The following is a 121,896-nucleotide window of genomic DNA, read 5'->3' on the forward strand; positions in this document are numbered from 1 at the left end:
CCCTGCAAGAGGATGCAGCTCCCGCAATGGGATCCAGCCCCCTTAAAAGGGGATTCAGCCCCCCCTCAAAGGGATCTGGCCCCCTTCAAGGGGACACAGGTCGTCGTCCCCCCCCCCGCGAGGGATCCGGCCCCCTCTAAGAGGACCCGGCCCGCCCTGCAAGAGGATGCAACCCCCCCGCAACGGGATGCAGCCCCCGGCAAAAGGATCCAGCCCCCCTCAAAGGCATCCAGCCCCATGAAAAGCGGATCCAGCCCCCCCCCCCCCGACCAGAGGGGATCCGTCCCCCTCCCCAACGGATCCGACACCCTCCCCAGCGGATCCAACCCCCCCCCCCCCAAGGGGGATCCAGCCCCGGCAAGGGGATCCCCCCCCCCCTCCCCCGGCTGCCTGCAGAGGAATGCAGCCCCTGCCCGGGACCGCGGACCCCCCCCACCCTCGGCTGCCCACCCGGTTCCCCCGGTGCAGGATCCGTGTGTGTCCACCCCCACCCCCACCCCCCGGCCCCGACATCCCGCCCCCCCCCTCCATCCCCGGTACGTACCGAGGGCTCCCAGCAGCAGGGCCAGGGCGAGTGCGGCGCGGGGCCGGGCAGCCGCGGGGGCCATGGCGGCATGGAGGGACCCGCGGCTCCGCCAGCGGGGCCGGCACCGGCAGCGGCTCCGCCCGCGCCCCCCGCGCCGCCGCCGCCGCCGCTCGGCTGCCGGGGTGGGGGGTGGGGGGGGGCCGGGCCGGGCCGGGCGGGGGGCGGGCGGGCGGCGGGGGCCGGCTCCGCCCGCGGGACGGGGGAGGCCGCCGGCAGCCGCGGTCGGGGGCTCCGGGACACGGCAACGGGACCCCCCCCCGCCCCGCCACTCCTCCCTCCCCGCCGCCGCCTCGGCATCCCCGGGGGACACCTACCCCCCCCCCCCCCCCCCCCAGGAAGCAGCGGGACACAAACCCTCCCCCCCCCCCAAAAATAGAACCGGGGGACACGGCCCGGAATCACCCCCAAAAATCTTCCCCTGCATTGGGGGGGGGCATCCCTGCACCGGGACCACCCTGCACCCCCCCCATCTTCCCCTGCATCGGGGGGGGCATCCTCCCTGCACCGGGACCACCCTGCACCCCCTCCTTAGCACCGGGTTCCCCCCCCCAAACCTGCTCCTGTATCGGGAGGGGGGGACATCCCTGCACTGGGACCCCCCCGTGCACCCCCCCAGTACCGGGATCACCCCCCCCAAACCTGCTCCTGCATGGCAGGGGGGGGACATCCCTGCACCGGGACCACCCTGCACCCCCTTCCCCAGCACCGGGACCCCCCCCCCCAAAACCTGCTCCTGTATGGGGGTGGGGGTGGGTTATCTCTGCACTGGGACCTCCCCTGCACCATCCCCCCCCCCCTCCCCAGGGCCGGGATCCCCCCTCAAACCTGCCCCTGCATAGGGGGGGGGCATCCCTGCACCGGAACACCCTCCCAGCACCCCCCCCCAGCACTGGGATTCCTCACTGAACCCCCCCCCAAAACTGCTCATCCCCCAGCACGGGGATCCCTCCCTGACATCCCTCCCCCCCAAACTGCTCCTGCATTGGGGGGGGGGGCAGGCATCCCTGATCCCTGCAATCCCTGCACCGTGACTGCCCTGCGCACCCCCCCCCCGCCCAGGACCGGGATTCCTCGCTGACCCCCCCCCCAAAACTGCTCCTGCCCGGGCGGATCCTTGCTCTAGAATCCCCCTGCAACTCCCCCCCCAGCCAGCACCACGATTCCTTATTGACCCCCCCCCCCCCCACATCTGCTGCTGCGGGGCAGGGGGGGAACCCTGCACCAGCCCCGGGACCCCCCTGCACCCCCCCCAGCACCAAGATTCTTCACTGACACCCCCCCCCCCCCCAAAGTCTGCTCCTGTATGGGGGGGCATCCCTGCATCAGGACCCCCCTCCGACCCCCCCCAGCATCAGGATCTCTCACTGACTGCCCCCCCCCCACCTGCTCCTCCATGGGGGGTGGGGGGGGCACCTCTGCACCAGGACCCCCCCCCAGCAGCCCCAACCAGCACTGGGTTTCCTTATTGACCCCCCCCAAACTGCTCCCCCTGCACCCCCACCAGGACCTGTCACTGACGCCCATCCCCCCGAAACTGCTCCTCCATGGTGGGGGGGGCCATCTCTGCCCCAGCACTGGGACCCCCCCCAGCATCCCCAGCCAGCACCAGGATTCCTCATTGACACCCCCCCCCCCCCCAAAATGCTTCCCCTGCACCCCCACCAGCATTCCTTGTTGGAATGCTGCTCTTGTGTGTGGGGGGGCATCCCTGCACTGGGACCCCCCCCATCAGCACCCCCCCAGCACTGGGATTCCTCATTGACCCCCCAAAAAACTTTGCTCCCCCCCAGCACTGGGATCCCTTGCTGACACCCCCCACCCTCCCCCTCAAAACTGCTCCTGCACGGGTGGGGGGGCATCCCCACCAGGCTGCGGTGCCGCTCCCCAGTACCAAACTGGTCCAGAGGCCACCGGGTGCCACCACGGCCTCCATCACCCGTCACCCACCCACGTGGGTGCCACCAACCCAGCTCCCTCCCACGGGCTGGGGGGGTGCACAGGCGCGGAGGGACCCCCGAGACCCCCAGGGACACCCCCCCCCCCGTAGCCTTCACGCTGCCTGAAGCCACGTAGGGATGGGGGGGGGGGACACAGAGCTGGGGCAGCACCTAAACCTCGCGGGTGCCACCACCAACGCGGGGGACACCCAGCCCATCGTCGCCCTGAACCCCACCACAGCAGGGGGACACGTGTCGGGGACAACCACGTAGCGGGGACACCCCCAGCTGCACCAGGGGGGCCCCTTTGCCAGCCCCTGCCCCCTGCACCACTTGCCCCGTGGCCACCTCGAGCCCCTCCTGGGGCTTTCCAAGGTCACGGCCGCGGAACGCTCCAGCCATGGTGATCCCGCATCCCGCGCCGGGGAAGGATGCTCGGGGCAGGGCCGGTGGTCCTGGGGAGCAGCGGGAGCTCCCGGGGGAGCACATTTTGGTGCCCCCCAGCCCCTGCCTGGGACCCATGTCAGCCATGGGGCACGTATGGGGCCGCGGGACGACGGTGGGGCTGGGGGTCCCCTCTCCCCCCCAGCCGCCGTGCCTGGCCGAGCTCCCCGCGCCGGGAACAAGCCCCGCTCTGTCCCCGCTCAAAGGGGGATTGAAGGGGCTGCAGCTGTTTAATATTCCCCACGCTTCCGCCCCGGGATGCGTTTCCAAGGGGACCAGCCGCGGGGCCGCCAGGATGGACGGGGAAAAAGGGTCGGGAAGAGGCATCGGGGTCCCACACGTTGCCCGGGGGTCCCTCCGTCGGGTCCCCACCATCGCAGCAAGAGGCTCGGGTGGGATCCTGGGGCCGGGGCCGGCGCTGGGGACGCCCCGCGGGGCAGGGGGATGGAGGCCGGGCAGGGCAGCAGCACCCAACCCGCACCCGAAGCCCTGCCCCATAGACGTGGGGGCTCAAGGGGGTCGTGCTGAAGCGGTTGGCGGTCGCTAAACCCACGCGGTAACTCCTGGGCGCAGGAAGCTCGTGGGACGGGCAGGGACCCCCGGAGACCACCTGGGCCAAGCCCTGCTCACCCAGGGCCACCTGCAGCAGGTTGCCCAAGACCACGTCTGGTCCCGTCTTGGATATCTCCATGGATGGAGACTCCACCAGCCCTCGGGACCCCCCCGCGTCGGCGTCCCGGGGCCCCAGCTCCTCCTCTCTGCTGGGGCTGTGCAGCTCTGGCCCGTGTCACCTCACCCAGGAGCATCCCCCCCTCCTGGCCCTGCCACCGAGGGGACACCCTCCTCCCGCGCCTGGGCCACCGGCCATGGTCAACCAGTCGCTCGCTCACTGGTGTCCCCTCGGGGTATTGCCACAGGGAGGAGGGACCTCGCCCTGGATCCCACGGGATCCACGGGGGACGGGGGGGGGCATCAGCAGTCCCCACCCCGGCCGGAGGCTGCTTCCCCAGTCCCGGGGGATGGCGGCCGTCACATTTCCCCGCAGACCACCTTCACAGGGAAGGAGCCCCCACCTCCTCGCACGCCTTCACCCCTCCAGTGGAGTCCCCGCACCCATCCCTGCGCTCAGGATCAGGCCCCCCCAGCACTCAGCGAGGCCGGGGGGGGACACCGAGGGTCTCTCACCACCCTCGGTGGGCAAAGCTCAGCTGCTCTTCCAGGGAGAGGAGGGACGGGGGCCGATGCCACGCACCAGGCAGGGACACCCAGCCGGGGGACAAATTCCGGAGCCTCCCCCATCCTGCACCCCCCCGGGCGGAGCGTGGCAAGGCCTTAACACCGTCGGGCTCCAGCGCTGCCCTTCAACCCGGGACCGGCCGAGGCAGCGGAGCCCAGCAGCGCCCGCTCCCCAGTCTGCTGCCACCACCTTTCCTGCAAACCCACCGGGATTTGTCTTCGTCGGAGGCAGGAGCAGCGGCAGAGGGGTGGAGGAGGGGCAGCAGGACAGACCGACGGAGGCAGATATTCAGTCTCGCAGAAGAAAATCCAGCGGCAGCTCCCACCTCTCGGGAGGAAGCGGCGCATGTTCTCCTAGGGGGGGGTTACTCAACATATTTAATATGAGTTAAAAGACAATGAACGCCCGTTTGGGGCATTTCTGGAGGAAATGGGTGTGAGCTCCGTCCGTCTGTCCGGCAGGCAGCTGGGGAGGGATCTCACCCCACATCCCTTCTCTGCCCGGTCCAGCTGGGAGTTGAGCTTGCTCATGGGTCTGCCCTGCCTTGGGCTCCCCAAAAACCCTTCCTCTTCCTCCTCCCGTCCTCGAGAGCGTGTGGGGGGGGGTCGATCTGCTCTGGCACCCCCCTGGGCACAGGTGACAGGGCGGATCAGGATCACGGATGCCATGAGGACAGACGGAGGCCGGAGGGAGGCGCAGGACGGGGCTCCCGACCCTCACCTCCCTGGAATCATCCCTCTTCCCTGAGCACGGAGGAACTGTCTCCTCCCCGCGCTCCTGTGACAAGGGACCCCCGGCGGGCTGCATCCAGACCCCCAGGATAAGGGGGCAGGGGACAGGATGGGCCGGGGCCAGCACTTCTCCACCAGCTTTTGTCTCTCCTGGGGCTGCCCGCTCCGTCCCCTCCCATCCTCGGACGAGGATGCTCCATCTCCGAGCAGGAGCAGCTCGGGGAAGGATGCTGGGGGGTAAAGATGGATCCGCAACCTCTGCATGCCCTGCGGTGCCGGAGCCTTCCAGGCCCTCTCCTACCTCTGGCCAGAGGGAGAAGGCAAAGTGATATCTTCGAAAAAAACCCTTCCCTGGCCTGCACAGGGAGCGGGTGCGTTTGGCTCCAGGATTTGGTGTGGCGGAGGCAGAGCCCATCGTCCCCGAGCGGCCACCGGCTCCTGGTGGATCGAGGGACAGAGCCCCTGGGTCCTGCTCATCCTGCGGCGGCCGTTTTCCAGCCACGCTCCTCCGCGGCTGCAGAGGGAAAAGGCGTGAGAGGTTTGATACTCACCCGCTGCAGCTCTGAGCTGCAAAAAACCCTGAGTAAAACAGGCCCGAGGTGCTTTGGGGAGGAGAGGCAGCAGAGAGCTGCGTCCCGAGGACCCCGCATCGTGGCTGGAGGAGCGAGCATCGCGGCCCGAGGACCCAGCATCACACCCCGAGGACCGAGCATCACGTCCCGAGGACCGAGCGTCCAGGACTGAGCATCACGTCCCGAGGACCCAGCATCACGTCCCGAGGACCGAGCATCCAGGACCGAGCGTCCAGGACCCACCAGTTGCGTCCGCCACCTTTTGTGTTTGTGAACGTTCACAGAACCTGCAAGAAGTGACAAATCAAACCGTCAGGCACCGGGGTAAGTCAGCTGTGAGCAATGGCACCTTCCCCACCTCCCCGTCCCGGCTTAAGAAAGCGGTTTAATACTTGCGATTTTGCAAAGAGGGCAATGCGATTTTGCATAAAAAGCATTCAGAAATGCTTTTTATCTTCAAGATTTTGCTTTTATTACTGCTGGAAAGCAGGATGAATCAAAGCGGCTGTTTCACAGCTAAGGACAAGGGGCGAAGGCACCACTTCACCCACCAGAAAATGAAGAAGTAAAGCTGGGGAGGGCAGAAGAGCTGAACCCTGGCGGTGCACGGCGCGGTGAACACATACCTTATCCCTCTCACGACGGGTCACGGGTATTTAATGACCTTCAGGATGGGGCTGGGTTTCATCTGGGAGAGGGAAGCCAAAATTAGAGCAGGGAGAACCAGAAATCAGCTCTGCGCCGGGCATCCTCCCAGGGCAGAGCCCGTCCGCGTTTCAATGGGTCTTCTACAACCTCCTGGGTCTCCAGTGCTGGGGGGGGACGGGCGAGGGATTTCCATGGAATGGATCCTGCAGGGATCTGGTGGCTCTTCCAACAGCACATGGATGAGTGCTCAGTGAGGAGACGTCCCTCCGTGTCCCCAGCCGGGCCTGGGCTGAACCCGCGTTGTGGAAGCGGCTGGTCCAGGTCTTCGCCCAGCAGATCACCGGGTGGTGGCCAGGCGCCGGAGCTCTGCAGCTCCCCATGGCTCTCGGTCGGCTCAGCAACGCCAACCCGGGTGGGCAACCTCAGCGCAGACACACGGGGACCACCAGCATCATCAAACATCCCAGAGCCGGAAACCCTGCTAGAAAACTCCTGTTTTGACAGACACCAGGTTGCTTTTATCACCCATCAGGACAGAAAATGAGGGATTTCAGGGAAAAAAACTTCCCAGTCATCATCCCAAAGTTTCCTGTTGTAGCCTCCAGGTGACACCCCGCTGCCCGAGAGCTCCTGGGGCTGCTGACAAGGGTCCCTGCACCGTGACCCCCGGCAGCGGCAGCAGGTTCCAGGGAACGGAGACGTTCCCATGCCGGCAGCACACGCGGGAGCCGGCGCAGACAAAGAGCGACACTGTTCCTCGAGAGCCAGGCGAGGGACCGGCTCCGGCAGAGCCGAGCCCTTGGCAGGTCACCCAGATCCCCGCTGCCGCCCCTCGTCTGGGGCACGGCCTTTCCTACTGGGATTTAGGGGGGATTAATCCATGGGATGGGTGCTGGGGGCTGGCAACCCCCAGTGGGGTTATTTCCCAGCTCCATTGTATCCGGTGCAGAGTCTGAAAAGGAGTTTCCAGCCTTGCCAAATCCTTCGTTTTACGGTTTCTCGTGAGAAAAGCACAGGAATTGAAATAACGGAGTCCAGAGGACAACCGTGCACTCGCATACTTAGGCACCCCAAACTTTTTAGGTGTCCCGACGTGTATTTTTGGCTTTAAGTCAGCCAGAGCAAACAAACAAACAAACAAAAAGCAGCTTTTCGGGAACCACATGGTGGAGCTGGTACCGCCAGACAGGACACAGCCACCGCGGGGAGTTTTCGGATATTATTAGGAAATTGAGAGGAGCGCAGGCGGGGGGTGCGAACGCCTGCGCCTGCTCCAGCGCTCCTCCTGCCAACGCGGCTCCTCCTGCTGAGAGAGACCCGCGTGCCGCATCTCCCACCTCGGCCAGTATGAAATTATTCCGATCAAGATGAAACCCCCCCCTCGGCAGTGCCTATTAGCAGGAGAAGCAGCAAGTTTTTTGGACAAGGTAGAAGGGCTCAGCACCGAGCACGTAAACTTCCACCTCCCCCGGCACAGGCTGGGTGGGGAATGGATGGAGAGCAGCCCCGAGGTGAAGAATTTGGGGGTGCTGGGGGGGGGCAAAAGCTGGCCATGGGCTGGCCACGTGCGCTGGCAGCCCAGAATCCCCCCGCAGCCTGGGCTGCATCCCCAGCAGCGTGGGCAGCAGGGCGAGGGCGGGGGGATTCTGCCCCTCTGCTCCGCTCTGGGGAGACCCCCCTGCAGTGCTGCCTCCAGCGCTGGGGCCTCAGCACAGGAGAGACACGGAGCTGTTGGAGCGGGGCCAGAGGAGGCCCCGGAGCTGCTGGGAGGGCTGGAGCCCCTCTGCTGTGGGGACAGGCTGAGAGAGCTGGGGGGGTTCAGCCTGGAGAAGAGAAGGCTCCGGGGAGACCTTCCAGCCCCTTCCAGTCCCTCAAGGGGCTCAACTGGATGATTTTTAAGGTCCTTTCCAACTCTAACCCTTCTGCGATATGGTATGAATGACATCTTGGTCTCAAAGAACCCTACTGCAGCTTTGGAGTGGACGCTGAGCCAGTTTAGAAGTGCCGTTCAGAAGCCAGCCCTACCCTTGCCCTCAAGCTCGCTGCGTTCCCATTGCAGAGCTGCGAATGGGAATGAATTTGCTCTCTCTGACCACACGCCACCCCATGACCCGGCAGCCGGAGTGACCCCGGCCCTTTGGTGCTGGCTCCCACCCCACCACTAAGGCCAGCTGTGGGAGATCTAACATCATACATCAAAAACGTGGTCCAAAACCGCATCTAGACCTCCACTCAACTCCACTTTTAGGTATTGTGAAGACAACAGCCCAGCCTCAGCCATCTTAAGAGTCACAGAACAGTTCAGGTTGGAAGGGACATTTAAAGGCCATCTAGTCCAACCCCCCTGCCATGAGCAGTGACATCTTCAACCGGATCAGGTCAACCCAGATCACCAACTAGATCATCTTCTGTGATTGCCAAGACCTAAAAAGCCCCACAAATAGAAAAAAAACTGTTCAAGAATCGACACTATGATCTACCACATTCTCTGCCTTCCTTGGGCAAAGGGTTTTCAAGACAAGAGGAGGAAAAGTGACAATGGCTGACCGTGCTGCAGGATGAGAAGGGTGCAATCGCAAGGGACAGGCCTAGCTGAAGACATCTGGAATGCAAAGGCACAAGGAGCTCCTCACCTTCCCTACCTGGCCCTGAGCAGGTGGACCATTATGGAGTCCACCAAGAGAGCATCCACCAGAAGACCCCAGCCCTAGGGACCTCCCACGGCAGCGGAGGAGGAACCCCAACTGGGGACGGAACTTTGGTGGGGTGTCCTGGAGCTGGGGGCACTACACATCTAGGGTCTCAGGGAAGAAGTGCCACCAGCACCCTTCTTCAGGGGAAAAGGCTCTTACTTGGTCAAGCAGCAGGAACATTTAGAATATAATCCAGATTGGATTCCCGGTTTCAGTTTAATCAAAAAGGCCAACTATCCTGGCAGGCCCTGGAGCCCTGCAGGAGAGGACAAAAGATCTGAAGAGTCATCTGAATTAAACAATTAACAGCGAAGCTGGCAGGGGAACAGAGGAACGGTGGGATCCCGCTAGGTCAGGGTGCCCAGCCCTCCTCTATTCAAATCTGCCACTTCAGAGCGCTTCTTTCAAGGGTGTGATTCAACGGGGAACGCGAGCGTGAGCACCCGTCCAAGTCAGCACGGCGAGACAGTGGGAAAGCAGGAATCAAACAGAAATAATCCTATTAGGCCTCGAACGCTGTTTTTACTTCGTTCACGTTCATTAAGCTTTTAAAATCCGAAATACCGTTTTCCAAAGCGGCGGATCGCCGAGCGCACTGTGAAGGGCCTTGGCTTACCTGCGTTACTTTGGTGTCTCCCGCTCTGCTGGGTAACGAGCTCAGGCTTTGTATTAATTCCCACTGCAGTTAAGGTGCTGCCCCGAAAACAGACCCGTATCGTATTGACAGTTCTCAGCTCATCCACAGCGCGCAGGGAGGGAAAGGAGACTCCAGACAAAGGGGCACAAGTTTTGTACAAAAACCACTTTTTTTTTTCTTTTATTTCACAAAATTGGGTGGCTGCGTTGCAGGAATAAAACCGGCCCTATACAGAGGATCAGATGAAAAAGTCAGCACATGTATTATTTATACAGAAACACAACAGTGTCAAGAATTCAGGTACTCTGTAGGATCATCACTAGTACAGTAAAAAATAGTCTCCATCTGGATCCTTTATATCTGAAGTTGATCACACTAAAAACAACCTGAGGTTATTCTAAACTGGACTACGGTCTGAACCAGAAAATCCCATGCTCACCCCAAAGACCCTGGAGGGAAAGGTGACGGCGGGGATGAATTTCCTTTTGTGGGAGGCGGAAGGCAGGCAGGCCCTGACCGTTCTCTGCTAGGCACTGTGGGTTCTCAGAGCTCGACGGTGGGAAGCGGCGTTCCTACGCGCGGGAAGTAACAAGGCTGCAGACCACCGCGGATGCGCGGGCAAGCCCAGGAATGGTTACTCCACGCTCACGCGCTCTCAGGACCCGGGAAGTTCAACCGTTAACATCGATGAGTCAATCACCTGAGTGCTCTTCAAAGCAAATCCTTTTTTTCTTTTTTTTTTTTTTTTTTTTTTTTTAATGGTATAAGTGGTTCTGTGGGTTTCAGATTGGGAGATCACTCCCCAGTCAAGCCTCAGACCACCACCTTGCTCTCGGTTGCTGAAAGCCACCCTTTGAATGCGCGAGCAGGCTTCAGACCTTTGGCAAGAAAACCTGCAAAACCCTCTTATGCCAGAGAGAAGACAGAGAACCCAAACCACGGCCGGCAAAGGATTCTTTGCAGTCGCTAACGACAAGCAAACAAGCGGTTTTGGCAAGTCTGGAGGTCTGGTGGTCTCACTCAAGGAGATTTGTCGGCTGAAGCCGTTCCCTTACCCGCGACCCTGCAGACCACGGAAGGTCAGCGAGTGGAAGGTGACGTGCAAGTTGTCCTGAAGACGCATCCCCCCCGGTCGCTGCCTCTGCCCACCTCGGCTGTCCGCAGGAGGTAGTTCTGGCATTCGCACCCCAGCCATCCCAACCCAATCCCGTACGCTAGCACTTCTTCGCTATCTACTTTTTTTTTTTTTCTTTTCTGTTTTGTTCATTTTAAAAAGTAAAAAGTATATGCTCCAAAAAGAGGGACTAAAAATCATGGTTTTAATTCCTCAGTTGGCTACTGTACCAAACTACTCAGAGGGAAGGTTCAACTACCACCTTCAAAAGCAAAAGAAAGGTAAAAACTGGAGCAAGAAAACTCCTACCATTGAGTGGTTTTATTCCAATTGATTCACTCCTGGCTTCGTTCGCACTGGATCAATATTTTCTTTAATAAGTTAGCGAGGCAGCCCCAGGACTCAGCTACTGTCCTTAATGATCAGGTATCTGTAACGAACACGGCTGGCATTCCTGCACCTTCTGTGGTACAGCACGCCCTTATTTTCCTTCTCTGCTCCCGACACTGGTTTGGCATCCCATCTTGATGCTTTGATCTACCTGGAGAACCCGAAACATTAAATCACAGGTGGAGTGGGCACGTGCTACATCCTAAAGCTCAGTTAACGCCTCCACCTTAAAAGCTTGATTTTTTTAAATTTTTTTTTTATTTTTTTTTTTACTCTCCCCAGGAGAGCCCAAAGCTCAAAACACCAAGATGAAAGAAACCAGAGCAGAGAGCAGAGCACACGCTGAAAAGGCAAGCAGACCAAAGAGCAAAGGACTTCCCACCAGCAACACGGAGGCACTACTGGCATCTTTGATTTAAAGCTTTCCCAAAGGAATGCCAAGTACTGCCAGGTTACGAGCGGCGAGGAGAGGGGGGGAAAAAAGACGCTGTGTATACGTGTGTGTATGTGCACACACACGGGACCGGGGCAGGCCAACGGGAGGTGAAAACCTCCCACGGGAACAGAAGGTAACTGAGGAATTCGTTTTTTGGTCACCACTACGTTGCTGTAGAAGTTCCTTCTTCCTTGGCTGCTTAGGGAGCGGCTGAGGCCGGGGGGGCTCCTGCCGGAGGTGGGGTCACCCCTTCCGCTGGTGGAGGCGGCTGCGCAGGAGGGGGATCTGCAAAAGTAAACCAGCAGAGAAAACAGTGAGCAGGACAGCAGGAGGGGCTGAACGCGGAAAAGGAACCCAGCACAAACGCCCGGATGTCTATACGCTACGGGAGATGCGGCTGTCCAAGAAATGTCCCAGCAACGGCCACGCCTGCGGCTTCTCCACCTCTTATGCTTCACGGGAAGCTCCAGCGCACGTTTTATTGTGCTTTTCCACCCCCTACGCAACGCGTGGGAGAGGAAAAAAAATTCCCCGTTTTTACAGAAGAGGTGACAGGCATGCAGCTCGTGTAGCCGGCAAAGTTCACGGCAAGCAAGTTTCAGAGCTGGAATTAGCATTTCTCATCTCCCAGCTCTGTGCTCGAGCCTTTAGATTAGGGCTCTTTTCTATTTAAAATAGATGGAACAATACACTTTATATGAACAGAGCCTGCACTTAAGCTCTGAAGAGCGTATGTAGGTTAAAGCAGAGGAATCCACAGATGCAGCAAGTAGGAGGAAAGAAAGGGAGGATACAAAAGGCCAGCTTTCATGCACCGAGAGGAGATGTTAATGGAACATGACTGACTTGTTTAGCAGGGGAGAAAAAAAAAGAAAGAAATTAAGATAAGGGAAGAGAGCAAGCAGGAATTCAACCTGACATAAGATATTCCCAGCGGTAGAGGCTCAGAAAAAAAGAGAAGGAAAACTAAGGAAAGCCAGAGCACCAGAAGAATAAGGAGCGAGTGTCTGAACAAAAATAGCATCCGATGGGAGTATTTCATGCTTATGCCACCGATGAGTCAGTACTCCTCAGCAACTCCCTTCAGCTGAAGCCAAAACGGGATGGCTTTTCCCAATTATTTCTTGGGAGAGGTACTACAAGCCATCACAGTTCCTGCCCGTGTGATGACGCTTACGCCAAATAACATTTTGGGGGTTAACGTTTTTGGGCTGCGCTGAAGCAGACCAGCAGCTTGTCCCAGGCTGCAACTAATACGGGCGAACTTACTGAGGAATTGGTGACGGAGCACCCTGCGCCAGCCGTGCCAGCTCCTCCTTTGCTTTCTGGCTTTGGCCACATTCTCACTCTCATTCAAGTAACACCCACACAGTGGCTACTGACTTCAGCTGCTTTTTTTCTTTTGGCTGGCATAAATCAGCTTCATTTTTAGAGATGTATTTATATCATGTAAGGAACGCTCCCGATACACCTTTGCCTTCTTCCTAATTAGGACTTCCTCTTTTTAATTTCGCACTGTGAAGTTTCCAGTGATGTATTGTTGAACTGAATTATATTCTGAACCCCACCATTTAAAGATTTAGCTGTAAGTGAATTCCTGAACCTCTACTGTGCATTCTTCCAGGTGAAGTCGAGAGAGGTTTTTGATGATGCCCACAGAGCCTTAGCGTCATTATGAATAAAATAAGGGATGTTATAAATAAAATAAAGGACAATGGAGTATGTTTGGATGCCTAGAGGGGAGGCAAGCACTTAAAGCTTCAAGCACACCCCTGGCACCAGTCTTTGGTTGCCACCGTGCACAGATCCTATTATTCCTGCAGCAGATAAAGGGGTTTCAACGACAATGACTTTTCCAGCAACAAGGCAAGCGACAGAAAAGCCACACCGGGTATATTCAAAAACGTTTTCTGCTGGAGATCCCACTTACACATGCCATTTGGAGCTGCCAGAGGAACACGAGGTCCAATTAGGTTTCCTGACATGGGTGACATGCCGGGCGGGGGGGGACCACCGCTGGCTGGATGGATGTTGGCCGACACACTCGGCATCATCCGGCCAGGCATGGGCTGTCCAGGTATCATCGATCCGGGTCCTGGCATCTGACCTGCAAGAGCAGCAAAGGGACACAAGACTCACGTGAAACATGGAAGCGATCAGAAGAGGGAAAATAAGAGTCTAGTTGTTCTCCGAGCAGCGAGAAGAGACTCGTGCACGACAGGCAGCTCCGTACACGCTCCAAACACCAAAGGAAACGCCTTTTCATCCCTCCCATGTCAACACACTCCCTTCGGGAAGAACCACGGGACACCTGTCACCTCTCAAAAACACCAGCAAGCGGAAGGTAACGCTCGCAGTCAAACCCCAACATTTTAAGTGAACCCCTACCAAAAAGGCGTTTGACAGCAATCTCAGTGAAGGCGCAGGAAACAAACGGCACAAGAGCAACGAGGCATCAAAGGAAGAGCACTTGATGAAAGAGAGCAGCCACAAAGCTTAATGGATTAATTTAATGGGAGAACTGAAATCATACAGCTAAAAATTGGCCTGTAAAGAAATTTCCACTATAACCCCCCCTATTCTGATGGGAGAGAGGGTTCCAATAAAGTCTTCCTCGGGTATCAGCTCTGTGAGAGAACTTCGTGTTTCAGCCGCATAAAGGAACTGTTAGAATCGCCCAGCTTCGGACACCTACAACTTGCTGATTGATGCTTTAAAACCTCATTTGAGGAGATTATTTTGCATAATCCACTTACATTTACTTTAACGCACTTACATAAAGGTACAGTATTTCAGTTAGAAAAAGCAGCTATTAGACACGGATTGTAAAGGCTTCCTTCAGAAGGGCTCATTCCTCCCCAAACCCCAGGCAATTATGTGAAATAAAGTGTGATGACAGAACCCTCAAACAAAAAAAAAAAAAAAAAGGCTCTGAACATACATAAAAAGCATCACAGCCGCAACGGCGGTTAAAGCCAAGCAAGCGGGAGCTCTGGATTTGGGACCCAGTCAATACTTCGTTACAAACACTATTAACTCTTACTTAAGCTCAGCTTTGGAACAAGAGCTTTAAGTAATATTTTGTTGCTACCTGTTACTTCCATTTTCCAGGAAATTGCACTGGCTCACAAGGAGAAAGCTAGGGGGACCACTGAAAAGAGCTCCGAGCGTGAAGGAGTAACTACCGAACAACAGTTAGAAAAGAAAAACCACAACACAAACAGATGAACTTGCTCCACTTCCCTGCTGGCTGGTGCCTTTGCTCACCCCACAGGTGTGCCCTGCTCGGCCACGTCTCTCCAGAAGGTGTTCACCTTCGATACCTAAAGCACTTGGAAGCTTCTCTAGCCCTTGGTTGCGCGTCTCTGCCCGTAGTTCCATGGTACTTTAAACCAATAATCTGCTCTTTGAGAAAAACGGGCTATCCTTGCAAAAAAAGCAGGGCAGGACGACAGTATAAGGGAGTACTTGCTTCTGAAACCAGAGCCACCAACGATCCCAGTGCAGAAGAATCCAACACACCACAGCCACTGGTCTTCATACAGCCCCGGAGCCACCTTAAATCCACAGGGATTCTGAAGCATCAAACCACGAAAACGTAGTATTGGAGCTCCTGGTCATGCAAGAGGTCCACATGCCGACCTGACGCTGTTTGATGACAAGGAGCAAGACCAGCACACCTGCAAGCGGCAGATGGGAAGCTCCACAGAAACCACCAGATTTCTCAAACATTTACAAAGGAAAACTGAAAATTTATGCCTGGACGCACTCCACCGCTGATGAGTGGCCTGCAGCGCACATCATGGCATTTCCATCACTATATGTTAAAGAAGAGCAGCAGCAGCCAACCAGAAAAGCTGTGTACATTTGAGCCTTTAATCCCCTCCTTTGGCCCCAGTACTGACAAATATTTTCTGCTTTGGTGACGGTGTTTTGAAGCCACCCTTTGGAACCCTCAACAGCCTAAAGGAGGGAGGAAACACAGGACGTTTCTTAAAGTTACATGCCTTTGTGGGTAACTCAAGGTGACCAAGTCCCACAAACAGTGAGAGCTCCAGTGTCTGGTTTCCCTTTTGCAGGCAAGTTGTGTTGGACGTTCCCCAGCGCGGCACATTCGCCTTCCCCTCCCTCAGCAGCAGGAGGCTGCAAGAGAACCGAAGTGTTCTCTCCATCACAGAATAACTCGGGTTGGAAGGGACCTCAGGAGGTCTCTGGTCCAACCTCCTCTCAAAGCAGGGTGAGCTCTGAGGTCAGACCAGGTTGCTCAGGGCTTTGTCAAGACCTGACGGGTCTCTGAAAGCACCAGAAACAGAGACATCATCACCTCTCTATAGAGCCTGCTTCAGTGCTTGCCCTCCTTATATTCCTCTCCTGTTCCGGCTTACGTCTCTTAGTCCCACCACACATCACTGAAGAGCCTGGCTCTGTCTTCTTGATGACCTCATAGGTATCATAGAAACATGGAATGGTTAGAGTTGGAAGGGACCTTAAAGCCCACCCAGTGCCACCCCCTGCCCTGGGCAGGGACACCTCCCACCAGCCCAGGTTGCTCCAAGCCCCGTCCAACCTGGCCTGGAATGTTTCCAGGGATGGGGCAGCCACAGCTTCTCTGGGCAACCTGGCCCAGGGGCTCACCACCCTCACAGCAAAGAATTTCTGCCTCACATCTCATCTCAATCTCCCCTCTTGCAGTTTTAAACTGTTACCCTTCGTCCTGTCCTGTTGTAGGGCTGCTGGTAGGTGCCTCCAAAGCCTTCTCCTTCCCAGGCTGAACAAGCCCGGTTCCCTCAGCCTCTCCATGGGGAGAGTGTTCAAGCCCTTGGACCACCTTTGGTGGCCCTCTGATGAACTCAACTCCAGTTTATCCATGCCTTTCTTGTACTGGGGGCCCAAGTCCTCCCGATGCGGTCTAACAACTGCTGAGCAGAGGGAGGATAATCACATCCCCCAGTCTGTTCTCTGTGCTCCTGTTCGTACAGCCTGGGATGCCGCCAGTCTCCACCGTCTCACGCTCGACTTGCTGCCCACCAGGACCCAAAGGGTCTTTTCTGCAGAGCTGCTGCTCGGGGTTAGTCCTCCCAGGTATGGGACTTGGCATTTGTCCTCGTTGAATTTCGCAAGGCTTCTGCCAGCCCGTTCCTCCAGCGCCTCCTGAATGGCAGCCCTGCCCTCAAGCGTATCCACGGATAAAACGCAGATCACTGAAGATTTAAGCAGACGCGGCATGAATTTTACTGCCGCTGGCATCTGTGCATCTGTTTTGGTCCAGCTCCCTCCGAGATGAGGAGTGGGCAGAGAGGGCATGGCAGGCAACACGAAAACACTGTCACCAACAGCAACAGCCAGGCGCGGGCTGAGACTTAAAGACATGGTAATCCATAAGTATTAGAAGTGAGTCGAGAGACAAAACAGCGTTGGGTTTGCAAGCAGCCTAAAACTGACCATTTGTAGACTCTCTGTACTGGATTCGGAGCTAATGCTGAGCTTCTAGGAAACATCAGCTTGGAGCTTCAAACACGAGGAGAGAAGGCAGAGAAGAAGCGAGCCGCTCTTCTCCGTCCTCCAAGGCAGAAACCAGCCTGGCGACAGGTAAGAACTCGGCGCAGGCAGCTCAGCTCCGACGCGCAGCCTGTCGTCACACGCAGCTGCACGAGGGCAGCCGGGCAAGCCCCGGGAGTCGGGATTTTCCCTGATTTGCAGGCAGCAGACGTGGGAACTTGTGACATGCCCGACGTTGCATGATGACCTGTGTCACTTACAGTCACCGCAGCTTGAATTTCAGTTTTCTGGGTGAAATATTAAAAAAAAACCACCAAAGATGAAAAGAAATCCTGCATCACCAGCAATCTCAATCCACACAGAAAAGGGGATCGATCTGGCCGCTTCGGTAACCGATACCCTGTTCTCTTCACTTATGAAACGTTCCGACAACTTCTACTGAAAGTAGTTACTTTCCAGGAAAAAAATTATATTCTTCTGCTCCATCTACCTGTGCACAAAGTCCTTCAAGAGTAGCTTGTATCTTCAGTGGCTGCTTGTGCAAATATAGTCTATTCCTTCGAGCCCAGAACAGAAGAACGGGTTGGTTTTGTTTCACAGGCAAGGAGGGAATTTGAGCCCCTGCCTCACTGCACTGGCAGGCTGCAGGTTCCTGGTCAGTCTGAAGTCTTCCACTGGCCTCAAAATAATATTAAATAGAGAAGTGGACTCTCAGTAGAGATGTAGGTGTAGAACTAATGGCCACCAGGGTACCTGGGAGAAAAACTGTATGGCGGAAGGGATGACAGCTTATTACATGTCGGAGATCATACGAGGTACAGGAAAAGCAAATAGATAGCCTTTATTTTCTTGAATACAGATTTAAAAGTGGTCATCAAAATTCTTGGTGGAGAGGCACCTAATGAAATTCAACAAGGGCAAGCGTAGGGTCCTGCACTGAGGGAGGAACAACCCCATGCACTGCTACAGGTGAGGGGCTGACCTGCTGGGGAGCAGTTCTGTGCAGAAGGACCTGGGAGTCCTGGTGGTCAACAAGTTGCCCATGGGCCAGCAATGGGACCTTGTGACCAAGGCGGTCAATGGTCTCCTGGGGGGCATCAAGAAGAGCGTGGCCAGCAGGTGGAGGGAGGTCATCCTCCCACTCTGCTCTGCGCTGGGGAGGCCGCATCTGGAGCACTGGGTCCAGTTCTGGGCTCCCCAGTTCAAGAAGGACAGGGAACTGCTGGACAGGGGACAGCAAAGGGCTACAAAGACAATGAAGGGACTGGAGCATCTCTGTGCTGAGGAAAGGCTGAGAGCCCTGGGGCTGTTCAGCCTGGAGAAGAGCACACTGAGAGGGGATCTCATCCATGCTCAGCAATATCCAAAGGGCAAGCGGCAAGAAGATGGGGCCAGACTCCTCTCAGTGGTGCCCAGCGACAGGACAAGGGGTAACGGGCACAAACTGGGACACGGGAAATTCCATCACAACATGAGGAGGAACTTCTTTCCTGTGACGGTGGCAGAGGCCTGGCACAGGCTGCCCAGAGAGGTGTGGGAGTCTCCGTCTCTGGAGACATCCCAAACCCGCCTGGACGCGTTCCTGTGCCACCTGCTGTGGGTGATCCTGCTTTGGGGTTGCACTAGATGATCTCCAGAGGTCCCTTCCAACCCCGACCATTCTGTGATCCTTACGCTGCAGGCTGAAAAACCTGCTTTCACAGAACTGTGTTACACTGTGGAACTCACTAACAAGTTTGCGTGGGGCAGGTCTATCGGTGGCAACGAACTCACCAGTTCAAAGCAGCCCCTAAGTACTGCGCATCACAGTGCTCGTGAAGTATGACCATGGAAGGCTTGATCTGCGCTTACCCCGTTTCTTACAGTCTTCACGAAGCATTTCCTCTCAGATCAAAGAGAGCAATGCGAACCTCTGGGCTGACCCTGTATACACGCACGCACAACCTGCTCCTGAAAACTCGAGTTTGCCGGAGAACAGAGCAACGGAGCCATAAGACCGAGCTTTAGGATTGGAAACCGTGTCTGGATTGAGATTAGCTCAACGCAAGCAAAATGAGCGCTGCTTCCTCGTATGTCCTCGTCCTCCCACTCCTCCCACGCTTTGACGCCGGTGTTGTACTCTGAAAGGGTAACCCACCAGGAGAGCGGCCACTTGGTACATCAAGCCAACATTATTATGCTGTTAAGAACTCTGGCTTTGAGCAGATCTTTTATTTTTAGTGAACTCTTATATCTTCAACACACACAAAAACTAAACAACTGCAGCTACAAGCGTGCAGAAGCCAAGTCAGACCAGCAGAAGCAACGGCAACTCAACCGGACAGAGCAGACAGGCGGCAGGGGCTGAGCCTTGCCGAAAACAAGAAACTAGAGAGAAAACATGGCCCAAAGACCTAGAGGGTTTCGTAGCAAAAGAAGATATTCACAGCTACGAGGGATGCTATCCACTTGCAAAATTAAGGTTGATCAGGGAATAAAAATGTAAAAACTGGAACGTCACAGCTGTGTTTCAGAAAACCAGGGAAGCTGGGAACTGAGAAATCCCCAGCCTGGGAGCTTCCACATGAAGGAGCCTCAACCTCTCCAAGGGTAAATTTGGCCATCTTCCTTCTCACACCACGCGCCTACAAGATTCTCTCCGTGCTAATGGAGTGATTAATATTTAAAAAAAAAAACAAACCCTCTTCTGAAACACCTGAAGCTGGATCAGACTTACTACACCCCGAGTGGCTTCACAGGAGGTCTTAAGCTCTAACACCGGGGAAGCATTCCTCCAGCGAGAGGAAAGGCTGCCAGGCCTGCAGTAAGGCGAAGATTCAAGGACTGCGTTTTATATTCAAATCAAGGACGGCAAAAAACGGGCAGCCAACCCCGCGCTCTGACACGGCGCGCAACAATTTTACCTTAAAATTAGCTTAGGGTTCTTGCAGAGGAACAATCCTATCACATAGTAGAACTCCAAAACGCTGAAGTTGAGCAGTAACCAAGCGCTACCCAACCAAACCGGGACTGAGCAAGGGGAAATTACTACTACCACTATGGCAAAAATGAAGCCCTATTTCTATAGAGATCGTATTTTTTTTTTTTTTATTTTACAAGAGACACCGCTTCAAGACAGCAGCTCAAGCGTAAAATGTGGGAAGTGTGACCTACATAAGGGGGAGAGCTTAAAAACAGCAGACGCAGGAAGAGATAAAGCCAAAAGGTTCAATAAAACGAGATTTAGCAGGCTGAAAAAAAATAAAATCCTTTACACGTTAGAGATTGTAGACATTTTCTAATGTGCGCTTTGAAGCATTCCACTATTAGCAAATTGCCAACTGCAGATTCACATCACAGTGAAACGGATGAGGAACAGTTTTTAAAGGATCTCCAAGGTATTTATCTCTATTAAATAAGCCTCTACCTCTATTAAATCAGCTACTTGAGGGGCACTGGAGCGGTAAAGAGTTTTAGTATTTTTGTTTCGCTGTAGCAGCCGATGGGGCGTGATGCACAAAGCTTGGAGCCGATTCAAATCCTCCTGCACACCTCTCTCCGTTTACCATTCAAAAGAGAAAATCTGCAAGCGCAGCCCGTGCTACGTGAAGGGAGTCCCTCCTTCGGCAGCCAGGATTTCGGCGAGGGGAAAAGCAGGCTGCGCTCTGACATTCCTCTGATCTCCGGGAGGGGACATGCCTCGCCGAAATCTCGATTTCCTACTACTAAATGAATTGTTTCGCCGTCCCGAAATGGGAAGCAGCAGAGAATTGCTCCAGGACTGCCTGCCAGCTTCACCGCGGAGGAGCTCTGCAGCACTGCGAGATGTGCTCCTTCCCACCGGGAACGCTTCTCAGAAGACCGGGAAACCTGTACAACCTCCCAGACACGTCCTTTCCTTCGGCACGTCCTCTCCCTGCACGCACTGCAGCAGGCAATCCCATAGCCAAGAACTGTGAATAATTAACCACAATAACTCATTTAGCATCGCCTCTCGGGGGAGAGGCAGAATTTCCACTTCACTTGCTTATTGCATTTCTGTCACTCCCCTCTGGCGCGATTCAGCCGGCGCTGACGACGGTGGCATCGGCGCGCTGAGGTCAGGCACTTCCCAACACCGAGGTGCACCGTGCCGGGCCCCGACACCCACAACACCCCCCAGCTGAGGGCTCGCCATGATTTTTCCTGTAAGAAAGCACGTACGATGGAAGGTACTTTGCCGAGAAGCTGCTTAGCGTGTCACGCCAGCAAGGACAACCCTTCTGCAGAGCAGCACCGGTGACCTTCAAATATTAATGCATCTTCAATAATACATTCTTGTAAGGAGTCAGGAGCTGCTCAGACTTAGTGGAGACGCTCTGCAGATGTTTAAGAGGACAGTTCAGCGCAAGTCTCTGAAGTATCATCCAGCATCCCTGGAGGAATCCCTAACTGACTCTTATTTACTATTCCAGCCCATAACGTCTCTTGCCTGGCTAGGTTGCATACAGTCAAGAATATACCCGAGAGCACCCAATGTGGCTTTAATGTTTCTGTATTATCAACCACCAAAACACCTCACAAACCCACGACGACGCGTGTAATACGGCGCTGGATGAACACGGCAAACCACCCGTCTGACTTTGCTCCCCGCGTGCCTCCGGCCGGCGAGCTCATTACGTACCACGGCTACAAAGGAAGCACTGGCAGTCCTTAAAAAAAATATTTAGCAAAAGGAAGTGAACTCAAAATCCTCATCTGTACCAAAAAAAAAAAAAAATCCTGGAATTGCAATCAGTCCAATAGGAAAGTAAATAGCATCCAGTAGCTCAATTTAAAACCACAAGTTTTAAATAATGAAATGTACAACACTTCCTTGAAAAGCCGCAAGCCCAAAATTACTTAGGGTTTTTTTTGTTTGGTTGGTTGTTTTTGTTGTTTTTTTTTTTTTTAATATTTCAACCATCAACAGAAAATTATGCAAAATATATTGGGGGAAAAGGTTATTAAAGTTACTCATCCAGCTCTAGTGGGAAGTGTGTCCTTCACCTCCTTATTCCATTTCTGCTTTGGGTCAGAAATTATTTACTAGCTGAAAATCCCCCTTGAAGGGAAGAGTCAATGACAGCTATTAATACGTATCTCTCTCTCTTCCTCCACGAATTTCAAGAAGTTTCTCACATTACACACCACAAGTATCACTCGTACAGGGCACTTAGCATTCCACAGATAACCAGGATAGTGTGGAAAGAAATCAATAATGAGCTTCAAATGATACAACCAGCAGCAAGGCTGGTAGCGCAGGAAGAAATCGGGAATTTTATTTCCCGTTCTAGACTACAAGGCACAGCTTTTTTTACAGTGAAATTGGAATGCAATTTTATTTTTCTATTTGAAAAGTCTTCATTCCAGGGGAAAAGAGAGAACAAAATAAGCTCAGTCAAAATGAAGTTAAAGTAAAAAAAAAAAATCTGGGAAAGGAACGAGTCATGGGACTTGTCTGAAATCAGTGCCCATGCCCAAAAACAGGAACATACTTCGGTCATTGGGTTGACCAGAATCTCACCACGCCCAGGCACCAAAGGACCAACTGATGGCAGCCCAAGTGGCAATGAGGGCAATGGGGTCTCCCCTCAGCCTCCTCTTCTCCAAGCTAAACATGCCCAGCTCCCTCAGCCTCTCCTCAGATGCCCTGGTCTCCAGAGCCCTCCCCAGCCTGGTCGCTCTCCTCTGGACACGCTCCAGCACCTCAACGTCCCTCTTGTACAGAGGGGCCCAGAACTGAACACAGCGCTCGAGGTGAGGCCTCACCAGTGCCCAGTACAGGGGCACCATCCCTTCCCTGCTCCTGCTGGCCACGCTGTTCCTGATACAAGCCAGAATGCTGTTGGCCTTCTTGGCCACCTGGGCACACTGCTGGCTCCTGTCAAGCTGGCCGTCCACCAGCACCCCCAGGTCCTTTTCTGCTGGGCAGCTTTCCAGCCACTCTGCCCCAAGCCCGTAGTGTTGCTTGGGGTTGTTGTGACCGAAATGCAGGACCTGGCACTTGGCCTTATTAAACCTCCTACAGTTGGCCCATGGATCCAGCCTGTCCAGGTCCCTCTGGAGAGCCTTCCTACCCTCGAGCAGATCAACACTCCCACCTAGTTCGGTGTCATCTGCAAAGTTACTGAGGGTGCACTCAATCCCCTCATCCAGATCACTGATAAAGATATTAAACAAAACCGGCCCCAAAACTGAGCCCTGAGGGACACCACTAGTGACCAGCCGCCAAGAGGATTTCACCCCATTGATCACAACTCTCTGGGCACGGCCATCCAGCCAGTTTTTAACCCAGCAAAGAGTACACTTGTCTATGCCATGATTCACCAGCTTCTCCAGGAGAATGCTGTGGGGGACGGTGTCAAAGGCCTTACCTGAGTCCAGACAGACAACGTCCACCACCTTCCCCGCATCCAGAAGGTGGGTCACATGGTCACAGAAAGAGATCAGGTTGGTTAAGCAGGACCTCCCCTTCCTAAACCCATGCTGGCTGGCCCTGATCCCTTGGTCCTCAGGAAGCCTCTCTGGCTGCGCGTTCTACACTGTCTGCTGCAAAATTTTTGCTTTATGCGGAATCCACCAACAGCTCTCCTCTCTGCAGGAGCTCTCCTGGCTCAGCTCGGTTTCCCTTTCACCCAACCTGCCCATGGGTGCTGGCCTTGGACCGATTCCAGCTCTACAGCAGGTCCCAGCAAACTCCATGGTCCAGCAGAACCAGATGTGGCCCCACTGCAAAGACCGACCCTGGACTGGAGATGTTCACCAGCTGTGTCCAGAGCCTGACATCTAAGCTAAAGAATGTTTTTCTGGAAAGAGCTTCACCCGTAACTTTTAGTTATGAGATTTGGCTTAACTGCTTCTGCCTCTGAATCCAGAAGAGCCAGAAGCAGGAGTGTTGGGTTTTTTTCCTTCCATTTACAAATGCCTTTTCAGATCCTTTCATCACTTTGTTTCCCACCATCTCTTCAGCTTTCGTCAATCACTTTAAAGACATGCGACTTCGCGTTTTGTTCATGGTCTGCTGAACCAACAGTTCCACTTTTAGTCACTATTGAGGTCAGAAACCTGTTTGAAAACATCAGTGAGGACCAAGGTAAAGTCTGGAGTTAAAACCACGCAGCTGAACAGGAAATCGTGCAGGGTATTTCCATCTCCGGCTTCCCCCCGGGGCTGTGTTTTGGAAGGATGCCCACTGGTGCTTTCTCAGTTACGGCTAAGTTGTTTTGGGATTTTTCCCTAACACAAACTGAATGGGTCAGAGTTCTTCCCGCAGAGCCGTTAGAGCAGCAGGCAGAGACTCGGCGAAGTCTCCAATAACATCTTCATACCTGACTGAAGAATTACGCCGTGGCATTCATCACCGAGGTTTCCTGAAATCGGCGACCTTAGGGACAGATGGCAGGTTGGTATTGGAGAGAAGCGGAGAACTCAGGTAAGGCAATCGCTCCTCCTTGTTACAAAAGCATGTCAAGCTCTGCACTGGGAAGCTGTACACCCAGGGCTCTGAAGCCAGAGCTTCATCTACAGGACTAAGAGCAGCAAAAAAGAGAAGAAATTTAGAAATTTCTTCTAAAAGTGGATCTCAGCCCTTTAGCAGGGTGAAATTCATCTACCCAAACGCTCCAAATTGCGGCACCTCCACCGAGACTGCGGGCGACTCACGGGCAGGGACCCAGTGAGGGAACTTACGGGTGTGTGGTCATTAAGGTGAAGTTCCCCAGTCTGTTTCAAAGGGCCCCAAATTAGCAACCGAGCGGCAAAAATCGCTACTGATCTACGAAGGTACAGGTCTGCCATGAAAGTATTGGACTATTAACGCTCCAAGACTTACAAGTCCAATAAATACACCACAACTGCTCTAAAAACGTGTCAATAGAAGTTCTGTAGTATTTATCACAGCTTCACCGTGACCAATGTGATGTGATAAGGGATTATTTTTTAGTGTGTATAATACATGGGGGGGGTGTCGTGTACACAAAATGCAAGCGCTGACCGTTTCAGCATGTCAGTGAGATTTCTGGAGGCTGCTGCATGCAACAGAGAGATTCCCAGCGGAGATTCAGCCTGTGACGATGTACTCATTTGTCACGGAAAGTCAAACTCTGGGCATTTTAACCTACCTAAACAGAAAATCAGGCCAATTTGTGAGTCACTGTCTCCGGGGACTGAAGGATCCCTAAGTTACTACTCACACACCTCGCCAGGACTGGCTCGGAGTCGAACTCACTCGAGGAAACACTGAACTTTTCCATTTTCTCTCCTTACCCTCAAGTCATACAAAACTCCACCGTGAAGCCAACGGGCTTTGGCACTCATGGACCTCCCAAGCATTTCTAACAAACTTCCACCGAAAAGCCTAAGGAAAAGAGACGATTTTGCTTTCTAGGCAAGATCAGCTGGAATATGGTAGAAGCAGCAGAGGGGCTTGTCTTCAAACTCTCAAAGGGCCTCCGAATTCTCACCTTCACAAAAATGTCGAACCAGCACTGTGTCAGACGAGGTAAGAGGCGAGATCCCAGCCCCGTATCCGTACGGCATGCGACAGCACCAGCTGCTTCACTGCTGCGGGAGCCAGAAGTGCTGCGCCTCATCCATCACTTTGCCACCCTCTAACAGGAGGGGGTGGGGGGTGGTGGAAAAGTCAATCTATTGACTAACTTTAATCAAATCTGAAAAAAGAGACGTACTGACTAATTAACACAGTACTGCACTCCCCACAATACACACTGAGAGGAATCGCTGGGAATACAGAGGGCCTGGATGATCACAATGGGGCTGAGGTAATAAGGCATTATGTGAACCAAGGATGTGAATATATTAGAAATCAAGTTTTATTAGTCCCCTAGTGAATACAACAATGCATTTAATCTTGTTACGTTTTCAGTCTCCGCCGCAGCGCGTAAGTAAGAGCTAGTCTAATGATATGCAATGATACCCCCCTTTAAGCTGTTTTCAATTTGCCATTTTTCCATTTCACACAACGTCTCTCCATTCTGCTGCGAAGTGAACGGACCTGAGCTGTCAATACAGCATACGATAGACAAATTGAGCTACAATATTATCTGAATCCTGTAAAACAGACCACATTTTATCACGCTCCCAATTCAACTTCAGCAAAAACCACACCAGCTCCCAAAACAAATACCCACAAGGGCAGAGCGAAGGCAGGAATTCACTGACTCTGCGCCCCTACAAAGACAGTTTCCTTCAGCGTCTAGATCACAAGACAACTCTCACCTTCCTCTCCAACGCGCATTACTCTGCATCTGGTGATTAAATCAAGTTGGATTACTGTGGAGATTCACGCAGTTGGATTAGATGCCTTGCATTTTCCTGGTCATCTGCAAATCCTGCCGGGTCTCCACGCCCTTCTGCTCTTTTCCAAACCACACACTTAACACAGGTCTTCTCCCAAGATGAAAACTCAAGCTCCTGCGGGCTTTCTGTTGCCACGTCCTATTTTTGATCATGATACCCCAAACATTCCAGCTTCTTCAGCAGCAGCCGCCGCCTATACAAGATCTTCCGAAATACTTCCAGCTAACAACCAACCAGCTACTCTTTTAGAACGGTTTTTGATCAAGCAGTTGACAATTGACAAAAGCTACTCTCCTTCGCTGTGGTCTAGTCAGACAATCGGGTTACTCCATACCAGGTGGTGCTATTCTATTTTAAACTACCATTTCAACAATGTTTAGTAAGTATAGTGAAGCCGTCGATTCCAACTCCCATAAACATCTTCACAGCGAAAGTACAATATTTGGTAGCCCCAGTCCTTTCTAACAGTAAAATTGCCACCTAGTTTCTCCATCCTTTGATATTAGCAGTATTTCCACCCTTGAGGATATCCAAACCTCAAGTCCCCCGCAACCTGAGCCTTGCTCTGAGCTGGACTGGAGACTTTCAGCGTCTGCTTCTTGTCCCAGTCCTTTCCCTAAGCTTTCTTCCGTGGTGAGGCGTGTCACGAATTAGAGAATTTGAGGGAAGGATTGTTTTTCAAGCAGCATCTCTGCTGAGATCACTGGGCGTAAAAAAAAAGTCTAAGGAAATACAAACAAGCTAAAAACATTCCGAAGTGATACTTGGGGCATCTCCATTTCTTTACTTTAGAGCTTGACTGTCTCCAGGGACGGAGACTCCACTGCCTTGCTGGGCAATCTGCCCCAGGGTTTGATGACCCTCACAGGGAAAAAAAGTATTTTCCTGTGTCCAGATGGAATTTCACGTGTTTCAATTTGTGCCCCTTGCCTCTTGCCCTGTCACTGCGGCTACTGAGAAGAGTCTAGCACTCTCTTTCACTCCCTCCTTTTGGGTATTCATACACATCGGTAAGGTACCTCCGCCCCAAATCTGGTACAGGGGCCAAAGCTATAAAAGGAAGCTGCAGCACAAGCAGAGCTCATCTTTCTAGCAAACCGTGTTTCTGTTTTATAAGCAGCACCATTATCACAGAATCACAGAATGGTTAGAGTTGGAAGGGACCTTAAGGATCATCCAGTCCAACCCCCTGCCCTGGGCAGGGACACCTCCCACCACACCACGTTGCTCCAAGCCCCGTCCAACCTGCCCTTGAACACCTCCAGGGATGGGGCAGCCACAGCTTCTCTGGGCAACCTGGGCCAGGGGCTCACCCCCCTCACAGCCAACAATTTCTGCCTCACATCTCATCTCAATCTCCCCTCTTGCAGTGTAGAGCCATTCCCCCTTGTCCCATGGCTCCCCTCCCTGCTCCAGAGTCCCTCCCCAGCTTTCCTGGAGCCCCTTGAGGGACTGGAAGGGGCTCCAAGGTCTCCCCGGAGCCTTCTCTTCTCCAGGCTGAACCCCCCCAGCTCTCTCAGCCTGTCCCCACAGCAGAGGGGCTCCAGCCCTCCCAGCATCTCCGGGGCCTCCTCTGGCCCCGCTCCAACAGCTCCGTGTCTCTCCTGTGCTGAGGCCCCAGCGCTGGAGGCCGCACTGCAGGGGGGTCTCCCCAGAGCGGAGCAGAGGGGCAGAATCCCCCCCTCGCCCTGCTGCCCACGCTGCTGGGGATGCAGCCCAGGCTGTGGGGGGTTTCTGGGCTGCCAGCGCACATTGACAGCTCATGGCCAGTTCCCCCTCCCCCCCGCCAGCACCCCCAGATCCTTCTCCTCATTACAAAACACTCCGTAACACAGACCATCCATTACACCACCTGCAATTTCACCCAGCAGTACCCTCTTCCTCTGGTTTTACTCTATTGCGAGTGGTGATTAACGTAAGGCGGTTTTCTCCTCCCAGCTCTTACCTGGCTGTGGCGGGTGAGGTGGTGGCATTTGGTGGTGCATCATGGGGTACGGCGGGGGCTGCTGGTGGGGCAGTAAGCCTGGATGTGCTGGTGCCCCCAGGGGGTTCATGCCAGGCCCACTAGAGTGCTGGTGAGACTGCTGGGGGTTTTGGCTGTGCTGCTGCTCCATTTGCTGACGAGCCCTTAATTCAGCGTATTTCAGCTGTTCCATGTGGAAATTCTGGCGTTCTGTCAGCAACTGTTGTCTCTGCTGCTCTAACTACGTCAAAAATAAGGGAAAAAAGGCAAAGCGAAGTTAAAAACTACACATTTAAAGCATGTTTCTGCAAATGAAATACCTATGCTACCGACGCACATCTGTCTGATTCGCAGCAGGTTTTGGTAAAGGGTCCAGGGTGTTTTCCAGCTGGAACAGATGAATTCACCTTGTTTTGTCCTAGAGAATCTCTCCGTAATACAACTAACCCATTACTCAATAATGACTGTGCAGAACATCCAGCCTTAAGACAATTCCAGAAGAAACTGTACATTTTTCTCCCAATCTGCTGCGCGCTGGGACGAGAGAACGGGAAACTAAAGAGATTTTCTAGGGAAAGATCAAAGCAGAACACGCGCGCCATAGCACGAGCTCAGTGATTACAGGCAGGATCCTCCTCCATACCTTTATTTTAAGTGTAGGACTTGGACGTGATGATAGCCAGACAGCAATGATCTGCACGATTAAGCAGCGTGTTAATTAAAAAAACCCTCATGCAGTTTAGGCCTATTAATATAAAATAAGTTCTTTGTTTAATTATGAAGCCACGTGGAGGGTAAGCAAGCCCAAAATGAAAAGACAAACTACAGAAAATATTTCTTACTATTTATATGACTGATCATCGTCACGTTTAAGGAAACGTACGTCATTTGACTTACTTAAGAAAATCCCAACACATTTCTACATCTATTACTCTTAAGCAATTTGACATGTGGATTTGTGTGACTAGTTTACAAATATTTAATGAGCATTTTAGGACATACTCCCTAATTCATCTGAAAAGCAGGTTGCCAAGGAGACTTGCACCTAGCAGAAGTTCTCCCCAAAAAGTCCCAAAGCTCCATCGATACTTTGTGTTCGCAGTTTGACTGCTGACAAAGCGCGGATGAAAACAGAATACACGGAGCACGCAATTCACCCACGGAACCAGATGGAGACAGACCCTCATGAATAATACATACTCCTTGTCGGGGGCTGCTTTTCTGCATGTAGGGACTACAATGGGATTATTCATGCTGCCATGACTCCTTTTTCCTTGACCGATGTGATACGTTAGCGGGAAGAACTTGATAAAATGAAGAGACACATACACCAATGGTGTAATTGTGCATGTGTGGAAACAGATTCCGTAGGTGGCAGGCGGTTCAGAGAAGAATTACTGCAAATGACCCAAAACAAAGGCTTAGGCAAGAAGTACGGCTACACCGCACTTCTTATAGTCTTTCTAGACCCTTTTACATTCCTGCTTTGCTCTCTTCACGGTACCCTATCCTGAAACAGTTTAAAAAAACCCAACAAAAGTCTTTACAAGCATCTGCAAACAGCATCCAGTGTCTGAAAACACACCTTGTACTTAGGAAAACCAGTGAAAACTTCTCTTCTACACTTTCCCTCCCCTCAGGATGAGGGAAGACAGTTGGACAAAGGCAAATAAGCACAAGTTATAAGACAAGCTGCTCTTGCGACTGATGCCGAGCCCAAACACCCGGTTCTGTACTAGGTTCTTGCCTTTGTTGTAAGCATTTCAGAAGCGGGTTTACGGACACAACCAACTGTTGTAGCCCCAGATTAGCATGAAGACAACTGGTAGTAACACATTTTCTGGTGGGCAGTCTATCAGTAATTTGTATTTAGTCTCCCAAAACTCGGTTACACCTGCAGCGGATGGCAGGCAAGAGCAAGGGTAGGCACCTTAACGAAGATCAGCATCCATCAGTCTGCCTGACGATCTCCCTGCGCAGCCCGATTCACGAAATCGGCCACATTTCCAGGTACGTAGTCATGAATATGACACTCTTGACAATCTTCAAATTTGCAAGAGCGTGTTTTGGCGCTGTTGCAAAGTGCTTCACAATTAGAAGGGACTATTACAGGCCCTTAATGTTTACTCAATACAATAACCATCATTGTACTACAATTCCATCTTCAGCAAGTAACTCCTCCCTAAACAGAAACGGGTAAAGAAAGCATTCATCTGCTATTATAAATTCTGGGTCAACAAGGCTCCTACCGACAGGATCCCTGGTTAGACACAGAGTTGGCAGCACTGAAGTTACTTTAGCCGAAATAAATGTGTTTTGCCTAAAAATCTAACACCCTCCAGTCCGCAACACGGAATTCTCTCAACACTTAGAATTGCCTTACCTTTGCTACAAGAAAAAGCCAGTGCAGCAAAAAAAGGACACATGCACAGTGTGCGACGGCACCTAAGGAATTTTTTCTTGCTTTAATTATTCCACTAAATATCCACAATGACAGGTGAAGAGACCGAATTTAACTACCAGAAAGCCAAGGGAAAAAACTGTATGCACATTTTTAAAAAGGAAGATGTCATATGCCTCAAAATGGAACGACCCCCCCCTTCCCCCCCCGCTGTCACTAGTAGAATATATCCCCCAGAGAAAGAAATCTGCAGAGAACCTTTTAAAAATAGTTAGGTCCATTTCTTGAGCTGCCAATCAGTGTCAGGGGCAAACACCACACCAAAATGGTTGTGGATGCTGAGCAATCTAGAAATTCTTGCTGATGTTCTGCTACAACAAAGACCACAGTTTGTCAGACTCTATCAACGTGATTAATGCCAACGTGAGGATGTAAATTCCATTAAATCCACACGGTAGGGCAAATGTGAAAACCCCCAGAATTATGAGTCAATACTTTCAATGCATTTAGAGTAATTGCCTATTGACAAAAACATGAGCAAGCTACACAACAGAAAAATAAAAAAACCTGACTGCTCTCCGATAAAAGTGAAGTTTTGGGTGATCTTCACAGTAACTGGAGAGAAATCGCTTCTCTGAAAGCTTGCTGCACTATATTGATGTGTAACCCAGCCACTGACAGGCAGAGGCAGCATCTCTTCCACGTCATACCCCGATTTTAGGGATACACAAGTCTTCAGTAAGGTGTCACTAGTAGCGCTACAATATAATACAACCCTGGCTTGGGGGATGCATCGTATATTTGCTCTCCTAGTGTCACCACCTTCTTCAGCTGGCGAGACCTCAATCGTGCTTCATCATTACATTTGTCAGCTCAGCTTTGTTCTATTTTGATACTTTTCTGGTGCCTATGAGCAACCACCTTTTCCCATCTCCTGGCATCCCTGCGTCCTTCCCCTCTCTCCAAGCGGCCGTTCTCCTCCCCAGCTCAGGCAAACCCCTCACTACTACAAAACGAGAAGCTGTTACTCCCGAGCACGTCTCCTTCTGCTATTGCATCTCATTTTGAGGACTTTCCCAAGAGCTACTGGGAATGCCCTCCAAAAAAAACCTGAACGACATGCTTAAACCCAAATCTCCAGTCTAAACTGGGTCAGGAAGGAAAGGCAGACAGCTGGCTCCCTTCCCTTAGGGAAGGGACGTTTCCATCCCTTTCACTCTCTTTACGTGGAAAAGCCATTCGTACATCAGATCTCATTCACGTGGCAAGGCCTACGTGAAGGCTCAGGACCAATTCCACATTCCTGCTTAGGTGACAGGAGCAAGGATTAGGAAGCAAATCTAGGATACCACCAGTCTGCCGCTTGTGGTGGAGGGAAGATGTGGGTAGAGGAGAGACTCAAACACCACTGCAGGGGGTAATTATGAATTCCAGCTGAGGCAGAGAGACCTGCATAAAGGCGAGAAACAGCTGAAGTTGCCGGTTTTCCAGCTGTTCGCATACACGGATCTTGGCAGCGACTGATCTAATCCAGAATTTCATATTAGTACCCTCCTACTTACTGCCTCTTTCTCTCTGTCCATAATGGTTTCCAGCTCCTCAAAATGGCGAAGTTTTATCTCCAGCTTCTTCATCTGCGTTTCCACCAGAAGGGCAACCAGGGACTTGATCTTTCTTTCTTCCACTGCTGCTAGGTGCTGAGGACAAAACACAGGTGTTTGCTTTACACACATTTCACAACACAAAGCGCTTTAAGGGAACAAATAAGCCTGCATTTAAGCTTCAGCCATCCTATTCCACTTCCGGACAGAAAACCGGGCATTATCAATCTTATGCTGGGAACCAGAAGCCTTTGGAAGATTGTTAAGGTTTTAATGAAGTAAATAGGTGTCAAGGTTTAATACAAGAGGTATTGTGGATGCTCAGTCCTCAGAAGCAATCCGGCTTTGCCTCGAAGCCTTCCGAGCGCTGTGTAACAGAGAGCACTTTCATGGAGATGCAAATGAGGGAGCAAGGGGATGTTCTACGGAGTCAGCTGCAGGTCATCCAAAAAGCTCTCACCAAAACACACACAGGAGGCTTTTACCTGGAACGACCCACAAAACCCGTGAGACGACTCTTGCATTCTTTGCCATTTAAGTGTTTTTTGCTCAAGTACATGAGAAGCTATCTGTGGAGTTAAGCACGTTCCCACTACGTGCAGCACCACACCAGTAAACCATACGCTTTCTCGGCGCAGCAGTTCCACCTCGGGCTAGGGAGAGCTTACAGAGACATCTCTACACAGATATTAGAAGAAACTGTTAAAAAAAATAAAAATATCTCCAGTTCCCTTTTCTAACCAGGTTGCACAGTATTCCTACTGCGGAAGAAAGCTGAAGGCAAAGCTGTATTTAAACTGCAAAAGCGAGCTGCAGAAAAAGGCAAATAAGATTCTTTACAAGGCTTTAGCTTTACCCCATTTACATATACACACACACATAAATGACACAGTAGATATATACGTGTATATATATGTGATATATGAGACAGCCTATAAAAGCGTTCCACGTTCTCCAAGTGTGAAATGCATGTTAACGACAGTTTCTACCAGCTTTTGCTAAAAGCTTGCTGTTCATATTGAAAATAGACTCAAAATAAAACGCCCATCACATGCACCGCTTGGAAGTTTCTGTATTCACAGTCGAAGGATGTTTCCCAACCACTGCGTCCAGGCAAAGCCTCGCTGACACGTCCAAGGGTTAAGGAGGAAGGAGGGTTGGCTTTGGGGCAGGGAAAGGTGAGGGGAAAAAGGCAAAAAAGAAAAAAGCTGGATCTCATCCAGCTCAAGCTGCACACGGAGACTCATATTTAGCAAACGGTGCCCCAAACCTTGGCTGGGAAGCAGGAGAAATACCGAGCCACAGAACAGAAGCGTTCTGAAACTCCCTGGTTATCCCAATTATAATCAGAATTTCTCAAAAATGTATGAGATTGTTTCCACCACTAGTATGTTGCGTCATTTGACAGCATTCACCCCCGGTAACCCACCAGCAATAAAGCAAGCCTGCAGTAAATCTAGAGAACGTACATGCAAGACTCCCACCGAGTTTAATTTTCATTCAGGTAGTTTGAGAACCAGAGTGGTCCCCCAAGTTCATCTAATAGCACGCCACTGGCAAAATCACACAGGCTACTCAATTAAATACTGACCAAACAACGGTGCACATGTCTGAAATAAAAATAACTGAATGGCTGACAGAGCTAGAAAATTTAATGTTAATTAATGCTCTTTAGTAAAACAAACTAATTTGTATGAAAAGCGAGAGTGACAGAAGTACCTCTGTTGATACACACAGCCTTCTGACAGTCGTTTCTCCTTGCTTGATGCGTGCAATTTTAATAATGAAACCAGATTAACAAAATCAGCGTGGCACACAATTAGGAAAAAGACAGGTCTCAAAATACACATTAGAAAGGAAACCACCATTGAAGTGTTTCCTGAAGAGACACGGAGAGACCTCTCCTCAGCCTGGCCTTTCGCATGGACAAAGAACAAGTCATCACTGACTCTGCGGTGGACGAAAAAATAGCAAGACAAAATTAATAGTGACTTAAATTGCCTGATAAAGACATTGCTGCATCCACCTTAAGTCATAAATAAGTGAAAAAGAAGATGGTAAGTGACTTTATCCTGGGACACGGCAATTCTGACCGACCTGAGCATGACTAAGCTGGGTAGACCTGGCCTCTGGCTGAGCGCCAATACGGCACAGCGCTTTGGGTCACTGCTTAAACACAGGGGTCCCAAACACAAGTAGAGCAATTAGTGCCTCTGCGCCTGGGCTCGTGCTCGTTGCCACAATACTGACTCTGGTTTCTCTGCTCAGCAATCCCCTCTGGGTGAATACTGATAAACCCGGGAGCAAGCACAAGACGAGTTACCGACCCAGTGCAACCGTGTTACAGCAGTCTCACAGAACCGAGCCCATCCCCTCCTCTTCTTAAACCCAACTCTGGTTGTGAAATTCGCTAATCACAGCAAGAGCATGAGTGTGACAATTTGTAGAGACAACTGTAAAACTAGACCACAAGAGACCTCTGGAAAACGGATAGCGTCCGAGCACCATCCCACTGGAATACTGTGATGAAGTCCTCATCCACACGCCAGAGGTTAGCTGAAATTGCAGCAGGCAGGGAAAATTACTCCTTCTTCCTTCCTTCTTCCTATTTGGTGAGCGGAGACCAGATGCTTCAACCTAGTTTTTGTTTGCAAGGCCAAGAGGGAAGTTAGTTAGTCTTGTTAGTCTCACCTCTGTCCCTGGGAAGGTAATGGAGCGACTCATTCTGGATGTCATCTCCAAACACGTTGAGGAACAGGAAGTCATTGGAAGTGGTCAACATGGATTTACCAAGGGCAAATCATGCTTGACCAATCTGATAGCTTTCTATGACGTTATAACGGGTTGGCTGGATGAGGGGAGAGCCGTAGATGTCATCTACCTTGACTTTAGCAAGGCTTTTGACACTGTCTCCCATAACATCCTCATTAGGAAGCTGAGGAAGTATGGGCTAGATGAGGTGATGGTGAGGTGGATTGAGAACTGTCTGTGTGACAGAACTCAGAGGGTTGTGATCAGCGGCACAGAGTCCAGTTGGAGGCCTGTAACCAGTGGTGTCCCCCAGGGGTCAATACTTGGTCCAATTTTGTTCAGTATATTCATTAATGAATTGGATGATGGGACAGAGTGTATCCTCAGCAAGTTTGCTGATGATACCAAACTGGGAGGGGTGGCTGACACTCCAGAGGGCCGTGCTGCCATCCAGCGTGACCTGGACAGGCTGGAGAGTTGGGCAGAGAAGAACCTAATGAGGTTCAACAAAAGCAAGTGCAAGGTCCTCCACCTGGGGAGGAAGAATGCGAAGCACCAGTACAGGTTAGGGGCGGACATGCTGGGAAGCAGCTCTGAGGAGAAGGACCTGGGGGTCCTGGTAGACAGTAAATTATCCATGAGCCAACAATGTGCCCTTGTTGCCAAAAAGGCCAATGGAATCCTGGGCTGCATAGGGAAGAGTGTGGCCAGTAGGTCGAAGGAGGTCATTCTCCCCCTCTACTCTGCACTGGTGAGGCCACAACTGGAGTATTGTGTCCGGTTTTGGGCTCCCCAGTTCAAGAGAGACAGGGAACTATTGGAGCGAGCCCAGCGAAGGGCAACCAAGATGATGGAGGGATTGGAGCACCTCCCTGATGAGGGAAGGCTGAGAGAGCTGGGACTCTTTAGCCTGGAGAAGAGAAGGCCGAGGGGAGACCTTATTATGGCATAGAAGTATCTAAAGGGTGGGTTTAAGGAGGATGGTGCCAGACTCTTTTCAATGGTTCCCAGTGACAGGACAAGGGGCAACGGGCACAAGTTAGAACACAGGAAGTTCCGTTCAAATACACGGAAAAACTTCTTTACGGTGAGGGTGACAGAGCACTGGAACAGGCTGCCCAGGGAGGGTGTGGGGTCCCCTTCTCTGGAGATTTTCAAGACCCGCCTGGATGCAGTCCTGAGTAATGTGCTCTGGGCAATCCTGCTTTGGCAGGGGAGTGGGACTAGATGATCTCTAGAGGTCCCTTCCAGCTCTGAAGTTTCTGTGATTCTGTGAGGGGATAAGACTATCTTTTACGAATGAAACAGAAGCAATAAAGGCAGCAGATTAACACAGAACTATCTAAATTAAGGCACACAATGGGAAAAACTAAGTCCTGCCATGCATACATTCCAGCACGAGATGAAAAAGGTCCTACAGTGAGTTTCTAGAGCAGCAGCAGAAAAGAACCAATTAAAGACGTAATTTGATTTGCCTATAAAGAGAAGACAGGAGGCAGCTGCCTGCAAAAAGAAGAAACGTGACTTTAGCAACAGGGTCCCTTCTATTCCAGATTTTACATTTCTAAATACCTACACATGAAAAGAGCAGTTGATAACCGAAGGCTTTTTAATTCAGCAGGTGAAGGGAAGTGCTGCTATGGCACAACAGTTCGTGGCTGAAGCATATCAGATTAGGAAGAAAGGCTAACAGCAAAGTTTACCACCCATGGAAAAACTTATGGACAATTACAGGTTTTGCATCACTGGCAGTTTTGATATCAGTGTCTTCTAAAAAAGACATATTCAATCACAACTACCTCAAAACAGAAATTCAGAGAAGTCAAGGGACCAATGCTACGCATGAGGTCAAATTATGACCAGAACGGTCCTTTCTGGCAGTGTCAGCGATGGATCAAGAGCTACAGCAGCAGCTCTGCGGCGCAATCCCAACCGGACAAAAGCAAACAGAAAATTTCCTCTCTCCTGCAGACTGCTATCAGGTGCTACCTATGCACAGAGAGGAAAAAAAACTTGCATCAATTCAGGAATCTGAGAAGAAAATGAGGGAAAGGGACTTTAATTCTGTTTGTAGAGAAGCTATAGCCTGTAAAAACACATTTAAAGTTGTTGCTCTGTTCATACGTAGTAATACAGAGTCTCACCCCTGAATGTCCACGTTCCCTGGACACCATTTCTCAAATAGGACAACCTATTGCTGAAGCCACTTAGCCTAAATGAAAAAAAAAAAAAAAAAAAGCCACTTCAAGTGCCCGCCCTTAACCCCTGCTTCTCCTTAGAAGTCAACTGCAATATTCTTCTACAATATAAAATCGTAAGGAAAGCAACTTTGTCACAGCTCTTCACACGACCAGGTCTTGAATTTATTAGGAAGAACCGAATTACCCTCTCAGACAAGATGCAGCTCACTGAAAGCCTTAATATTGTCTGGGTTTTTAAGTGCAAGTGGAAAGAGAAATCCCAGTTGAACTTGAATTCTACTCTAAAGCGTGAACACCCTAATTATAATATATTATTCCCTGTAATATAAAGCTAAAATTCTTCTAGAATATTATTATTACCATAATGAAAACTGCCATTAGCCAAGTCCCTTTTCCTTCTAGCACTCGTTATCGGCAAGGGAAGGAAAGCAGATCACCTTCATTTGGAGAAAGTAGCCTTCCATAAAATAGAGATTAAATTTAATGCCTCCTTATATATATATGCAGGGTTTTTTTTCAACTTGGCTGAAAATATCTCGAAGTCTGATGAACCAAAAGTAAAGCTGCTCTCAGTGAAAGAGCGCAGCGCTTGGAGCATCCCCGGCTCGGGTGCAGACAGGTGAGGTGACGCACAGGGCAGCCAGCGAGGACTCCGCACGTCACCAAAATAACGAACCTGGAGTTTGCCTGCAAAGTGGGATCCCACACAGCGAGGGTGCCTGAATTCATGCAACTTGTGACTTCAGAACCTGGCTTGAAAGGTAATAACTAAAACCATCCTCAAATCTCACGGGTTCATAAAGGTGATGACTGTATCATCATGACAACGCCACACTGTCCTCAACATACATGATGCAGCCGGGAAAAAAGTTCGTAAAAGTTAAGAGTCAAAGATCAGACTGGAAAAGTCAGCGTGACACACGCAACACTTCATTAGGTCCACTATTACGTCCTGGAAATCCATCGGGAGCTAAACACCATCCATGCTTTGCTTTTGGTGCTTATAAAGTAGGTGACATGAAATTTAGGATTGAATCCAAGAGGGATTAAGAAACCTAAACTACACAACTTGAATCCAAAGAACAAAATACGTGAAGAGAAAATGGATTTTTGAGAAAGATGTTCTGAAAGAAGCGAAGGCGATCTGGTTCCTGCAGAAAGAAAATGACAGACAACATGCAATCAGTAATTATAGGGGAAAGAAAAGCTATTAGATAGGACACCGATTCAAACCACAGCTCATTAAGAGACTACAGATAAACAAACAGAAGTTTAACGATAGGAAGACAAGAACGTGCTTCCAACAGACATACAGTACCTCTTAACAACAACAAAAAAAATAATCATTAAGTTGTCTATGAAAATTGTAATGCTCAAATTGAACATCGCATTGTTTTTACAGACAAAGAGTCCAGGCACGGAGGGCTTGTGCGAAGTCCACAGAAGAGCCAGCGGCATAGCGAAAAAGGCAGCGTAAGGGTTCTGCCACCCAGGCCCACGCCCTCAGCATTACAGCCAGACCCATCGAGCGGATAAAAGTCTTTCCAAAAATGACAAACACATTTTGGGGCTACTTCTTAGGGATGTTCATCTTCATAATCATAAACGTAGCTGCCTAAGTTAAAATTATATTATACTATTTCACCTAGAAGGTCAAGGAGAAAAAACTGAAGATGGCACTTGTGCTCCTTCAAGGTATTAGAGATGAGAACATGAACCCGCACAGATCTGGAACAAAAGGCCATTTTGAGAAGAGCTCTAATGCGAACTGGAACCCAAGCCAATGGACATCTGTATAAAACAAACCTTTGCTTTGGTGGCAGCTGAGGCAAGGGCAGCAGCTGCAGCTGTAGCTACGTTTCCTTCCGAGATTTCATGTTCCACTTTCTTCTTCCCAGCCTCGTTCTCTTTGTCTTTGCTGGCATCAACGTTCTCCTTGTTCTCTTCTGCCTCCTTTTCTTCTGGAAGAGATTTACCGCCAAATCCGTTACGGGCATTCTCCCCTTGTTAACAGTATCGTGGCAGGACAGGAATTGCACCACGCACACTGTTAGTCGTCAAACAAATTAATTCATCCACACACTGTCACATTTCTACGTTATAGTACCGCTACTCGTCCAAACGCTGTCGTGGGAACAATTCTAGTCTGAGGGGATCTCATCCAACAAACAGGGCAACTTTAAACGCTTTTAGTTTCCATCCTGTCAATTCATCTTCTGCCATCGCCTTACTCTCATCAGAACAATTTCAGCCACGTTTCCAAATTGACTCCATTATCACATCACACCCAAATGCTTCTCGTTCTATCTGGTGCTAAAATACTAAATGTAAGTTCCAGGAAAAAAAACCCACAACAATATATCCATGTGGTACAAGGGGAGCACGTTAAAAATAGATAAGAAGAATAATGTTTTGTGTAGGAAAAACACAGTAGCCCTCAGCCTGTCAAAATAAAGGCTCTGCATCACTTCACAGGGAAATGGAGCTAACGTATTAACTTCTAAGAGTAGAAGTGAGCAGTCCCATTTCTTTGCATCGAGAGCAATCAAAACGGGGTGCAATACAGGCAAAAGAAAGTAATTTATATGACCTACACACACTTTGCTACGGCAATTTCTTCACCCAGTCACTACACACAGCGACAGAAAGCTCAGCCGAGGTCTAAAATGAGTTCAAGCAAGAATTTAGTGCCCGAGCTTCGCAGTGAAATTAAACTAGAATATTTACTACTGAAGCATGAAGCAGCCTGATGTGCAAGAGGAAATATTTCTGCCACAGCTGAGTTTATGGTCTGTTCCAACCACTTTAGAAGAAGGCTATTAAAGCTAACGCAGCTTGAGGAACAGCTGGGAACCATTACCTGGCTTGGGCTCTGCAGTCACTTCACTGTCTTGCTCTTTTTCTGGATTTCTCTCATTTTCCCCTTCTTGTACTTTATCGCCTTCCTCAATTTCACTCTCCGCTTTGTTTTCAACCTAAATGGGATGAAAGATTGAAGAATGAGCGCTATACAAGGCGTTCACTGTTAACTCGGTTTAGAGCTTTCAAATTAATTCACTATCATAAAGGAAGAGATTAAATTTTAAAGGTTCACTGCTACTAAAGCCCATTTTGACAATCGTAACTGAAATCTCAATTAACAAAGTAAGTGCTCTGCTGGACGGAGGTCTACCAGATTCAGTAACCCAGGCCAATCACCTTTAGGGCTACCCAAGATGATGACGGGACCAGAACACCTCTCTTACGAGGAAAGGCTGAGGGACTTGGGTCTTTTTAGTCTGGAAAAAAGGCAACTAAGGGGGGATCTTATCAATGCTTATAAATACTTGAAGGGTGGGTGTCAGGAGGATGGCCTTTATTTTCTTGAATACAGATTTAAAAGTGGTCATCAAAATTCTTGGTGGAGAGGCACCTAATGAAATTCAACAAGGGCAAGTGTAGGGTCCTGCACTCAGGGAGGAATAACCCCATGCACTGCTACAGGCGAGGGGCTGACCTGCTGGGGAGCAGTTCTGTGCAGAAGGACCTGGGAGTCCTGGTGGACAAGTTGCTCATGGGCCAGCAATGGGACCTTGTGACCAAGGCGACCAATGGTCTCCTGGGGGGCATTCAGGAGAGCACGGCCAGCAGGTGGAGGGAGGTCATCCTCCCACTCTGCTCTGCCCTGGGGAGGCCGCATCTGGAGCACTGGGTCCAGTTCTGGGCTCCCCAGTTCAAGAAGGACAGGGAACTGCTGGAGAGGGGACAGCAAAGGGCTACAAAGACAATGAAGGGACTGGAGCATCTCTGTGCTGAGGAAAGGCTGAGAGCCCTGGGGCTGTTCAGCCTGGAGAAGAGCACACTGAGAGGGGATCTCATCCATGCTCAGCAATATCCAAAGGGCGGGTGGCAAGAAGATGGGGCCAGACTCCTCTCAGTGGTGCCCAGTGACAGGACGAGGGGCAATGGGCACAAACTGGGACACGGGAAATTCCATCTCAACATGAGGAGGAACTTCTTTCCTGTGAGGGTGGCAGAGGCCTGGCACAGGCTGCCCAGAGAGGTGGGGGAGTCTCCGTCTCTGGAGACATCCCAAACCCACCTGGACGCGTTCCTGTGCCACCTGCTGTGGGTGACCCTGCTCTGGCAGGGGGTTGGACTGGGTGATCTCCTTCTCACCCCTCCCATTCTGTGATACAAGAATCCCTGAACTGAGATGACAGATAACAACATGTTCTGCTCTCCCATTTATTCCAGTAGTTTGTAGATAAGTTTTATATCCTTTCCAGTGTCATCTGCCACGTCAGCAATTTATACAGTATCCAACTACCCGCACAGCTCCAAATTCTGCCCAACTCATGGTCACAACGGCGTCCTGTGGCAATAAATGCTACAACCGAGGGTGCTCCTGTCCCGAATTGGCTGGGGAGAGCAACATTTGCAAAATGAAAATAAAATAAAAATATTTCTTGTTAAAATGTAGATGTCATAACTTGGTATTAATGAAATCAGCAGCAGGTTCGTGCTCAAGAGTGGAAGCATCATTTTCCCCTTGAAAATACAAACTGACCTGAATGTTTCTCACTTATTCTGCTCTACAGAACAACGCAGCTTTTCGAGCTCTGCCCAAGTCTTCTACACTTACATCTACCTAAGTGTACCTGACTCTTTACCAGAAAGGCAGCAAAAGATCTATCTCAAAAACGGAGTGAGAAGCAACATCATGACTACACTCCGCAGCCACGAGGTTAGTTTTATTTCATTTATTTGACTAAACAGTCATAGAAACACCACCTGTTGCTGCAGACTCAGGAAGTGCTCACCACCATTTATTTAGCAGGGTGGTGGTGCTAATTCCATGATGAGTTTAATTCCAGTTCAGGTCTGGAAATCACAGCCAGAGCCATTATTGTAGACTGTCTGAAAAGAGGTACTGTATTTGTAGACATGGGATTATAAAAAAATGCCAAACAATTGCGTTCTTGGAGGCACTATCAACAGCTTGAAGGAATTAATTTCTAAATATCTCATATTTATGGGCAGGATGCACCATACCTAACATCAGAAGTACACAATACACACACCTATAACACAGAGTTAGCCCAGGCCTCTTGCAAAGAGGAGTTTTATCGAGCAGCTCAGCTCCAGGCACCTTCCTTTAGTCAGCCAGATCTCATCCTCCCACATCCACCGAGCCGCACGCGATCGTGCAGACAGAACAGGTCCGTAACTCGCATTGTTGCTGGAGAACTGCGATGCAGCAGAGGCAACAGTTTCATCCAGGTTCTCCGTTCAGCTCTGCACAACTCACCCGTCTCCTGGAAAGCCCCGACCTCTCTGTTGTCAGAGCTGAAAGCTGCGTTCAGCACTGGGAAGGCAATTTGTCGTAAGACAAACTCTCCTAGAGCAAGACTTCAAAGTGATGCTTTACACCACTACAAGCCACGAACCATAATGTACCAACATCCTTCTGCAGCTCAAGTCTCTCATTCTTTTGATAGCACCCAGTCCCAACCTTTTTTCCTCAGGACTAGAAAACAACACACCGACGTCTCATTCCTGTTCTTTGCCCAGCAAAAAAACCATCTCTATACGATGTCTCTAGACACGTGTCCAGAGAAGGGCAATGGTGCTAGTGAGGGGTCTGGAGCAGGAGTCTTGTGAGGAGCGGCTGAGGGAACTGGGGGTGTTCAGCCTGGAGAAAAGGGGGCTGAGGGGAGACCTTCTCGCTCTCCACAGCTCCCTGAAAGGAGGGGGTAGCCAGGGGGGGTCGGTCTCTTCTCCCAAGGAACAGGCCATGGGACAAGAGGAAACAGCCTCAAGTTGCGCCAGGGGAGGTTTAGGATGGAAATTGGGAAAAATTTCTTCCCGGAAAGGGTCGTCAAGCGTTGGAACAGGCTGCCCAGGGCAGTGGTGGAGTCGCCATCCCTGGGGGGATTCAAAAGCCGGGCAGACGCAGTGCTGAGGGACGTGGGGTAGTGGTGGGCTCGGCAGGGCTGGGCTAACGGTTGGACTCGAGAATCTTAAAGGTCTTTTCCAACCTAAATAATACTATGGCTTAGAAATAAATCCCTCATAAGAAAATGAAGCACCATGAAGACTGACTGAAAAACCGTTCCCTGTGGACACACCCACAGACCAGCACATGCCACATTTCTTACGTGGCATTTTAGAACACAATAATTCAGGTTCCTAAGTGTCAGAACTACCTCTTCAGAACCAGTGTACCGAGCCAAGCTTACCTTCTCAGACTGTTGCCCATCTGTCTCCGTTTCCATCTTTTCTTCTTCAGCTCCATCTGAGAAAACAAATAAAGTATTTACAATTGTCATAACACGCATTTATCATACTCAACATTTATTTCAGGGTTAATTACGGTTTTCTGATCTCTACTAACAGTGGTTTAAAGAAAGCCACAACACTAAACTCCTGTAAGACTAAAAGCTTATTACACTAATTTTACTTTAAAAATCAAGTTTACTTGCAAATTTAAATTTGACCGGTTTTTCTTTTCAGTCCAATGAACAGGACAAAACATTAAGTTATCTACGCTCTGCTGAAACACCCAGTTTACCCACATAGAGAGAAACCATCAAATCTATCAATTTCAGCGACATAAAGGACAGTTCAACGCACAGTTCTGCAGTATTCAAGTCATAGACTAATCCCTCTTGGTAAGTCGCAGTATTATAAAATGTTTTTCCCAATACAGCCAATTTGATTCTGTAGGTGGTTGTCGGTTACGTGATTAACCTCAATTACGGTGCTGCCAGACTTGTAATTCCTCCTTAGCACAAGATCCCCTGAGCTGCTTTCGATGAAAGGTCTATCCAGAGGCATTGTCACGTGCTGCAGGTCAACCGAAGATTTAAATTCCATTTTGCAGGTGGTGTAAATACCAGAATTCTCCAAAGCAGACTTCAAAATAATTAATTCAACGCCAGAGTAACATTAAGCACTAGCAAATCTGTTAAAGCACTAACATGGTTCTTAAACACTAAGGATCTCTTGTTATTTCTGGCGCCAAAGTCACTGGAGTTCAAGATCCTCCGCACTGGTTTGACGTGAAACTCTGCACGGTGAAACCTCATTTCCCACCCTTCGTACCTGCTGCTCTGCATAAACGTGACGACCAACTGGTTCTCCAGTCCTGTGTGTCTCTTTGTGCTGTTCCTCCAAACACATCTCTCCCAAAACCACTCTGAAATTGGACCCAAGCCCTCAGAAATACATTCAAAGCACGTGTTTGAGTCTGAACTGAACAAAGAAGCTGAAATCAAAGAAAGTGGCCCACAAGGGGTAGTTCTATGGTAGATGTTTCCTGGACAGTGCTCTCACTCAGAACTTGATCGTTCATTCTCTTGCTTCTTCCTCAGCTGTAATGACACCAATACTCGTGGGTTTGTTGAAGACAGGATCAATGAAACGATTAAAGTGAAACCCTAACACTCCTTTCGCCTCCTCACTGAAAGAAGCTGTACTGCAGCTCCTCAAGAGCCCAACTGCAGCTGCCCAGTTAGGTGCTAAACAAGCTATGAACCACCTTTTGAGCACAAGAGCTGCTTGTTGGTTAGATATAAAGCAAGAAAAGAACATAAATTACAAGCTGAAAGCTCTTGAGTTTCTTCTGCGTCCAAAAGATAGTCATCCAAAGAAACTGAGCTGAGGCTGAATGAACACACCTCCCGACAACGCTGTCGCAGGGCAGCCTGCTCAACAGCTTCCCGAACGCTCTGAAAAACCAGAGCTGAGCTGCACCTTCAGTGCTAACGCTGAAGACAACACGAGCATTGGGCGAGCTCTGACTTCTCCCCAGTGGCTTCAGGTATTTGCTGACAGACGCTGTAAGATGCGCAGGGCTCTCCATAACGGCACCACTTGGGTTCTCTAGGCAATAACAGTTTCCTGGACTTCTCCAGGAGGTGGAGCTTCAGCCTTACACCATGCCCTCAATCTTCAGAAGACAGACATGAAACAGCCTCTGCTAAGACTGGCTCCAAGCCAAGGTTCCCATACTGAAGTCATGGAGTACTTCCTTATGGAAAAAGAGAAGTGTGCCGAACACATGTTCATGAAACCTCTACTGAGAGTAGAAGCAGCTCACCTACACCACTGCAGCCTCCAATTCTGAACTGGTCATCAAAAATCTCCATCTAGTACCTGACCAAAGAAGTCTTCCTCTCCTCAGAGGTCAAAACAGAAGGGTACAAGTCATTTGGGATATGAGCTATTTGGACACTTGGTAGGTTCTCTCACTGCCGTGGATGTGTGGGTCTGGAGAGCACCCGCTGCCTCTCACACCTTCCCATTCGGAACCCAGAACAAGTCTGCCAGACACCCATAAAAACCTGACCTTGACCCCAAGCACCTTCAGAGTGCTCTACACCACCAGGCCTGAGAAAATCTTAGCTTCAATACGCAACTACTGACTGGGATTCCTGCTATCGCTCGTTTTCCTTTTTCTGGCTGACCAGCCTGAGCCCTTCAAGCTTGTAACCGCTTATTTACTGCCTGCTTGGCATTCAAACAGCTATTACAGAGATACCTGGAGAGTTCTGCCAGAAGAGAGCCAGGCGCCCTCGCCTTACAGATTGCTTTTTGAGTAGCAACTGACCAGCTATCGTTCCATCTAACCTCACGTCTACAGCAGAAGACTAGGTAACAGCCTCACTGGTACGCAAGTGAGACCTAAATGAGGAAGGAAAAAAAGGGAAAATCAAATCCCATGTGTTACCGTGTGCTCACCTCGTAAGAGAAATGTGTGTCTTAACAGCAGTTAGTATCTTCTCGTGCTTAGTACACAGCTCTTGGTGCGAACCCCTGGTTCATTCATTAAATTATTCCTTCACAGAACACGTATTAAAAGTGTTCCTACTACGGATAGCAGGCCTCTGAGATAAGAGGATAACAGCCAGCATACTGATGGAGAATACCACGAAGGTGTCTCAATAAGGTACTACTACTTCCTGGTATTTTGCTCATGGATTGTTTAAAATCGTGATTTATTTGTAGCACCCAGCTGTTCTGCATGGACGGAGAAGAGGAAAGCGTCAGCACAACCTCGTAACTCCTTGTCCAGGATCTTAGTTTCTTTCTGCAAGAACAGAAACTCTAGTTTAATGTACAATTTAATGTACAGGGGTGTTAAAGAAGGAGCTTATTCAGATCATGGAGTCCAACACATGCTGCCATACCAACATAAAACTGCTGGTGAAAAGCCCTGATCCATCGCTAAGCTGCTGAAGACATTAGCCGGTGTTGGGTGTTCGTTTTCAGTAATCCTCATTTTACTGGTAATTCCTGTGTGCTACAACGGAAAAAAAACAGGTGTACAAAGTGTTTTGCTTTAATAGCAACAGTTCTGTAGAGAAGTTTTTACAGAAGTCCCTTCCATCTATGAGAAAACATACTGAAATGTCTGATTGGAAGATAACGGTTTTCCTCTTGGCTTATTTTAAGATGATAAACCTACTTATCTGAAGTATCTGCCACCATAATTCAATTTATGGGGTCTGGGGATATACCTCCTCAGAAGTTTTATCTCAGAGTTAAGATTTAGTGACCTAATAACGTCACAGGGAAAAACCTAGATTAGATTTTGTCAGACAGCTATTTCAAGCCCAGAAGCAGAGCTCCAAACTGGGCTTAGAAGTGTCCCCCCTCCTCCTAGTAAATGAGAGAGAAAACTTTATTCTCTCCTTTAGCGAAAAACCAAACAGAGGGAGAAAGTGCAGAACACTCCAAGTGCAGTTGGGTTGGTAGAATGGAAGATCCTGAGCTCAAACTAGGAAAATACTGCACAGGAATACGCAAATTTTCATTCTGCTGTGACACAACCCAAACACCAAGACTTGGGATACAGCGTAATTGAAAGAAAAAAGTCTATAATTTTGTATAAACAACCCAAAACTTAACCACAGGGAGAAGTGGAGCTATTCTGAAGATCTACTTTCCAACAAAACTCCAAGTCAGAGTGAAACAGACTGGAAAAGCTCTAGTCTGTGGACAATGTCAAGTCAAAACGGGGAGGCTTCTGGCTCTGAAAAGCTAACGACTTGATAATTTCTTCACTCTTCTGGAAGATGAGAACCTGGAGCTCATGTTCTCCAGTCTGGAACCAGGCTGAGCAGAGATTCAAGTCCAAGCATCCCATACCAGCAGTGAGCACCACGACCACTGGTCTATCTCATCTGCTGAAGGCTCCTGCTCCAAAGAAGCTCCCACAGAAACCTGCAGCTTCGCATTTATACTCGGGGGGGGGGGGGGGGGGGGGGAAATTCCCTAGAAGGTTCTTGTCACTCAACTGCACACGATTTGCTCAGGAACGCAAACGTCACAGGTGAGAGTACTCCTTGACATATTCTGAATTACATTTGAGAGAAGGCTGTAAGGCAATAACCACGTAAGCTGCCCCTAAGAACGCCATAAAATCAAGTCCTATAAAGCATAAACTTTCCTCCTCTACCCAAAAAATCCGTTTGTTCTCGTGTCTTTTAGGTAAGCCTGAACTCCCTTTCCATTCTGAACTCAATTATGAACACGTGTTTTGTTTTCTGATTACAACGCGTTTGAGGGCTTGCCATCTTAAGGCACAGTTTTCCAGAAAAGCAGCATCCAGCAACGCGTGAGTCGCTGCGGCAGCTGAGGACACGAGCGCAGGATGAGTTTGCGTAGGTTTACAGTGTCCTACACATCAAACGTTATCATAGATTCTAAGTGTTTGCTATTAATTCTCTGCAAGTACAGAGGCAAGTTTTATTAGATATTCCTTTTTTTTTTTTTTTTATTTCATATAATCATAGAAAGGTTTAGGTTGGAAGGAACCTTTGAAAATCATCCACTCCACCCCGCTGCCCCGGGCAGGGACACCTCCCACCAGCCCAGGTTGCTCCAAGGCCCATCCAACCTGGCCTTGAACCCCTCTCCAGGGATGGGGCAGCCCCTCGTCTGGACAGATCTGCAGACCAACGTGCAGACCACGGTAAGAGCCGTGAAGCTACTACCGCTGCGAAGACAATTCCAGGGTGAACAGGACACTCCAGAAAGACAAACTCCCTTCCACCCCCTCTTTAGAGAAAATCTTCTCAAAGAAAAAACAAACACATAGAGCATCTCACAGTAAGGAAAACCGTCCTTGCACTCTCCCCTTGCATCATAATACATTTGATGGACACTTTCCAAAACAAAGCGTTCTTTTATATTACACAGGGACACATTCAGCTACAAAGAGAGTCAGAAGGTATGTATGCGTGACAGTAAGATTACCGCGAACATCCTGATTTAACTTAGGTTTTCTAGTCCTGGCTGTAATAATAAATGTTATTTTAAAATTAGGATGACAACTTTAGGCAGGTTGTAGCCGATGGGTTTTGAAAACTGTTTTCTCGTATTAGCTACTACGCCCTTATTCGCAGTGACAGCGCTACGCCTCGGCAGGCAGCAGCCATCCTGCTCTCGTGCACCGGGGGGACCACCCCGAAACACTACGCGTATAAAGAAAAGGAAAGCGGTCCGTTATTAGTTTGGGGGTTAAATAAGTTTACCTGGGTTGAAGCAGGTTTTTTACTTCTAAATTACAGGCTATTGAAAGTACCTCAAAAAATTAAGAGCCCTCTAAATATTAATCCCTAATTCAAATACGAAAAGATAAGAAAAAACCCAAAACATTTGACTCTGCATGAGAACGACAGAAATGACTCTTGCCTTTCATCTGGATACGAACACAACCACACCGGTTTTCCTGTATGATCTAACAAGGTTAATGAAAATACGTAACGAACAATGCAAACAGGAACTGATTAGCTGGGGACACGTGTCCCTGTTACAAAAGGGGAAGATTTAACTTTAAGGAGAAAGAACCTGTAATCCCTCATACGTGGCACCAATGATGCTCTTTAACGCTCTTCAGGGGAAGCAAATGAGCATATTTCTTAAATCGGCAAGAGGCAGATGGTTGTGAGGCACCACGAGACATCTTTTAAGAAAGAAGAGCTGCTTGCAGACCAGGAAACATCCCCTCTCCATGCCCCTCTCCACACCTGAAGCAGCAAATATCTTCTGTCTCTATGCAAGCTTGCTCTGTTTTGCACATCCAAGATCACGGAGCATCATTTTCTATTACACGAACAACTTATAACGGACTTCTGACAAAGCCCAGTGACTTTACAGAGAAGCTAAATTGACTTTAGGTCAACAAGTAAAACTATAAAACCAGTTCCACAGTGAGAATTTGCTGCATTACCGTCAAACCGACACTTGCAGCATAAGCAGATACGGAACCTCCGTTGTCATCGGAAGAACAATAAGCAAAACCCCACATATAAATGCAGCGAATCACTAGGGTGAGCTTCAGCTCAGCAGATAGTTTAAAGATGCCCTCAAGACGTCACAGTCCCCTTTGTTTTCACTGAGGCAACACACACAACCTGTCAAAAGTCAGGCTCGAATATGAATATTTAATTGAGAGGAAACATACTACAGCTATGGAAAAATCCTGGCTATGAATATGATAATTACGCTATTATCTAAACCAGAACGTACATTTTCCACAGCAAGTCAGGACTCCACAGCCACCAGAGCTGCCTCTGTTTCTGCTTCACGCAGCCCGCGGACGTGCAGCACAACCACCCGATGGGCTTCCAGGGAGGAGGTGGCAGAGCCCACAGAAAGCTGCTGCGGCTCTTGGGCGAGCTGCACGAGCCCATCGCCAGAGGATCGATGGACTCAACCCTCCAGCGGTGCAGAACCAGCTCGCAGGCACCTGCACACACGCACAGCGAATGAAGTGCTCGGAGGCTGTTCTTTTTAGCAGCGTTTGCGTTATTTCTGAGTTAAAGCACACCCTGGAGACCGCAAGAGAAATCATCCTGCCAAGAATGAAGTAAAATAACTTCTCCTGTGTACATATACTTGTGCGTAGTTTTCTAGTCTGTGTATTTGAGAATGATATAAAAATCATCCATAAAATGTTAAAGTCAAACATCCATTTAAATTGCTTACAGTTGTAGCGGAGACAGTAACTGGGCCCCCATTCCCTCAGTGCTTGCTGTCACAGACGAGCTGCAGCTCGACGCACCCATACGCTGTGTCAGAGGAAACACTTTCAGTGAAATACTGGTTAGAATAAGACCTAAAATGCACAAGTAACTGCCTGCACCACAGGCACTTCAGAGACCGCCTCGTTCAGTGCACACGTATGCACTCCATGTAGTTAATCACCTTTGGAAAGCCATTAAGAAAGCACACATACTCAGAAGACTTAATTGAAACTCCTAAGTACCCCAGGCGTACTGAATCTCTCCCTTCTCTGGAGCTTAATCACCAGCCAGGAGAGCCAGGATCCCTTGGATGCTCTCCTCAATTCATTTTTTACTAAAACAGATGTAGTGCATCTTCATCTATCCTACTCTGCGACCTACAGCGGGAATTTACTCTCTTGGAAAGCCAAAGCCGGTGTCTACCACGCTAACCACAGCCTCTGAACCGCTCGAGTCTCCGCTTAACTCTACCGAAGCCTCACTATAGCAATTTAAAAGGAACCATCATCAGCTTTTTGAAAAACTAACAACTAAGACTTAAGAGGAGACTCTTGGATATTAACATAAGCTCCCGCAATCTGTTCCAGTCGTATTTTCCCCTTTAGCATCCCACATGGCTTATAATTCACCTGTATTAAGAGTTTTTATATTATTATGGAGCTATATTATTTTATTTCTAAAATATAACAACTGATGAACTTCAATTCTAGTAGGGAACCCATAGTAGATATTTTTAGTTCTCCATAGCGACATTTAGATACAAAACTTCTGGTCTACCCATGCAAAGCCAGCTCCGTTTCAGCAGTTGCACCCCACCACACTGCACTCCAGCGTCCCGCGCACACCTCTGCGAGCGCTGGATTCCCTCATGCCCCCCAGCGCAAAGCTGTTTTGGAGGTGGAAGGCACCACAGATTGTTGAGTGACCCAGTTCACTCTTGCTGAGCAGCTCCCCCAGGGAGAACCATCTGCTGTTGTCCTAATTTATTCCGTTAGTCACAGCCCAATACAAATCGCATTAACTATAACAGGACAGTGTTACTTATAGAACTCACCACCACACAGCTCATTCACAAATAATCGTGTTATGGTCATCTGCTCTCCAACTCCCCGTATTAAGAGACAAGCACTTCAAAAATCTCGATTTGCAACTTGTGTGCAAATTCTCCTAGAGCTAGGGCTAACCTAGGGACCAGCAACACCACCAACGATGGAGCAATGCTGAACTTCCAGGGCCGTGCTGCAGGATTAAGAACGAAGACTCAATGCAGCAGGTGTGTTAGGTCCTTCACATACTGCAGTGAAGTTTGTCCTTGGAGCATGTGGAAAAAGGAAACAAAGCCCCAGTAAGAAAAAACTGACTTAAGCTGAGCTTATTTTAAACCAACTATCAAATTAAACTTAGTCCCAGATGGAATAACACCTAGATTTGTTTTATAGTAGACTTGAAAATAAACCCCAAAGCCTTGCCCTTCCAACAGAGCTTCGATGCTTGCTGGCAGTTTTGCGTAACAGAGCGCTGTGAAGAGGGAGCAGCAGATATTCCCCACGGCAGTGTTCCCTTTTCAGCACATAATCCACATCTTCCCAAAGCTGCTGGAGTCACCATCCCTGGGGGTATTTAAAAGCCGGGCAGACGTGGTGCTGAGGGACATGGGGTAGTGGTGGCCTTGGCAGGGCCGGGTTAACAGTTGGACTTGACGATCTGAAAGGTCCCTTCCAACCTAAGTGATTCTATGATTCTATAATTAAGTCTGTCCCACCGAGTATGGAACTGAAAAATGCAACAAAAGGATTGTTGGATTGTTGCATTCCAAACCCGCCTGGACACGTTCCTGTGCAACCTGCTCTAGGTGACCCTGCTCTGGCAGGGGGGGTGGGACTAGATGATCTCCAGAGGGCCCTTCCAACCCTATGGTTCTATGATTGAGAGGCCTGTTAACTTCTTTTCTATTTAAAAATATCTTAATGAGCTAAGTGCTACTTTTCAATCTGATTTAAAAGCGTAGTTTTACAACGGACATTTAGTACCATAAATAGCAGACGTGCGTCTTCACCCGTATGACTCGCAGTTGAAAACAGAACAGCACGAGAACACGCAATCCTTTACGACTGGATCCACACAATGGGTCCTTTACGATCCCATCACCCAATCTGGCACCTTGCTCACATCTCTAGACGGGGTGACAGCAGGTCAACTATGAGATGCGCAAGCACAGCCCAAATCAAACATTCCAGTCAATCTAGATTACATCCTGTCCACTTTTACCCAAAGCCATACGTGCCTTTAAATATCTCGTCACTAAATTCACTAAAATGGTTTGTGATAAGCTGAACAAAACAGCAGCCAACAACGTTGGAGAGAAAAATAAAGATCTACAGACAGGTCGGTCGATCTGTACCAAACTCAAGAGGTGAAAGTCTGAGAAAGTCCGTAGGTACGTAGCAAAACATGCGTGTCCGCTCATTTTACTGTTGAAGGATGGCCAAATTAGAGTTAAAGAGAAAGGAGCTACACAACGTGATTTCACTTTACAGGGAGTTATCACTCCCTACAAGTTTTACTTTCCATAACAAATAAACATCTTGCAACTGTCAAAGTTCCAGATAACGGACTTTACCGAAGTATCTGTTGAATACTCCAGAAAATAGCTCAATTGAAACCGAGCTCTAAAACAAGAGCTTGTTAGTACGGCAGTGTAATGTACAAGAACCAGAGCCAAGAACCATGGCGTTATTGTGTCCCAGTCCACCATTTAATAAGAAGTTCCTTACCTGCCACCACCACAGTTAGCATGTTCTGAGAGTACAAGACTTACGTGAAAACTGGTGACCAAAAGGCATAATATAACATTGGAGGGTCAACTGGAGCACAAAGAGCCCATAAAGCCCAGTCTGCTTTATCGTAACTATAATGCTAGAAAGGCAGCACCCTCTTAACTACTCTGACACCCACAAAACTGGCGTGAAATGTTCTGCTCTGGTATTTTTGCCACCTCAACTCTATGGGTCCCCAGCAACAGATTTAGTCAAAGTAAGAAAACAAACTGCTAAAGCTAAAGCCAGTCCTAAGTTCATTAATTCAGTGTCAAGATTTAATAATCCCACAGCAAGCCGAAATGGAATGACCTGTCACGCTCCCCTTACCTGCGATTGCCATCTCATATTGGAGGTGAACTTACAGTTTATTGTGAGTCAGAAGAAAACGCCTAAGAGACCTCCTCTGCAGAAACTCCTGCATTTTGACGGACAACCTACCGATTTTCTCTGGCTCATCTGGACCTGTTCCGGCAATGCAGCTGCTCTCCAGCCCGTATGTTGGATCCACCTTCCCAGAGGCTCTTGCTGCCTCCTGTACTTTCTTTACATGAGCTTCAACGAGCTCCAGTGGAACCTCTTCTCTGACTCGAGAAAATTCCTCTGTTAAAAATGACACAGAAAACGTGATATTGTGAGGTTTTTATGGCAAATTAAAAGTTATGGTTCTGATCAATGCGTAGGTAAATCTTGTGACAAAGTGAATTCTCAAATACGTTAAGTTCCTCCTCCTCTCATTAGGTAGTTAATTTTCTCTCTCGAATGCAGTGGGAAAGAGTCTCTTCCCAATTATATAAAATTGTCTTTCACGTAGAAAAATAGGGAAAAAAGTGAAAGGAACTATTTCACCAATTTTTTAGAGGACGCACAGCTGCGCCAGGTAATTTCACGCAAGTAAAACAGGAAAACTCTTCAGCGTGGTGCATTTACCCCTGGCTAAACTACTGACAGCGGTCACAGCGACACCAACTACCAGGCGGCACTTGCAAGCGCTACCGCTAGTCGGTGAGCACAAGAGGGGAACGCAAGCCATCTTTAGACATTCGGTGGCCTTCAAGAGCTATTCTAACTTGCCTGTAAATTGGTAGTTTTCGCAACAATAGAGCACAAAACTGAGTATTAGTAGACCAGCTTTCTCCATACATGTAAATTTATTTTTACAACTTACTACTCATCCTTAAGGAACTCTAGAGTGAGTCAATTTTTAGAGCAGACTAAGAGAAAGCAAAGTGAAAACCACTGCTGGGGCAAAGCCATACCTAACGCAGCCTTCGCCGCGGCAGACGCCACCCGGGGATCCACCACGGATGCCAGGAAGGCGACGGTACTCATGACCGGATTGCCAGACTGGCTGAAAGGGACGGGTTGGTACGCCAGCGGGCCCAGGGACGCATCCGAGTTCTCTAAGTAGGGGTCTTCAATGGGGAGTCTCAGAAAATGGAGAATGCACTCATCCTGGGTACGGCTCCCAACGTGCTCCGAGACTTTGTTCCAGTCATCTTTGTACATCTCCAGAGCCTGCAACAGACAAAAATCATTGTATATGCACTGACTACTCTGGGGGGAAAAAACCCAAAAGCCCTACTTTATGCAAAAAAGATTTTCAATGCTAGTTATTTTGGTGATGGAACAATAAATGGGGATCAGGCAACTATTTAACATCATATTTTTTCTGGCAGCAAAATTACTCTGCAGAAGAAATATGAACGTCTCACTGGGACATCAGTTAAATTTAAACCGCTGGGACCATCACGTGAGTTTTATGCTGTTAACTGTATCAGAAAGAACTGCCAGAAGATTTGGGATTTACTAATAATATTTGCATAGTTAGTGTTTCCCCATTTTGCTTTCACACGAACAGTTTTACAGAGAAAGAAGTTTGCTTATTCTACCAAGTCTCAGCAATTCTTGTAATTCCCGTAACTGCTCTCCCTGAGGCCACCCTTGCGTTCTCCCGTTTATGTTTTAACACAGCAAGCTCTCTGGGGCAGGAACAGTCTTTATTTCACACGCATACACTACCTATGACGGTGAAGTCCAGTTTTTAGATCCCACAGATGTTATGAAAATGAAAGAGCATCAAACCAAGATACCAGAGGGGAGAAAAGAGGAAAATATTCTGTATCATGAAGCCAGAAGAGATCAGTTCTCCAGCAATTGTTAACCAGTCTGATTTGCGTTAAGCATTCCAATTAACAAGACATTATTATGTAGATAAGCCACCTGATAAAATACAAACTTTCAGATTAAATCAAAGACTTTGTAATTGCGAGTTTCAGTCGCTTTTGTTACTTAAGAAAAGTTGCTCAGTTACTAAGGAAAAGTCTCAACAAAACAACATAATGACAATGAGCTACTGAAGATGTAGAATAGAATCATTTAGGTTGGAAAAGACGTTTAAGATTGAGTCCAACAGTCTCTGACCTAGTTTTTTTAAAACCTAACAAATTAGTAAAAACCCCAAGTGGAAGCCTAATAGAATATTATCCCTTAACACCTTTTTTTTTTTCCCTCCAGAAAACTCTTTATTTCAGTTATTTAAGCATTTGGACAGCATACAGCAAGAATTGCAATATCCTGAACTGTTAACTTTCACATTTCTGAGATGATTAATGGTCCAGTCACCTAGAAAAAGCAGCTTGACTTCTCCGCCAAATAGGTTAAAACTTAAAAGGAAAACGGGATTGACAATTTAAAGGCGTATCAGAAGCCTTCTGAAAATAATACCAGAGGCCTGAGCAAGGGTGGTAAACACCTGCCTATTTACCTGTTTGAGTTGCAAGATCCCCTTTTTATTTTGGAGTTTAACATATTTGGCCGAGAAGTCAAGCTGCTTTTGACTTACGCTGTGCTTACCCTACAACAAACAAAGGCAATTAGCTCCACACTGCTTCCCAGCAAGCGACAGGCGTTTTAGCGCTGACTGGGAGAAGGGGAAGACCAGAGTTTGAAGCAGGCGTTATCAGACTGCCTGGAGACCCCCACTACGTCCTTACGGCCCTGCTGGTCGCCACACGGGATGCCTTGGCCTTCAAGGCTCCTGTTTGCAGGTATAACGTATTTCAGAAGACACAAAAATCATCCTCTTCCCTAACTAACTCCCCTTGACAACTGAGTTTCCCTAAATAAGCACTATGTCCGCTTAAGCGTGCACGTTAAGAACAAATGAAGTTAATGGCTTTTCAATACTTGAAATCTTTCCCTCAAGGCTGAGAATGACCAGAAACCTCAACCTTCACAGCACCACGCAAGACTGACTGAGCTTCCCACATGCACCACCTCTCATGGCACACAGGCAGAATTTGGAGTAAACGGGCGACTCCACTGGGTTATCTCTGTCAGACATCACGAGGAGGATACGTCCAACACGTCTGAGGAGTACACACAACTAGTTAACATGCTGGATGGTCCGCAGAGTTACTACTGGCAAGTAGAAGATAAAAACTGAGACAGCAGCCTCATGGTCCCCAACCTGGGAAGGGACGTTTCCACAACTTACTCTCTCTCTATATATATATATTTGAAGACTGTGCGTTCAGAAGACATTCATAGGATAGTTTGGGTGGGAAGGGACCTTAAAGGCCACCCAGTGCCACCCCCTGCCCTGGGCAGGGACACCTCCCACCAGCCCAGGTTGCTCCAAGGCCCATCCAACCTGGCCTTGAACCCCTCCAGCTTCTCTGGGCAACCTGGGCCAGGGGCTCACCCCCCTCACAGTAAACAATTTCTGCCTCACATCTCATCTCAATCTCCCCTCTGTCAGTGGAAAACCCTTCCCCCTCGTCCCATGGCTCCCCTCCCTGCTCCAGAGTCCCTCCCCACCTTTCCTGGAGCCCCTTGAGGGACTGGAAGGGGCTCTAAAGTCTCCCCTTATTCACCTATATATAAATCAGCCTTTTTCATCAACACTAAAAGTTTTGTAAAAAATCCAGGAGTTCCCGAACATACCATTTTCTTCACAGCAGTTATGGAGAAAAAATGTTTTAGTATTTTTGCAGCTAAAACACAAGCTATAAGAATTCTTCAAAGACAAAGTAATCTACTTGGGCACGTCATGAAGGATGAAGGTCAGTCAGGGAAAAAACCGCAAGCTGAGACATTTTCAAAGCTGCGGAAGTAGACTAAGCGAAAGGACAGATGAGTTAAAGCCAAGAGTGTTAAAGATCCCACAGGCACTGAAGAAATCAGAGAAAAAAAGACCAAGCTGCCTGCAGCGGGTGAAGCTTTTTGGCCCCCCTGATCTGAAAGCAATTTATGCCTTACCTGGCTGAAGCTTTAAGTTTCTCTCTCTCAAATCTAGCTCTTACTGCTTCAGTTGGGCGGGGAGGAGGGAAGAAACCCCAGTATATCTCTGGATATACCAGATGGAGATAACAGGGTCATTGAGGGAGCTTTCCCTCAAAACAAAAAGTGCCAAACTAGGGGAACGCTGTGCTCCAGCGGAGCTTAGCTGGATGGGAAGAACAACACAGGAACTGTTGAAGACCAGCAGCTAGACAACATGAAGGGCTTTGAAAGCTCAATGGAAAGAGCAAGCTGGTTCAGGAACGAACAAAACGCAGACTACATTGGCCAGCCTGGTCCACACCGCAGGAGTCACTGGTCCCCAAGTGCATATGAACCGTTCTTCCTGCCCTCCGTCTGCTCTTGCCCAAGTGTCTACAGCAATGAGGAAGTGCTTAGTTCACTAGGTCATACTCATGGCGAAGTATTTACTGAACACTCAACCTTCATTTCCCTTTCCCTAATGCCATCTCAGTGCTGTACGTGTCACTGTACATCCATTTTTAATCCCACTAGCATATTAGATCAGCTTTGCTCTTCACGGCCATGGAGGGTTTTGGGTTTTTTTTTTGCTCATTCTCCTTCATTGCTTGTCACTTTTCTGCTAGACAAACTAGCTCTCACAATAGCTGTCCTTGCTATAAATAGCTGAAAACGCGCTTAACTATGCAAGAATAGCGCTCTGTGGAGATACGGAGAAGCAGTGTGGCAGGGAAGATGATTCTAGGAGGGAAATGGTATTTCCTCCCCCCAATTCATTCAGTCAACAGGCGGAAGGACAATAATTATTTTAGATAAGATTTATTCTTTGGAACTTCACCGCATATATATTTGCCTAAAGCTACCCCAAGGACTTAATTGGACTGAGCTGGCTTGTTATAGCTGAATTACTTATGCTTGAACTGATATACTCTTTACTGATTTATTCATAGGTTAAATCTACGAAGAATGAAGAACAAAAACATTATTAATTTAAACTCACATTAAATAAAAGTGCAATCTCAAGACTCAGGGGGTTTTTGGTTTGTTTTTTAAAAAACAAAGAAGAACATGTCGTCTGGATTATTTCGTTAGGCTACTACTTGCTATGTGTGACCATAAGCTACAATCGTACAAAAGCATGAATTTTAAATATTAACACTCGTAAGGAAAGAAGCCAGAGTATCAAGACATTAGTCTTGTTTCTCCATACAGGAACAGCATGAAAGACATCTTAGCTCTTTTCAACCCATAAGAAAGTTTTTTCCATGTGCCAATAGAAAAATATTGGCTAAACAGTGCGTATCAACCTGACATTAAAAAAAAATTAAAAACTATTTTGGCTATTTGATGAACACTTCTATATCCACGAAGGCTGAATCAAAGCACGCTGCTGATTAGGCGCTTTGGCTAGCTCAGAAAAGAAGCCACACACAGAAGCTGAGTATTGTTCAGCCCCGTTAAGCACTGTCAGGACCCATTGTCCACGCTTTTCCTTATGAAATTAACTTTTCAATGGGTTTACTGACACATGTAAAGACAAAAAAGGCAGAACAATCACGCAATTGCAGTCTGGTTTAAGCTCTTTCTGCAAGTAAAAACAAACATGAACGCACACCCACAAACTGGCATTCTTATTACATAAAAGGGAAAAAAAAAATCAACGACCCAACCTCTACATCAAGAAAATGTTCCTGGAAAAGAAAACTAGGTAGATGATAATTTCTTTATACGAAGTGGCAGCACATTAATTATTTCAGGCCACCAAGATTCTTCTTCTGACGAAGCACTAGGGAAAACAATGCTGCCCTGATGCGAGTGTAGAAGACTGGAACACAGTTCTGCAGTTCACCTCCCGCGATGGTTTTCATCCCGGACTGGAAATCCAAGAGACCCGACAATTACCGTGTGCTTCAAGAGCATCAGACTAAGCAAGGTGGGGACAAAGACCGGATTCTAGCACGCTAACAGTTCTTTGACCTCATTTTTACAGTACCAATGTGATTTGAGTCATCTCATATATATTTCTTGTAGACTTCCAGAAAAAGCTTAAAGAATACATGAAGCGCAGCTGTGTGACAAAAGGAATGGGCAGACGTATGGGATTAAAGAGCTACTAAATAAAGAGCGTCCCTTCTTAGTGGCAGGAGTCATCTGTTTCTTAACTGTTTCAACTTCAAAAATTAGCAGTTTCCCTTAAGATGTTCTGGCATAGCCAGAAACCTTTAAATTTATCAGAATTTCAAAAATATTCATCTTAGTGGCAGATAAGGGCAGTAATTTCATACCGTTATTAACTTCTGTTAATGGAGAGACCTCTCTGCACTGCAAGATCTGTTCTTGAGTATACGCGAACATTCTTCAACACTTACCTTCTGGTTTGCAGACACGAGTCAGATGGAACTCAAAGTACACGAAGCTCCTCTAGTACCCAGATGTTAGTGCCATCTCTTTTAATACTAATGTTCTTGTAGCCATGATGGTCAAATAAAGCGGTACGGTTTGGAGGGAGAGCTGTAACCTTCAACCAGTTCAAAAGCCATCACCCCAGCAGACTGAAAGGCAGCCGTGTACACACGGATACTCAACCACACCCTTCCTCCAGCTACACCACTCGGGTCTCAAGAGTTTGCTTCCCACTATAAACTTTGCTTTGCTATCCCGGTTTCCGTAAAAGCATGCAGTTGTCATCTCACACCACTTCAAAAAAATTACTAACATACATAGATTTTTAAAGCATGTGATACGTGCTTTAAACCCGCACGTTTTGGTTTCTTAGCCCCCACCCTCCATGAACTTACTTCTAATAGCAGCAATGTCTCTTGTTCTGTCCATTCTCTTCCAGCACTTGCACCTTTACTCTACAAAAGACAGGGAGGGGGGAAAAAAAAAGTGAAATACAGGTCTTTTTGCACAGAACGTCTTAGAAGAAAATATTAAGAAGGAAAGGGGAAGAATCTGTTATTTAATCCACCCACACACGTACCTTTCACAGCCTTCCTACCACAGCTAACCTAACCCTGGTTATCTCGTACAGTGGTTCAGTTCACACGATTTACTCGCGTAGCTAAGGCACGCAGGTGACATTCCTGCAGCCTCTGCGGAGGCTGGGGGTTACGGATCCCACCTTCCCAACACGTCTAGGAGAACCTGCAGCTCCTCTTTTACTCCACGCTAAAGCAAAGTGATTTGGTACCCTTTTCTCCTGGCTTCCAGCTATCTTTGCCTGCGCATACAGCAAACAGAAAAGAGAATCTTCCTAAATCATAAAAACAGGCAGGAGTGCTGACGGCATTCTGGTCAGCTTGACTTTGGCCAGTAAAATTAAGCCAGGAAGAGAGCAGTTTACAGAGAGTGTTCTACAGGTGACACCAAAGGACTGCGGCAGCCAAGGGACACTCAGAATCTCTAACTCCTCACCAGCTGCCGAACAGCCGGAGGAGGAGATGGTATTACTCGATTCAGGCACACCTGGGATTCTCTCCTTTCTGAAGGGAACGGGGCTTACGTCAACGTAACTTCAGCCCCCTTTAACGTTCTGCTTCCAAGACAGGCTGCGTAGGTGCATGCTGGTCCAAAAAGCATTTCATCTATCTAAAAGTTCATCAGTAACTCAATTAAAAAAAAAAAAAAAAAAAGAGATCTTTATGAGTGAGATGAGCTATCTGAAAAGACAGCGTAATTACAGCAAGATAATCTGCATATTTAGTAATCACTTGCTCCAAGGGTTGCTGCTTCCAAATCCATAGCTCGCGGTTAACTCCTGAAATTTCCTAAAAGTTACAGAACTTTTGGTGAAAGCTTCCCCTTCTCTAATTACAGACACCCTAATCCGTTACATGTCAAATAAAGACAAAAGCTGCTTGTCACCTGCTTATGAAAGAACCTTATCTAGATTGGATGTCTCTGTGCAAGACCACGCCAAAAGGAAAAGGGTATTTAGGATAGGGAAATCCATCTTATCTCAAGCCACATTTCAAACAGATCATTAACCCACAGAGAACATTAATCAAAGTGAGTCATCCAGCAGCTGATCAGGTCTCAAACAGGCTGGTAGGAACAGCCAAAAAAGCAACAGCCACACACAAAACAAAAACGGTAATCAACTTCTGCAGATAAATCTGCTCAAGTGCATCGGTACAGATGCTTGTAAACAGAAGCAGAGTCTAGAACCAGTAAGAGATTTATGAATTTGGTGAATATTTATACCTCTCTAAGTGAAAAAGTCACTCCATGAAACATGATACGGAATCAGGCTCTATAAATAAATCCTGATCTCTTGTGTTTTGGTCTTGTTGTTTGTTTTTTTTTTAAATAGTTATCTCATGATCTTTTAGGACAATGAACACTGTACTTCAAAAGTCAGTTACATAGAATTAGCCTGTTGTCAGGCCAAGAGCCACTGCAGAGCTCCAGACTGAAGGCCACGCTGAAGCAGTAACATGGTATCGCTGCAGCAGCTCCAAGCACTACTGGGTACACAGAGGGTTATCAGGCACCAGGAGTTAAAAGCAACAGGTTATGGAATTACCAACATCAACACAATGACATCTCAAAACTCTTAACTATCCAGTACAACACGCTGCAATGACAGGGCTAAAACAGAATCACAGAACGTGTTGGGTTGGAAGGGACCTTTAAAGGCCACCTAGTCCAACCCCCTGCAGGGAGCAGGGACATCTTCAACTAGATCAGGTTGCTCAGAGCCTCATCCAGCCTGGCCTTGAATGTCTCCAGGGACGGGGCCTCCACCCCCTCTCTGGGCAACCTGGGCCAGTGTCTCACCACCCTCAGTGTAAAGAACTTCATCCTAATATCTGATCTAAACCTGCCCTGCTCTAGTTTAAACCATCGCCCCTCGCCCTATTACTACATGCCCTTGCAAACAGCCCCTGCAATGGTTTTGTGACACCTTTTGTCATCAAGCAGCTTTCTAGTTCTCTCAGGCTAGAAAACCCTGCTCAGACTTGGAAAACAGGATCGTTAAGGACCCTGCTGAAAGATCCCAGTTCCTGTATTGAACTGGATGGTTTGTTGATTCTGAACCATTCAGGCAAAATATGCAATAACATAACGAGCGTTAAGCGTCTGAAGACTGAGAGTGTTGAGTAGCTTGGGACAGGTACATGTCTGTATTTCTACAAACTCAGGTATCCAACACAACCGTGTATCTTAGCATCCTACACTGAGACAGAAGAAATCTAGAGCAGGAATGTAAGAGTAACATAGGTCGTCTCAACGTCACCTAGCAGAGGACACTTGAGGAAGAAAGTTTAATAGAAGGAGCAGGGGAAAAAAAATGTTAAAATGCTTGCCTTTGCTAAAGTCTTCTTTGAGTAAATGTCTGTGCGAAGTCCGAAGTTCTGCAGATCAGTAGGCTTCTCTTTGTTTTTCTCAGGAAAACTCAACATCTGCTGAGCAGCTGGAACCTGTGAACAAACATGACAAGAGAAAGGTGAGAGGGGCAGGAACTGAAAGTTATTCAAGGTTTTCAGACCAATGTTAAACAGAACACGGACTGAACAAATAAGCTGAACATGACTCTACCGAGATGACTTTACATAATATGATTTGCACACAACACTAGCAGATTTGTTTTGGAGATTCCAACTGCCTGGAACTCTCAACCTAGATGGACAAAAAGCGAACATTTCAGCAAATCACACACAAATTACTCAACCGAGATGCACGCTGGCTAGAGCTAAGGCAAAACCACGTTGGTGCGACCTGCAGGGCTCACCTGCGGAGTGCGGATATGGAGAGGCATAAGTCCCGAGGGTGTATCAGCCAGCACATTGAAGTGAGGGGTAGGAGGAGGCCCCATTGCCATGGGACGGCTTTCTGGATCCACTTGGTAATTAATGAGACCCCACTGCTCCAGGAAAGCATGTACTCTATGGAACAAATTGAAAATCTTAAGAACTAAAGCCTTGCTTATGCTTGACATGGCAGAAAGGAGACAGCAAAAGAAGGAGTTTATGTTTCAGGATCGAATACAGATCCAGAATCTTCTATAATCCTTCAGTAATCACGCACAGCAATACACATCACATAGCACGAGCTTTGTGCAGACATGACTGCACTTCAGCATGTTGCATAAAACAAAACACGACATTTTTGGTTATAGATTACAGGAAATTACTTAATTAAGGACAAGGCAAAGCAAAGCTAGGGCTGCACACATGGAACCATCTGCAGACCGTGTACGGACTGTAAGGGCTGCACAACCATAAAACTGACATAACCCAGTTGCAAAACTGTTATTTCTAAAAAAACTCCACATACTTACTAAAGAGTAGAACCTAAATAATCACAAGTTAAGATCTAAACTCTGTAGGCATGGTTCAGCAAGCAGACAGAGTACTGTAAATAGAGAATAGCCTGGTTACTGAAAAAGTGGGGAAACTGCTAATCAACAGCACGATGGCTATTGTCCACACCGGCGCTGTCATACTGCAGCACTTCCATTTCTAACACAGCTCCTACTGCTTTTTGTTCAAGTGAAGGCAGTGGCTGAAAGATCCGTGGGTTTTACCTCATGACAGCGCACACATCTCCGGTCAGGTTCCTTCTGCAGGCAGTGCTGGTCAAGTACTCTTGAGGGTTTAAGCGATAGGTGTCAATCATGAAGTTGCGGTAAGCCAGGTATCTGGAAGACAATTAACAGGTAGTTCACGTACATTGATGTCTGACAAAGTTTACAATATGTATTTTAGGATTCACCTTCTCCAAACACTTGTATTACTGACAAGCGAACGCCAACGGATTTTTTTTTTATTGATGAAATTTAAGGATCAGTATCAAAAAGCAATAGGTAAAAATCATAGAATTGTTAGGGTTGGAAGGGACCTTAAAGATCATGCAGTTCCAACCCCCCTGCCATGGGCAGGGACACCTCCCACTAGATCAGGTTGCTCAGAGCCCCGGCCAGCCTGGCCTTAAAGACTTCCAGGGATGGGGCTTCCACCACCTCTCTGGGCAACCTGTTCCAGTGTCTCACCACCCTCATGGTGAAGAGCTTCTTCCTAACATCCAGTCTGAATCGACCCATCTCTAGTTTTAATCCATTCCCTCTAGTCCTACCATGACCCGACATCCTAAAAAGACCCTCCCCAGCTTTCTTGGAGGCCCCCTTAAGATACTGGTAGGCCACTAGAAGGTCTCCTCGGAGCCTCATTTTCTCCAGACTGAACAACCCCAACTCTCTCAGTCTGTCCTCATAGGAGAGGTGCTCCAGCCCTCTGATCATCCTCGTGGCCCCTCTCTGGACACATTCCAGCACGTCCATATCTCTCTTGTGGTAGGGGCTCCAGAGCTGGACACAGTGCTCCAGGTGGGGTCTCATGAGAGTGCAGGAGAGCGGGAGAATCACCTCCCTCGACCTGCTGGCCACGCTTCTCCTGATGCAGCCCAGGAAAGTAGAATTTATTTGTATATACTGAATACGACCCATCTCTTCAAATTGTTTCATTCTGGATTTTATCGGTGTTTGGATTAGCAGAACATCGAAGCACGCTTAAGTTGCAAATCGCACCAATAGTTGCTGTAGCTTGGTCACTAACCAAATACTTGCTCGCCAGACCACTAGCTGCAGAAATAAATTAATGGGGTCTGGTCTTCCTATGGAAACAGGCTAAATAATCCATGTCAAATAGCCTGGAAGGAAAACAACTGCACAGAAAACTAGAAGTAGCGCACTGGATGGAATGCTACTGTTTCTACATGTGAACTTTTTAATGCATAAGACGACCGGTAAGGAAAGGTTAGAGAACAGCAAAATGGAGAAAAATCCTTGAAAAAAAAAAAAAAAGCAAAGAATCTTTGAAAAGCAGAGGGCAAGAACCCAGAAGCCAGCACAGCGCTCCCACCTCGCTGAGCTGGGACAGCTAAAGCAGAAATGACCCCCATGACATTCCCGTATTTCAGTGCACAACAGTCTAAGCAAGCGCATTTTGGGGTTCCGCACTGTAAATATTGCTTCGCAGCCTCTTCCAGTATTTTCAGTAAGTTTCTGGAATGTACTAATGCTTCCTAATACAAGTTGTTCACAACAAAATAAACTACCATAAAATTATGGCTAGCCCTTTTCTTTGGATGGAACAAAACCAATCTGCCAAACACACGTGCGCACCCTACGTAAGGATGTGTTCAAAATAGTGTATTATAAGCAGATTTCTGCCTTTGGAAAATTCAGGATGGGAATATGTCATACGCAGTGTGCAGAAGCAGCGGGTAACCAAAAATATAACTCACGCAGAGATGAAACACCGATGCCTTTCACAGGCAAGACACAGCAGACAGATGCTGCAAGTACAACATTCCTGCCAAAATCCCACATCTTCATTCTGGCCAAATTGTATGTGAAACTTGCTGGAAAAAAAGTTATGGGACTAGGTGTTAGGTTGCTTCATGATGAACATTTGGTAGGCAAGAAACAAAAAGGGAGCTTCTTCCATTGAGGAACGTTCAGGAACATTTTTGAGTGCTCCTGGAGAGAAGCGGGTTACCACCTGCTCACTGATAGGTGCTTTAAAGCAGTCTTGGCTGCAGAAATTAGTTTAATATTTATTAGTTAAGGTCACATTACTAGGTGAAGAGAGAAGCCTAAGACAGAAACATCCCTAAAGTTTATCCTGAAGGGAGCCTGTTTCCGACAATGACACGACCCATCAGGTAAAATGTGTCAACAGCGAGAAAGAAAAGTCAACTAGTATTTAGTTAAAATCCCTTTTAAGACAGAAACCACCCCCCAGGCACCACTGTCACAAGAATGAACCTGTGTGAGCTCCTGAAACGCGGTATTTTGTTTGGCCTGAAAACTGAGCTGGAGGCAAGACATTTCCATTCCGAAGGATGATTCTATTTTATTTAAAAAGAAAACACAAAGCCAACACCACATGGTCCTCCTACAATCCCTAAATGGCAACAAAAATACACTTCTAGGGTAACATCAGGACTGGGAGGAGGCCCTAATTTGCTTCACTCACAGGCAAAAACCAGTAGCAGCTCGTGGATGAGTATCAGGAGACCTGATGTTTTGATGTTTTGCAGCCTTCCAGTCCCTCGAGGGGCTCCAGGAAAGCTGGGGAGGGACTCTGGAGCAGGGAGGGGAGCCATGGGACGAGGGGGAAGGGTTTTCCACTGACAGAGGGGAGACTGAGATGAGATGTGAGGCAGAAATTGTTGGCTGTGAGGGGGGTGAGCCCCTGGCCCAGGTTGCCCAGAGAAGCTGTGGCTGCCCCATCCCTGGAGGGGTTTCAAGGCCAGGTTGGACGGGGCTTGGAGCAACCTGGGCTGGTGGAAGGTGTCCCTGCCCAGGGCAGGGGGTGGCACTGGGTGGCCTTTAAGGTCCCTTCCCACCCAAACCCGTCTGTGATGTCAACTGATAAAGGAAGCACGGGATTACACGTGATGACCACATCAATGGCAAATATGAAAGATGAGCATCCTTCACCGTTCAATCTGTTCGCAGTCTTAGACACCAAGTCCTAGAAACCCCCAAACAAAAACATGCCAAACACTAAAACTGATGGAGCAGAGTTAGTGCCAAATACACTTTGGATCAAACACATTTTGGAATCACTATGATGCAGCTACAGGTACCTCTGCAACTCAGACACGTAGAGAAGCTGTGCGTAAAGACTACAGACTCAAAATCATTCAGGCTGACAGGGACCTCAGGAGGTCTCTAAGCCGATCTCCTACTCAAAACCATGGTCAGCACTGAATTTTGACCACATTGGTCAGAGCTTTCTCCAGCAAGGCCTGAACGATTCCAAGGAAGAACGTTCCCAACTTCCCCGGGCCCCATCCCAGTGCTTCCTCTTCTTCAGAGTTAAAAAATTCCCCTTATAATCAAGATAGAACTTGCTGTGTTTCAGTTTGACTGATTTTCTGCTGCCACACACCTCAATAATGAGCCTGGCTCCATCTTCTCAGTAACCTCCTTGTGCATCACGCAACTGCTATAAGGTCTCCCTTCTCTTCTCCTGGCTGAAAACCCCTAGTTTCTAAATTCTACCTCAATATTAGATCAGAAGCCTCACTAAAATATCCATCACGCCTGAGGAGAGGAGATTCAAGCACAAGAACATCCTCTCTGACGTCTGCCTCGTTTACCTGCCGGCAAAGCAACGCAGGATGATATTACCGACATCATTTGCACTAAGAAGAAACTGAGGAAAAAAAAAAAAAGGCAGTTTGAAGAAACGTTGTGTACGGAAAGTGCCCGGCTTTGCTGATGTTAAGACAATGTATTGAGAAGACACCTCAAATGCTTCATTTAGTAATTAAAAAAAACACACCTGGTTTAAAAATCCGCAAAAGCTTTGCAACTAGACCAAGATTTAATACCCATATAAAGGGAACACGCCTAGCCTGGCTCCACTGTCCAAGCCGACAAGCATACAATTATGTTCAAATTTATCATTTTTTTTTTTTAATGAACTCTCAGGTTCTAGGATTATAACTTTAATAGGAACAAGCACATTGTTCAAAAGCCTGATGTTGACCACCTTCCTTTAATCAGTCACCTTTCAAGACTGCTCTGAATAACTAAATTTACTGTCACAACAAAAAATTCTCAGAGAGGGGGAGGTGTACTTTCACTAACGCACGTAACAAGCCTTGCAGTAGATTCTCAAGGTGAGCACATTTGCTGCAAAATCAGCAGCTTATCTTGTTACATGGCTAAGGGAGATCAGAAGTTAATCACTTCATGTATGAAAAAACCCTGCAATACCTCAAGACAATAATCAGCTTTTTTTTTATTATTATTATTTTAAACAGCTTCAGGGAAGCTGTTTAAACAACTGCGCGTGTGTAATTTTGAATTAAGAACAATTAAGTTCTGCATTAGACACCAGATCCCACAAGGAGATGAGATAGGTACAAGCCGGATCTAAATTCAACTGAGAGAACTCCTCCTAGATTTAATAGGCATGTCCAGAATTAAAATGTCACTAGAGGGTTTGGAGCAACTATATAAGAAAAAAATACTTTTCTTCTTGCAATGCCCAACTCCAGCTCTCTGATTCAAATCAGACTACCTAATATTTGAAAACAGAGTTACATCTCAGGCCTGTGAAGATTCACCTGCACTTTCAGAATTACCCATCAGCTGCTCAGGGAACTGTGAAATCAACACAGATAACTGTGCAAAATCCATTCCCCAGCCTGACGCGGCATCCTACAACAAACTTGGTCATCAGTGCTTACACACAAAACTCCCGAGTCTCAAAATATAGCATGGCATGAGAAAAGAGCGAAAAATAAGGAGGATTATTAAGTTTCTACAGTATCGTGAAATTTTTCAGACTTCTTTGGAAGATGATCATGTCTTGTACCACACAAGAAAATTCAAGAATTTGTTCCAATATTGCTTGGGAGAAGCCAGTTTTATTTTACCTGGATAATCACTATTAACTAATACTTTGATATTTAAACTTTTACCTCTACTACAATAACACACAGACACTATCTAACTACAAGAAGTGGTCGTACAGGTGCTCTTTCCTCCTTTCATGCCCCTAGAGACAACACCTGCTTAACACCTGCATATCTAAGCGACCACAGGTATCATGAAACCGGAACTCCTCCATCCTGCCGCCCTCTCATCTGCCTATATTCGCATGTTCTACTTACATTTCTGGAGTCTTGGACTTGTTTTTTCCATTGAAGAATTCAGGAAGAGCCCGACGTTCGATCACGTGAATACTGTAACAAAAACACACAATTCAGATGCCAAATACTACATACCCTTGGAGCACTGCACACCTTCAAACGACTATCTTGAGGGAGAACATTTATAGCAAGGCATATTTTTTAATTTTTATTCTTTTTTAGAAACCCTACTATTCTAGCACGGCCCTTTGAAATTTGCTAATTTCATCAAATAAGCAAAGCTGCACTAAAAAAGCATTACAAAATTCAGTCATCGATCAAAATGCCCTAATCAAACTCTGAGAAGTCCGGAGCAGCAGCCCGTTCTTTCACGAGTTCTGTATTCCCACAGAAGCATCTTTATTTTCCAACCTACTTAGTGCGAACGTTCAGCAGAGTACCAATAGCTCAAAGAAAGCGGCTTTTATGGTATATATATACTCAGAAGATGGAAGTACAAGTGCTTTGAGTCCAGCTCCGAAGTTGGATGTAGAGCAATTACTAGTGCTCGCAAGTCAGGCAGGAGACTGGACTCAAGAACGTAGCTAGTACCAACCTGGGACACTGGGAAAATAAAATCCAGAGCATAGATATTTGGAGCAACTAAACCCTGTCTGAAAACTAATTCTTCCCCTTTGCAGTCCGAGGAAGAAATACGGAGCAAAAACCAGCCCCATACGGAAGAGCAGAACTAACACCACATGAGATGCCATGCATTATATAAAATAAACTAAGGTAAAGATCACAGGAAATTCAGCTTTAGTTATTCGATACTTTTTTTCCTTCTTCCATAGCCATTCCAGGTGAAGTATTTAAGTTTAAATGTTCTTTTAGCAGAATCTCCCATTCTGCACGAACTACCAGCCTGACGATGTAAACAGCACTGCAGAAACCTGTGAAATCACATTCTCACGTTTCCTAAACAAAGGATTAGAGGAAGTGATGCAATTTATTTCAACCTAAACAAGGAAATTTGGTCCCGAAACGTTTTGATTGCAGGGCGATTGCACCTGTGGGGTTCTACCAGCAGCAAATGAACGAGATCCTTTTGTGTTATCCGTGGCATGTAACACAATATGTAAGAGGGTTTTCACTGCAAAGCAAAATTACAATGCAAGTAAACCACCAGAATACACAGAACTTAATTAGTCAATTCATTTTTTGCTTCTAAGATCTTAATATGCAAATTCTTTGCGGGACCCAAGATTTGACCCACCTATTGCTAAGTGAGGAAATGGCTTCAAGACGAAAAACCCTTCCATTTTATAACAACATGTCAGAAATACGGGGCTTGTTAGGGTAACTTCAGACAGAAGCTCACAGAATGGCACATACTTTACGCAAGTTAAAATCTGGAGAACTACAATAGTCCTTTAAGAATTGTTACTCTTAAAGGAAACAGAAAAATGTATTCTTTGCAAATCTTCTTTCCTCCTGTACATTCAGCTTTTAACCTACCATGCAATCGTCCTTTTACGCTGATGCCGCTTACTCTTCACTTGCCGTTCATAGGAAAATACTCTAACTTGAAGATGAAAATTAACCAACAAACTGCTCAGATTTTATTAACAAACAAACGATCTAGTTCCTGCAATGAAGTTGCCCAAAGCATAAGAGATTCCACTGAAACTAAATTGAGTATTAAAGAAAATTTATCTTTTTCCTAGAAAATCAATTTTAGCAAGGACTATTCTAAAACAGCAGTTTAATAAAACGTTCTGAGAGAAGTAGATTAGAATTATTCTTCGGCTTGCTTTAAATCCATCGCGACTGGACACGTTAAAGGAGTATTTGCAGTTTGGGAGGGCTGCAGACAGTGGTTTCTTTATATATTGATATAACCCAAGAAGGATTTGCTGGCACAGCAGCAGCAGCACCTGCAGCCTGAGGTGGGACAGTGCTACCGACAGGCTCTCTGGTTCTCCAGAATACAAAATCCATCTCTGGATGAAAAGCAAGTGCTCAGAGACAGAGAAATGTCACTCTCAACAGCTGTGCTGTTATTTCAGACCTAAATCCAAATCAGCTTAATGTGCTGTTTCTGGAGCATGAGAATCCAAAAAAAAAAAAAAAAAAAAAAATCAAAGCTTCTTTTGACATCACCCTGGTACCTTGGGAACGTCTACTGTTCCCTTCAGAGACGCTGGGAAGTTTGCCTTTTGCGAGGTCAAGAACACGTACACCTGATGCAATGAGAAGTTTATTCTCATTCTTTGAAAACACGGCATTAGCCTTAGCTGTGTTTCACAGTTAAATTAAGAGCACTACGTAAGAGTCTACCTCTTGTGAACACCATTAGAACTTCTGCTGCTACTACAAACGCACTGCTCAAGAGTTTTTAGCCAACCGTTATCAACCAGTCGCTCCCAAAAGGCCCTTGTACAGTAAGAGTGATCTCATGACGAAACGTCGTCGTTGCCATCATCTTCTCAGTAGAGATGTGTTATTGTACCTTCACTTTACATACAAGGAACTGAAGCACTACGTGATCCAGCAATGGGCCCTTGTGGCCAAGAAGGCCAACGGCATCCTGGGGGGCATCAAGAAGAACGTGGCCAGCAGGGGGAGGGAGGTCATCCTCCCACTCTGCTCTGCCTTGGTGAGGCCACATCTGGAGCATTGGGTCCAGTTCTGGGCTCCCCGGTTCAAGGAGGACAGGGAACTGCTGGAGAGGGGACAGCAAAGGGCTACCAGGATGCTGAGGGGCTGGAACACCTCTCTGATGAAGAAAGGCTGAGGGATTTGGGGCTCTTCAGTCTGGAAAAAAAGACGGCTGAGGGGGATCTTATCAACACTTATAAATACTGAAAGGGGGGGTGTCAGGAGGATGGGGCCAGGCTCTTCTCAGTGGTGCCCAGCGACAGGACAAGAGGTAACGGGCACAAACTTGACCATAGGAAGTTCCACCTCAACATGAGGGGGAACTTCTTTCCCCTGAGGGTGGCAGAGCCCTGACACAGGCTGCCCAGAGAGGTGGGGGAGTCTCCGTCTCTGGAGACATCCCAAACCCGCCTGGACGCGTTCCTGTGCCACCTGCTGTGGGTGACTCTGCTCTGGCAGGGGGTTGGACTAGATGATCTCCAGAGGGCCCTTCCAACCCCTACTATTACGTGATTCTGTGATCCTCAGCTTGTCTGCTTCTCAGAGCGGGAGAGCAAGGGGACTGGCAGAATGGATGGTTCTATTTATGGGGATTTAGGTCAACTCAAGCCACTAGCACAGACGTAGGTTCAGCAACCAACCCAAGGTAATAAATTTTGCCAGAGCTGGAAATTGAACCAACTCTCACACTAACAGTTCAGATCCCATTTTAATTCACTACTATTAAAAGTTATTCGCTTTTGAAAGTTGCACATGAATCCCAATACTCAAGTGTCATAGCACTTATTTTTAGATTCCAGCCTAAACAACGACTCAACTCCTAAAGCCAAGACAAAACACACGCTCAAATGACAGCCTTTACAGAGAATGGACTAGTCCTTATTCTGTTTCCAGAGAGGTTTTTATTTAAACAAGTTTAACTACTCTATAAGAGGGACTTTCACGCCCCATCACTCGCCCCTCTTCCCACACCACGGAAGTTTGCGTATGCAGAGAACGTCAGGGTTACTCCAGTGAGTAATGTGGTCACAGCACACCACAAACCTCTGACTCCAAGGAGGATCCCAAAATGAAACAAGTCTTCTCCTTGCATAATCAGTGACTTATCCTCAAAGTCAAGATCTGGAGCCAAATAAAAAGCAACCAGCTTTCAGAAGTAGGTACAAACATAGAAAGATCATACAAGGACTCAAGAAGTAGGGAAGAAAAAGGAATCGTTTCCTCATGGGAGGAAAAAAAATAAAAATCAATGTAAAGCAAAAAATGCTGAGCAGGCAGACCGAAGATCCATGCTGTTTGAAATTCTCTTCCTTATTCCCAACTCCTGAAAACTGCCAGATGTCAGCTCAGAAAGATTTTGAAATGGAAAAGGTGTACCCATACATGGGAACCAGACCTAAACAAAGTAATTTCTTCCAGCTCTCAGCTTGATTTATGAGAAAGAACCACCAAAACTCTAAGCCTTCCCCCAGTTCCCAATTGCTTTTCTTACCAGTTGTAGTCAAACCAGGATGCATAGCTTGGAATAATGATGTGGTTGGTTTGTTCGGTGACATTATCTTCACCTGGATCAACCGACCGACTTTGATCGCCTTTGTTAGGATCTTCATCTTCCTGTATCATGGAGGGAACGCAACGGTTAATAGGTTGCAAGAGCCATACCCAACAGCTCTCAGCCAGCACCAAGTTAGCCCCAAACAAGTCCTTTCCAACCCTGCACAGAATAAACTTTTCTTGGTGCAATCTCTGGTCAGTGGCAAAAAACTCAGGGACCAGAGAAAGTGTAACCTGTGTTCATAACAATAGTAAAGAAAGCATAAGGCCAGTAAAAAGTTTTTACAGAGCCAACTCCCAAATCTCAAGGACATACCCGGCAGTACGGTTAGATCACACTTTGCATCCTGTTCATAAAATTAAACTTGCTCTAACTACGGGAGCAAACGCTGCATTTCAGTTCTGCAGTATACTGCGACCCCGGGTAATGAATCCGGCACGCACCTCGAGCGCCCCGTAAGCTGCCAGCCAAGCTCTCGCTGCCATCTCCAGTTACTGACACTGCGCCAAGTTTTAATATTGTCTAAGACAGGTTGTATTTTTTGCCATTCTTCCCCGATTAACCTTCTCACTCCTCAGAAGAGCATTAACGGAAATCAGGTTCATTACTTCTAGTTTCACAGGGAGACACCTGTCAGCAGTAATAGTTTCACGTCTGCAAAACCGCGTCTCATTATCCTAGATTTTTGCTTGGATAAACTCACTTTGATCAATCTTAAAGCTGGTCTTGGATGTTTCTCTCTTGTGAAGAAGAGAAGTTCAACTTTGAGGTGCGTGTGTCCCTGCATTTGCTTCCACCCAGAGGGTGGACAGCCCCGTGAGTTTGCTCGTACAGGGCTGTGAAGACACCAGTGAGCAAGGTTTTAAGATTCCCAAGCAGGGGGACAAGACTTTGGTCACCTTCTGCTGCTTCACAACAGAAGCCTCCCATGAACTCTCAGTGTTCTGCAACTTGAGATCCAGCAGATGGTCGCTTCCCGATCCAAAGGGATAAAGAGAAGGGCACGGAGGCAGCGTAAGAGGAGGGTCAGGACAGGACATGTTGTGTATGAGAAACCCTCGGGTGCTACGTGAAGAGCCTGTAGGCGACTCAACATTAAATGGTTTTCTTTACCTGAAATACTAATCCAGGCAGATTTCAGAGAAACAGACCAGACTTAAAAATAACAAAGTCCCTAAAGCAAGATGTTAAAGAGTCCTTGGTATCAATGATCTATCTTTTTCTGGGGCTGAATTCCCCCAAGACAACAAGGTATCACTCTAAATATATCTAGTGATCTGACAACAGCTAGTCAGAAGAGAAGTCCTTCCTCTCATCATTCCCTCAACTTCCGACACCCTTCTCCTCTCAAAACACATGCACTGGACAGAGAAACAGGCCATGGCCCCTCAAAAAAACAACAGTTATTAGCACAGGACATAAAAAGCAAACCTCCTCCAATCGAACATGGAACAAATACTAAGGTTGCGGCATGAGTCCCACGGTTCCAGGTCATTCTACACTCAGGGATGGAGAAGTTACACCAGGAAAAAAAAAAGAGCATTTCCCATACAGGACAAACCTGCTGTCGCATTCCTTCTGAGCTGGTGTCCCTAACTTGGAAAACGGTGCTTGCTAAGAATTCTGCCAGTCTCTGTTCTCATGTCTGGATCTAGAGACTTAAACTCACTGCTCCTTAGGAGTGATACCTGCGCCTAAAACCTACACGAAAGGTTGCTTACTAGCTAGTCAGCGGTTTGCATGCCTAGAGTTGGCGTCTTTCCCCCTTTCAAGGCACGATAAAGGATTTTTTGAGCACTTCTGAAAACACATATACAGATTGGACGTATGAACTGAAATATGGTAAAACCAGAAATCCAGCAGTATGGAAAGTCAGATTTTCTTAATTACGTGTATAACTAAAGGACACATCCAAACACCTGCGTCTGTGCAGGCCTGCAACTGTACGAACCTAACACAGCTGTGATCTTTTCTTACCTGCATGATCAGGCAGCCATCTTATACCAGGCAAGTTGTTAAAAATAGTGCCTGCCATACCAACAATGCAATTCAATACAAAATCTACCCTGGCAACTCAGTTACAATGATCAGGAAGCCTACCTAGAGTTTAGATTTAGTCCTGAAACCCAAAGAAAACACATAATCTTTGAAAAACCTTGCATCTGAAAAACGGTTCTTTGAAAATACTTTGCATCTGTCTCATTCTCATTTTTTATATACTAGATTTAAAAATACAAAATCATCTCACAGCATTTGTAATAGCAAAACACCATTCCTATCAGTAACTAACTAAATCTTATGTGTCATTTGAAGAACATTACAGGCTGTTACTGAAGATGAGATAAAGATCTTGACAGGACAAGGGGTGATGACTTTAAACTCAAAGAAGGGAGATTTAGATCTGAGGAAGAAATTGTTTGCTGTGAGGGCGGTGAGCCCCTGGCCCAGGCTGCCCAGAGAAGCTGTGGCTGCCCCATCCCTGGAGGGGTTCAAGGCCAGGTTGGACGGGGCGTGGAGCAACCTGGGCTGGTGGGAGGTGTCCCTGCCCAGGGCAGGGGGTGGCACTGGGTGGGCTTTAAGGTCCCTTCCAACCTAAACCATTCTGTGATCTCAGTTTCTACCAAACTTAGTGAGAAACGGCTGCTGTTACCTTTCCTCCGGTTGCCACAGTCTCCTCATCCTGTTCATCTGAAAGCAAAAAGCATTAAGAATTACTGAGAATTACACTAATAAAAAGCATCTGATTGCTCATGAGCCTTTCTAGCAATGCAATTGCTTAATGGGAAAGAATATTTCATTTGTTTTGGAAGGGAAGTGAGGAGGAAAGCAAAGTGGACCAGACATCATTAAGGCAATCTCATCCTTATGCAGGCACTCAACTATCCCAGACAAGGGAACAGATAAGAATACAGAGGAAGGATAATTAGAATTTTTCCACACTTCGGAATCCATACCTAATTACCGCCTTTCCCAGTGCCCTAGATGTAGCCTCGTATAATAGGATACGGGACACTAGTTTATATCTCTTATGTCAAAGGCTTAGCAAAGCTCAGGGAAGCTGTGATTCACCTTGATTCCCAGTAAGAAAAGAAAAAGTCTGCCAGGAAAGAGCTTATAGGTCATTAAAAAATAATGCCTACAAGGGAACAGCCTTACAAGTGACTAAGAGTCAATACATTTCGACTTGAATACATATGAAAACTGAATTAACTTAATAGAAGAATTAGAGATTCCTTTTAAAATTGAGAGATATAAAATATTTACTCTTTCGGCCTGCAAGCAAGACTTTACTATAAAATGTAGGGGAGAGGGTGCTAGTGGGTGTTGTGCGTTTGTTTTACCGAGGTCTGCTACCGTTCCTCCTTTCACAGGCGTGTTTTCACTGTCTTTCTTTGGGTTCACTACAAAAGTAAGGAAGATTGAAACTCTGATGAGTAACCATCAGACAAGATACAATTATCGAAGTCTAGCACGCTTTTACTATCTTATCAATAAGCAGTTGTGTTGGTCATGTCTCTGAAGTTCAAAAGAGTTCATCTGTGCAGTCTGAGTACAACAGACCATTTGTTTGACTTCTCTGTAATTTCACATCTGAACACAAAGCAGCTTCTATTCACGCGGTCAGGGGACTGAGTACTGCACTTTCTCCACCTGTACACCGCGTAACAGTTCCCACGTGCAAGTTCAAACCAGGTAAAAACCAAATGGGGTGACACCCAAAAAGGTTTGGTGTCAAGGACCTGATAGAAGAAGTATTTTTCTGACTTATCTTTACTTAACAGGTATTGCACAGATCAACGCTTTTCAGAAAAGGATGAAGAACCATTGCTAGTTCCCACATTTGACGTGCTTATCTTGGGTGCTTGGCACACAATTCTTTTCCTCCAGAAAACTCTATACCCCAAAACATGAACTCTATATAACGGGCGAGAGCAATCCTCAAATAGGCGAAACTAAACTTCTAAGTGGATTTTCATAAACATATTTCAAAAAGCCAAAAGAAGGTCAATCTGCTGCCCTTCTCAACTGCCACGTTCAAATCCCTGGCTAGGTAAATCTAGATGGGCACAGATCACCTGGGCCCACGGCCACAAAGTACTTCAAAGACTTGACAAAATACGTGTATTTTTTCAGTGCAGTTTAAGCAATTGTTTTAACATTCAGAGAATCCAGTGTATGCATATTTTACCATTTTTGGGAAGCACCACTTCTTCTATATTAGGTACTGGGGTGGGATCCTCCATGTCCTTTGTAAGATCTTCTTGCTCATCTTCTTCTTTCTGCCCTCTCCTTTTCCCATATAAGGCTGCTTGTCTGAAACAGATCATACACAAATTCTCTGCCAGCTGCAACTGTCAGATGTTCTCATCTTGACGTTATTCTTCAGATATCGGGATTAAAGGACCGGGTTAAAACTCTTATGAAAACACGAATGCTGTAGGAAGCGGTGCTAATGGAGTTAATGAAAAAATATCCTCTGTATATTACTAAAACAAAATAAGTTTTTAAAAAAAGTCTTTTCCACTGTTTCAAAACTGGAGACCACCACCGTAGATAAATCTGGATTCCAACCCAAAACAGTCTCCAGCACGTTGGCAGCAGCACTCGCATTCCCGTGCGATTCAAGGGAGCAGCGATTCGCTTGCATTTGTCCTTTTTCAAGTCGCAATAAGGGCATCTGCCGCACGGAACAGAAGAGGCAACAGACCATTTCAAGGCATGTTGCCTCATTGAAGGGAAAAGGCTGGCTTGTACGATCGATCTGTGTACGATACGATCGATTCCTCTGTGTACAGAGGAAGCCATTTTGGGAACAAAGGCAGAATCACCCACACCTCCGCCTACAGAACCTAACCCAGACTACACATTTGGAACACAAAAGTCAATCAGATTATAAACTAATTTTTTTCTCATCTCAGGTGATAAATTTTCTGTTTTGTCTTATTAGAGCCCAACAGGTCTATTAAACAAGATCTGAATTTTTAGTTCAAAAGTGCTCCCCTCCATATCCACACACAAACCTCCACAAATAACTTTTCATTTGGATATAATTTTGGCCTTTAAAAAAAAAATAAAAATCAAACTAGCATTGGAAAAAACCCTGATCTGTAGGCTACCTGTAATCACAAATGCTACTCCGTTGAAGTCACATTTGAGAAGCAGACTTTAAAACACCTGCCTATGCAGGTGAAAAACCTCCCCAATTAAAGGCAGTAATACTGCAAAGAGTGTACCTGCGGTACGTGATTGCACTAACAGAACTAGTTGGGAGTTATTTTAGAAGCAGCTGAGTAGTTTGTCATTTGGTAAGTTCTCTTGACGCAGCAACGAACCCCGTCACTGCCCCAGATAACATGACAGCTTGCGCTAGATTCTCCCCCACCTGCGGGCAACACATTTCCACAGAGGAGCAAAGAAATTACACATACGTTACATATACGTATACTCATGCAAAATCACCTAAGCCTATTGCAGAAGTAATTACTGTAATCTAAGGTGAGACGAGTGCAAGGTGACAGTCATGTCTCCATAAGCATTTCTTCAAGAAAATTCGCTTTAAATTCCAGGACTCGGACACTCACCCTTTCTTCCCTGTCTTTTTTCTCGACTCCACAGGAGTGGGGGGCGGAGAAGGAGAATGCTTCCTCTTCCTTGTACTTGCTGCTGCTTTCCTGTCTCTCCTCTCGGGACTACGTACAGGCTGTTAGAGAAGTGAAGTAGTTAGCTCATCCCAAACACTACAGTTATTGAAATGCTGTAGGCTACACTCTTCCTGAATACATCCTACAACAGAGAAGCTGAAAGCAATAATATCACAACACGCACCACATCCAGCTCCAGAATACTTTGTCACGGGGAAAACCCCTACTTTTTCTACAGCCATGCCCCAGATCCTATGTACTTAAGAACTGCGCTTTTAAAACAGAGCAATGTGTGACTTGTTCAATAAACCCCATCCATCAGGAGAGGTTTCCCAGTGAGCAGCCCGGCCTCAAGGTTGAATGAACGTGTTTTCAGAGTCCTAACTAACTTCCTGCATCAGGAAATAACAATCAGGAAAGAACAAATATTATTTACAAGTATTTTGGTACAGAGAATTCAGAAATCAAATATTAACTGATGCTGTTTAACGCGTCCATGGCTTCAGTTATGAGAATGCAGAGTGGGTCCTATCTCTTACCACCCTCAGGGAGTGGGGAAAAATAAAAATCAAAAGGGCACACTTACACTTCTGGATAAAGGACATACATCAGAAAAAAGTTAAACTAGACTTTGTTACCTCAAGCTGTTTAACTGGATTAATTTTAGCAAATCTGAGTGCCAAAAATTTTGACTTATATGAAGTGTGTTAGTGTATGAACAGGTCACCCACTAAGCAGAGAACCACCTACCTCTTCATTTTTCATGGAGATTCTCTGCCGAAAACTCACTGTTTTCCTGTTCTCATCTACCTCGTAATCCTCTTCATTCATCCATTCATTGAATACATCTGTGTCCAAAATCCACTTGGCATGAACCTAAAAACAGAACGACATATAGACGTGCTGATGTTTTTTGAAGAAGTAACCCCACGACAGAGCTCATAGGATGAAGGAAATACTTTCAGCGTTGTTATCAGGGTCTGAACGTCCAAATATCTCGTAATGGTTTCAAGAAGCAATACAATAAAGGACAAACATGCCCGCAAGTCTACTGAATGCCACGTCTGCTCCTCAGTCATTTCTAAGCCTCCTAAAGCGCGAGGTCAGTTCTCACAGCTGGGACAATGGCTCTGTATTAAGAGCATACTTTGGATGCTGAAATTACCATCAAAATCTTCTAAATACACAAATCACCATAGCACATGTGCCACAAAAGACCAAAAAAAATGAGAAGAGTTGGCCATATCTTGGAAAGAAAAGATTAGGTATCTTGACTTACAATATCCATCTTCAAAAAAAAATTCCTAGTTTACATAGCTGAAAATGAATTCTTGAGCTTTGGTATGATTTATACACAAAAAGCACGCGTTCTGGTTATTTACAGGTAACTACTTGGAATAAGTAGTGTTTGAACAGATACCAAGTTATTTTCTGACCTCAGCTGCTCTAACTCCGCTGTTCAGATCAACAGCACACACACAGAACAACATTGCATGTTACGTATGAAAGAGTAAGCCCAAAAGAAGGACAATAAAGCAGATTTACTACTGTCTGATTATAATTGCTCTGTGTTGTTTCACTTGCAGTGAGCTACATCAGAAAGGCAAATCATTTCTGTAGAAAGAAAACTGATCATGTAGAGAACCTAAATAAGGCTGCTGCTGTCGGTCTGAATGCTCACATGATGTTCAACAATTGAGAAGCGCTGACTTTTTGCATCATTATGACATCAGTTAAGATAAGAGTTCCCATTAAACGGAACCTTTCCACAAAGAAAGGTGAGATATGACCCTCAGGGATCCTTTAAACAGCTACTGGTTTTCTCTGACACTTTCACACTGGCTCTAACTCTAGGGACAGTCGTATTCACACACTACAGTTCATTAGCAATGCCAAGGCTTTGGGAAAATTGAGTAAAGTCAAGAGACTTGAGCTGTGCCCTGTAGTAAGAACACACAGAAGCTGGTGTCTGCCGTGGTACTGAGCAAAGATGAACTCAAGAGGTTCTGTAGCTGTGCGAAACTAGGGGACGGGGGCACCCACGGCCACACACCATTTGCCAACCAGACCTCAGCTCTGTTTTGGTGCCAATACCTGAAACCACCATAAAGAAAGTTGCCATTATAATAACTCAAAGAGAACGGGCAAGGTTTCAATGGTACCACAGACTTCAAAAATTCAGATTTGTTCACCTAAAGAAGCTTCGTGATTTCTGTATTATCTGACTTCTCGTATTTTTGGCCATTTCTGTATTACAGAAACTGATGAACTTTCTGCATGCAAAAAAAAAACCCAAACATTTTATGCCCTGTAATACAGGTGTGGAAGCCCCAGGTTTCTAACCTGATAGTTCTTTTCTCTAACAATATTCTCCCACAAAGATATGGTATTTTCCTCATTCTCCTTAATCACTGTATAATGACGCTATGCCTTCTAAGGAGCTGTCAGGTTTCACCCCAGAGACGGCTACACTTCAGCAGCAGCAGCAGCACTTCGCTTTAACATAAAACACCTCAAGTCAGGCCAAAATAAACATGGCAATTTTGGCACTATGAGGGATGCATCAGCCTGTCCTTTTCACTCACAAAATAAAGTATTTTTTCAAACAGCTGTCCCCCGCCCTGGACTAAAGAAATGTTTTAGACATTTTCATTATGGCTCTAGAAATATCACTGTTTTTCCATATATATGGAAATACAGCTATTGTTACTCAGCAGCTCATTAAAACATCCATCTAGTTCCACCTGAGCACGAGCTATACCAGTACAGTAACTCTGGGAAACCGCTGAAGAGAGGACTTACCTTCCATGGCTTTTCAGGAATTGGAGGATCCTCAATTTCGGCGTCTATCTCATTGGCATGAACCCAAGTGTCGTAGCTAATGAGAGGAGTCAAGAGAAAACAAAATTGGTCCCTTGGGCTGTTCGTGCAGAAAGATCCCCAGCAGGAATATTTATTCTGACATGTGCAAATCACATTGCTGGCATAGAATAGTATTTTCCACGCAATGAAAAGTTAAAGGAATAATCCCTGGTTTCTGCTACAGGAACAGGGCACACTGAGAAGGGAACGGTCCGAGGCACCTTCATGCACATTTTTAACTTGCTCAATTTAAAAGCCATCACAGTGAAGGCAGATCCAGCTTAAAATTGCAAATCTACTTTCTAATAAATGCAATTTCTGAGTCACCCGTTCAAACTCTGGCATTAAGTTAATTAACTTGTTTCTGTTCTTATGAGTTTGAAGCAAAAGATACTGGATTCTTAGAAGAAAGGAGTACGCATCGTCTGCTTCAATCCCTACCACTGTATCAGCTTTACACTGATATTTATAAATCCATATACACACAGAGAGAGTCAATACAAACTTGACTACTGATATAATATAAATATATTTAAACATTCTTCATCTGTATGAAGAAAGAAACTTAAGCGCGATTGCTGTTTGCACTCTTCCACTGAAATACGCATATGGTTCCTGAGAATTCTGTGCACGCACCCCAGAACTTGAAAAAGTACCTTGATTTTAGTACCTTGAAGAACTTATTTAAATAGAAGTCAATGCTGGATTATCAGTCTTTTGGGTTTTCCAGAACCTGGACTCAGAAACCAGTAGCTACAAATACATTTAAGTTACTAACAGTACATACACCGTTTTCTAACATCTTCTAACAACACAAGACAGCTTTCTCAAATATCTGCTTTCAACAGTCACTTGGACTCGACTAAAGGCAACCCATGGAGTGAAACCTCTCTTTGTTGAAGAAAGGTCAAGTAGGTGATTAGAAGTTCTCCCTTTTGGCTTTAAAGACTTACTAACTTTATGGAAAGGCTCACTCCACCCTTTGAAAGCCTGGTTCGATTTGCACCCTTACTAGTGGGCTCTGCAGGAAAATAGATTCTCCTTTTCTGACCTCACCCACTTGCCAGGATCACAAATGGGAATGCATATTTCCGTTTTAAACCACCGATTAAATCTCTTTTCAGGCCTTGGACATTGATGTAAATGGCAGCAATGCTAAATTACTGCGCAGTTACACTCCGTAAGACAACGACTGCTGGTCTCAATACGAACAACAGTGTACAATCATTCAGAATCAAAAGAACAGGGATGAAGGCATGAAGTACTGTATATTTGGGTTAAATTTTTACAACAGCCAGCATGAGGTAAGTCTGAGCCTGTCATATTCTGCAGAACCAGAGCAGAGCACAGCTGTAGCCCGCACAGCTGGAACGTTCCCCATGCAGGTTCACTACTGATAACCACAGAGAGCACTGCTGTCAGGACAGGTAAGGCTCAAGCTAGAGGAGCAACTTCTTTGAGGACACAAATTTTCCTATTTACAAGTTTTAATCAACACTTCTCCTTCAACAAACCTAAGTAGGAATTGGGCTGTACTTTATTCCCCGACCTTTCTTACCTGTCTGGAAAATAGCCCCAGTGTACCAGCACCTGCTTGTCCTTTTTCATCACAGGTCTCAACCATTCATCTGCAAAGGGGAAAGAGTCATTTTAACGATAAGAATTATTACATTTCCTTCCCTCGCATCCCTAACATGCTCAAGATTAAGATCCAGTGAGACTTTAAACAGTCATCTGTTTCTTAACAGAAGCAAGAGGCATTTCTGGCTGATGGGTGGAAGCACTGCCCTCTGCCACCTCCTCTTGTCCCATCTCATCTCCCAAACTCTGTGGCCAGTTGAGCCGGGAATTCAGAAAGGGGCAGAGCAAATCCTCCTAGAGGACATTCAATAAAGACAGCAGAAATAACACAGAGAGACACTCTCCAGTCTGTCACTTTTTTTTTTTTTAACTTCTGTATAAATAAAAGACTAAACTTCTTCCAAAATGCTTTTTTGTCAAGTGGTAAATATTTCCCTTCTGTCTTTTTGTATCCTTGTTAGATATCTGAATCCCCTCAATAACTACTTCTATTGATTTATATTTCGTTCAAAAGACCCTCTTTCCCAGTACTAGATTCTACTCTCAACAGGTATTAAAAAAAAACCCACAATAGAGTTTTGAAGGAAGAATGTCAGGGCAGGGGGTGGTGGTGAAACAGATTTTAATAAAAAACTTCCAGGAGTGTAACAAAACTTGGATTTCAACTTTTTTCTTATACAACGATACTAATAAGGACTTCAAGTCAGTACAGACTTACTGAGCAACACTAATACTTCGCTGATTTTGCAATAAAAATTTGTTTAAATGGTTTTATTTCTTTTAAACTGCACACCTGACAATGTAATAACCTCCCTCCTGCAACCCAAATATTGAGAGTATGGCCCAGAGCAGGATTAAAAGAGAAACCTTGATGATTTGAATCTGTATGAAGTTGCGCTCCCTGAATTCATGGCTTTTTCCTCACCTCAGGGTTGAGAGCGCCCTGTCTAGCGCATCTGCACGTTCACTGACTACAAGACAGATGGGACCTGCTACGCTCAACCCTTTTCCAAGAACCTGAAGTGGCTAAAAATAAACACAAACCTGCGACTAGGCACGGCATTACCAGAAGCACAGAACACAGGCCAGGCCCAGAGGACAAACGAGCCCCGACTGCTCCTATACGGAGGTGAAGACTTCCATCTAGTGGCCAGCGGACGCCAGGGCGCATCAGAACAAGCTATCGCGCCAAGGAAGCTCACACTCAACAATGATCCGCTAGACAATTAAATGTGTGTACGAGATGTACGATAATAAAATGAAGAGCTGCTTTTTTTGGCTATTTGCTGAAGGAGGCAGCTGTTGAATTGCTTTTGCGGAGCCCGTGTACTTCACAGAGTGGCAGACTTCATCATAATAAAGCCAACAATCTCCCTTCATCAGGTCTACGCAATATTGCATCCACCTCTCCAAACCACGTGCAGTGATACGTATCAGCATTCCCAACCTATCACCTAGAAAGACGAGAACACGGCAAAAAGCTTTTCGATTCTCATTTGCTTCATCATCTATGCTACCATTCCTACATCTAGTTGATTCCTAAGAACGTTTCGCTCAGCATTTTGACCTACACTTACACACTGGGGGACACCAAGGAAGCAACAAAATAAAAAAAACTAATGGAAACTTTAGTTTTAAGCCCTCTACTTTCACTGTCTTTCCTTTTGATTTTTACTCTAAATTAATTTCTTTTTTTAAGTTCTTCCAGACTCTGAGCTTTGCTCCCCTCCAGCCCTCAAGTTATTTGTGACAAACAAAATGTCTATTTGCATTCACCAATAAATAATATCTCAATTTCCAATGCAATCACTGAAGGGTAGCCAGTGTTACACACCTTAATCCCAAAATGTTGTACCAATTAAAAATGTGAATGTTACACCCAATAGTTAGAAGCAGGACACACAATCATTTTATTTGGAGTTGTTAATCCTAGAAATACTTTCCCAGCGACTCTCAGGAGCAGGCTAGGAAGATTCGGTGTCTGCGTGAAAGCTCTCTTCAGTGCTAAGGGAATCTAGTGACAAGACCCTTTCCACTTAAAAACTGGAAAGCAACTTTACCATCATCCATTGAGGTAGGACTTGGATAAACATGGTGTGTAGCCTTCGATTTCTCTTCGGTTACTGTACCCTGTTGGAAAGGTGAAAGAAGAGAAGAATCTGCATGAGAAACCTTCAACACGTTACCCCAAACTTCTCAGCCGCTTCTTTTTACCCACATCCCCTGCAACCTAAAAATATTCAAGGCCAACTTCAATGAACTACGAAGAACACCACCTCTAAGAAGTGGCAGAAAAAGGCAATTATTTTAAGAGATTGCTGACAAACTACTTTGTCATCTCTCGCTCTCTCATCTTCAAATCCTTCCTCCTCCTAGTTCCTTCTGCCCCAATTTTCATCATAAACTGTTCAATTATCAGTTCATACAAACCTATTGGTGAATACTTTGTACAAAAGCATCTGTAACATTTTTCCACTAAGTACACACTTTGGTCCAAAACAATTTCTAAATATGCAAATTTACATAAGACAAAGTCCACAATAAAACTTAACTAGAAACGGCTGCCTTGAATACAACATCGTTAATATTCAAGAAAGGCTTTATGTCAAGAGACACAATAAACACCCATTCTTTCAAATAAGCCTCCAAAATCACAGAACAACGGGAATTTATCAGAAATACACTAACACGATACCATTATTTGTCAAATATTAAAACATGAAAATACTTTTTCTTCTTGCTGGTTTAGGACATCATTTTTTGAACATATGAGAAGCAACGGATGTACTTCTCACACTTACATAGATGCCACAAACAGCGGTACCTAAAGCAGTTTCTCTACATATGGGTCCAGGCCATAATTATATTCCTATTGGACCTACATCATCATGCAAAAAATTCTATGACATAATTAGCCATCTGTTAAATCTCTTAAATTAGCAACCTGTCACAAGCGGAGTCCCCCAGGGATCGATACTGGGCCCAATGCTGTTTAGTATCTTCATAAGTAATCTGGATGATGGAGCAAGCGTGCTCTGACGAAGTTTTCTGATGACACCAAACTGGGTGGGGAAGTGGACACTTGGGAAGGGAGAGCCACCCTGCAGGAAGCCCTGGATAGGCTGGAAGAGTGGGCTAACAAGAACCTTATGAAGTTCAACAAGGACAAGCGTAAGGTCTTGCATCTGGGAAAACATAATCCAGGAGTGCAGACCAGGCTGGGGAGCAGCTCTGTGGAACTGCTGGGGGTCCTGGTGGACGACAAGCTCAATGTGAGTGAAGACTGTGCTGCTGCAGCAAAGAAAGCCAACAGGCTGCCGGGCTGCATCACCAAGAGCATCACCAGCAGAGAGAAAGAAGTCATTATCCCACTCTGGTCAGGCCACACTTAGAACGCTGTGTTCAGTTTTGGTCCCACTACGCAAAAAAGCTGTGGCCAGGCTGGAGAGGGTCCAGAGAAGGGTTTTACCAAGAAGATCCAAGGACTGGGAAGCTGCTGTACAAGGAACGGCTGAGAGAACTGCGTTTGTTCAGCCTTGAGAAAAGAAGGCTCAGGGGAGACCTTGTCACCACATGCCAGTATTTAAAGGGTGGCTACAAAGAAGATGGAGACTCCCTTTTTACAAGGAGTGACATGGAAAAGACACGGGGTAATGGGTACAAGTTACTCCTGGGGGAGATTCCAATTGGACGCAAGAGGAAAATTTTTCACCATGAGAACATTGTGCCGTTGGAATAATCTCCCCAGGAAAGTGGTGGATTCCGCAACACTGGACACTTTTAAGATCCAGCCAGACAGGGTGCTGGGCCATCTTGTCTAGAGCATGCTTTTGCCAAGAAAGTTAGGACCAGATAATCCTCGAGGTTCCTTCCAACCTGGTATTCCATGATAAATACCTAACACTGCTTAGTGTGGCCAGTCAAGAAAACTCTGTCCTTTCCTCACATGGAGAACCATAAGGATTCTCCCACGTGCTGCAGAGACACCTCCAGTCTCCATATACAAAGAGTCATTTCCAGGGACAGCAGAAATTCACAGTCTGGAGACTCTTCTGCAGAGGAATTATGTTTTGGAACAGTTTGTATGAAAACATTGTTCGAAATTTACATTCCATAAATACTTGACAGATTTATTTAAAGGACTTAAGAGCACATGGGATCAGTTACAGCCAACAATATGGCAACAACTTATTTAGGAAACAGCATCAAAAGGAGGGAAATTAAAAAAGCATGAAGATGCGCGGCATTATGGCAGCAATATCTGGAGGCTACTCTGGTATCAGGGGCTGAAGGCCAAGCGTCCCTACACCAACAAGAGTTCATGGAACTGGGTAAAGGTAGAGGAGGCGCTCTGAGCAAACAGCAAAAGAGAAAGCTGGAAAGTGAGAAGAATTTAAAAGCGTTCAAAGGGTAAGTGCCCTGGCGTGAATGAAGAAGCTGCAAAAGTGTTTAAGAAACATTAATGGAAATTCTCCCTTTGTTTCCCATGAGCTAAAGATACTTCTCTAGATCTAGTCTGAGCTTTGTGAATCAGATCAGTGCGTTACAACTGTTGCCTACAGAGCTTTAAAAAACCCCAATACACAACAGAAGAACAGGAATTCCCTCTGAGATGCCATCTTGACTGAAAACAAAGGGATGGGTAACTTTATATTAAAACAGCTTTCTGAAAGACGTAAGCAGATCGTAAGGCTTATTCCCCACCTCCGCTAAACTGAATGTGACTGGAAGCTAGAGACATAAAGAGACGGGAGAGTTCTCTACCGACAAAACACTTCTCTTGAAGCAGACAGATATAAGTGCTACATCTCACTTGTTACCTGCTTTCAAGTTCCTAAATTATTACTTTGGCTCTTCTCAGAGGAATCCTCAACATTTATAAAGAAAAGCAGAAAAAGTGGATTGCCAGAAAGATTATCTTCACCAGCAGAGAGAACAAACATCTTAAGGACACTTGTTTTTGTAAGCCCAGAGATGACACTATGCCGTGCTGGGGCGAGAGAGATGCAGCTCCTCTGCACAGGCTGCAGCCAGAGCAGAGAGGTGTGGAAACGCCAGGGAGGAGGGAGCTCCGGGGGTAGGGACGGGGCAGAGGGAAGGCAATGGCAATGAGTTAAAAAAAATAAATAAAAAAATCACGATCGTGACAGCAAGCAAGCACCGGTAACAACACAAATACAAGATGAAAATTCAGAGGTACGGCAAAGGAAGAAAGCCCAAAAAGCAGAATTAGGGACAATTTCTGTTTTCAGTTCTTCACATCCCCTTAGAGACAAAGTTGCCCGCTTTGTAAGTCCCTCAAATCACTCATGGATACAGCATGCTTTGAGGGCACCATAGAATTCATTTATGAAACAAAAACTGAATCATTAACTCTAATTTAAGCAATAGCAAGCATCCTAAATCAGATTAATAATTAAACATAACTTGTGAAAAATCACACAACTGAAGTCAAGACGATGGTTCATAATCACAACACAGGAAATACATTTCATCTGGAAAAGAAAGGGTTTACTTTGGCTACGGCCATGAATTATCATAACACAAAAGGCCATCAGACCATCTAGAGTTCACATTCCAGAATATTTCTCCCAAGACAAGTGAAAAGGCTGTTTACATTTTTAAGAGATGAAGCTATTAATCTTGTTCAAGTCACCACTCAGTATATTAAATTACAATGGCAAGATGTTGACTCTCTCAGAAACGTGCCGACTACCTGACAAGCAAGAGACCCTTGTTGCTGGTGTTCTGTTCAGCACAAGCAAGAAAAAAGTGAGTAAAATAAAGCCAAAAAAGGTAGCAATTATTTCAAGATTAAAGTTTCCCTATGCTGTCCCCACGCATCTAGAGCAGTGTATTACACGCTACCTTCTTTGGTCTCAGATTTGGACAAACGGTGAGCTTCTGCTTTATATAAGCGGGTATCCAACATTAAATCTGCCGGGGCCTGCAGCCAACTCACTGCGACACCGAAACTACTTTTCACTTCAACAGCAATTTCAGATTTACTTTTAGAAGAGAGTTATGATTCAGTCTCCAGGTGAGGGTAACTACCAACAGGATTTTACAAACAGTGAACTTCTGGTCTTAAGCGACCTGCTGCTGCCGCCTGCTGTTGTCAGACACAACCCAGATGTAACCGAGATGTTAAAGTCAGGCAAATACATTTTATCTTACAATTGATGAAACACTTGTTTTAAGATACGTTATTGAATAGTTACCTGGTGACGTTTGACGATATCCTTCAATTTATTAGCCAACTTCAATTCTATATCTGGAATGAGGTAGATGGTCGGTCTGCTCAGACAATTGTTCTGGTGGAGAGAATAAGAAGTTAAATAAAAAATTAGTAGGCCAGCTGGGACACAAATTAAAAAAATAAAAGAACTATTAAGATCACCAATGCTTGAAAAAAAGCTCAAACATGTATCAGCTTGTGACACAGCACGGTGCCTCCAGCTCCAGAAACGCCTCTGACAGCAGTATTTCCTCTACTAACCTCCCCATCAAAGTCTTATCCTGGGTTTCTTTCTGCAGACCTGCTGTTAGCTCCATCAGAGACATTATCAGGGAGAAAGGAACAACGTAGCTGTTCTCACATTCCTGCTTTCACAACAACATCTTTAATGTTCTCTTTGATTTCAAAGAAATTTTGACAGGCTCTACAAGACTTTGCTTGAAGGGAATGTAAGTGCCCTGTGTGTCAAATTCCAAATCTGAATCTGTCCTGTTGCACTAACATGCAGATTTATCCATTTCTACGATATCTGAAGGTACACATTTGTTTTATTTTGGATTTTAACACGTACTCTATTAGGTACTGAAACCAACATACAATAGCAATAGTTTTTTATAATAAGAGTATTATTTCTTTTTGCTGTCCCTCCTGTTTCCATTTTTCACTAGCACCTGAAAGTTACGTCTGGACTATATTATACACCAAGCTTGGTTTTAGAGTTTGAAAAAAAAAAAAATAAAAAAAAATTCTGTCATTCACACACAGCAGTTAAAAAAATTAACTTCAAACTGGAATACAGCTGTCACCTGCTCTTTTCTGGTAGTAACTTGTTTGATAAACTAAGTGAGAAAGTCTAAAATGTACCCTAACCCTGAAAAAAGTCAAACTTATATCAAGCTGAAAGTCTCAAGGAAGTCAGCAACTGAAGGGATCTGTTCGGAATTGGTTACTCAATCCTAAGGGCGCTTCTTTCACAGAAGACGGAGACACTGGGGATGCTTCCTCCTACCTTACAAACATGTCTTTCTCGCCCTATGCATATCCGCCGAATACAAGTGAAAACATCCTGAACTTTGCAAGTGATAACATGGAATTGTGACTAAAATGGGCGGGAGACGGAGGGAGGAATATAATATTCCTAGAGAAGTCGAGGATGAAACTCTTCAGTGGGTCACAATGGGGTACATAAAAAGGTGGTGAACCCCCTCCCCTGAGCACGTGAACACATACAGGTTTGTATATGAGTTTCTTGCCTGCACTAGTGTTTTCTCAATGTTCATGAACATCTCCACATTTCGATCCATACGGGATGGATTCTGCAGGTCAAACCTCCGCCTGTTAAGGAAAATTATTCAAAAATATTAAATTTGACTCTCCACCGTCCAGTAGTCAAGAATCTTTCACGTTCCACATAAAAAAAACGGTTATCTCATGGTAGCTATAAGAACATTTAAAGCACAATCACAAATATTTTTACTTCACTTAGCAGCCCTCACAAGCAAGAAAAATCACAATTAACCAAATCCACAAAATGTGACTGATTTGTGAAATGTTTAGGAATAATGAAAGTTGACATTGTCCAACAAAACCCTGTAGCAGGGTTGTGCATTCCATTACAGTCACAAAGGACAATTAAACAGAAAAAATAAGCAAATGCTCATGATGGTTTTCAACAACTAGATGAGAAAATTCATGAACAAACTCTCACGTTTCTCTTACTTCTAGTTGCACCATCCACCAGTCCCAGATTCTAATCCAGGAAAAACACAGCAATTCGTTTGCCTGACATTTTCTGAACTACTTATCTATTTAACGACAAGCCACCCCCCCACAGCATATAGGTAGCTCATAATCCACATGGGGCATTTTATGATCATCTCTATTGGACTCTGGTACTTTAAGTTTGCTACTTTGTTGGCAAAGTCTTTAAGATTCTTGACATAACAATGCAGATTCAAGTGTCTATTAGAAATGGGAGGGCTAACACAAAATCTGAGACTTTCTACTGGGAAGAACCACGAGAGCCCCCAAAGGCATCCATCCTGCTGCATCCCCCTGAACTGCACACGTATTCACAAGTCAGGGATGAGTCAACTGCAATGATGAATGTGAATGGTGACCCCCAGGAGCCGGAGAGGTGGGACAGCATCAGCACCAGCGCCAGTCCCTCACCACGTTCAGTGTCCACAGGTGCCTGTGCCGGCTCTATCGCTCGGGCTCCTCTCCACCATCCAGGGGAAGGTGCTGTAGGAGCCTCTGGAACAGATTTGGGCTTGACCCTGAACAATTCAGCCTTTTCCAAAGCACGATGATAAGTTTAGATCACCAGGTTGTTGACTCTCAGATGTAAAACACTACCTGGTGCACTTCTGTACCTCCCAAGTTTTGGAAAAAGCTGTTGCTAGAGTCTGAAAACGCTCTTAACTGGGGCGCTGAGCCGGTGGTCAGGAGTGGCAATACTGGCAGAAGGGATTTCAGTGTGTAAAGTAAGAAATACCCTGTACACTGAACACAGTGAAAGAGCCATGCGTATCATTACCATGCAGTGACCGATATGCTTTAAGTTAACACCCCAACTTAAAATACAAGAATTTATTCCAGCGCCCATAACTAATGACAGTTTCTTTTAAACACATGCTTGTTTCCAGTAACACACCAAATCAATTTTTAAAGTTTATAAATACACAATGAAGGTAAACCAAAGCAAGACTGATTTTTAGTCACAAAACCCATTACCACACAACCATGGCATCACATCAGTATTCCACTACTAAATGAAACAAAGACAATTCGGTGTTTTTCTTGAGGCTCTCTAGTATCTTCAGGAAGAAGTCGCCCACGCAGGTGGTACTGCGTAAATACGCTCTAGTGTTGGGCAGGGCTAGAACCATTCACTACTAGTGAATTACAGTTTCTATCCTAAAGCAGTATATGGACTATTCTGTTCACACTAAGGACCTGGCAAACAACTTTAATATCTTGGCATATTTATTAGAATCATCTTTCAATTTTAAATTATGATCTCTTTAAATAGCATTGTGCATGTTGAAAGGTTTACACTGACTTCTAGAAGGAGGGCCAGTCATCAATAAGTCTCAGCTCACTGCACAGCAATAAAGTGTTTTACACCTATAATACATGGGATTTGAAGAGCCAGGATCAAGCCACTGCCCCAGTATTCCCCCATTGACAGCTTCACAGTCTGTATTCCAAACACGTGCTTCTCCAATGTAATAGTTTCAAGGAAGTGAAGGAAGACAAATGCCAAATAAACACAAACTAACCTATTTTCCTAGACACCTAATAAAGTCTTCAGTACCTATGAAACAAAGATACTTAAGGCATTCAAGTTTGACCAAAATTTTTTACATTTGGTTGCCTAAAATCTGCATTACTTCATTTATTTAATGCTACACATGCCCCCAAATTTTTGCCTCCTTTTGAAACCCATACCTTAAGGTAATGTATTGAGAAAACATTCTCAACATATTAAGAAATAGCACTTTCTTTAGTTGCCCATTTAGATAAAATAGTAATATTAATTCTTCCTGCCCTTAGTTTAACTGATACCCTCTGACAGGTTTTGGCAAACAACTACTCGGATTGCAGTGATAGACAAGGTATGTCCAGCTGCACTGGATAAGTGCATTTTTCAGACATACCTATTATGACGAGGAAAGGTACTTCTCCTATAAGACAGATCATTCACAAACAGGTTAAGCAAGAGCGACAATGCATACCATTAAAAAAAAAATTAAAATATCATTTTTCAGGCAAAACACCACGTATTATTTGGTTGAGTCAGTGAAGATACATTCCAAGCTCTAAGTCTGATCCTCAGAGTTAAATCCAAGTATTACTTCCCTCTACATCCCACATGCACAAACACAAGGCACTACCCACTAGTTTTGAGGCATCAGCAAGAGAGTGAGAAGAGAGGAGGCAATCACGTAGCTGAGTTTTGCTGACAAATTTCAATGACTGAAAACTAAATTTGCTTGGAAAAAATTGGAATGTTTCAGTATTCATGAAGTAGGAGCCATTTAACTCCTTTATCTTCAGGCAAAGAGGTAGCAAGACACTCCTGAAAGATACGCCACACAACCACGTACCACGTCCCAGGCGCTGGCAATACTGGAGTAGGAAAAAGTTAAGAGCAGCTCACTCATACCAGCTTTCTGATATATCCACCTCAGACACCTATTTAACTGATATGGGTATAAACAACTCCTAAAATTCACTAACCACACTAAAACAACTTAATTTTTGCCTTTTAATTTGCTCTTGTGGGTAACAAAGACGGTCAATTCCAGGAATGCTGTTACAGGTCTGCACAACATCAGAGCAGAAACTCTTTAAATTAATGTACGAGAACAATCTCTGCTTACTTTTATTTATCGACTTTTCATCCTCGGATTTTTTCCAGCGTTCTCAAATACAGTAATTCGTGCTACTGCTGTCTTGGAAAGAGGACTGTAACTTAAGAAACAGGCCAAAACACTACTGGAATGCCACATGAATAGTTTCAATAGTAGTGTCAATAGCTCCATGGGCAGTGTTTCTAACTACTTACACTCTCCGTTTATGGCGGTTGATAAGCAATGGAAAACTGAGCATTTATTAGTATTTACATAATGCTTCATATTCTCCCAATTATAGCTAAACTCTATACGCAATACAGTAATAAAGATTTACATCTTACAGATGGGAAACAATGATTCTAAGATACTGGTTACTTTGCTCAGTCACACAGCAAATAAACGGAAAAAAAAAAAGCCTCAAGCTTGTAATTAACTCCCAACCTACAGGCTCAAGACCTTAAACTTGGACAACTTATGGTCACATTTAGAAGTGTGGGGGTGTGTCTTAAAAAAGCTACCATCAGCAAAACAGGAAAAAAAATAAGTTTCCTCTTCCCATCTCTAACTCCCTTGCCTACCCAATTCTCCAGAAAGTATTAAACTTTAAGTAGTTTGCATAGGCATTTCATGTGCTTGATGTCATGCAAAAGGTGTACAAATCAAAATAAAAAACTCACCAGCCCTGTTCATTCTTATATTTGTAAGCAGCACCAAGAATGTGACATAATGTACCTCCAGCTTTGAAATCCATGAAGCACTTTGCCTGGAACCAGAAAGAAAAGTGAAAACACAATGACATTGACCTTTATGTAATTATTTTAAATGAATACACACTTGTTAGTTGAGTTTTAGGCATTTAACTTATCAAATGCATAGTTCTCCTTTAAGGATGTTTCAAGATGATTAAATGCATTTGGTTTAGGAAAAATTCACGTTTGCAAGCAGAACCCGACATATCTGAAAACTCCGAGTCCTTCCTTACGTGAGTAGCTTGCAAAAAAATTCCACGTGTAGCTGTAAAACAGAAATCAGAACTGCTCTTTGAACATCCATTTCACAGTACATTAAATCTAAAATCATAGCTGCCAGTTAAGAAGCTCTTCATCTGTATTAAGCAGACTAAAACAAATCGTTAAAAAGGAACATCTAAAACCCAGGCTCCATATTCGCTACAGCTCCCAAAGCTCTCTCCTCACATCCCTCCTCCATCACAGCAAAAAGTTGTCAAGATCGGGAAAGGTCACTGTGCACATCTGCTCTAAAATACACTAAATCCAACTCATTCTCTATCAATTATAGCAGAGTACAGTGGAGTCACACGTTCGTAAACAGGTACTCTGAATCCGAGAACTGAAATTCCAACAGAAGCACAAGGAGACCAAAAAGCTCTACTGAGTCCCACCCAGTCCTTCCTCTAAAAGGTTACTAAGAAAGCAGGGCTCTTTCTGAGACAGAAAGGTACAATTTTCTGATAGATTTTAGTTTGGAATTATCTTTTCTCTTTTACTAACATCTCTGGTCAGGATGTTTGTATGTGCTCAGGAAAAGCTCAGGTCAAAGTCATCTTAGAAATGGAAGACAAGGGGATGGCTCAGCTGAAGCCAGGAGCAGGGAAAGGCAACACTAGATTAATTTCCAGCACAAGTCACAGACACCCAGGATCTCTCTGGTTCTCAATGCAGGATTTGGAAGAGGAACACAAAAAATATGCGAGAGCACTGATGAACTAACCCGTGATAAAGAAAACAACACCTGACATGATAATAGAACAAATAAAAACTCTGTTTCTGTCCACCAGGCCTTCTCTTTACAGTTACAGATCCCTTTCCAATATGATTGATAAATCAATTCATTCGACTAACCCACGAAAAAGTGATTTTTTATTTTTTTATTTTTAATTCTTCCCATCCCCGTCAGAGAGGCACAGCAGCCCAGGGGCACTCTGGAGGTGACCCTTTCTGAGGTTGCTCCAGCCGGTATAAGATGCCCAACTATTTACTGAAATAGGAAATGAAACTTATCTTTCCATACGATTGCTAAACATACAGACCAGTATTGGTCTATTTTGTGTTTTTTCAATAAAAATAAGAAAGTTGTACAATTCACAAAAGAGAATCTGGGGAGCTGTTTAATGGCTGAGCTCTGGTTACCAGCGTCCTTCTGCAAGCTGCCTTCTGCTGAAACTAGAGAAAGCACAAAGCTGGAGACACCACACAGACAACGGCCTTCCTAGTAGTTTTTCTACATTAGGAATGTTTCTGATTTAGCTTTTATCTTACTTTTTACAACAGAACATGTCATTTTCTTTAAAGTCTATTATATTAGCCCTCAGGAGTATTTGCTTCCACAGAATGAACACCAAATTGCAGACAGTCTTAGCATTACCAACCAAGCATTTTAAACCCATACTGCAGCCAGGCAGCTAAAATGGTAGCACGGGACTTAAATGAAACATCGCCTTCCTTGGCTCTAGAGCTGCTAATGGAAAGCAAAGCAGTTCTGTGAGATATCAAATACACCAGTGTCCAAGAACAACATAAAAAAGATCCTTCATAAGCATTCAACGAGAACGGAACTGCTCCTGGTCTACCATCTGTTTAGAGCCCCGCTGTGCACAGAGTAATAAAGAGAGCTCAAAGCTGCCGCACGGGTACTTGCCAGTTTATGAGCCGCATGCATTTCGGTACTATTCTTAGCAAACTAAAGTCCTCCATGGATGGAGCAGTCTCTGATCAGAAGTTTGAATTAAAACAAAATGTTTTAACACACTGAAAGATTTTATTGCCGTAAGACTTGGCTCTGAGAATACAAGCGTTGGTTGACAAACATGCAAGCAATCGCTACCTGCTCTAAAAAGAAAAATAAATCCCATCATGAAACCAGAAGACTGATTGTAAAGGATCTTTTTGCAGTACTAGCATGCAAGTTGCTGTTACTTATCCTCAGCTGTCCTACATACATATGGTCGTCCAGAATTGACCTTTCCCTTTTTGCTGACATGCCGCAACCAAATGAAATCGCCGCAGCAAAGCCCACCTCACCGGCACTTGGGGAAACCGTTGATCTCACTGCTGTACCCAACGGTCCCTACTCCAAGTTCAGGGGTTGCTGCTGCAGCTTCGCCTTCATCCAGCTGCCCGCCATTAGCCCACATTACATCTTTCAATGACAAAGTGACACCTTTCCGCATTAACGGTGCAATGGTGGAAGGCAGTTCTGCAGCCTGGCACAAGGCTGAGCGAGCGATCCGGAAGCCTCCGGCAGCACAAGCAGGCACAGAGACTTTAGATGAGATGTGGGGCAGAAATTGTTTGCTGTGAGGGGGGTGAGCCCCTGGCCCAGGTTGCCCAGAGAAGCTGTGGCTGCCCCATCCCTGGAGGGGTTCAAGGGCAGGTTGGACGGGGCTTGGAGCAACCTGGGCTGGTGGGAGGTGTCCCTGCCCAGGGCAGGGGGTGGCACTGGATGGGCTTTAAGGTCCCTTCCCACCCAAACCATTCTACAATTCTATGATGATTCTATGACTCTGGCAAGTTAGAATTTTACTACCACACAGAGGAAGTCCAGACAATACTTAATCATGAAAAACAGTACACAAATCTCTTCCATAGACATAAATCACATTTTTGAAGTGTCAGCAGACTCTAGCAAGACCCTCTTATTAAACTGTGGTTGTTGCTACTAGCATAAAAGGAAATTGCTTTTAACAATTAGACAAAACCTGTTCCACAGAAAAGATGCAGCTATCAATAAACCAGATTGCCCTCAACATTTTTACCCAACAAAATCCACCATAACAAGGCAATTAAGATCAACCAGCCACACAATTTGCCATCTTTAGAGTTAATATCTTAATATAGCCTTTACTTGAAACCTGCAAAACTGCCTTTAAGAGAATTAATCAGCTTTTTCTTTTTTTGAGCCTCAGTAGGACTAGATGATATGCATCTAAAAGCAATAATCAGAAGACACACACTGAAGTCAAGCTGTAACAGTCCTTCATTTACTCTAGATCTAGTCACAGACCCTGCACTGTACGGCAACCTTGCCAAGAACCAGAGCTTAAACACAAAATTAACAACACTCTCACAAGCGCAAGGTCTATTTCATCCATTTAAAGCACTGAATAAAACATCTGAACTTTATTTCAACTGATGTAGCCTGCAGTGATTTAGATGCAGGCCAGCTCAGAGCAGTTTACCTCCAATGCTGACAGAAAAGACCAGGTTTCTTTTGTCATAAGCGCCTCCAGCACTCAAGGGAAGACACTTCAGAGAATGAGCGCGAGGTACGCTGCCTAGCACTTGGAAAATAAATCTAAAGGCTCTAAGGTGAACTGGAAGGACAACCTTGGTTTGACAGGTCCTCATCAGCAAGTGCTCCTGGTGAGCCACGTCCCTGTGTTTTGCAACAACTGCAGTTCTCAAGACCAACACTTAATCTCCAATAAACCACCCTGATAAGGGAAACACTGCAGCGCATATTAATGGAGAACAGCATCACGCAGGGAATGGACTACTAACAGCAGCCTTTAGTGACGGCAGTTGTGAGCGGCAGTCACAAATTGAGGACTTTGCAGTCATCTGCAGGTCCACAGCACTCGAAGTTCTGATGGCTTGGGGGCTGCTTCTTTCACAAAAGCACAACCTCCTCCTCTTCAGGCTCCAGGAAGGTGGTGATATTGAGCAGTCACTAAGATGACCACAAACTTTTAACCTTTCAGCTTCTTTCAGTTTCTTTTCAGTGGAAGCCTGCAATACCTTTGCAATGCATTTTTGGAGATTAGCAACGTCACTAGAGACATCCCTTCGCCCCACCTCTCTTCCCAAGTCAGGCATAGTTCTGTAACACCAAACCACTCTGCACGTCTCCAAAGCGCTATGGCAGAATAATAAAACCTTCTTAAAATACTGGACCAGTATCTTAAATTGCACATACAAAGCGATAGCTAACCTCCTCTTAAGAGCACAAAACAATACAAAGGAAGATGTACTGATGAGTTGCCTTCTGTCGGAAGCAATTGAGAGCAGAGAGATCCAACTGCTGTAAACTTAAGCTGAGCAAATTTGATCAGATTAGACCTTTGAAACAGCAAGAATAGTTAAACACGGGAACAACATATTTACAATACCACTGAAATCTTTATTACCTATTTTTAAGATAAGACAAATTGATTTAAGACTTCACAGCACTCAAAAGGTTTATCAACTTGTTGAATATGGGTAGTTTTATGGTCTACATTGCCATATCAAAATAAACCACAGCAACATTCACTTCTGTCTCCACATCTTTCCATTACCACTGAGGAACCAGGTGATCAGAATGGAAGAAATGGTAAGATACATCTTAATGGTACCTCGTGGTGCATCTTTGTGTATTCCTAAGCACCAAGAAATTAATAAGTTTGAAGACTCCTCTTCTGGAGAAAACACACATGAATTCACACTCCTCACAAAAGAATTTACATAAGCAAAACCTCCAGGGAAAAACAATCACCATAAAATAATAAAAAATACTATTCTGTAAGTGGTGGACCAAAGAAGATAGGAGGACTTTCAATAGTTTTCAGAACAGCTTCAGTTTATGATATTTCCCACTCAGTACGTATATCTAAATAGAACCCTAGATTGCATGCCCGTAAGTTCCCAGCCAGCACTCTGCGGCAAAGACGAGCAAAGACCTTCCTGCTGATGTGCACAATGTTTATGACAGTTGCCTTGGCCCATGAAACCTACCCTAAAACCAGCCAGCTGGGTGCTAGACACCATGCTGCGGTCCTTGCCTTTCACATCTGGAATCCCTTCGTTACTTTGTCCTTACTGTTTGCTGCATCCCTCTTCCCTCTATCAGTTGTTTAGACTTCACTCAGATGAGATTGTTTTGGTGGTAGGCAGGGTTCCAAGCACAACAGGACTCATTTCTGAACACAATCACTAGGGTACTACTGCTGAAGATGGGCCAAGTTTGAACTTTAAATAAGAAACCCTTAAAACATCGATATCATTTCTGTATACCAATATCCTGAGCAACTGAAAAGCTATCCCAGACTAATTAGGTAACTGTAAAGAACACGGTAAAGCCATTTTTCAGCACCGGCAGCATTACAAGTTTGATGTTTAATCAACAGAAACGCCCAATGGAAACTTGTTTGTTTTGGAAAGTGCGTGTTATTCAGTCAGTTTAGGATGCTTAAGTCCAAACAGATTTGACTTAACATTTACAAGTTTACATAGAATTTTACTAGAAATTAAAACCTTTCCACAGTATTCAGGAAATCGCTTCCAAATGTACAGAAAATAAGATGAATTATATTGAAAAATCTGCTTTTAAGGAGGACTGTGCTATTTCACCCTTTCCAGAGGATGCATCGACAAAAACCTCAGACGAAGCACAGCTCTCCCAATCACCTGGAAGCCCACCAGCAGCACCGATACTGGAGGAAGAACAAAACACGCTGCTGTAAAGCAGCGGGTTAACCCCGATACTCACAGGAAGCTTTGTGAAGGCAGGATTGGTGACATGTTTTCCAAAGGCATCTTCCTGGAATTGCAGCAGCTGCACCACCAGCCCAGCCAGTGTTTTATTGGTAGGAGCATCTGCTTGAACATACTGAAAGACAAAAAACACGCGCTTACTTGGGATAGAGGATAATAAAACATGAAGACTGGTTTACTCGTTCCCCAGACCACTTTATCAGTTGCAGAGCATGGTTTAAGATTTAAGGATCACTCTGTGGCTGGGGGGGGAGGTACGTGCACAGGAGGAGCACCACGGCACAAACACTTTTCAAGCTTTACTCTTAAAACACAGCACATATCTGTGAATCATCATCAGTTCATCACGGCCCCCGGTGTTTTACAGACAGAGATTAACTACTTCAATCTGATTTGTAGTTCCTAATAAAGAAACAGACTAATTCTGGCCCACACATACACAAAGCTTCTACAGCAACTTTGCAAGCTCCTTCTGTAATCAACTACTACACGTTAATCCTAAAAGCATCCATTTGGTACTATATAGCATGTCATGTACAGACAGAAAAACTGATCCAGGCAACCACATTTGCAACGCTTTGCAACAATCTAAGCGTTTCCCAACGTTATACTTCTAATAAAATGCATATATGTAAAAGCAGAAATCACAGCATGGAATATAAAATACAGTCCCACGGCTGCTGAGTTTTCATTACTCCTAATATTACAATGTTCACTTACTGGGTATAATCTCTTCACCATGCCAGAAAATTTCTAAGTGTAGAACAAACATTACTTCTTCATGTAGAATATGGAGTAACACTAGGTACCCTACAGCCATTTCCCTGGGTAACACTATGAACCACGTGGCCTTTGCTCTTCCCTCAGATCACATTCTTCTGAAGCCCCTTAAAAAAATTGAGAGCCAGAACCCTCAAAAGTTTGAAGCAGAGGTGTTAAACAGCAGTCAAATCTAACTAAGCTTTCCAAAGCACCATATACAGAGCAAAAGACATTACAAAGACACTGACTTTTCCACAATTCCACAGTACCTGACCACCCCGAGATGCAAGTTCCTTCAGCACTTGTTAAGAGGCAGATAAACATATCTGAGAAATTAAATCTTAGCAACTCAAAGGACGCAAATACCTGTCAGACCGCTCAGCCGTCCTGCCCTGTGTATAAAAACTAATCCAGAAACATGAGCCTATAGAGAACAGAAGGCTAAACTTCCAAAGCTGCATTTTTCTTAGCCCTCCTCCCTCCCCCTGTGAAAGGCAGGCAACTGTGACAATTTTACCCAATTAATAACTCCTATCAATTCTCATCAGCTACCACAGCGATATGAAGCAGCAATAACAGTCAGTCTTTGTTGTTGTTAGACTCTAGTTAAAGAAAAAGACTTTTGCTCTCAGGCTTTTTAAAAACCTCTAGACCCTCATGCTCCTCTCCACTGGCAACTATTTTCTTTATGATTTTTGGACTAGCAGCTCTGGGTGCTGCAGCTGAATCCACCAGAGCAATTTAAAGCAATCTTTTGTTGGAATTACCAATCTTAGGGCGGATAGTAAATTGGAGCATGTGACTCGCTCCGATGCCCCAGTTAATCCCAGCATCTTCATAGAAAACCCCATCCCAGCCCCTCCGCAGGCTGACCAGGTGCTGCAGCTCAGCGGGGAGCTGCCGCTCTCACGCCTTTGTTACCACTGGTAAAACCTCCAGCAGGGAGGCACAGAATAATACTTCAATCCCTTTTGCTAAATTTGCCAGAACCCTTTTTATCAGTGTTCTACCGGCTGCTAAATCAAGAAGGACGATTACCAAGACACATACAGTGCTGTGTATTTTTATAGCTGTTAATAAAAGACTTATCCTGTATTATTTTTGTAGAGTTTAAAAATAAGCGACTATCACACCCAGGATGCTCACAGATATAGTGTGTCACAGCTAATAGCCCTAGAGCTCCCATCATTTTGCACGTTCAACCTTCCTGATTCAAGTCTGAATAAAACTCTTAGCTTTCAGTTCAGCTATGCCAATTATAACGCAAGCAAACAAATGCAAATTAAAAGGTGCAGGCAGACCAGGTATCTGCCGAACTACAGATTCAGGATTTGCACAAATGTGAAAACAAAAGTATAGCAGATCAAGTGCCAGACTTCGTATTAAATACTCCCATTTTTATTACTAAGACAGCTTTGGTCTTGAACACATTCACAAGACGTACACGTTAAACATGTTCAAAAAGCAAAGTCACTGGCTCCAGTTTAAACCCAGCTATTTAAGACTGTCTGCCCACCTTGCTGTACCAATTTCTCTAAATACATACCTAGATCGACAGTTATAAATTTTTTCCCAGTAAAACAGAGTACATTGTAGTAGTGCACCTTTAGTTTTGCATGGGAGACATACTCCAGGAAGATAAAAAAAAAAAATGCAAAAGCAGCTTTTGCGTATTTTCTCAGAAGCTATGCAGTCTTCACTCTGGCAACGCTGACTAGAGAAAAATCCTCATAACCACCATAACTCATTTAATGGGAAAAAGACTCTGTACTGCTACATTTGCTTTTTCTGTACAGGTTAAAAGTCTTAAAGCTTTTTGTGTCAAGTTTAACACAGTATTTTAAATTAATAAAGCACCAAAAAATCTATAAAATGCAACAAGACAGCAACCATTGATGTCTCCTACTAACAGTGAAACAGAAGTATAGAACAATTCTGTATTTACGGCCATTATTTAAAAAAAAAACCCAAGCAATAACAAATCAAAAAACTTTAAATTTCACAAATCTGCCTCTTGACCCATACAGTTGACTTACACGCACAGCCTCTTTAGGGCACCTAGTACAAAACTGCCTTCAGCATAACCCTCGAGCTAAGGTTCTCTCAACTACCAGTTTGAGGATTAAATAAACCATGGGAAAATAATTCATGAAAAAGATAAGTAGAGAAGGAACTTATTTGTCACACAAACAAGCCAACAAGAACAGAAAATGAAAATCAACAAGGAAATAGTCAAAGTTTAGGGTTTTCCAGTAGGGTTTCTTTGTTACACGTAAATGAGATTCCCCAGGATAACTCTGCCTGCTGTAAATACACGATGACGCGGAGCACCCAGCACTGCAACCTTAGTGAAAAACCGAATGCAGGAGAGGTTGTATTCTTGTATTGACGTACTGTATTTCTTTTTTCAACATTTTCCTTCAGCAAAACGTATTTACATGAGAATATACCTGGAAAAGCATATTCTTAGACACGTGAAATTTTTCAGGCACTTATTCCTTTATTTGCAGATCCCATTTTTACCTCTTGCGGGAGGCACTGACAGCTGGAAGCTATGAGAAAAGAAGATAACATTAAGAGCCCCCGGCTCTATTCTGCATTGCCACTATTGCAAATTTTTTATACAGGAAAGTCACTTCTTTGCCTGGGGTACCCCCTAAACAATAAGGGCAAAAAAACCTTCAAAAGGAAACACAAAAGACTCCTCTTACACATTTATGCACACTAACCAGCACTACAAATAGATCTTTAAATCAGCAAAATAAATAAGATGATTTCCTGATCGATACGCTGGGGGTTTGAGGGGACCACAGAGGACCGGAGTCACAATATATCTGCAAGTTTTCCACTAGTCTCCACGGCAGACAGAAGCAGAAAGTGATTCTGCAGCAAATGAAGGTTTTTAAACAGTGAATTCCAGGAGACAGAAATGATGTCCTGTTCCTAGACACACAGCTTTGGCATAAGAGGATTTTGTTCAAGTGCTGAAATACCAAAGACCCACTGCCACAGCAAAGACTGTTCTAACATTTCAACGTCAATTAGAGATACAAAAACACCCACGTATCCTTAAGCAGAAGACACGTATGGTCAGAAGTCTTTTAGCGTAACTCAAATCATTCAAGAATAGAGAGTAACCACGAGCAGAGGAAATCTCTTCACCAGCAAGATTTGCCGTTGCAGCTGCACTGGAAAGCCTTTGTCACGGGCGTAAGGGACAGATTCATATTCCCAGTTCTGATGTGGTTACTGACCTCAAATAACCACATCACAGCTCTGTGTTGTAGCCCCGATGCACAAAATCCTTTCCTTCCCCCAAAACAAAGAACATTCCAGCTGAGACCACTAAATAACAGGGAAAGGAAAACCAACATTAAAATGCTTTGATTTAGGTTATAACCTTTTTTTAAAGGTGAGAACACAAAAGAGCTGCAAACACAGAGAAAAATCCTCCCTCAGATTAGATCAAGGTCAGACACTGAAGAAATACTTGATAAGGTTAGCACCAACACGAGGAGTCAGAGTCAGGGCTAGCTGAAAGATAACGACAAATCCTCTAAATTCAGCTCCTGGCTGACGCTGAACAAGCAGGTGGTCTCCAGACAGACATCTTCGGGCACAACAACTGCCATTTCCCAACGGCTGCCAAGAAGCAGCTCGTCCCTCCTCGCTGTTGGGCTGAGGCTTATTAATAGCAGGGCATAAAGGGATCCCACGCTGCCGCCCGTCCTTACCCTCCTGCGGTAAAACAGGAGCGCTCCCGTCCAACACCTCACAACAGCACCGCACTCCACTAACGCAGAAAGAAAACTTATTATTCTACATTTGACACGAGTGCAAGCGGGTCCGAGATGTTCAACCAACCACCCAGATTTCCAAGTGATGATATCCCTCATCTCTGCAGTTTAGTGTCTATACAGACAGCCCATCGTATCTTCTCTTTAACTCACCCTTTAAGACAACACTCCAATTGCTCTTTAAAAACCAGAACAAACCACTCTCCTCCCTGCCCCCCCAAAAAATCAGTTTTCCAGCCTTCTGTCCCAGTGGAGCAGGGCACAGCTTTCGGAACCACCGAGTAGCTCAAGCTCCTAAAGTCCAATATATTGAACAGGACACGATGGAACACACTGGGAACGGTGCTTAGGGACTAACAGTTGTAAGGCCAGCGTTGGTTTCTGCATCCTTCATAATACATATGCAAAGAAAACCCATCCCAAACTACCTCAGGAAGATATTTTAAACACAAGAAACAACTCTACTTTATGACAAGACATTTTAATACCAGCTATTTGTTGCTTAATGTCAAGGCAACTACCTAAATAACACAATATTGGAGATCACTGAGAATTAATATAGTAAAAAGGGAATTGCCCAGTTTACTTTTGAAGTACAAATTTCTACTTACAGCGGACACCTTGATGTCACCAGAGTTAGTTCGCTCAAATGCTATGAAAGCCTGTCAGATCCCCCAGGCCTTAAAAACCACAGCAGAAACCCGTTTCCAACTCACGGGGAAGAAAGGCTCCAACATCCATACTGCGGGGTCCAAGGCCTGGGGAGAAGCGGGGGACCTCCTGCAATTCTCAGCGCAGAGAAAGAGCACAAGATGACTTCCAGACATGACACACACAAAAAAACAGGGAGCAGGAGGAAGTTTTTAATGAACAATTCTCTTTTCTGTCATTATGTTTGTTGTCACTAACAGCCCCTCCAGTGTTCCTTCCATCTTTACAGGCATCCTCTGCCCAACCACCTGAGCCTCCCCGACGCAAGCTCCCAGGGTGCACTTTCTGCACAGCCAGGGAAGGGCCTTCCTCACTGCCAGCACTTTAGCCAAGAAGAAACAGGATCTAAAGGTTTGTGTCAGGAAAACAGTACATCACATCAACACCAACACATTACAAAACCAACAGATTTTATCACCAAAAGATCTGACACAGATTGACCACACTGCCTCGACTTGAGCCCACTCCTCCCTGTTAAGAAGAGTTTTCCAATAACCAGTGCAAGTTTTCCAAACATTATTCAAACCTCTTACTTTTTTAGCTATACTCTAGAGACACGGAGAACTCTCAGGTATTGGAAGACTTGTCTGATCTAGAGGTAAGAATGAGGTAATCGCAATTCTCTAACTCTCTCCTTGCCCATTGTGACTTCTGGATCCTTGACCAAGCTCGCTCCTGCTCTCGGGATTCTCTCTGGCTGCTCCCCAACATCCCCGGGGCTCCCAAAGTTGGGCACAACTTGGCATCACCACTGCTGAGATGTGTATATATATCTATTTCTAAGAGCACAAACTGGACAAAAGTCAGCTATAATCTGAAAGGAGTCACAAACCTACAGCAAAGCTGCCACCTGAGTTACAGGAAACAAAATTAAGAATGAACTGTCCATCATACAAAGAAAAATAACGCAAGATGAACAGAGTCCATTTACTGCACATCAAAAAGGAATTAACACTTCCATTTAGAGTATTAAGGACACATCTAGGGGAGAACTTTGTAGAGTGGGTTGATGGTTGGACTCTCTGATCCCAAGGGTCTTTTCCAACCTAAATGATTCTATGATTCTATCTTTAATCGTCAGTAGTATCAGTTTCCTTGTTTCCCAAAACAAAACTAATTTTCAGTTTTTTAGAAGTATTTTGCACAGCACTTTTCTGAAATTCTTTTGCCCAGTGGAGATTTCTTCTTAGCTCAATTCTAATTACCTTCCAGAGTTTCAGTAGTAAATATAAGCATCTAATCTTTATAACCAGTAAGACCGATAAGTGTAAACCAGTTATAATAAAGGAGTTTTGCTTTGGCGTACAAACTGAAAGCTCCCATCCTGAACTGCAGATAAGAGGACCCGCCAGGCTCATAAGGTGAGAACCAGCTCGTCTAGACAGTTCTGATTCACAGCAGCGAGGGACAACAACCGTTAATGCTTTTAATAACATGACTTGCTCTTCTGCAAAATGGCAGCTGCCAGTTCAAAGTTATTTCAAAAGTTTATTGTCTTCTGGTGGGTGTTTGATTGTGAAAATGAAATAAGAGCGCTCCGCCACAGAAGTGTAGAAACAGCAGAGGAGAACAATCAAAACAAAGAAAAACTGCAGATATACTTTGATGTTACAATTCCCTTATCAACACAAATAGCTGAAGCTGCTCCCTCAAACTGTTGCCTCCCCCTCATTGTGCAGATTCGACTGTACGTGGCTGCGCTGGAAAAAGCTATGTGGAAGGACCGGTAAAACACCCCTCCAAACCCGCTCCAGTTTTTAACGCAGGTGCCCATTCCAGGGCACTGCCACAAAAATAACCCCACCAGCGGCACCCGCAGAGCCACGGGCAAACCTCTCTGTGGGTTACGGACACCAGACCTACCAAAGAGCGGAGGGATGGACTGCAAATCGCAGGTCAACAGAGAGATTAAGGCACTCTGAGGCTGTCCAAGCATCTCTCCTTGACACGGCTCTGCCCCAGCCAACGCTCTTCCTAGGATGGCTACAAAGCTGTCTAGAGACATAGATGTGTCGTATGGGAAGTTCATCTCAGGTGGTTTTTCAACGCTTAGGTGTTGAAGGAAAGTTACAAAATCCTCCTTACAGGAAAAACACTTGAGAACAAAGCAAAGGAACAGAGAACACGCTACCTGAAAGAGGAAGAGGACGACAAGGGTAATGCGTAGGGAGCAACGGCACTACCAAAAAGCGAACGTGGAGTCCAAGCAACACACACAGAGCGTTCAAAACACACCAGATTCGGTGCAACACGGTTCCCAACAGCACGAAGAGTTGTTTTTGTTGTTGTTTTTTTTTTTTTTTGTTCTTCTTTCTTTTTTTTTTAAACACCCGACACCTCCGGGGCGCGGTTTAAGCAAAAAAGCCGTACAAAAACACCCTGCCAAGCGGAGCCCGGGACTTGCCCGCACAGGAAAACTTCCCGCTGGGGCCTGGCCCGGCTGCGAACGCAGCCTGTGAGAGCTCCCCTCTGTAAGGGGAGCGGGCACCGGCCGCCTCTGTGAGGGGAGGGGAGGGGAGGGGAGCGGGCCCCCCCACCTCCCCGTTCCCTCAGGAGGGGCCGGGCGCGGCGGCCAGGCCGCGGCTGACAAAGGCCGGCGATGCCGGGCAGCCCCGGCGGGAAGGGGCCGTGAGGGACCGTTAAACCACCCCACCACCCACCCGCCGCCCAGTCCCCGCGCCCCCGCCGGGCCCGCACCTTCTTGTAGTGCTTCCCCAGCCAGACGCGGACCGAGTCGAGCTGGGACACCGTCTCCGGGCTCTCCCAGAACTTCCCCGTCGGGCCGCCGTCCTTCCGCCGCGACACCGACAGGGCCGCGCAGCCTGCGCCTCCGCTCACCGCCACAGCCCCCGCTGCTGCCGCCGCTGCCGCAGCTGCGCCGCCGGGCCCGGCCCCGGTCCCACCGCCCGCCGCCGCCACCGCCGCCGCCATTGTTACCCTCGCCGAGCGCCGCCACCGCGGCCCTGCACCTCCCACCCGCCTCACGCCGCGCATGCGTCGAGCGGCGCCGGCTCCGCCCCCCCGGGCATGCTCGGGACCTCCCTCCCCTTCACCCCCGCCCCGGTTCCCGCCCCGCCGCCGCCGCCGCCGCCGCGCGCGCCCGCCCGGTGCGCTCGCGCTCCCGCCTCCGACCCCGGTGCTCCCCCCTCGGCTGCCGCCACCGCCCCTCAGCGCCTGCGCCCCGCCGCCCCTCCCCCACACCGCCCCGCCGCCATCTTGGCGCATGCGCCGCGCCCCCACCGCACGCGCCCCGGCTCAGCCCGCCTCGCGCCATCGCCTCACGCGTTCCCGCCGAGGGAGCCGGGGTGAGGCGGCGGCATGGTGCGATCCGAGCCCGAAAAAACGCCGTAAGTGCCATTAATAGCGGCTGAGGCGGGCGCACGGTGAGCTCCGGGCCCACAAAAACACTGCGAGTGGCCTCGATGCCGGCTGAGCTGGGCTTATGGTGTGCCCCAGGACCGAAAAAATGCCTTGAGTGCCATTAATACCGGCTGAGGCGGGCGTGTGGTGAGTTCCCAGGCTGACAAAATATCATGAGGGCCCTTAATGCCAGCTGAGGTGGGTGCACGGTGCACTCCTGGCCTGAAAAATCAGCATGAGTGCCCTTGACACCGGTTGAGGTGGGCTGGTGGTGAGCTGCAGGCCCAAAAAAACACAGTTAAGTGCCCTCAGTAGTGGCTGAGGTGGGCACATCATGCACTCCGGCCCCACAAAAATGTCTTGTGTGCCCAGCTGAGATGGGTACATGGTGTGCTCCAGGCCTGAAAAAACACCGTGACATTAATGTTGGCTGAGGGGGCACATGGTGTGCTCTGGGCCCAAAAAAGCACCATGGGTGCCCTTGGTACCAGCTCAGGCAGATGCGAGGTGTACTCTGGGTCTGAAAAATCACCATGAGTGCCATTAATACTGCTGTGGTGGGCTCACGGTGTGCTCCGGGCCGGAAAAAACACTGTGAGTACCTTTGATACCAACTGACGCAAGCTGGTGGTGTGCTTCACCGCTGAAAAAACAAAGAGTGCCCTTGATACCAGTTGAGGTGGGCACACAGTGCAATCTGAGACCAAAAAAACGCCTTGAGTGCCCTTGACACCGGCTGACGTGGGCGCACGGTGAGCTCTGGGCCCACAAAAACACTGTGAATGGCCGTAACGCTGGTTGAGGCAGGTGTATGGTGTGCTCCAGGCCTGAAAAAACATCACGAGCAGCCTCAATACCAGCTGAACTGGGCTCCCAGTGTGCTCCAGCCCCAAAAAAACACCATGAATGCCCTTAATTCCAGCTGAGGCGGGCATGTGGCATGCTCCAGGCCCAAAAAAGTGCTGTGGGTGCCCTTAGTAATGGCTGAGGCAGGTGCATGGTGAGCTCTGGGCCTGAAAAAATGCTGCAGGTGCCCTTTATACTGGCTGAGGTGGGCTCCGGGCCCAGAAGAGCACCATGGGTGCCCTTAATACTGCTCGAGATGGGCTCACAGTGTGCTCTGGGTGCGAAAAAACGTTATGAGTGCCCTTAATACCAGCTGAGGTGCTCTGGTGGTGTGCTCTGGGCCCAAAAAACCATGGTAAGTGCCCTTAATACCATGTGAGGTGGGCTCAAGTTTGCGCTCCGGGCCCAAAAAATGGCCATGAGCGCCCTTGACAGCCATTGAATGGGGCTGCTTGGGCATCCTGGGAGATCTCGCCCTCACACCCTGCCTGAGCACAGCAGCCCTCTCCATCCACGGCAAGCTCACCCTGTGCTGACTTTTCAAATCCCTCTGCTTCATTGCCACCTGAGCAGTGCACTGATGATTTGGGGTGCTTTTTTAACTTTAAGTGTGTGCTGTCTTGTGCTAGTGCAGCTCTTGTCACCTCTGCTTGTCCCTCCATGGTTCAGCCTCCACGCAGACCCAGGCTGAGGTGGGTAGGGTACTCCTGGGAGTACTGCAGATCTGATCCCATCCAGAGCTTCTTTTTAATCTGACACACATCACGCTGGTGGAGGGGAGTGGTATATGAAGGGTGGAAAACCAAATTTTTCTGTTAAATTCATCCTGACACTCTGCTTGGACTAGGCAGTGGTAGACTGAATCTGTGATACTACCTTTTTGGCATTAAATTTCCTCTTACACAGGAAATAACTTTCTTGCTGTGGAAAGAGGCACAGTGGAGAGCTCTCTGCCCTTTTTATATTTGCTCTTCCATCTTAAGGACAGCAGTGAAGCATCAGACCTCCGTAAAGGATGACACGGCAGCTCATCCTTGGAATACGGCTGCAAGATGTGTCACCACACTTAGGGTGTTTTCCCTTTCTGTATTTCTGAAGGCAGTTGTCCCTTGCTATTGGGCAATCCTTGCATTCCTAATCAGAAATTAAACGAGCAAACACCTCTGTTCTCCCATGGGAGCGCCAGTACCAGTGAAAGCATCCTCAAGCAGTGTCGCTGCACGCATTATTCCTGGTGTGATTAAAGCTTTACACAGAAAAGAAGGAATTACATCTAATAAGTAATGTTTTGGGGATAAAGAAAAAGGGGAACATAGGAAAATAGGGCCTCAACTTTAAAAGTTTGAACAATGTCATCACTACACAATGATAAGTACTGAAAATGACAGGAGAGCCCATGTGAAAATACAGTGGAGAGTGCTAAGTGTACAGGTAGCTTAGTTGTAATTCACTATTGCCCCTCAGCTAGAAAGGGCAGCTCTTCCAAAAGCGTCCTGACCTTGTACTTCTCTGACACAAAAGTGAAAATACAGTAATTGGGAGCAATTCTTTAGCTGGGTTATGGGGAAATCCATCAGTTTGAGCCCCTTGAGCTTGCGCCGGGACAGGTTCCTAACACAGCCTGCAGGAATGTGTTTGTGCAGCTCCAGGTGCCCAAGTTGCAGCAGAGGAACAGAAAACCTTTGGGAGCAGAAATTCTTGAAGGCACGATGGCAGCTGTGCCCCTCACGGCTCAGAATCCTGGTGATAAAGCGTAAAAAAAGGGAGAAGGGAAAAAATTAAAGAGAGGAGGCAGGCAGGAATAGGAGGGGAATGAAGGAGGCAGTCGTACCTCAGCAAACACTGCACACATGTTTTGTAAAAGCTCACAGAGGACACTAAAATGGATGCAGATGCTGATTTTCATGATTGTAGGGACTAAGGAAAATGTTTGTTTTTCAGTTGCAAAGATGATGATCTTGGTCTGTCTCCCTTGTAACCACAGCTTTCTGCTGTTGGGACTAACACCCAGGTAGAATGGAATAGGACCAATCTGGACCTTGAAAGGGAAGAATATAAAATCAAAGATTTCAGCTGGTGGGCACGGGGAGACATTTGATGTGCCACGTAAGAACCACAAGATTTCAAGGACATGGGGAGCACTGCTCTGGCCCTACACCTGGACACCTCACATCGTCTGCATTTTTTTGCTCTTCCAAATTAGAGTCCCCTCTTATCCTAACCCGAGCTGTCTTTGAGGCTGTGGGGTAACTTGCACCTCCGAGTTAGATGATACGGCTGTCTCTGAGAGAAAGATCTGGGTTTAGCCTAGTTTCCTAGCCTAAAGTTTCCTAAAGTGTTCCCAAACCTTGCAAATTTTGGACCTGCTGACCACCTTCAGTCAGGTTTGACACACAACACAAGTGCTGCAATCCCCTGGACATGCTCCAGGAGCGCATCCTTCCTAGTCAGGCACCAGGGGCATTCCAGGAACGCTGTTAATGCCAGCAATGGCATAACCTTGGGCCACAGGAAGAAAGAGGAAGACCTCCTGCACTTCAGACTAGCTGATGGCCCACAAGGATTCGATAAAGTTAGTTTAGGGGACAGCTGAGTGTGCAGACACCGAGGAGGCAGTGCTTGTTATGGCTTCAAAAAAAATCAAGTAGTTTAAAATACAATGAACAAATCTGCACCAAGTCTTCACTGCTGGGTACGTCCCGAAGTTTTATTTACCCTTTTGTAATCACACCTAGTGCAATGGAGTGAATCACTAAGAAGCACTTCTCCCAAAATTTCCTCTTTTAAAAACATTTAGTTTTGACTGAGTCTCTACCGATGTTTTATTTGCAAATCCAACCATAGAAAAACCAAAAATTCAAAAAGTGACAGGCAACAAAATCTGTATATAATTACAAAATACAACAAATTTTAATAAAGAAAATTGAGTACGTTTCCATTATTTGCTCCTATATTCCAGAAAACTAGGAATGATAGATCTGGGGGCTTTGACAATTTTCCTATTTTTCAAACCAAACTGAAGAAGCAGCAAAGTCCTTCGTCCACACAACCAGTAACAAACCTGCACCCAGTTAAGTGGTGGTGCTTCACTTAACGCAGCTTTGCATTTTCTTTTGGGCCTCTCCATTATTTCATGCCAACTGTACACATTTTGGTACAAACTAGATGAATTACCTCCTGTCACCAGGCTGCAGTTACCTGTTTGCAGGCAGTGCACTTCACAGAATGCAACTAGGCAACGCTTGGGCATTTTACTGCCACTTCGTCAAACATTATCAAGTATAGAGAAAAAAAACCTCTTTTATCAAAATCACAATCCCTATATAAAATCATCCCTGCTCTTAGCATAGGCTGCAAGTATGCCCTGCGCCTGAACAGGCCAACCCAGAAAGAAATACTTGCAAGAAAGAGACACTTCTTGAGACAGAGAGAATTACAAAAGCCAACCGAATTTCCAGAAATCTAAACTTCAGAGACCATTTTGAAGGCAAAGTGAGTACACTCCATAATGAACTGGTAATAAGAACTCTTTTTTTCCCCCTCTAGAAAGTAAAAAAGAAACATCTTTTGCTGAAGATAATTACTTTAAGTGAGAAGTTTCAGTCAAGCTGGAACGTGTTTCCTGGTCACCATAATACAGATTGAAGTTGTTCTTAACAGCAGTGTTAGTTTTGATACATTCTGGTGGGACATGTATCAGATTGATGAGGTTGAAGCTCCTTCTCTGAGAGCAGCTCCCTGCCCTGCTCACCTTGAAACAGCCAGCAGCTGGAGGTCCCTGTTGCAGAATGCACATTTTTCTCAGCTGTATGGTTTTCTAGCAGCCCATTGCCAAAATCCCTGAGACAGTGTCTTCACTCCAAGGACAGAAGGCAATTCAGGAAAGATACAAAAACTCAGAGTTGTAGCATATGAATTTTGTTCCAGCAAGGATACTGCAAGACAGCTGTGCGTTATGAAGTGGACCTGCAGTTTCTGTGAAGGAAGACAATACAAAACTTCAATTACGCAGGGCAAGCGGAACCTGATTTTCATCTACTTACAAGATTAATATTTCAAAGCTGCATTTTAGAGTACATGCCATGCAGCTTTCTCCTCTCCTCTTCCTCACCAGGTGTTTGGTTCATATCAAAGTCACAAGACTTCCTCAGACCTCTGCAGTATTTGGAAATTGATCCTGAGCAAGCACCACCTAGAAACCTGCTTCTACCCACCAAAGACCCAATAGCCACCTGGTAGGCTCTTTTGTAAAGATCAAGACTGAACAATGCTATTTTCTATCCACTGTTGGAATTAGTTTTACTCAGATCTCCTGTCTTTTGTCTGTAGCAGCACCTAACCTTCCTGTGACAAGGCAGTTCAGCCTCGTTTTTCAGCACTGACCTGAAACTGGTCCTTTTGAAGAGCACTATCCCTTGGAAGCCCATCACCATAGCTCCATCCTGTGCCTAAACCCCTCCCCATATGGGAATCTCCTCATCTGCTGCCAAAATGAGGTCTGACACACAGCAGTGCCACACACTGCTTGTGCTCCACTGCGCCAGTCCAGCAGAGAGCCTTTTGCCACCACAGCACACGTAGCTAATGCTTCATACACCCCACAGCATGGGTTTACCATTGTTGACAAGCTTTCCTGGGCTGCAGTGCTGGCCCTGGGCTCCTCCATGCTTTTATTGCTGCCTGTTTGCAGGTGAAAACTGTGTCTCCCTGAACCTGGGTATGATTATGTTTACAGAGGTAGGCCTGATGCCCTGCTTATGGCTAGGGTTGAAAGTCAGCCTGGTCATAGCCAACTTCTTTTGAGTGCTGGAGAAGGCCTCGGTATACAAGATCTGGAAGTACAAAACGTGCAAGGCTCCCAAGGCTGTACATTCTGTGAGGAGAGAAGGGAGACGATGCTGAAATTAAGAGCCTAGAATCAAGTACTTTACAAGACCATCTCCTCCCTGCCCCTCCAATCTGCTGGAAGACCAGCAGAATCAGTTCAGCAAGCTAGCTCTAAGTTTGTCAGGATGCCAAAGCAAAGCCAAGTTTTAAGAGCAATGAACACTGTGTGTTCTTCACAACATTTCCAAGATCACCAGTTCAGCTTTCTGTTAGTAGCAAGACCACTGCCTTGCCATTTCCACTGACATTCCTTGTTTTTCGTAGTCTCTTTATCTGCAAAGGCTTCCAAAGCAAGTGCTGTGTGCTTGAGCCCAAACTAAGGGCAGATCTAGTATGAAGTATAAGGCTATACTAGTAAGACTTTATAAGACCATCCCTCAGGATGAGGGGAAGTTCAGTTCCTCTGGTAATTTCAGAATTTAATCCTTAACAATGTTAACTCGTTCTGCCAAAAAGCATACCATGATGTGTGCAACTGCCTGAAACACTTCCCTGCCTCATGAGTGACTCAGTCCCACCTGCTAGGAGCAATCTCAAAGCTCTGGGTCAATATTGTTTTAGAATTATTTCAAACATGACATAAAGAAGAATAATTTACCCCACCGAATCCTTTAGCCAGCCGCAGTCTCAGCAGACACACAAACTAAACTATCTTTTGAGCAGTGTGGAGGTCATGTAGCTTTCAGAAAGTTTACTTCATATACCAGTAAAATTGTTTTAGAAAAGAACACACAAGCTGAAGCCAGCTGACATCTGTCACAGCATAACCTCACCTGTATTGCATCATCAAGCACATCCAGGGAAACTGCAAGACAGAGCCATTCTGGTCCTACTGTGGACAGAGAGGGGTTGCAAGTCATTGCAAGTCTCCAAGCTGTGCGGGCCAGTAGAAGAGTGCACATAGAGATCATTAAGGCAATTAATTGCAGTAATTGAAGATGCCAGCCGAGGCTCCCCAGCCCATCCGCTGTCTGCTCTGTCGGAGGACCTAAAGCAAAACAGTATTTGGAGCAGAGTCAGTTATGTATCACAAGCAACCCAAACAGAAGTAAGATCCCTGTACAGTGAAAAATGTGAGCTGTATCCCCTCTCTACAATAAGATGAGATCATATTGCCCAATTAGTGCTTTGACTAATTAGCCCTTTCTCTCCTGTCGTCTCTTCTAAGAGCATCTCATGGCTCCTTGGGAGATCACTGCCTGTTTCACTCATCCTGAGCATGATGAGAACAATTAAGCATTAAGAGAGAGTAAAACCTTCTGAAAAGAAATAAGACAAAACCAAACCCCACACTAGCTACTAGAGACAGAACTGCCATAGTCAAAGCTACCTGGAGGAACACCAACATTCTTCTCTGCTGCCACTACACTGTTTTGGCCTTTTTCCAGAAATATGGATTACTAACAACATGACCTGTCAGTCCCCCTCCCCACTCTACAGCTCAACAACTTGTGAAAGCATCAGACAATTTCAGCTCTGGTAGAGGCAGGGATGTCAAAAATACAAAACTCTCCAAATATGAGAGCAGAGACAGACCTACTACTGACCACCAAAGGAAAAGCAGAGAAGAATTCAACTGTTACCCATGCAAACAGAACACAGGTACATCCGGACACACAACTGATTGTTCTTTGTCCGGGCAACAGGTAAAAAGGTAAAGGAGATACAGCAAACGAACAGAACACAGTCTCCATAGCAATAAGTTCTGTCAAATGCATTAAGCCAGAGGAAAAGTGTTTGGAAGTACTACAGTTAACACAAAGCTCTCAACGCAAGAGCTTGAGTTTAGTACGAAGCTAATTTCTAACAGGACTGTGACATGCTGTGTTACTATTCTGCTGATTAGTCCCTATTTTAATCAATGTTTTGCTTCTATTTTGTAATAGACTAATTATATAGGCAAAAATATTTCTTCATTTAAAAGGAACTTCTTGAATCGGGATCTCTGTACAACTTAAAATGAAGATCAAATAAAGCCACCTTATTCTGTGTCTCCCAGCAAGAGCAGTACCTGCTTCCTCGCTCATGGGAAGTAGCTGCTGCCCAGGAATCCCAGTGGGCTCGTTCAAGATCTCACATTTGCAGTGATGGCTGGAGTACATCCATCAGAGGTATCCTCCAACTAGGAAGGGAAGCTTTGTCTGAACACTTAGAGCATGACATTTTGTCTGCAGCCCAAGCCTACCATTCTAAAAATCCAGGTAAGCAATATCCTTTCAGACTGCCTAGGAACCTGCATACACATTTTGTATCACTCCCTCATTTTCATACTTTTCATTACGTACCGAATTGGGAACTTGTTCGTCAGCCTGACCTGCCAGGAGACAGATGCAGGCTGTTGCCAGGGGCATTAAATCACACACAATGAGAGGGTTTGTTCTCCTGCAGCCAGCAGCGGTGACCCACAGCTGACGTGCTGTGGAGGAATGGCTGAGTGAGAAGGGACATGATCTGATTGCGATGAACAATCCAGCCTTTGACATGAGCCTCGAGGAGAAGCCTTAGCTACAGGCCCGAATGGGACCGTGAACTCTCCTTGAAACTCTTCAAGAAGCAGAAGTAACAAGACGGTAAACAAGCGGAACTACATCCGTGAATAGAGGAAGAAGTTGTGTTGCGTAGCGATGGGTGGACACAAGACGTGTACCAATGAATTAATTGCTTTAATCACGTAAACATAGGTTGTAAACCAATCACATAGCTGTTGCTAGCACGTGCTTTTATTGCCTGTCTATAAATATGCTGTGAAAGCTTGAATAAAGAGAGAACGATCATACTCATATTGAGACTCCGTCGTTACTCCGGGTCCGTCTCCCACTCCAACAACGTGCCACCACAACCCTCTCTCTGCTGGCCTTCCACTGGCTTCAGATGCAACTGCATCAGGCAACTGAACAGCATTCCATACAGCAGCTCTGCTTGCTGGGCTGGCAGAATTTAATCACTGGTAAAGACTGACTCTAGAGCTCTTAATGTGCCATTTGCACGTTCACACAATGACTACAGACATTTGAGACAAACTGACAAAACTGTTTTCTTACCTCAGAGTCTGCTTGATTGAAGGGCTCCAGTTCCTCGAGCTCTGCTGACCTCCAGCTGCAAGGGGCAACACAAGCTAGAGATCACTTCAAGGAAAAACACATTTGGTACTAGCATTTAAATCCTGGCAATACTAACTTTTTTATTTTAAATGAAATACTTTTTTAATCCATTAAGACTAGTTTCCTTATGTCATTAAGAGAAATAGCTCTCATTCTGCCCATCTAACGCCCTCCAGTCACCCACAGGGGAGAGGATGAAGACGGCCTGGTCTATAGATACCCTGGTACCACATTCTGAGGCTTCTCCACTCGAGTAGCAGCTGCCATTTACATTGAGATCGTGATGATGTCGATGTCGTAGGAACATTCTGCTTTTCTGTGAGGACTGCTGAAACACAGAACAAAGAGAAAACCCATGCAGAAAATTAATGTTGGCACAAAAGCATATTTGAATATACCACAGAATGCAACTTCCCCGTGACAGCAAGGGCAGTGGGTTCTTTCTCCTGTCACTGGCATTCAGTGGTATTTTGGATGTGTCACACAACCTCTGTGGTTTGGTTTATTCCTGTATGAAGCAGGATAATACTTACCTGCCTCGGTGGGTGGGATTCCACTAATAACTTTATATATAATTAGGTCATCCGTGTAGCAAAAAGTAATTCAAACAAGCAAAGAAAAACGTTATGATGGTGGTTCAAGAAATAAAAGCCTGTCATTTCATTAGACTAAAGGAGCTGTACTTGTTTCACCTTGCAAAACAAGGGCTGAGAAGGAAAAAGCAAGAAAGTAAGCCCATGGAAGAACACCCCCTTCTTGAGGCGGAGGATACTGCTGTTGAGACAACAAATCGGAACATCACAGCGTTTGGGCTGGAGGTCAGCATATTTCCAAATTGAGGAGCGAGGCTCTGGAATAACATCCTAGTAACAGTGGGATGAAGAGACCCCTAAGTAACTCTGAGATGCAATTTGCTCAGGTTACAGAGATCCCTATACTGGGGTTCCCTACGGAGCTAGAGATTAGACCGGCAATCCAGAATGGAAGTTTCTCATTTATTTTTAAGCCAAAAAGTCTCCAAGACACTATAGTTCCTTTTGTTCCATTCTTAAACAAACATCCTTTTTATTTCTAGGTAAAGAGGCCAACCACAAATTTAAGTTCTTGGCAGCCACAAGGTAAGCTATGGTTTATTACTGATGTAATATTATTTTAAAATCTTCATAGGCACAGGACTGCTCAGAAGCATCCTTAAAAATCTGATTAGGAAGCAGAGACTGAAAGAGCAGCTTACAGAAGCAGCAGCCAACTCAGAGTTGGACTGTTAAGTCTTCTCTGCATCAGTGAGGGAGAAGAGCACTTACGAAGAAAGCACTAGCAGTGTGGGAGCCAGAAAACAAGTAGCTGATGCAAGTGAAATGGGTATAACAGGGCCTGCAGGCTCCATGGAGAAGCCCACTACCCTCTTCTACAAGAGTCATAGAATCATTTCATCCAGTGAAGATCCACAAGTCCTGTGTTGATCTCCACGAGATGGACCTGAAGCACAAAACAGTCAAACCTAGAAAAAGCTACTTAGAATCATGGAATCGTTTAGGTTGGAAAAGAGAGTGCAAGAGCAGCATGCAACTGGAACAGCAATTGCTATCACAGCAGAAAAAAAGATGCTAGAACTTTGCCAGGCAAATACCAATCTACTCTGATTTCAAATAAAGGTTCATAAAAGCTTCTTTTTGGGTTGCTTGTTCCCTTGAAAGAAATAGAAAATTGGAACATTTATTTATTTCTAATAACTTAGCTGAGGCAAATATTTCTGTGTCCTGCCAAGGGGGGCCAGAATTTCTGTAGTTTGCAAGATTCTGGACTCAGTCACTTTAACGTTACTACAGGACAGAGTTCAAATTATCTTCCACTGGAGGAGAGTGAGCTATTTTCTCTACTCTACCTTGGCTGGTTGCCCTCAGGTACTGCTTAAAAAGCCTACCTTTAATTTTTTTTAACTTCATCTCAAACTCTGTTTTTCTTAACTTACAGAAGGTGAGCAGGAGTGAGTAGTGTAGCTTTTGGAATGCACTGTTAGATGGGTCTTGTCCCTTTCCAAAATGCAACATCTTCAGAGTCCTGAGTTCATACTCGGTAGTCTCTTAAAGTTTCAAAGTGCAAGTGGAGAGGGTTTCCTGAAGACAGAAAAAAAAAAAAGTTATTTTGGTAAACACAAAGTTTTTTCTTTTCATATACACAGCGCTGCCCCACATCCTTAGCAATTTATGTCTGTCAGTGCTTTGGTAGAGCAACAGAGTGCCACAGCTCACTGAAGTATGCGTGGTCGGCCTCAGGCTCTCTCGGTCCACGTGTGCTGTGACAGAGTGAACAGGATGGTGATCTACTCACCAAGAGAGAGAGAGAGAGCGGGCTGGGAGCCAGAGCCCAGGAGGGCTCTGCATGGGATGTGCTCTCAGGGTCTCCTGTCCACACAGGGGCTTTGCAAGGATGCAAGAGTTGGGCCACCTGCAGCTGCAGTTCATGGCGAGGGGTTTCGGCAGGTAGCACAAGAGGGGAGGTCAAACATTTAAGCAGGGAAATGTGCTTCAGATCCAAGTAAAATTGAAGTTCAGACCCAGTATCTCCAGTCTGCTTTCTACAGGTACACTACTCTCCACTCGCTAAAAAAGCGACGCCAGGCAAGTTTTGAAAAACCAAAAAGCATCTCTGGCATAATCTTTCCCCAGCACAACCTGGGGGTGTGGGGGGGAAACCAAAACAAAAACCCCATAACCAAGCAGCAGATTTGCAGGATGAAAAATCAAGTCAAGAGCCAGGGTCCATGTTAAAACAGCGTGCAAGGGTACTCCCACAGGCTGCTCCTCCTCCCGACCATGGATGAGAGGCCTTATCAAAATAATTCGGTGTGTTAAGGGACATGCTTTGTGTGATTCTTTATTAGTATTTCTAAGCTAGCAGAGGTGCTCCCCTGGGACTCCAGTGAAGCCATAATACTTCATCACTGTCTTTTTAAAACATCAGACACCTCTCTGCCTTTTCCCATCTTGTTCTTCCTCATCTTGCTTAAAGGATTTCAGCTCTGATGCATCCAAAAAACTTGATAAAAAACCTGCTAGGCAAGCAATCCACCACCAGCAGCATCCATCATTCTGACCAATATTGTCTTATTTTCCAGTTTTCCTCACTTGCCTGTTTGGAGCGTCAGCTGCAACCACAACAGCCCCAATCTCTTTGTTCCACTGTTTTTCCCCCACCCTGTTGCTACGACACACACCCGATGCCCCTTCCCCATCAATACATCAGGTTCCGTAGTGAAACCAGAAGAGGGAGCATTAATAATACTTTTACCTATAGCCTAAGCAGGCTGAATTAGAAGTCACAGTGCCTTTGCACTCTGGCAAAACAAAAGATCAGACTGTGAAGAATAACACAGCTTTTAATCTTCTCTTAAATCTGCAGTTTGTGAAATACCGGTTACTTGTAAATCAACATTTGAGGAAAATGCCACAGACAACCAAGACAGACACGAGCAGCATAAACTACGACTTGTCAACTGATGGAGGTGAGCACATGTGTTCTTTGTCAGAATTTAATATATTAAACATCTTTTAATCATCAGGTAACTCACAGCTGGGTGTCCAAGGAGCACTTATTTCACCAGCCTTAGTAGCTCAGCCTTCAGCTATCCACAACCCCGTTACACTCACTCACATACCCGCTTGCCAAGGCTTAACTCAGCTTATTATTTCTGGGGGTTTATTTTTGGGTGGCTGGTGGGTTGTGTTGTGGTTTGGGGTTGGGGTTTTTTTGGGGTGGTGGTGGTTTATTTTTCTCTGGACAATTCCAAGGTAATCAACTCCAAAAGGTAATTGGCAGAAGGTTACTGCCCACACTAAAGTCTGAGATACACTCTGGTCATTGTTACCCAGAAAACAGCTGCCTGATTTTGAAAAACAGAAATTTAGAATCGGTTTCTAAACCACAGCTAAATAGAGAAGCAGTGAAAAGAGAGAAGTGCACAGAAAACACTGTATTAAAACCAGAGTCCAACATTACAATAGTTTTTGCTAAAAATAAGTAAACCCACACATTCTAAATTAAAACACAACATAGTTTAGTAACCACACAGCAAAACTTTCACCTACTGTCCTGCTGCAGTGACACTGAGGTAGCCCAGACAAGCCCATGCTTCTGGTACTCACACACCAGGCAGATTCCGTCAGCACCACACATACAGCCTGAC

At 46.3% G+C, this 121,896-nt stretch overlaps 2 protein-coding genes across 4 annotated transcripts in view; both read right to left on the reverse strand.

Moving 5' to 3' along the window:
* The window catches only part of CSPG5 (chondroitin sulfate proteoglycan 5), an 8,015-nt gene extending 7,342 nt beyond the window's left edge, over positions 1 to 673 (reverse strand). For both annotated transcript variants that reach the window (XM_054192044.1, XM_054192045.1), the window contains exon 1: positions 545 to 673. In XM_054192044.1, coding sequence (XP_054048019.1) covers positions 545 to 608 — 64 coding nt within the window. In that variant the 5' untranslated portion in view covers positions 609 to 673. The remainder of the gene's footprint in view (positions 1 to 544) is intronic.
* Positions 674 to 11,239: 10,566 nt separating this feature from the next.
* SMARCC1 (SWI/SNF related, matrix associated, actin dependent regulator of chromatin subfamily c member 1) lies at positions 11,240 to 108,510 on the reverse strand. 2 transcript variants are annotated; one of them, XM_054190314.1, is made up of 28 exons: positions 108,214 to 108,510; positions 100,242 to 100,361; positions 94,433 to 94,518; positions 90,648 to 90,729; positions 89,378 to 89,470; positions 85,217 to 85,286; positions 83,134 to 83,203; positions 81,516 to 81,591; positions 79,464 to 79,589; positions 78,654 to 78,772; positions 77,261 to 77,385; positions 76,413 to 76,472; positions 75,722 to 75,759; positions 73,009 to 73,130; positions 68,898 to 68,969; positions 63,790 to 63,903; positions 62,995 to 63,148; positions 62,570 to 62,683; positions 60,056 to 60,115; positions 54,251 to 54,509; positions 53,433 to 53,594; positions 43,381 to 43,436; positions 40,020 to 40,134; positions 38,966 to 39,117; positions 32,169 to 32,303; positions 28,188 to 28,446; positions 13,356 to 13,532; positions 11,240 to 11,710 (listed from the first exon to the last, which is right to left on the reverse strand). In XM_054190314.1, exons 1-28 carry the CDS (start codon positions 108,508 to 108,510, stop codon positions 11,625 to 11,627), a joined length of 3,399 nt encoding a protein of 1,132 aa, XP_054046289.1. In that variant the 3' UTR covers positions 11,240 to 11,624. The 2 variants fall into 2 exon arrangements, with proteins under 2 accessions (XP_054046289.1, XP_054046288.1); XM_054190313.1 differs by having other exon boundaries at positions 38,966 to 39,120.
* Between the last annotated feature and the right edge of the window lie 13,386 nt (positions 108,511 to 121,896).

The sequence above is a fragment of the Rissa tridactyla genome, chromosome 2, assembly GCF_028500815.1.
Source record: "Rissa tridactyla isolate bRisTri1 chromosome 2, bRisTri1.patW.cur.20221130, whole genome shotgun sequence".
NCBI classification, from domain to species: domain Eukaryota; kingdom Metazoa; phylum Chordata; class Aves; order Charadriiformes; family Laridae; genus Rissa; species Rissa tridactyla.

Bases quoted from the DNA above. Each gene is read 5' to 3' on its own strand.
- SMARCC1 (XM_054190313.1), bottom strand. From the start codon at position 108,510: ATGCGCGGCGTGAGGCGGGTGGGAGGTGCAGGGCCGCGGTGGCGGCGC. The intron at 76,473-77,260 runs GTAAAATATGCA...TTACTTTTGTAG, and splicing joins AGTGGTGCTTCCCAAAAATG to TGAACCCAAAGAAAGACAGT. The intron at 63,149-63,789 runs GTAAAACCCACG...TTTGTTCCATAG, and splicing joins GATGTGTGCGCTGTCATGAG to AGTACATGCTTTCCTGGAGC.